Source organism: Emys orbicularis, chromosome 3, assembly GCF_028017835.1.
Source record: "Emys orbicularis isolate rEmyOrb1 chromosome 3, rEmyOrb1.hap1, whole genome shotgun sequence".
In the NCBI taxonomy this organism is placed as follows: domain Eukaryota; kingdom Metazoa; phylum Chordata; order Testudines; family Emydidae; genus Emys; species Emys orbicularis.
In genome coordinates, this window is record NC_088685.1 from 41,181,895 (window position 1) to 41,326,073 (window position 144,179).

The 144,179-nt window shown below is 41.2% G+C and overlaps 1 protein-coding gene across 1 annotated transcript; it reads left to right on the top strand.

Annotated features, from left to right (window-relative positions):
- The first annotated feature begins 9,887 nt into the window (after positions 1 to 9,887).
- Positions 9,888 to 93,788, top strand: SH3YL1 (SH3 and SYLF domain containing 1). Its single transcript, XM_065401390.1, has 10 exons — positions 9,888 to 10,080; positions 27,632 to 27,742; positions 28,797 to 28,910; positions 37,490 to 37,554; positions 47,905 to 48,017; positions 56,700 to 56,828; positions 60,503 to 60,665; positions 61,531 to 61,603; positions 62,446 to 62,502; positions 93,592 to 93,788. Exons 1-10 carry the CDS (start codon positions 9,888 to 9,890, stop codon positions 93,786 to 93,788), a joined length of 1,215 nt encoding a protein of 404 aa, XP_065257462.1.
- Positions 93,789 to 144,179: the final 50,391 nt, after the last annotated feature.

The following is a 144,179-nucleotide window of genomic DNA, read 5'->3' on the forward strand; positions in this document are numbered from 1 at the left end:
TGCATTACTAAATGGAAATGGTAAAATTTTCAATAATAATGAAGAAAAGGAAGAACTGTTCAATAAATGTCTGTTCTCTATTTGGGGAAAAATAGATGATACGTCATATGGTGGTGGTGATACTCTTTCCATTCCACTAGTATCTGTGGAGGATATTAAACAGAAGCTACTAAAGTCAGACATTTTTAATCAGTAGATCCAGGTAGCTTACATCCAGGAGTTTTAAAAGAGCTGGCTGAGGAGCTGGCTGGACTGTTAATGTTAATTTTCAGTAAGTCTTGGAGCACTGGAGAGATTCCAGAAGACTGTCAGAAAGCCAGTGTAGTTCATCAGTTCGATGATGACGTTTTCATGCTATCTCTTTTTGTGGATTCTAGATTCAGAGTGACTCTGAAGTCCAAAGCATGACGCGCATAGAATCATAGAATATCAGGGTTGGAAGGGACCTCAGGAGGTCATCTAGTCCAACCCCCTGCTCAAAGCAGGACCAATTCCCAACTAAATCATCCCAGCCAGGGCTTTGTCAAGCCGGGCCTTAAAAACCTCCAAGGAAGGAGACTCCACCACCTCCCTAGGTAACGCATTCCAGTGCTTCACCACCCTCCTAGTGAAATAGGAGGATGGTGGGGGACTCATGCTCATGAGCAGATTGGACAGACAAAGTCATTGGTGAGCATCTTGGTAGCTATAGCAGTGGTATGATGCTTTTCCCTTGTGGCGAACAGTCGATTATTTCTGTCTTCTTCAAAGGCTTGGAAAGCTCTGAGTAGTGTGTGTCACCATGCTGCTCTATTTGACACAGCCTTCTCGAGATCATTGGGTTCTATTGCACCGAAATGTACTCTGTTCTTGATGCTGTCCTAGTAGCTCTTTTTGGGGCGGCCTTGATTCTGGTGTCCTTATGCCAATTCTCCACAGAAAATTTTTCTGGGTAGTCAGTGTTCAGGCATCCTAATGATGTGTCGTCCAACCCAGCATAGTTGGGCCTTTATCAGCATGGCCTCGATGCTTGTGGCATTTGACTTTTGGAGAACCTCCAGGTTGGTAATTTTGTCTTGCCAGTAGATCCTCATAATGGCACGCAGAGACTGCATATGGAAGGCCTCTAGCTGTTTTATATGCCATTTGTGTGGTGTCCAGGTCTCATAGCCATAGAGAAGAGATGTGAGCACAAAAGCATTGCAAACTTTTATTTTTGTTGAGGGGGTTGTGTTATGGGATTTCAGGACTTTGTTACATAGCTTTCCTAGTGACTAAAAAGCTTTCTGTATCCTGTTTGTGATCTCTTTGTCAAGAGATCCATCATTGGAGATGTTACTGCCGAGATAGGTAAAATTGTCAACTTGCTTTAGTTGAGTTCCACTAATGGATATGCTACGTGATATGGCATGGAGTGGTGAAGATGATTGATGCAACACCACAGATTTCTCCAGCCTGATTATGAGGCCAAACAATTTGGATGCTTCGGCAAAGCCATCTACAATGTACTGGAGATCTCCCTCTGTGTGCTAGGAAGGCACAATCATGCACAAAGAATGCTTCTCTTATTAGTAGTTCTGTTACTTTTTGTTTTTGCTTTAAGCCTTATATTGAAGACTGAGCCAGCATGTCTGTATCTGATGTATATGCCTCTTTTGAGCCCGTTTACAGCATGGTTGAGAATTTGGGTGAAGAAGAAGTGGCTGAACAGTACAGGGGCAAGGACACAGCCTTGTGTGACTCCATTTGAAATGGGAAAGGAGTCCGTGAGATCTCCATTAAAAAGTACCTGACCTTGCATCCCCTCATGGAATAAACTGAATGATCTTTATCAGTTTTGGTGGGCAGCCAAGTTAGCTGAGGGTCTTCCATAAGCCTTCTCTATTGTATTAAATGCTTTTGTCAGATCAGTGAAAAAGCTGAACAGATCCATGTTTTGTTCAATAAATTTTTCTTGTATTTGCCTGATACTGAAAATCATGTCTATGGTGCTACGATAAGGTCTGAATCCGCCCTGAGCCTCAGGTAGAGTGGCTTCTGAGAAATCAGTCAGTTCAGGAGGATATGAGCAAAGATTTTTTTTCCCCAGCAACAGATAGGAGAGTGATCCCACGGTAATTATCACAGACTGTTTTGCTGCCTAATGTTGTGCTAATTTTTATAAAAGGTAAATGGGATGACCAGGGTAATTATAGGCCTTTTAGCCTGTCATCTATCCTGGGCAAGATAATGGAGTGGCTGATGCGGTACTCAATAAACAAAGAATTAAAAGAGAGTTATTAATGCAAATCATCAAGGGTTTATGGAATAGATCCTGTCAAACTAACTTGATATCTTTATTTATTTATTTGATGAGATTACAAGATTGGGTGATAAAGGCAATGGTGTTGGCATAGTATACTTAAACTTTTATAAGGCATTTGACTTGGTACTGCACCACATTTTGATTTAGAAAACTAGAACAATATAAAATTATCATGGCACACATTAAATAGATTAAAAATTGGCTAACTGATAGATCTCAAAATGTAACTGTAAACAGGGACTCATCATCAAGCAGGAGTGTTTCCAGTGGGATTCCTGAAAGGATTGGTTCTTGGCCCTACTCTTTTTAACATTTTTATCAATGACTGGAAGAAAATGTAAAAATATCCCTGGTAAAATTTGCAGATGACACAAAGAATAGGGGAGTGGTAAATAATGAAGAGGACAGGTCACTGATTGAGAGCGATCTGGATCACTTGGTAAACTGGGCACAAGGAAACTCTGTGTTTTAATACAGCTAAAAGAATATATCTAGAAACAAAGAATGTAGACCATACTTACAGAATGGGGGACTCTGCAGTGACTCTGAAAAAAGGATTTGGGGGTTGTAGTGGATAATCAGCTGAACTTGAGCTCCCAGCCTGATGCTGTGGCCAAGAGGCTAAATGTGATCTTGGGATGCATAAACAGGGAATCTCAAGTAGAAGTATTTGGCACTGGTGCAACTGTTGCTGGGGTGCTGTGTCCAGTTGTGTTGCCCGCAATTCAAGAAGGATGTTAATAAGTGAGTTCAGACAAGACCCACAAGAATTATTGAAGGATTAGAAAATATGCCTTATAGTGACAGACTGAAAGAGCTTAGTCTATTTAGGCTAGGTCCGGGGGGGGTCGACCTAAGATATGCAACTTCAGCTACGCGAATAGCATAGCTGAAGTCGGCGTATCTTAGGTCGATTTACCTGGCCGTGAGGACAGCGGCAAGTCGACCGCTGCCACTCCCCCGTTGACTCCGCTTCCATCTCTCACCGCGGTGGGAGTTCCGGAGTCGATGGCAGAGCGATCGGGGATCGATTTTGTTGCGTCTACACTAGATGCGATAAATCGATCCCTAATAGATCGATCACTACCCACCGATCCAGCGGGTAGTATAGACGTGCCCTTAGTTTAACAAAGAGAAGGCTAAGGAGTGACTTGATTACAGTCTATAACTATCTACACGGGGAACAAATATTTAATAATGGGTTCTTCCATCTAGCAGAGAAAGTGTTATAACTCCAGTGGCTAGAAGTTGAAGCTAGATACATTCATGCTGGAAATAGGGCATAAATTTTAATGATGAGTAATGAACCGTTGGAACAGTTTACCAAGGGTCATAGTGGATTCTTCATCACTGACAATTTTAAATCAAGATTGACTGTTTTTCTGAAAGATATGCTTTAGGAATTATTTTGAGAAAGTTCTGTGGCATGTATTGTAATGGAGGTCAGATTGATAATCAAAATGGTCCCTTCTGGCCTTGGAATCTATGAATTTCTGTAGTATAGACAGTCTTTGTTGTAAATTTTAGCAGCAAACGTGCACTGCTTGAATGGGTTTTTTTTTAATTTGGTTTTTAATCATTTCAATAGATTATAGTAAGCTTAGATCTTAATATAGGTTGTCATAAGTTTAAAATTTTAAATAGTTTTTTAACATCCTTAATTTATATAAAAAAATCCAATTTCAACAAACATATTTTGCCTTTTTTTTTTTTTTTTTTTAAAGAGGCTTTTCTAGCCTGATTTCAATTGTGGTTCTGTTCTGAAAATTTCACTTTAAAAATGTCATGGTCATGCTTGGTGTATGTGTTGTAATGATTTTCATATGAAACATGCTTCATTTGCAAGTAAATATACTTTTTGTAACTGCCAGAGCTGCAAAGTCAACATGGGATCTTAGAGGGAAGTTGGGTTTTTTCCTTCTTAACATCGTCACCAGTAACGTGGTTCTGCAGGCCAAATGAGGCCTTTAGTTACACCTGCTCAGCTCCATTGCCTTCAGTGGGGCTGCACAGATGCTTCTGCATTCTTTTTAGCACAAACTGTCTGACTCACTAGTTCCTCAGGAACTTGATGACTGTTTTCCTCATGTATTCCAGTTAATTAAAAGTGATGAAGCATCACATAGCTGATTAGCTTATACCTGAAACTTCTTCTCTATGTGCTGTAAACATATATTATTTTTCTTTTTCTAAAAACAAAACAAAAGTGCCCCGTACAGCTGCAGCTGTATCATTTTACTCTGTTCTGTTATCAGCCCTCATTTAGAGAAATTATCTTTCTAGGAGGATGAGAGGAAATTTAGTCTGTTTATTTAGGGGCTTGTTTCAAGCTGTTTTGAATGCAGAAGCCACTAGGAGCTAAGATCACCAAATTGTTTTCGTAATACTTTTTTCCTCTGGACTATAATTGTCAAAAATCAATCAGATTTGCCTGAAAGTTTTCTCAAGGCTAATAGTATGTGGGACAGAACATTGATATGAAAACAAGTTACTAAATGATGCATTATCCGGATGAGCTAATTTAAGTGAGCAAAGTAATATAATATAAAAATCTGTATGAAAAGGATGCTAGATTATAAAAGGGTTTAAACTTCTTAAAGAAATACAAGTTTTGTGTCTAAAGTAATGTATATTTTTTAAAGAAAAACTACATAATTAGTGGCAAAAACTATAGAATTATGTAGTTGCTTACGTGAAATATTGCATGCCAATACTCAACCCCATTTTAGGAAGACTATGGAAGGAAAAACTAGGGAAAATACAAGAGGCCAATAAAACAATGTAAAATTGGAAGATAGGAGACTGAGGAAACTGAATTTGTATACTGTAGTCTGGAAAACAGAAGTCCTCTGAGGGAAGGGATATTATAAGAAATTATAACTAGGAGGTAATAGTGTAAAAGAAAAGAATACTCACAGATAGAGAAGTTGGTAAGGGCAAGAAGCAATATACCCTGATTTAAAAAAAAAATGTAAACACTGTGAAAAAGTTCTTAATAATATGATCAAATAGGCAATGAAATAGACTACCAAGGAAAAGGTACTCTGCAATCACCATAAATATTTTAAAATGGATTAATAGGAAGGAAATTAGGAATAGTGCTGAAAAAGGTAGAATGTAACTTGAGGCATTCAGTGTAACCTTTTCTGACTCTACTGGCTATGGTTCTATGAAGTGTGCTGTTTGATTCATGGTAAGAGCACCAGAACTTCTCAGTTTTGCTTTGCTTTGCCTAGAGCTGTGTGGAGGATGGAAATTTCATATCTCAAAGGATTTTGAAATGTGGCTTCATCCCAAATCAGAATAAACTCAAATTTTGAAGTTCTCCACAAAAGAAAATTCCCTTCACCCCATAGCTTTAGATTGATTGAAATGTTTCATTTTTATTTCAACTTTAGTTTTTGTGCTATGTAACATAATATAAAAGAAAAAAATGAATTGTTTCAGTCTGAAAATGTTGAAACACGATGTTTTGACATTGTCCGCTTTTTTTTTTTCCTGTTTTTCTCTGAAACAAAATTTCTGCAAAATCATGTTTATTTTGCTAAGCATTTCAATTTTGACAGAACTTTTGTTTTTTACAGTGCAAATAATTTTAATAAAAAATATAAAGTGAGCACTGTACAATTTATATTCTGTGGTGTAATTGAAATCAACATATTTGAAAATGTGGAAAACATCCACAAATATTTATATAAATAGTATTGTATTGTTTAACAGTGTGATTAATCACGATTAATTTTTAAAATCACGTTTACTTTCTTTAATTGCTAGACAGCCCTAGTAGAAAGTCATTCAAGGACCCTACCAATAGAAAACTATTGCTTCCATAGGGATGAATCATTCATCACTGATGGCCCTTGATGACTCATTTTTCACCCTTTCGAGGTGTCCCACACCTCAACATGTGCAGGACAGTGTCTAGAATGGTCAGTATTAGTTAGACTGGCTTTCAACCCAGACTGGATGTCTTAGTCCCACATGGAATTTACACTGCAAAGTGAAGGTCACAATAAAGATTACAATAAAATAAAAATGTCATTCACAAAACACAGTGGATCTCCCAATTTGACTCAGACATACCACCAGTTTCTCACATGGACCTCCAGTTAATTTTTCTGCATTTTTTTTCTTTATGGTCGATAAGGAAGACCTGAAATTTTTCTTTCAAACATTCCTTCTGTTGCCCACAAAGTTGGCCAATGTAGAATTGGTCGAAAAAGAAATTTCACATTTTTTCTCTAATTTTTTTTTTAAAAAGTTGTTCCAATTTCTCAAAGTTAAAAAATGGGTCTCTTTCTGTCTTTAACTTTTGTATCAATATTTATTTAAAACATACAATTGTAAAGAAATTTATGTTCAGCAAAACCCAGATGTATGGTAAATGAAAAATTTCAGTAACAATTTTGGTAAAGAAAAGAAGTTTGTTTAATGGGGAGGAATTTTTTTTTTTAGAAAAATGCCATATTTTGAGGTCAAAATCTTTAGCGACAGAGCTGATCAAAGTTTGCAAAATAGACTAGAGAAGTTTTATGTTAGAGTCTTAAATGAAGCAAGATGAATTTTTAAATAGAGTATTGGATTAGGAATTTGTCATAAGCTTAAGGATGAGCAAAAATTTGACAAAGGCTAGGTAGCTGGTGCGATTTCACCACTATATCATGCTGACTCGTATCATCATGTTTTCTTGTGCTCCCCCATCTGTCTGTCACATTTACTTTTTTCTTAGCGTATAAGATCTTCAGGACAGGGACTGTCATTGTGTTTGTACAATGCCTAGCACAGTGGGGTCCTGATTTGTGGCTGGGCACCTCACACACTACCATAATACGATTAATAATAATGCTTCATTCAAAACTGGGACAGGTTGATGTGATTTGCAACTCTACTGATCAGGTGTATTTGCTTGGTAAAACAGTGGCAAACCACACTGTCGTAATTTTCAAATCAAGACAACTTTAGTGTGTGTTTGAAGTTCCTTTCGTGCCATTTATTCAACAAATTACTATTAAGTAGAATTAATTTTAAAAAATTACAGGTATGATGCTAGTATTATAGGTCTTATTGGTTGCCCTTCTTTTTTTTTAAATGAGAGAAATACCTCCTGTAGTTACATCTACTACCAAAGCAAAACAGGTACCTGCTATACAGGCAGTCCTCGGACTTACGACACAATTCATTCCTCAGAGTTGCATTGTAAATCGAAACGTAAGTCAAAACCGCTTTTCCCAAAGGAATCACTGCGGGCTTCTCTGGAGTCTTAAAAAAAAGTGTCCAAAGAAGTTTGGACAGATGTTCTCATCTTCTCCTTGTAAATTTCTCTGTAACAGCTGTACATGTTGGATATGCCCCTATTCACAGATGCACTGCGTTCAAAGTTGGGGTCATGTTCCTCAAACAGGGACATGACAGTTTCCAAATGTTGAAATGCCTCAGCCAACACTTTTGTTGTCAATACTTTAGAGGCAGGAGTCTCAGCAGTAGGCGCATCTTCTTCCTCTGCCACCTTCTGCTTTTCCAATTCAGTGAGGTCCTCATTAGTTAATTTGAGTTTAAAGTCACTTTCAGCATTTGCACCGAGCAAAAGAATGAGCCTATCCTTAGCAGCTTTGAACCCTGGCATGGATTTCTCCTCTTTGGTTATGTAAGTTCTTGACGGCATTCTTTTCAAAGAGAGCCCAGTTTTGTCAATATTAAAAACTTGAGGAGCACAATAGCCACCCTCCTGAATGATTTTAGCCAGTGTGTCAGGAAAAGCACGAGCTGCCTCCTCATCAGGACTGGGAGCTTTGCCTGAGACCCTGATGTTGTGCAAATTGGCCCTGGCTTTAAAACGCATAAACCAGCCCCTGCTTGCATTAAAGGGCTCATGAGTAGAACTCTCCACCTTTTTGTTTCTTTAGCTCTTCATAAAGACTCCTAGCCTTTTCCAGAATTATGCCTAAGCTCACAGGAGCTCGGCGTTGATTTTGATCCTCCAGCCAAATAATTAAGTTTCTCAACCTGAGCAATGAGTCCAACACGCTGCTTAGTTATCACAGTTGACTGCATAGGAGCCGAATCCTTGACATGTTCCTGAATTCTAACCTTATCTTTCGGGATGGTTACGATATTTGTTCGGGGAATATCCAAAGCTCTGCTGATTTCAGTTGCTGTCTCCCCTTTTCCGGATCTCTTAATGATGTCCATTTTTGTTTCCATAGTAATTGTTCTGTGTTTCTGAGGGTATGTCTACATTACCCGCCGGATCGGTGGGCAGCAATCGATTCAGCAGGGGTCGATTTATCACGTCTAGTCTAGATGTGATAAATCGACCCCTGAGATCTCTCTCATCAACTCCTGTACTCCACCGCCGCGAGAGGTGCAGGCGGAGTCGACGGGGGAGCGGCAGCAGTCGACTCACCACAGTGAAGACACCGTGGTGAGTAGGTCTAAGTACATCGACTTCAGCTACGTTATTCACGTAGCTGAAGCTGTGTAACTTAGATCGATTTCTCTCACCCACCCACCCCCAATATAGACCAGGCCTTAGAAGAAGAAACATCACCTTCACTGGATTCATGCTTTTCTGCCTTTTAAAAAAAAAAAAAAATTAGAACCACAAAAAACAGCAATTGGGCGTCAGGTTGGGCAGCAAAGCAGGCTGCTCAGAATGCCATCAACGCAGGCTAGGCAGACAGGCAGCAAAGCAGGTGGCTACTCAGAATGCTGGCAACATACTATGCAGAATTGGGCTGGCTTTTTTCAGAGTTGCTTGTAAATAACGTTGTGGTCGCATTATAATGAATGGAGCTGGAAGGAGGTCCCTTGCAGTCGCTTGTCTGATTGGCTTCCACGGCCAGGGTAGCTTTTTGCCAGGTAGCCTTGCCCCGGGCTCAGCCAATCAGAAAGCTTGAATAGTGAAATCAGTGATTGGCTGAGGCTCAGCATGTGATGTGTGCTGTTCTCCCTGCCTGCTTTTGTCATAAGGGCGAAACAAGCATCGTAGGGGCAAAACGGGCAGTCAACTGAAAAGCGTCGTAAGTGGCATCCAACGTAAATCAGGCATCGTAAGTCCGAGGACTCCCTGTATTGTGTGTACATTTGTGACATCTCCAGGACTCCATTGAGGAGAAAATGGAGAACAATACATTGTCAGTGATGGTACCTCTGATGATCCTGGAGTGCAATCAAGACCAGTGAGGGGTTGTCACCATTTACCCTGTAATACTGGGTGCCTCACAATGCTTTGCTGCTGGAGCTCCCAGCCTGGGCCACTCACAACTGGCTTACAAGCATGCAGGTCACACCCTGCGTGTCTGTGTGCTTAGACCAGAGGTTTTCAAAGTGGGGTGCGCCCACCTAGGGGGGGCATGGAGGAACATTCGGGAGAGGGGGTGAGCGGCAACACCAGGCGGCTCATGTCAAGCCCGCATGGCGGGGTTCAGGGCAGCCCCCATGGGGGGGCAGGGAGTGAGCACTCTGTTATACCCTGACACCCCAAGATTTACCACTGTCATGTAATTAGGATATGTCTTATACAAAGTATGCCTTGTGAGGTGTCAGTCTAAAAGTCTTGATCTGCTAGAAAATAATATCTCATTGGATTGTATGTGCTATCGTCATGTGCGAAGTTATGAAGTTTGGCTATGTATGTATTGCTGAAACATGTTCTGAGATTGAAAACACCCACAAGCAGCCTTTCAGGTACGACAGTAAAAAGGCCAAACAGTGTTACTGGCTTATTGAGGAAATGCGCTCAAGGATTACCCTAGGAACTGTGTACAATAAAAACTTCTCAGAGATAGCACTACACAGTGGGAACTGTTTGACCCAGGTCAAAGGAAAAAGAGCTTTCCAGCAAGTGGGGAGAAGATATAAAAGGGGGGAAATTACATTATGGGGGGACCTTGCTCTCCCTGCAACAACACACCTGAGGAACAAAGACTGAACTGTGGGAAGTGATGGTCCCAGACTGGAAGGATTTTTAGCCTGTGTATGAAAACCTGGGAAAGCCAAAGCAACTTAAGAATCTTCCAACCTGTTTATCACTAAGGGTGAGAATTTGCTAATTTATATCTTACCTATCTAGTATGTTAAACTCAGTTTGCAGTTTTTGTTTATTTACTAAGGTAATCTACTTTGATCTGTTTGCTATCGCCTATAATCACTTAAAATTTACCTTTTTGTAGTTTAATAAACTTATTTCTTGTTTATAACATAACCCAGTTTGTGCAGTTTATATCTGGGGGGTGGCAAGAAGCTGTGTATATCTCTCTCCACATTGAGGGGGAGGGTGAATTTCTATGAGCTTGTGCTGTACAGATTTTTCTATACAGTGCAAGAGAGTATTATTTTGGGTTTATTTCCCAAAAGAGGTGTGCACATGAATGCTGGGTGAGTCCTCTCACACAGAGCTGACTTCAGTCTGTGTCTGCAGCTGGGTGTGGCCCTACCTGCGTGTGTGTCTGTGTGCGCATGCTGCAAGGGGCTGGAGAGCCTAATTCAGCAAAACAGGGAGAGGGAATCCAGGCTGGTGGAGCAGGAGAGGCTCAGTGAAACCCCAGTACATCAGGTGGCATCCTGGATGGCGGGGTCCAACCCGTCACAGTGGCGTAGTAAAGCAGGGTAATGTGCACAGCTTATTGCTCTGAAACACTGGTGGTGATTTCAAGTGTGTTGGCTAGAGAACAGACAAAGTGGTTACTGGTTTGTTATTTTCTATTTGCTTATCCTATTGGGATCCAGGAAGTGGGTGGGCGGAAGGGGAGGATCCACGGGACCTGGAAGCCAAGTGATTCCGGGGGATAACTAATGAAATAACAGGACAGGAGTGCGGTCAAAGGGTCAAACGAAGGGAACCTGACGGGGACTGTTTGCTTATTTCGGGCAAGAGAAATAGGAACAGGAAAAGCAGGAAAATGAGTGAAAGTGTGTAATTCTACAGAGTACGTGAAATATAACTGCCCCAAATTGAAGGAAAATAAGCCCCCCTCCCCCCGGTCTCCTGTTGGCTCAGTTGTCCTCAGTCCCGGAGGGTACCCCCACAATTTATCACACCTGCATGATGGACACCAGACCTGGTGAACCAGACAAGGAGCACATTAATGTTGTCAAGATTGATGGCACAGAGTGCCTGGGTTGAAGGGATACTGGGGCCCAGTTCTCCCTGATTCGACCAAGTGTGGTCCCAGAGGCAAACGGCCAGTATTAAGGGGGTGAGGCCGGAAAGGTTCCCCATACCACTACAAAGGTTTGTGTGGAGTGGGAAGGTTTGGAAGGTGATTTACTTTTAGGGATCCTAGAGGGCATCCCGGTAGACATGTTGGTAGGGAACAATTTTTTCCACAAGGCCAGGACTGTTGGTGCGGTAACTCACAGCATGAAGGAGTATTGTGTAGGGTCCTCGAAGGGGGAGGAGAGTGTATTGCCTATCAGTGAGAAGGCTGTTCCAGCTGGTGGCTGCAAGCCTGTCGCAGCTAAACCAGGGATAGATTCTGCTCTAGGGAGCACGGAGGTGTGTGTCTCGGAGGGAAGCCCGGAGAAGGGTGTTGGAACCTTAGAATCCACAGAGCAGGTAGGTGTGGGTTCCACTGGCACTGCAGTGCAGGATGGCAGCATGGTTCCAGGTGTGGGAGATGCAGAGTCAGGCCTCTGCCCAACTGAAAGCAATAGGTCCCCAGGGCTGGGGGTAGGAGAGATGTTGTCAGTGTCTGAGGACATTATCCCAAGTATTAGCTGTCAGGAATTTGCAGCTAAGCTCTCCTGCGTCCCTTACCTGTCATACAGGAGGCATTCCTAAGGATGGCAATGGACATGGTGGGTCCTATGCCACGCCCCACTTGGAGAGAGAACAAGTATATCTCAGTGGTGGTGGATTTTGCCACTAGATACCCTGAGGCAGCCACTCTGTCTAATATAGAAGCTGAGACAGTTACAAGAGCCCTACTCAGTACATTTAGCAAAGTGGGCTTCCCTAAGGAGATTTTGTCTGATTGGGGAGAAAACTTTATGTTGCAGTTATTCAACGAGCTATTGAATGTGTGTGGTGTGAAACAACTTAAGACTGCCCCCAGTGGGTTGGTGGAAAGGTTCAATAGGACCCTAAAATCCCTGCTGGGAATGTATGCCAAGAAAAGGGGCCAAAGTTGGGACAAGTTATGGCCGTTCCTGCTGTATGCTTACAGGGAGGTACCACAAGAGTCCACAGGATTGTCTCCATTTGACCTTCTATATGGGAGAAAAGTGAGGGGACCCCCTCGATCTCATTTAAAAAAAAAAAGGGGAAAGGGTACGGCGAGGTGTTTTCCAACAAGCCATGGAGAACGCACTTGCTATCCCATAAAATCCTCACCAAAGGGATACAACCCCTCCTTTCCAGGCCTTACAGGGCCACCAGTAGAGTGAAAGAGCAAATTCATACAGAGATACAAATATTTGAGAGTAATTAAGGAATCTGATAGCTCGTGGGCATCCCCTGTGGTCTCGGTCCCCAAAAGGGATGGTTCTGTAAGATTTTGTGTGGACTATAGAAAACTTAATGCTGTTACTGTAACAGACGCGTACCCCATGCCAAGAATTGATATGCTGGATGTGCTGAGCCAAGCCAAATACCTCAGTACTTTTGATTTAACTAGAAGTTATTGGCAGATCCCTCTGGAGAAGGAGGCACAGCAAAAATCTGCTTTTATCACTGATATAGGGCTCTGTGAATTCAGTGTTACCTTTTGGTTTGGTCAATGCTGGTGCAACCTTCCAGAGACTGGTCAACAAAGCGTTAAACGGTTTACAGAGCTTTGCAAGGGCATATACAGATGACATCGTTGTATTCAGCAACACATGGGATAACCACAAGAAGCACCTGGGGGTTGTGCTGTCAAAGCTCAAAGAGGCTGGTCTAACCATAAAACCCTCTAAGTGAAAGATAGGTGCAGCCAAAGTCCCTTATCTAGGACATTGGGTTAGGGGTGGGGGGCAAATATCCCCTAACCCTCTTAAGTTGGAAGCCATTGTATATTGGCCTGTGCCCCAAACTAAAAGGCAGGTCCAATCCTTCACAGGCTTGGCAAACTATTACAGGAGGGGGAGGGTTCAGCGCCATTCTATCCCCAATCACGGACTTATGTAAAAAGAATCAACCTACTAAGGTGATTTGGTCAGGCGTGCCAGAAAGGTTTTGATAAGGTAAAGGCACTCTTGTCTGCAAAGTGCTAGCCAGCCCTGACTTTGATAAGAGTTTTGAATTATGTACCGATGCATCCAACACTGGCAAACGGGAGGACGACAAAAAGCACCCCATTGCCTTCCTAAGTAAAAAGCTGTCCCCTACTGAACAGAATTACTCTGTCATAGAAATGGAGTGCAAGACGGTATTATTTTGGGCTTATCTCCCAAAAGGGGTGTGCACGTGAGTGCTGGGTGAGTCCTCTCACACAGAGCTGACTTCAGTCTGTGTCTGCAGCTGGGTGTGGCCCTATCTGTGCGTGTGCGCTGCAAGAGGCCGGAGAGCCAAATTCAGCAAAACAGGGAGAGGGAATTCAGGCTGGTGGAGCAGGAGAGGCTCAGTGAAACCCTAGTACATCAGGTAGTGTCCCGGACGGGGGGGTCCAACCCATGTCACACTCCCCCAACTCCCTGACTCACCATAATGGGACACCCACCCTGTGAGTCAGTGTCAGCATCCTCCGTGGCTGTGTTGATTTCTTCTCCCGGCAGCCTCCATTCCCAGCTCTGGCTCTGCTCCTAGAGACTGTCGCACCTGCCTTCCCCCACCCTGAAAACCTGATGGGGGAGGTGTAGAGGGGCCGGTGGGGCAGCCTGGCTGCAAGGTAGAAGCATCCTGCTGAGGAAGCCTTGGCTGTGCCATTGGTAGGTATCTGTGTATTTGAAACTTACAAGTGTAGGTAATTTTAATTAAAGTTGGGTTAAGGTCACTGTTAGGTTTGAGTAGGCTACCAAGCATATTTTTGCATGTGTTTATTTTTGTCTGGGTTAGGAGGGGCTCAAGCAAAAATTGTAACTCAGAGGGGGGGGGGCTCAGCTCAAAAACTTTGCAAACTGCTAGTTTAGTCCTGGTCCAGCAGCTGTGAACCCAGCTGCCAGTATACAGCCCCACTCTGGCTTCCACCAGCCTTGGTTACAACCAGCACAGTGACTCTAACACACTTCCAGTCCTGAATTTCCCCAATACCATGTGCCCTAAAGTATCCACCCCTCTTTGGACAGCTTAGAGAAATAATAAGGTTCGTAGCTCCTGTAAAGAAACAAAACTACATCACAGCTTTTTAACTTACTGCGGTAAATACATACTTCCATTTAAAGACAGCACTGAGTTGGTTTATGATAAAAAAGAAATAAATTTATTTACAAAATATGCAAAGGATTTAGTGAGTTCAAGTATAAAGAATCAAGATAATTACAAGTAAAACAAAATAAAATGTGCTTCTAAAAGTCTAAAACTTAATCTAGCAAGATACAATATTTGCCCAAGCAGGCTTCTCACCTATATTCAGTTCCCAAAGATTTCAACTTCCCACTTGCTTGAAGGACCCAACTTTCTCAGCTTGCAAGAGCTCTGTTCCCTTGTCTGTCTAATGATGGATGCCAAGATGGACTCTGTCCTTCCGTATATCTTTCAAAGTTCAATGAACTTGTTTCAAGAGGCAGAATGACCTCATGCTGTTCTCCCCTTTCTGTGGGCTTCACATTCCCCTGCATGTAAATTGGGCTTCCATTGTTTTGATTCTACCATGTATAATTTACGTAGGAGATAGGTAAATAGCTGCCCCCATCCTGTCTGGGTGGGAGCTGTTCCTTCTTTGTTCGACCACACTCTTTAAATCATCATATCAATGGGCATTCATAATTCCTCCTATAGTATTAATACATACCCTGGTGATTAATATCATTGTAAAATGTGTCATTAGCTTTCAGAAAAGAGCTCACTCTATACATTGTATACTACAGTAATATTGAATTCAATCATTTGATTCATTTCTTTATCACTTGAGATTCAGCCCCCATGCCTTTGCAAAAGATTCTTCTGAAAAGTAAAACTCAGACCAAACTTCTCTCTCCTGCTGGATATAGATGTCATGCTGTCTTCTCCCGAACTTGCTAGTGTTAGGTTTGCCTCCACCCCTTGTTAGCTTGATGGGTCTATTTACTGCTTATATGTAAACTGAGGTAAACACTCATTTCTTTGTTTAGGATAGACCTGTTTAATAACTCCCATGACATACCTGGTCTATGCACACTTTAGTTATTCCAGCATATATCCGTAACTGTTAATACCCATCGTGTATATACATCACGCAAGAATATTAATGATCAGTGAGTTATCAATTTTCAACTGATACCTCACAGAGCATATTTTGTACAAAGATTATTACAATAGTGAGTAGGGTGTGTATATAGGGGTGCTTAGTGTCACAGGAACCAGTACAAAACCCTAATTCAATAAAGAGAGGTGAAGTTTATAGGAAGCAAGGTAACATGTAAGAGAAGGTCAGGTTCACTGAAGTGAAAGTGAGCTAATAAAGGAAAAGCAAAGGAAGAAACCATCCTATTGCCACTTTTTTCACCTGTCAGTGCCTGTAAAAGCTCCTGTTTTATTTCAAAATGTCTGTTTTCTGTACATGGACTTTTTTTTATTGCTGCTTTGAATTGTAACGTGGTCAGTTTTCTCCCCACTATCACTCTGTCTTGCTTTTGAGGTTTCTCCTTCCCATTAAATACCTCTGAGTACTTTTTCCTTGACTGTATTAGCTTCAGCTTGTCCAAAAGCTATCGTATTGCATTGTTTTCTGCTCATTTTTCTGAGTTTTTGTATTATTGCTGTACTCATTGGTATTTGTAGCTTCTCTGAATTAGTATCAACTACGCATTCCACTAAACGCTGTTAGCTCGTTTTTCTAGGTTCTTAATGAAATTTAAATAATTCTTGGTTTTTGATGGCTGATAGTCATTTCTCTGTTCTTTTGTGTCTTGAATCCAAACTCAGAGACTTTTCCAACTATACTCTTCAAAGTTGACTTATTGTGCATACAAGATCGTCACACAAGACCTTGTCTGTACCTGTTTTTACATCTCCCATCTCCTGTGTAAACTGTACTTATTTCTGTTGACAGTCAAGTTTTGAGAATTCTACCATATTTGTTTACTCTTTGGTTCATAGATTCATAAAATTGGGATTAGATCAGAATTAGTTTTTAAAGAATGTAATAACTTTTGTTATTACTATATAACATACTACGCCTCACTCAGACAATTATGCCAAATATGTTTTGCTCTCTATTCAAATATTCAGTCAACACAATATGTTACTACTAGAATCTAAATGAGAGGCTGATGCACTTGCTTTATAAGCTTGCAAATTAAGTAGTTAATCAATTTTCCCGGGATGTTCTCCTTTGCAGTATGTGGTGCTGACTCATATGGGCTCTATCTTCTTCCTTCATCATCAAGCACTGTGTAAATGAAACTTGGTCCCATTGGGCATTCACTGATCATGACATTGTAAATCCTCTAGATGGAAATTATTGTCTTACTGCTTTTTGCTATGTCTCTTTCCTGAACACTGGTGGAATACAAACCAAACAATTATGTATATTAACGCAAGGCATGCTTAAAAGCTAATAGTGAAGAATGTGCAATGGAAAGATAGGCTACTGTACAATTCATATTATACTACCAGCGTGGTACAACATGCTGACTAGAAAAATAAGTAAGTAAAAGTTCTGTAAAGTCTTCTTACTATAAGGTATTTAGGAACAAAAATTGCTGTGCTAGCGTAATACCAACAGACCCCAGTAGTCGTATGGCCAGTATCAAACCTGGGACCTATGAAGCTTAATGCATGAGCCTCTACTGCATGAGCTACAAGACACACCTCTCTTAGTTGAGGCAGTAGCCAACTCATCAATCTTTAGCTGCCACTAGAGGAGGACAGAGTGCCACACCAAGCAGGCATGGGTTACAGTAGCATGATATTATGCTGTAGTTTATTAAATAGCAAAATATATTGTAAACTTCTTTGAGCAAATTCAAGGAAAAATCATTGTTAGTTTTCAAATTACAATGCAGTCCTATGAAAATTGTGGGAATAGGAACTAAGATGGAGCAGAAATGTAATATTATTATTTCTATTGTAGTAGCATTTTGAAGTCTCAATTAGGATTGGTTCCCCATTGTTCCTAGTCCCTATATAAATGGGGTAGAAGGACATTTTTTGTCCCAAAGAGCTTCAATGTAATTCTCAGTTCTATGATTCCTATATAGTGCTTGGACAAACATTGATCTTTTTTATAAGACAAACAGATTTCTATATTTCCTGGGTTTCTTTCCTATTTCTTTTGTCTATCATTCGTATTGTGCAAAGGTAGTCAGATCTGTAAGAATTACTTTGTTCTGTCTCAGATTGTCTCTGAGCTTTTCCATTATGAAAATATGCTATGCTCTCCTGAACTACAGGATACCATCAAGGGATTCTTTCCTCTTTCAGAATTCTTCTAGGCACACCTTAATGTTATCAAGTGTGGTCCAAACTTGTATTATGGAATTCAAACAGAAACCAAAACTGTTTTAAGAGCCCTAATACTTTATTTTGATTGCAGAGGCACTCACTGTACTTTCCTTGTTCAAACTATTGATAGCATTGCCTTTGTTCAGTAGCATAGGAACACAGGAATTTCCATACTTAGTCAGACCAGCAGTCCAGTCCACTTTTTCTGAAGCCTCAGTGACTAAAAGTACCTAATCTTTATTGCCACAAAAGAGCAGGTCCGGCGTAGGTATTGTCTTCATATTTGCCGTGGTGAAGACTGATGCAAAGAAACCATTGCCTTATTCTTTTCTTCCTTAATTTTTCCCTCTTATCCCAGGTGAGCCAGAGCAGACACACTGATTCTTTTGCAGGTCCCCAGCTTCTGACATACTTAAAAAATCTTTTGTTTGTTTTTACATCTTGTTACACTTTGATGCATCCCAGAATCGCAGTCCAAAAAAGAAGCAAGACACACACGTTTTGATTGACAAACTACCTAATAACCTTGAATCAGTTAGGTCAGGAATAGTTTGAACAACACGTAAGTGAACAGCAGATATGTAGCAGCAGGCCCTGAGTAGCTACACCCACCCAGTGCTATGCACACAAACAAACTTGAACAGGAACACTGAATTCAGAGAGCAGGAATAGAAAGAACACACACCCCAATCATCACAATTTCTTTCCTTTCTCCTGAAAAGTTCACAGTAGTTGGCCAGAGGCACTAGGTGATCCTATGGCCATAAGTTATACCTCTAATGCAGCTCAAGGAGTGGATGCTATTGCTATGGTGCAACTTCCCCAACTGGCCACATTACATAATCATAGGCAGAAAGAGCATCCTCTTCCCTATCTGTTCCCCTTTCTGCAGACAGTATATTTTGCTAGTTAAATGCACTTGCCACACTCCATCACAGGCAGCCTGCAAGATCATGTCATGATTATTGAAAATACTTACAAACCCTTACCTAACACACACTGTTTGTTGAGGATAGAATACTGGGAGTGTTGCATGGATATTGAAACTTGCATATTTTCTAGTCACCTCAGTCGGCTTTAAGGATAGTGAAGATAGCTCAGTGGTTTGAGCATTGGCCTGCTAAACCCAAGGTTGTGAGTTCAGTCCTTGAGGGGGCCACTTAGGGATCTGGGGCAAAATCAGTACTTGGTCCTGCTAGTGAAGGCAAGGGGGCTGGACTCGATGACCTTTCAAGGTCCCTTCCAGTTCTAGGAGATAGGATATCTCCATTAATTATTTTTTTTTAAAGAGATTGGATGAACCTTTCCCATCAGCATAGACAACTTGATCCTCATAGGTTGATTGAAGAGCTGTTACAATGAGGTTTTGCCAATACTTTCATGAGGGGTACTCCTAATATTGTATAAAGCCTGACTTAATGCAATCTTGCATCTTGATGATCCTCCAGTATGCGAGCTACATACTTATTTAGAGTCCCATGCATTCTCTCCACTATCCCATTTCCTTGGGCATAGTACACAGCAGATTGGTAATGTACTGTTCCAATACTTGTCAGCCTTCAAACTGTCTTGATACAAAAGGTGTCCTATTATCTGAAACAATGCTCTCTGGTAGGCCAAAAGTAGCAAATAAAGTGGTTAAACAAGAAATGAGCTCTGATCCATAGGTCCTTCCACCTCCTGAATTATACTATTATCTTTCATGTTTTGCATTTCTGCTTGGATCTTGTGCACAAATACAGGAGATACACAACGTGCAGGTGGTGCAAAGGGCTTGGTACTCAAATGCAGCTGTAGAGAGTACGCATATTCTACTCCTGGGGGAATTCTGTGCCACTGTGCAATGCAGAATTTTGCAGAAATTAATGTTGTGTGCACAGAAATGGGCTGCAGTGCTGCTGGCCGCAACTAGGGGCTGCTGAATCCGGCAGAGCCCAGTTCGCACATAGAAGACACTGCTGGGGGAGGGGGAGGGAACTAGAGAGTTCCCGACAGCTGTAGTTCCCTGCACGCCCTGAGAGAAGGCAATGGCAGCATGCAGGCAACTCCACACACGCCTGGGACCAAGCATCAGGCTGTTTTCCCCTTTGGATACCTAAGCTCTGGGGGGAGGGGGAAGGGGGGGTCCTGGTATCTGGGCTAGGGGGGCCCTGCAGCTGGGCTCTGGGTCGGGAGGGGGTGTGGGTATCTGGGCAAGAGGGGGCCCCGCAGCTGGGCTCGTGGTGGTGGGGTGTATTGGCTGGGGAGGGGGGCGTGGCTGGGCTGGCCTTGGGGGGTGAGGGGGTAGAGAAACAGGAACTGGGTTATCATGGGGGTTTCTTTAACTCTCTACTCCTGGGGGAATTTTCTTGTGTGTCTGTATTGTTACAGATATACTTGCTGACAGGTATTTTGAAATAAATTACCAAAATAATTGAAAGTGGGGTGATTATGTAGTGTTATTTTGACAAATAAAATTTTAAAATACTGTGTGCAGAATTTTTAAATTTTTGATGCAAAATTCCCCCAGGAGTAATATTCCAGGGACAGAACACTATCACCATTAAATAACTCATGGTGTAGTTGAAAGATAGTTTTGGATATCGCTTTCTATTCTAGCTGACATAAACACGCATGAGGTGTCCTGTGTGAGTTGATGGGTAATACCAAGCCGTAAGCACAGATCATAGGACAATAATGGAACGACATTCACAGCTATGCACTGAACAATGTAAAAATTTTGCAGTCAAGACTATGCCTTTGTAGAGCACAGAACTTACAACATCAGCCACTGTCTGCAAATACAAAGCCCAAACATTTTTAACCACTGTCGGGAGGCAAATGTCCAGCATGTGAACTAACCCAGAAGGAAGAATGTTAACATCAGCACCCATATCCACTATGCACTTCAGTGGAGGGCCATTAATATCCATGATAGCAAATACTAGCTCCAGTGCCTTGCCACATGAGAAAATCATACTAAGGGAAACATCAGGGATCCCAGTAAAGGTGGTCTCATGCAGCTTCACATGCACTTCATGTAGGGTGACCAGACAGCAAGTGTGAAAAATCGGGACTGGGATGGGAGGTAATAGCAGACTATATAAGAAAAGGACCCAAAAATCGGGATTGTCCCTATAAAATTGGGACATCTGGTCACCCTAACTTCATGCCTCCTGTCTTTGTGAACCAGTGTACCTCTGCATAGTGTCCTTCCTTTCCACAAGCACAACACATAGGCCAGGTCTACACTAACCCCCTAATTCGAACTAAGGTACGCAACTTCAGCTACGTGAATAACGTAGCTGAAGTTCGAAGTACCTTAGTTCGAACTTACCTCGGTCCACCCGCGGCAGGCAGGCTCCCCCGTCGACTCCGCGGTACTCCTCTCGTCTAGCTGGAGTACCGCAGTCGACGGCGAGCACTTCCTGGTTCGACTTATCGCGTCCAGACAAGACGCGATAAGTCGAACCCAGAAGTTCGATCGCTCGCCGCCGAACTACCGGGTAAGTGTAGATCTACCCATAGCAGTGCTAGCTGGGCAGGGAGGGAAATTGGCCAAGTGATCCGGACTACCGCACCAGAAACTGCCAACTTGGCAACGTTTACTGCCATAGTCATGGAGCAGGAATAAGTAGTGTCATGTGACTGGGCTACAGAAGTAGGAGCAGCAGCTGATGGTTTAAGCATAGACACAAAGGTAACAGCAGTCTGACAGACACAATCTTCCAGCCCGAGCCCTTTCCAATGCCTTGCTCTTAGCAACCATAGCATCAAAAGTTATCATTCTAGCATCTTCAGTCATTAACGGGTCCCCCAGGTGGTCATTGGTTGTGCCAGTCACAAAAATATCATCATAACATCCCCAAAATCACAATCCTGGGCCAACTCCACAAATGACATGCAAGCTCACATATGGTTTCATTAAGTTGCTGGTGAGTTTCAAAAAATGTTTTCTTTTTTATTAGAACAGAATCTCCAGTGCTGAAATACTTGAGGCACTGCACAGACGCCTCAAAGGACGACTTGGGTTCTGGGAGTGCATCATAAATATTAATGTCAACATGGCCTAAGTAGTTCTGCAGCAAGGGTAACCTAGCAGCATCAGAGAGTTACATGATCTGCACATAGTTTTCAAAATTCTGAATAAAGTCTGGCTAGTCATCAGCCTAAGGATGTCCAGGCAGCATAGTTTGCACATTAGAAACACTTGTTGCCATAATGTTATGCTCTGATGCATCCCAGAATAGCAGTCCAAACCCCCTCCTCCCCCCCAAAAAAGCAAGACCTGCAGGTAGGTTGTTAATCAAAAGATGTAATAACCCTGAACCCGTTAGATTAGCAACAGTCTAAACAAAATGTAAGTCTGAACTGCAGATATGTAGCAGTGGGCCTTTAATACCTGTACACCCTATGCTATGCATACATACAGCCTTAATCAAGAACAGGAACCAGGAAAAAAAACACGAACAAGGAGCAAGATGTTGGAAGGCAACACCCACACCAGTGATCACCTACCTTTAACTGTTTGCTCTTTGAACTCCATTTTGGCCCTTTAATTTCTTGTTTAATGCCATCTATAATTTAGGCTTCTGTTTATTGGTTTCACTAGGGTCAGAGTTCCAAATCTTGAAGGATTTCTGTTTTGGCTCAAATAGGCTCTCAAACCTTGCCATTTAGCCATGATTGTTTCCTCCTTGTCTTCCTGGTTCCCTTTTTGGTGGTGTATTGATATTTCAGGGGCAGAATTTTAAGTTTTTAAGAGGTTTAATTTGTTAGCCTACCGGCTGTTTTGTTAACAGTTAAATTTAGAGCATACTTCCCTGTAGTGCCTAACTCCCACTCAGTCCATTCTTCCCTGTGCTCACTCCATCTTTTTCCTTCTCGCTCGGTAGCAGTAGAAACTTTCATAATTGAACAAATTTTCAAACTCTTGTCAGGCAACGTGGAGGAAGCACTGCTGAGCACCACAGTCATGATGGTTGTTTATATGGACAAGGTGCTCCAGCTGTATTGGCAATAGGATGACCAAAATGTCCATGCAATTTAAGATGTGGAAGGCCACTTTCCTCAGCATGTGTGTAGAGCTCGCCATGGTGCTACGGTGACAGAGCACCAATGTGTGAGTCTCCCTCAAAGCAGAGAAACATGTGCTCCGAGAGAAGCTTGCCTTCTTTGTTTGCTACGAGTCGGTGGCTAATTCATTTGGTTTTGAAAATCAACTGTCGGAACTGTTGTCATAGAGATGTGTGTTGCTGCCCTGGATAATAAAGCTTGGCAATCCAAATTTGTGAGTAATCTCCGGTGAATGCTTGGGGTTGCGGAATTGTATCGGGGCCACTGATGGGACACACATGTCTTCTATTTGTCTGTCCCCCTGCTCCCCTCCCATATGCTCCCCTCCCATACAGTCCCCAAACAGGCCTTGGAGTTCATCAGCAGAAAAAAAGGTATTTTTTCATGATCATGCAAGGCCTGTTTGATCACCATGGCAAGTTCACTAAATTAATGTGGGGGGTTGGTCTAGAGAGGTCCATGGTGCTAGGAACTTTAGCAACTAGGTGCAATGAAAAATGGAACTTTTGCTCCTAAAATCACTACGAACATTGATGGTGGTGTGTTTCCAGCTTTATTCTACCTGAAGTGATATAGTTAATTTGAAATTGGCGTACAACTCTTATAATGATATAACTCATTCCAAAATAGTTCTCTCTCTTCCAAAGCAGTTATAGTGGGATAAAATGCGAAATAAAGCACACACAAAAAAATCGCTTATGTGGATGCAAGACAGTTTATACTGGAATAAACTAAAGATACATTGAAAAAACTTTGCCATGTAGACAAGGCCTGAGACATACACTCTATGGAAGATAGATCATATTCCCTACTTTCCTTCCTCTCTTCTCAAGGAGGTTTTTCATCCACTAAGTTATAGAAATACAACCAGACCTTCTAATCAAGGGTGGGTTGGGCCCACCTTTGTAGAACTCTTCATAGAAATTTAAAAAAAAAAGTTTTAATAATTGGAAACCACTAAGAAAATTGTATTAAAAAATACAAGAGCTAGGGCTGTCAAGCGATTAAAAAAATTAATCGTGATTAGCAACACAATTAATGGTGCTGTTAAACAATAGAATACCATTTATTTAAATATTTTAGATGTTTTCTACATTTTCAAATATATTGATTTCAATTACAACCCAGAAAACAAAGTGTACAGTGCTCACTTTATATTTATTTTTATTACAAATATTTGCACTGTAAAAAAACAAAAGAAATAGTATTTTTCAATTCACCTAATACAAGTAATGTAGTTCATCTCTTTATCATGAAAGTCAAACTTACAAATGTAGTTATTTTTATTACATAACGGCACTCAAAAATAAAACAATGTAAAACTTTAGAGCCTACAAATCCCATCAGTCCTACTTCTTGTTCAACCAATTGATTAGACAAACAAGTTTATTTACATTTGCAGAAGATAATGCTTCCTGCTTCTTGTTTACAATGTCACCTGAAAGTCAGAACATGCATTTGCATAGCACTGTTGTAGCTGGCGTCGCAAGATATTTACATGCTAGATGCACTAAAGATTCATATGTCCCTTGATGCTTCAACCATAATTCCAGAGGACATGCGTCCATGCTGATGACGGGTTCTGCTCTGTAACGATGCAAAGCAGTGCAGACTGAAGCGTGTTCATTTTTATCTTCTGAGTCAGATGCCACCAGCAGAAGGTTGATTTTCTCTTTTGGTGATTTGGGCAGCGGCGGCTCCAGGCACCAGCGCTCCAAGCGCATGCCTGGGGCGGCAAGCTGCGGGGGGCGCCCTGCCGGTCCCTGCGAGGGCGGCATCAGGCTGCCTTTGGCCGCATGCCTGCGGGAGGTCCTCCGGTCCTGCGGATTCGGCGGCAATTCGGCAGCAGATACTCTGAAGCTGCGGGACCGGCGGACCTCCCGCAGGCATGCCGCCGAATCCGCGGGACCGGGGATCTCCTGCAGGCAGGCCGCCAAAGGCAGCCTGCCTGCCGTGCTTGGGGTGGCAAAAAAGCTAGAGCCGCCCCTGGATTTGGGTTATGTAGTTTTGGCATCAGAGTGTTGCTCTTTTAAGACTTCTGAAAGCAAGCTCCACACCTCATCCCTCTCAGATTTTGGAAGGCACTTCAGATTCTTAAATCTTGGGTCAAGTGCTGTAGCTACCTTTAGAAATCTCACATTGGTACCTTCTTTGCATTTTGTGAAATCTGCAGTGAAAGTGTTCTTAAAACGAACAACATGCTGGGTCATCATTCGAGACTGCTATAACATGAAATATAAGGTAGAATGTGGGTTAAAACACAGAGCAGGAGACATACAATTTTCCCCCAAGGAGTTAAGTCACAAATTTAATTAGCGCATTATTTTTTTTAATGAGCATCATCAGCATGGAAACATGTCCTCTGGAACGATGGCCAAAGCATGAAGAGGCATATGAATCTTTAGCGCATCTGGCACGTAAACATCTTGCGACGCCAGCTATAACTGTGCCATGCGAACGCCTGTTCTCACTTTCAGGTGACATTGTAATTAAGAAGTGGGCAGCATTATCTCCTGTAAATGTAAACAAACTTGTTTCTCTTAGTGAGTGGCTGAACAACAAGTAGGACTGAATGGACTTGTAGGTGCTAAAGTTTTACATTGTTTTGTTTTTGAGTGCTGTTATGTAATAAAAAAACTACATTTGTAAGTTGCACTTTCATGATAAAGAGATTGCACTACAGTACTTGTATAAGGTGAATTGAAAAATACTATTTCTTTTGTTTATCATTTTTACAGTGCAAATATTTGCAATAAAAACAATATAAAGTGAGCACTTTACACTTTGTATTCTGTGTTGTAATTGAAATCAATATATTTGAAAATGTAGAAAAACATCCAGAAATATTCAATAAATGTCAATTGGTATTCTATTAACAGTGTGATTAAGCGCGATTCCGTTTTTTTAATCGCAATTAATTTTTTTTAGTTAATCACGTGAGTTCACTGTGACTAATCGACAGCTCTAGTAAGAGCACATAACCTTTCCTGACTAATTTATCTACAGTTGAATGTTTGTTTCAAATCCATAGTGTATGCCGCCTATAGAGGGAGGTTAAAATACAGAACAAATATATTTTTAGCAGTTTTTACAGCAGGCTTATTTGTCATAAAACTTAAACTGAATCAATAGCCAAAGGTTTTTGTGGACTTTTCTGAAGTATCTCAGAGTTTAGGCTTTGGTATTAATACAAAATGTAGGTATTCTCCGCATCCAATGATGGGCCTGGGACATAAACATGATTCAACGAGAAGCATCATACAGTGATGGAAATAATCTCAAACTGTTGAGTGTATTCATAAGGAAGAATGATGATCTTTCAAAATTAGATGCTTACATGAAGACATCAGACAAGATAATCACAAGTTTTGTCATATAAGAAGAAAATTTTGATGTAGAAACATCTTGTGTTTAATTGAAAATCATAAAATGTGTGTAAAATCAGGACTTTAAGATTTTTTATTTTTTTTTCAGAAGCAGCCTAATGTCTCATCTCATTCTTAGACTTGTAGGGCTTAGTAATAATGGGACACTTCTTGTACTGTTCGGCCAATTTAGAAGTGCTACTCAAGAGACATTGATGTGTCTTCCTTGTTGATTGAAGGCTTGACTAGTTGCCCTATGGCTATGGGTTAAAAAGTTATGTAGAGCAAAGGAGTGAATGAAAATTTTAGGCACTCTAATTAGAGTGGCTAACTTTTCACTTAGTCACTGCCCTGCAAATGTGATTTTTTTTTCCTTTTTGTTTAAACTTTTTCTGGGTTTAATGCCCAAAGGATTGCTTGTTCTAAGATCATTTTCTGCCAGTAAAAGCAGAAATTGTGAGAGGCAGGAATATTTCACGTTGGAAAAAGTAGCATAACACTCCTGCTTCCTTCAATATTTTTGAGAACCAGTACTGGCTTTTCCGTTGTGGCAGATAAAAGAGTAAGAGTGCTGGCCCTCCTTGATGTGTGGACACAACAGTACTACTCACATGTGTAAAGTTATTCACATAAGTATGTGTTTACAGGATTGGAGCCTAAGATTTTACAATCTTTTAGGTAGGGTCAGTGATTTGATAACTTTTTTTTTTTTTTTTTTTTTTTGAAGCACCTAGCTTATTTTTGAGGTGCTATAAACAAGTAATAATTGCTAGTAAACAGGTGACAAACATGCTGTCTATTAATTGCTTAAATGAAACAAATCTAATTAACTTATGGAAAGGTCTGAATGTAATTGTCATTCTTATTAAAAATTGGCTGCTTTGTAGGTTTCCAGAGTGGAGCTGATGCTGTTTGACATTTAAAACCCTAAATGAATTAGTATCTTCCTTCCTGCGAGGCTGTCCCTCTCCCTATGTTGCACTTCCACAGCTGAAGTTTACAGAGGTTTTTCAGTTGGATCCCTCTTGGTATAAAAGAGAAGTTGCTGTTGACGGGGTGTTCTTTGTGAAAGCCTTTTTCCTTTGGAATTTTGCTCCTTCATGCCCTTTAGTCCACAATAGCCTGTATTTGTTCAATTTCAGGGCCTTTTAATAAAAGGGGCTTCTGAGGAAGAGAATAGTGCTTGTGGCATAAAGTATAGAGAAAGTGGAGACCATTTCTTCTTGTCTTTATTGTATTGTTATTAGGTGGTTGGTATATTTTTTAGGATTCCTACATACAAATGCTTGCATTAGTTTATTGTGTTAGGTTGCTCTTGTCACTTTAAAAATAAAAACCAGTAAAAAAGGATGAACTCTTTTAAACTGTGACTCCAAGAGTATAATTTCAATAGTCACATTATATATTTTCTATTGTGTTTTACAGTGAATAATCCTATACCTTCCAACTTGAAGTCAGAAGCAAAAAAGGCAGCTAAAATATTACGAGAATTTACAGAAATAACTTCCAGAAATGGACCTGATAAGATCATACCAGGTTAGTAAGATACAAATTTGTTGCAATTGAAGGGCTCACTTCTTCAGACCTCACTTGGGCAAAACTCTCATTGTCTTCATGATTACCTACTGCGTTCACTGTGCATTTTCTCCAAGTGTAATGAAGACCTGGACCCTATAGCTATAATTTTTGTGAAATGAATTTACTCTTAAGAGGTAAAATTCATTCTTGTCCAGGGGTTCTGTGCTGAATCTTTCTCACAACTTATTCCCCACCCCACCCCACCTCTGCCCATTAGCAAAAGTCACTGTAAGAGTGGCTATGTTGGTGGACATCTGCATGGTGTGGATTGGGGCTCCATATTTGCCCTGTATAGACTGGCACATAGGGAGGACCAGATATAGTAATTAAAACCTGTACATCTGTAGTAGTTTGTTAATATCACCAGAATCCTCAAGGTAGAATTGTAGCCTTAATATACACATTTTTAAGATATGTTATATGGCTAAAAATAATCTCTGTACATTATTTTCCTATGACCCTACTGTAAATCAAAATGGAGGTAAATGGAGTTAAACCAGTATAAAACGATATAAGAGGAGAATCAGGCCATCTGACTCTGTTTCCCACTGTTCTTTTTTTTCTGCCATCTCTATCTTTTTTCCCCTCTGTGTTCTAATTTCCCTTCCTTGTCCCATATTCCAAGGTGTTTTTTTTTAATTTATACTAGTTGTGTTCCAAAAGATATATAATAAAACTAGATTTTCTTTTCTGATGTCATTTTATTATGAGCCCAAGTATTGAATAACAATGGGGATGTTAATCATTTTTATAAAATGATTACAGATTAACCTGGACTCTGTTACTGTTAAAATTCTCCACTTGAAAAATCCATTGAGGCAGGGATGTTGAGTCTCCATTTCTTTTTGTATTTCACTAATTTAGCTCACTTTTTTGTTATAAATTTATTTGTCTCTTTCTTATTCAAAATTGTTAAATGTATGGCTGTTTTTTAAGTCATGATTGTGTTTTAGTATGTTCTTTATGCTCTTTTGAAAATGTTAATTTTTAAATAATTAATATCTGTTTTCAGCCAATGTAATAGCTAAAGCTAAAGGCCTTGCAGTTTTGTCTGTTATCAAAGCCGGATTTTTGGTAACTGCTCGAGGAGGCAGCGGGATTGTATTAGCACGTCTTCCTAATGGAGGTAAGGTGACATTTTCTCAGTCAAACCAAGAATTAGAATGTGTATCTTCCTTTTCTATGTCAGGGGAAACTTCAAAATAAGTGTAATTCATTTTTCTTTCTTCCTTTATTTTTTTCTTTTCTTTTAATAAACTAGAACATAGGAAATGCCATACTGGATCAAACCAGTGATCTGTCTAGTCCAGTAGCCTGTCTCTAAGGCTGATTTTTACATTAGAAAATTTTGTATCTGTTTTCCAGCAACATTGCAGCACTCAGGGGCGGCTCTATGTTTTTTGCCGCCCCAAGCACGGCAGTCAGGCGGCCTTGGGTGGCATGCCTGCGGGCGGTCCGTGGTCACGCGGATTCGGTGGTGTTTCTGCGGGTGATCTGCCGGTCCCGCAGCTTTGGCATACCCGCCGCCGAAACCGCGGGACCGTTGGACCTCCCGCAGGCACGCCGCCAAAGGCCACCTGACGGCCGCCCTCACAGCGACCGGCAGGCTGCCCCCCGCGGCTTGCCGCCCCAGACACACACTTGCTGCGCTGGTGCCTGGAGCCGCCCTGGCAGCAGTAGTGCTGCAAGCACTACTGTTGACTGGACTTAGGTTTTTCAGCATCTTTGTTGGAAAACAGTATGATATTTTCTAATGCACATGCAGTGTAACAATAGCTAGTGCTAGAGCCTTCAGAACAATGTGTAATATCCCCATAGTGAACAATTTTAGAATTGTTTTGAAGCATGAAGGTTAATAGCTCTTGTAATATGTTTAACGTAGTAGGGTATCTACATATTATTATCATTATTATTTGTGTGTGATCTTTTGAAAATGAGTTTCATAGGTAAGTTTTATATGTTGTGTCGGGAAAACAATCCAGTTTTAAACTTGTTACTTTTTAGTGGACTGATTTCGAAGGTCTCACCGCAGCCCTTGCACCACTCCTTAGGAAGAAAACCTTTTACAGGCCAATCTTCAGCACTACTTATGGAGTTCACACGCATGATTATTATTCTAGGAGATCTCAGGCCTGCCGACAGGGAGGGCAAAGAGGTGAATTGCTCAGGAGCCCGGTGATTTAAAAGGGCCCGTGTGGGTGGGATAGATAACGTATTTTTTAAATAAAAATTAAGATTACAAAAAAGAAATCCGGTTTCCTGCTGCTGCTGCTCTGTACAGAGCGCCATCCCTCATGGTTACAGTAACAGTTTGCTAGAGCGCTGCTGCACCCTGCTGGTCTGGCAGTCTGTCAGAGCATCAGCAATAGCAGCCTGGGAAGCATGGAGCTTGCTGCCTCCTCTGGCTGCTCAGGAGCCCCTGAGCCTGAGGAGACTTTAAAGAGGAACAAGTTCCCTCTATGCTACCAGATTTCCTCCCCCAGGGCTGCAGCTCCTCGCCAAACACAAGCCAGCAAGTTCAGCCACCCACTCGAGCCATCCTAAATTTGCCAAGAGGCAGCTGGGACTACCCCCTCCCCCCTTTCACTGATTCTATCATTGGCTGACCAGCTGCTATCACAAGCGCATTATGATGCGCCACCTCCACCGCTCAGCCAAGGAATGAGGCATGGGTTTTCCCTCTGCCTTCACCCCGGCCGCCTCCCAATAGATGTGGCCGCACCATGCTTGCCATCTCCTCATTGCTCTGGGTGTTGATGTCCCACAGCACCAGTAGTGCAGGTATTGTATAGTTGAACTTTGTTGGTCGTATTCAGTTACATCTTGTATATCAGTTTTTTCCTTGTCTTTAGATTACACATGAATCACAATTAGGTGTTTAATTCGCCTAGTTGATACTTTAGGTGTTTTCTTACTTTGTGTTTCTTTAAATGTTTATATATTAATTAATTTAATTCATAATGTATTTATTTAATTTAAATATATAATTCAAAATAACAAATTCTACATCTTACATTTAGTTTCACAGTTTATTTAATACTGGTGCTGTAACTGGAAAAAAAAAAAAGATAACTAGGTCAAGCAACACCACAACTTACGCATAGTGGGTTCTAATGTGTTATCAATAGGATAAAAAGTAGTATCGTAAACCTCAGCCATCCCTTTCTAGGGGGGCAATTGACTTTTCTGCCCTGGGGCCCGGAATTGCTGTCAGCAGGCATGGGAAAGCTACCCAGAATGCAACAATTTACATCCAAATAACCAAATGTACTGGCTTGGGGACTTTTTGAGGGGCAGGTAGGAATCCTGTCCAAAAGAGAAACTGTAAAATAGCTATAATGAGTGCTGAACTAAAGGTTCTGCTTACTGGGTGTCAAAACTATAAGCATTTTGATATCCTGAATATTTCTTCACCTGTGTTCAGATGAGAGGCTAGTTCAACTCTTAGGCCTTGTCTACACTACGAGAGTACTTCGATTTTAGTTAATTCGACTATGTGGAATCGATATTACTAAGTCGAACGTGTGTGTCCACACTAAGGACAGTAATTCGACTTTGTGAGACTTTGTGAGTCCACACTAACGGGGCAAGCGTCGACATTGGAAGCGGTGCACTGTGGGCAGCTATCCCACAGTTCCCGCAGTCCCCCCTGCCCATTGGAATTCTGGGTCGAGCCCCAAATGCCTTCTGGGTAAAAAAATGTGTCGAGGGTGCTTTTGGGCGCCTGTCGTCATCCGTCCGTCACTCAAGCCCTCCCTCCCTCCCTCCCTGAAAGCGCCGGCGGGAAATCAGTTCGCGCGCTTTTCTGATTACTGACAGCGCGGACGCCACAGCAGTGCGAGCATGGATCCCGCTGCGACCATCGCTGCAGTTGTGGCAGTTCTCAACGCCTCGCAGCTTCTCCTCCACCTGTACCAGAGGCAGCTGCAGATCAATCATGAGAGGAGGCTACGGCACTACCGTGACGGCATGAAGTCGGACACTAGCTCCGACCTCTCTGAGAACATGAGACCCAGCGCCCAGGACATCTCGCTGTCACTGGGTCTTGTTGATACTGTTGAACGGCGATTCTGGGCCCGTGAAACCAGCACGGAATGGTGGGACCGCATAGTGCTGCAGGTCTGGGATGAATCCCAGTGGCTGCGCAACTTTCGCATGCGGAAGGGGACTTTCCTCGAACTGTGTGAGTTGCTGTCCCCTGCCCTGAAGCGAAAGGACACCCGGATGCGGGCAGCCCTGACTGTCCAGAAGCGAGTGGCCATAGCCCTCTGGAAGCTCGCAACGCCAGACAGCTACCGGTCCGTCGCTAACCAGTTTGGCGTGGGCAAGTCTACCGTGGGGGTTGCTGTTATGCAAGTAGCCAGGGCAATCGTCAAGCTACTGCTATCTAAGGTAGTGACCCTGGGAAACGTGGAGCTCATCAGAGATGGCTTTGCCGAGATGGGATTCCCAAACTGCGGTGGGGCTATAGATGGGACTCACATCCCTATCCTGGCACCGGACCACCAGGCTAGCCAGTACATCAACCGGAAGGGCTACTTTTCCATGGTGCTGCAAGCACTGGTGGACCATCGGGGACGTTTTACCAATATCTACGTTGGATGGCCTGGCAAGGTTCATGACGCTAGGGTGTTCAGGAACTCTGGTCTGTGTAGACGGCTGCAGGAAGGTATTTACTTCCCGGACCACAAAGTAACTGTTGGGGATGTGGAGATGCCTACAGTCATCCTCGGGGACCCTGCATACCCGCTAATGCCCTGGCTCATGAAGCCCTACACTGGCGCACTGGAGTCAGGGAAAGAACTATTCAACTACCGGCTCAGCAAGTGCAGAATGGTGGTGGAGTGTGCTTTTGGCCGTCTCAAGGGCAGATGGAGAAGCCTACTCACTCGCTGTGATCTCAGCGAGACCAATATCCCCATTGTGATAGCTGCTTGCTGTGTGCTCCACAATTTGTGTGAGAGCAAGGGGGAGACCTATATGTCGGGGTGGGAGGTTGAGGCAAATAGCCTGGCTTCTGATTACGTCCAGCCAGACAGCAGGGCGATTAGAAGATCACAGCGGGACGCACTGTGCATCAGGGAGGCTTTGAAAGCCAGGTTCCTGACTGAACAGGGTCTCCAGTGACTTTTTACTTTGTGGACACAGATGCTGAACCTGCCCCCGTTTCTTTACCCAGTTACTGTTGACTATCCTTCCAAGTTACATACCCCCTTCCCCACCTTCCCAACAAATAAAATCTGTTCTGTTCTGTTAATGAACAAGGTTCTCTTTTTTACTGTTTTCGCGGGAATGTTTTAAACCGGGGACGCAGACTGTGGCGGGGGGCGGGCTTACTGTTTTGATGCAAATGATGCTTCTAAAGTCCGGGAATGACTGGCTCCGCAGTGCTGCATTGGTTGTTTCAACGCAGCCTGCCAGCAGTCCTGGGCGGGACTGGATGTATGTGTCGGCCAAGTGACTTTCTGGCAGGGGGCGGAGGGTAACAGATCCCCTGCTGCGTGGCTCTGTGATCCAGGATAAGGACCGCGGCATAGGATCTCTAACTGCCCTCCCCCGACACAAAGTCACAGATCAACCCCCTCGCACCCCAGAACAAGAAAACCGCCTCCCAGACTGACCAGGGTAACTGGTGACTGTGCTGTGTATGTGTCCTGATGCTGGACCTGCCCCTGCCTCTGTAGCCTGCTACAGGTGACTGTCCTGTCCAAGTAACAAACCCCTTCCCCCCCTTCAGACAGAATCCCCTCCAAAAGACACTCTCGGAAACAGTACTTAACAGAAACCGATGTTTTATTACGAACCGCACATGAAAAGGGGGGGGGGGAAGGAAACTTGGACATGGGCTAGTGTGAGATGGGTAGGAAAGGACTTTTCAAACTTTGGAACGAGAGCCTTCCATTGCTGCAGCACTGTGCAGTGGCCGACTGACAGTTTTAACGGCCCTTGCCGCCCCTCCTTCTTTGTACTTTTGGTGAGGGGGGTGTGGGACTTGGTGGCGGGGGAGGGCGGTTAGAGATAGACAGCAGCAGTGCTCTGTCCTCCTGCCTCCGGTCTTGCAGAACATCCACTAGGCGCCGGAGCGTCTCCGTTTGCTCCCTCATTAGTCCAAGCAGGGTTTGAGTAGCCTGCTGGTCCTCCTGGCGCCACCTCTCCTCCCGTTCCATGACTGCTCTGTGCATTTGTGACAAGTTCTCCCTCCACTGTGTCGTCTGGGCTGCCTGCTCTCGTGAGCACTCCATAAGTTCATAAAACATGTCTTCACGAGTTTTTCTCTTCCTTCTTCTAATCTGCGCTAGCCTCTGGGAGTGTGATGCCAGGCTGGGTTGGGAGACAGTCGCAGATGTGTCTGTTGGAATGGGAAAAAGGGAGTAAATTCCTGAGACAGATAAATGAAGTTGCTAACAAAGAGCATAGTCTTTCTCTGTGAACAACACCATGCACTGCACCTTTCACATGCGCACTCAGGACAAGGTCGAATTTTCGGCCCTCGCCTTATGTGTCTGGGGTCCTGCAGTTGCAATCAGAGAAGCGTTGCAGGACACCTCTACTTCTGCTGCGGGAAAACATGGTAAGCCGTAGACTTGTGGCAGCTTAAACATGTAATAGTAGCACTGGGCTCCTTTCGCACTGAATGCAAGGCCACTCTCTGCTGGCAGCAATCAGGGAAGCATGAGCTCTGCCCCTGTCCCACCACCTCGCGGCTGTCCCCGGGAAAGATCCCTGTATGCTGCCCCTCTGCCGCCTCCACCGCGTGGCTGTAAAGCAGTCCAAATACTAACATTCCCCTCCCTAATTTAAAGCAGGGCGTCATGTGTGACATAACCCTCATGAGGATCTCGGAGACCGAGAGGGGAAGGATGCTGCGTGAATGCATGCAGAGGCCTGGGCCATATGCCGCCATGCTGTGCCGCGCACTGATCCCCGACTACCTCATGGACTCATGGCGTGGGAACGTGTGCTACCACGGGGGACCAAACAAGATTGCCCTGCCGTTGAACCTCGTGCGCATGCTGGAGCGGTACCTCCAGGAGAGCTATGCGGAGCTATCACAGGAGGACTGTCTGTCCATTCCCGGGCACATTGACCGCCTTTTCCTTTAAGTTGAGCATAACGGACTACAGAGTGGAGGGGCCGTGTTGTGGACTAATCATGAATATCCGGACAGTACTTGATTTTCTATACATAGTTAGTAGAAAAAAGTTTACTAAGCCAACTAAATCATGAACAACAAATTACTGATATAGTTATTATTCCTGTTTTGTTATTAATAAAAGTTTCTATGTTTAACTGAGTGACTGAAAAGCCCATTCTTAACAATATAAATATTCCACTTATGTTAAAATGAAATGTTTAGATGTTTAAAGCACTCACTGCTTGATCCTTCCCCTGATTCGGTGTCCGGGGTAAGGGCTGTGGACGGTTGGTAGGGGATCTCGGTAAGGGTGATGAAGAGCTCCTGGCTGTCGTTGAAATCAGTGGTGCAAGCGCTGTCGACTGCCTCGTCCTCCTCATCTCCTTCCTCATCTTCCCCGTCACCTAACATTTCCGAGGAGGAACCGGCCGTGGACAATATCCCATCCTCGGAGTCCACGGTCACTGGTGGGGTAGTGGTGGCGGCCGCACCTAGGATGGAATGCAGTGCCTCGTAGAAACGTGATGTGTGGGGCTGGGATCCGGAGCGTCGGTTTGCCTCTTTGGTTTTTTGGTAGCCTTGTCTCAGCTCCTTGATTTTCACGCGGCACTGCGTTGCATCCCGGCTGTATCCTCTCTCTGCCATGGCTTTAGAGATCTTCTCATAGATCTTTGCATTCCTTCTTTTGGAGCGCAGCTCTGAAAGCACGGACTCATCGCCCCACACAGCGATGAGATCCAAGACCTCCCGATCAGTCCATGCTGGGGCCCTCTTTCTATTAGATTGCACGGCCAACTCTGCTGGAGAGCTCTGCATCGTTGCTAGTGCTGCTGAGCTCTCCACGCTGTCCAAACAGAAAATGAGATTCAAAGTGGCCAGACAGGAAAAGGAATTCAAATTTTCCCGGGGCTTTTCCTGTGTGGCTGGTCAGAGCATCCGAGCTCAGACTGCTGTCCAGAGCGTCAACAGAGTGGTGCACTGTGGGATAGCTCCCGGAGCTATTACCGTCGATTTCCATCCACACCTAGCCTAATTCGATATTGCCATTTCGAATTTAGCGCTACTCCTCTCGTTTTCGAGGATTACAGAAGTCGAATTTAAAAGAGCTCTATTTCGAACTAAGTAGCTTCCTGGTGTGGACGGGTGCAGGGTTAATTCGATGTAACGGCGCTAAATTCGATATAAGCTCCTAGTGTAGACCAGGCCTTAGTTACATAATGCCAATAATTCTGTCAAGGACAAAATCCTAAATCAGAGGCAGAGCTACACTGAAATGGTGGAAGCAGAGATGTAACTAGACATTTTAGGAATGGGGTAAGCAATCATATTTGCACCCCCTGCTTGTTTTGGGGGGCATTTTTCTGCCCCATTTTTCCTCCTCTATGACTTTGCGCCGTGCATGGCTGCCACTTGCCCCACCCTGTTTATGGCCCTGGGTGAAAAATATTTCAGAGTGTTCAATGGTGTTTCTGACACTCATCGTTCCTATACTGTTACTAAGTTACCAAGGCTTATTTGTCTGTCTCTGTTGATTTATAATTAGAAATAGTGTTGTTTGTGTTTAAAATCAATATTTACCAGTAGAAGTATTACAGTAAGTAACATTAAGTAATATGTATTAGGAATTCAATATGCAGTAGCTCACTACAGTGTTATGAAATAGTTCCTTAGCTAATGAAGATATTTAGTATGCAATAGATTTCTGCTCTGTTGGTCGGTTTAAATGTGAGAACTAATTCTTTGTTTGTTTATAAAAGTGCTGTGAAGCACACAAAGGCATAGCAATGGGAAGTAACTGTTAGCAGAAATACATGACCACTAGTAAAAGTAACCGAACAAAAATGTTTAGCTACATTGATGCACCACATAAACCTTCATATTTTCAAACCTCTGATGTTCTGTGTGAAGTATTGCGATACTTTTTGAAACAAGCCTTGGTATCCAAAAGATTAACTGAATCTAAATATATGATGTTTGAAAAATGCTTTTGAAAACATGCACCTTAATATATTTTAAACAATTGCAGACAGTTGGCCTAAAATAAGAGTTCTTCAGTGTAAATGGTGCTGTCTCTGAAGTGTCCCTTTGATATGGTAATCAGAATTACAGTGAAATTTCCAATGTGCACTGTTGTTTTTCAGTAATTATGTCCTTTTAACTATTGAAATGCAATTTTATAATTTGGATTTTTTTCTTTACTATTGCAATATTATTTATCGAACAAACTGTCCCCAGGCAGCACTGTTTTCATTTGCTATCTACTTGATGTTGCCAGTTCTTCAGGTGCCTTCCATGAAAAGCAGTTTTTACTTTGAAAACATGACTTTCAAAGTTAGTTTTGGATGGCACTGAAAATTTTGAGGCGCATTTTAAAAACAAGAGAAAAATATATTTAGCTTTGTAATTTTTTAGGTTTCAGTTTGAAAATTTGTATGTCAAATGCAATGACTTGTAATATTTTTCATATTGTATTAGTTAACCTTTAGTTTCTGTAAAAGGGAGAACTTACTACAGTTAAATGGTGATATGGTTGAAATTTTGTAATATGTATCTTATTTTGTGTGGGTCAGGTTGGTCTTCTCCTTCTGCAATAGGGATAGCTGGCCTTGGTGGTGGATTTGAAATTGGAATTGAGGTAAGGATTAAATACATTTGTAATATCTTACAAAAGTAGAGTTTTCTATGCTACATCCATTGATCTTGAAATATGCATTGTTTCAGTGTACATGAACTATAATTGAAACTTATTTTACAATATTGCATGTACAGTATGAATTTTTCTCATGTTTTCATAAAATGATATATTTTGAATGGGATGTAAAAAATCCAGCAATGAAGATTGGTACATTATTATCTGATCTCTTTGCTAATTAACTGAAGTATAATTAAGCATTAATTAATGCATTTCTAAAGAGTAGAAACAAGTGACCTGTTTGATTAAAAAAAAATATTGTACCTGGGATAAAGAAGTGAGATAAAGGGGATAGAAGATTTTGTAGTTGGACTTGATAGGATTATATACAGATTGTGTTGGCAGATAAAGTGAAATTAGATAGCGGTGTGTGCTAAATGGTAAGAGGAACTGTATAGTGCCCCCCCCCCCCCAAAAAAGGATTGATGGATACAAGTGAAGGTAAATTACATAAAAACAAATGGGTAAAACTGCCCCCTTTTAAAGTTAAACCTAGCTAAGTGAAAACAGTGTTAAAAGCACAGTAGATGCATGAATTACGTTAATTAACAAAAAGTTTTATGTGCAAATCACTTACTTACTCCAGCATATATCAACTGTAAGTGTGCTCTTACATAAAGCATGCTGTTTCTAAACATTAGAAAATGAAGTAATAAACTTTTCAGTGGCATTGGTGAAATATTGTCTGCTACAGTGAGAGGTACCCAATATAAAACCTGTCAGGTTTCTTACAGTGATCTCTAGAGAAAACCACATATTTTGATTCTTAGTCTTACTGGCTTTGCAAAACCTGCTGAAACAGTCAAGGATTTAAATTTACACTGGTTTCATGCCCAGGACTTGTTGTATTGAGTCTTGGAGTAGTGCCAAAAATAACATTTCTCGACAGAGGGACAACTTTTTAAGTGTGGTGCACATGAGCTATCGGGACTGGAAAAAAATGCCTTGTCATTGGAATTCTAGTTTGTACATATGTGTATATGTATTTTTGTAGCCAAACAGGACTTGCTCTTTCTTTCGTTCTCAATATAATGTTTATGTGTACTTCTTTAGATTAAAGTACATGACAGATCTCCTCCTCCCTCCCATAACAATAATGTAATGTTAAGTTTGACACATCAAAGCACTTGCAATCCAGGAAATGCAGAATTATGGTTGAAAGTTGTTAAACTACATAGCACCTAATTATTCCAGAAATTTCTTCTCCCTAGCACCTGCAGTATCTTGGTACACTTTCCACATATGCAACTGGCCTCTCATATGGCACACCTTATGTTCCAATAATCAGTTCATATCACTTAATTGTACTTAAGTTTGTACTTAAACTGATAAAAAAATTTCCATTGATGATCATGGAAATTTACAGATAGCCAAAGTAAGAAAAATGCTGCCTGAGAAATTTTATTAGAATAAAAAAACAAACAGTGATTTAGGCTTTTGAATTAGGCTTGTTACAAATGGACTAGCAAATGGATTAGTACAAACAGGTATGATTTGTTGATTTAAGAATATTTACTTTGTATATTTAGACGTGATGTTGACAATTTGTGTTTTAAAGGTTATAAAGCTTTAACTTTTGAATCTCAGCATTTGGCATTAAATAATTGTCTGGACCCCATAATTTCCCGCAACTGTGAAAATTAAAATCAATACAAATATTTAAATATGCTTAAAATAAACATCAATATTATCTGTCAGAATTATAAAAATCAAATTCTGCCAAGCCTGTCTATAAGAGTTTATTCTGTTCTTTGGTAATGTGCTTCTGTTATGTAGTTCTGCACCTGATAGAATCCTTACCACTAGTGAAGGAGTAAACAAGGGACTATTTCTGAAAGATGTTTTTTCCCTAAAGGTCAGTGATTCATGGAGCCATGTTTTTTATATTTTCAATAAAATGTGATGTTTTCATTTGCATTTTCCATTGCTATATACGTAGTCAGTCCAACATACTTAATATTTATTATTTTTCAAATTAGTCATATATTTCTTCTCATGTTTCAGTTAGTCTGATATGACCTTTACAAGGTTTATCTGTTACCATAGTTTTAAATGCTCTGTGTATTGTTCAAGAAATTTATTCTGTGATCCTAGAATCCTAAAACCAAAGACATTAGAGAGGCAACAAACTTATTAGATCACCTAACCTGTTCCTTTGGGTATATGTAGTGGTGTATAGTTCAGTCTTATATGTTTTATATGCCCCAATTGATAGGGCTTCAGATACTTTTCTTGGGAAACTGTTTCACTGTTAGGAAGGTTTTTTTTTTTTCTGAAATGTATCCTAAATTTTTTTTGTACCTCTTTGGTGTTTCTTAGGTTTCTCCCCCTCCTCCCCACAATTAAATATCTCTATATATTTTCTACCTAATATAGTAAAGTTGTAATTTTCCAAATTGTTCAGTTTTCTTGTTCATATTTCTACCTACTTGGTACCAGATTAAAGTGCACGGTATTAAGTGCCTTGCCTGATTGGGGTCAAGATCCCTTTGTATTAATTCTTTGTTATAATTTATTATAATTTATTATATTTATTTAATTAATTAGTTTTTGGTAACACATTTCAGTTAAGTACCCTATCTAAACTTTATTAGATTTTAGTTCTGTTTGAGATCATTAATAGAGATGTTACGTTAGGTAAGACTTAACACCTGTTCCTGTAGTTCCACTAGACCTGTGGTTCTCAAACTAGGGCCGGCGCTTGTTCAGGGAAAGCCCCTGGCGGGCCAGTTTGTTTACCTGCCGCGTCCGCAGGTTCGGCCGATCGCAGCTCCCACTGGCCACGGTTTGCTGCTCCAGGCCAGTGGGGACTGCAGGAAGCGGAGTGGGCCGAGAGACGTGCTGGCCGCCTTTCCTGCAGCCCCCATTGGCCTGGAGCGGGGAACCGCGGCCAGTGGGAGCCGCGATCGGCCGAACCTGCGGACGCGGCAGGTAAACAAACCGGTCCGGCCCGCCAGAGGCTTTCCCCGAACAAGCGCCGGCCCTAGTTTGAGAACCACTGCACTAGACAACTTCCTCAATGTCAATATATTGCTATTTCATTTTCCTTTACTTACAGACTTTCAGTTTCCATGGCAGTTTTCATCCACAAGTCAACTTGAATTATATTTGGGTACATTTTGTGAACCTCTGTCAAATACCTGATTAAAAATCAAATATGTAACATCTACAGTATTCTGTTCCTTCAATAATAATGTAATTGTATAACACAACATTCCCAAACAACCAGCTTTATCTGGTAAGAATCACTGTTTTATAACATGATATCTAAATACAGGTTTGTGTTTTAAAAAAAGCTCAGGCTGCTTTTTGGTCATGGTTCTCTAAGGGGTTGTCTACACTACAAAATTAAATTGACTTAAGTCGACATACCGCCACCGCAGTAATTAAAGCGGTTGTCCACATCAACACTATGCTCCTTCTGTCAATGCTGCGCATCCTCACCAGGAGCACTTCCACTGACAGTAGTGAGGCACTGTGGGACAATGACAGCTGGAGCCCGGCAGCCCTGGCACCGACAAACCCAGCTGTCAGCCAGTTGTTGGGCTCACTCCCCTGCCCTGGTGCTGACAGCCCCAGCTGTCAGCCTGGTGCCTGTCTGACATCTCGGGCTGACAGCACCAGATTGGGGAGGTGTAGGGGCTCCAGCTGTCAGCCCCGCTCAGGACTGACAGCCAATAGGCGGTGTAAGTAATGCAGTGTCTACATGGGCACTGGGTTGCCCTAACTACGTCGACATAAGCACTACGCCTCTCGTGGAAGTGAAGTTGTTATGTCTGCGTAGTGGGCGACTTACTTCAGCGGAAGCAGCATTGTAGTGTAGACACTGACATAATTAGGTTGACGCAAGCATTGTAGTGTAGACCAAGCCTCATCCTCTAAGAATTGTTATCCCTTTATATTTGTTCCATTATTTTAGTTAGGATAAAAGTTTTAGTATTGGTGCTACATTTGCTTTCCTTGGGTGAGAATCACAGCCCAAAGGATAGGGAGGCTAATGTGGCTTTAATCAGCCTTTCTACCTTCCTGATCTTGGGCCAGTTGAGTGACTGGGGATGACACAAATGCAATTTAGAGAGCTTTGGGGGCCTATCTGAATTACAGCAGCCTCCCTGGGCGGCCCTGTGGGATGCAGTGCTGTGTGCTGGAGCCCTGCCCCTGGCACGCTCCTAGCCATCTAACCAGCCTGTGCTTTTTGCAAGGCATTCCAGTGGTCACTTAATAAGCACCTATTCAGTATTTTGTGTTTTCCTCATTGTTCAGTGTGTGGCCTCAGAGCTTGTTACTGCACGCTGTTCAAACCCTGCCATGAACACAGAATTACTAATTTCCTCCTGGGCTTTTCTGTAGGCTCATCACTATAATACCCGAGTCTTCACAGACATTAATGACTTTACTTTCACAGCACCCTCTGAGAAATGTGTGTGGTGGTGTTAGGGTTACATTTTTACATTTCGTCTCTTTATGAGTGAAATGTCAACACTATTGGATGTGGTGACTGATCATAGAAATCTTTATAATTAATCATATTTGGCATCTTATAAGTAATCTAACCATTCACTATTGATTTTTCTACACAAAATATTTTAATGTACATAATCAGTTATGAAAAAAATGAGGAAAATATAGCAACCATTCTGAACAATTTTGTGCCCTGAGTTTGATGCTTTTGAAAATTTTACAGAATATACAACAGCCTCCTTCAAGTATTCAGCTTCATATTTATACAGCTGATTATATGCACATGTTTTGTGTACGTATTTGTCTGTGTGCACGTCTTTTCTCATAGTTTGACATCTTTAATTTCACAGATACACCTCTACCCCGTTATAACGCTGTCCTTGGGAGCCAAAAAATCTTACCACGTTATAGGTGAAACCACGTTATATCAAACTTGTTTTGATCTGCCGGAGTGCGCGGCCCCACCCCCCCTGGAGCACTGCTTTACCGCGTTATATCCGAATTCGTGTTATATCGGGTCGCATTATATCGGGGTAGAGGTGTAATAGTATTTACTTTCATGCTTTCTTAGCGTTTTTGCCAGTAAGTAAATGGGAACTACAGTTTATGGCATTTTACTTTTAAAAAAGTCCTATGTTCTCTAGGTTATTTTTTTTTTCTGAGTGTGCATGTATAAGTGTGTATCTATATTATTATACAAGCGACAAAAGAGGGCCTTTCTAGGATGGATTCAGAATAAGTTTATACTTGTAGCTTATGTTCTGAAAATGTTCATATTCATGAGATTTATAAGTGAACAAAGAAAAGAGATCCTTGATCTCGGCTCAGGATCACCAACATGGGGGTGGACATCAACATCTTGATTGTCTCCATCTCTGGAAATGATTCAGAAGCTGCAATTGCTGGCCACCTCTTTCCGGCCAGTGAACTGATCTCTCTCCTGTTCTGCATAGTGCTTCATTCCCAAATCATCCAGCAGTTCATTCTGCCTTCTCTGCCCTGACCACTTGAGAAACTTGGAAAAGTTTCTCCCAACCCCACCATCAGTCAAGTCCTTAACCTGATGGATGACCAGGGATATCAAATGAGTCAAATGAATGGCTGCTTAACACACCACCCCATTTAGAGGTAACAATGGATGCCAGCCTACTGGAGTACAGAACCCATATTTCCACAAAATCTTCCGGGGAGCTTCTTAACCAGGAACAGAGATGCATAGCAACATTTTTGGAGCTAAGGGCAGTCTTCCTGGCACTAAAGCTATGTACTTTGATTTGTTATAAAGCAGATTTGTAAAATTTTGAAATATAATGATATTACCATTTAGGACCCAGACCCAGTAAAGGACCCTTCCACCACTTTTCCTAAAAAATAATTAAATTTATTTAGCTCTGTTTATTAAACTGTTTGCCTTTTAGTTTTTCCAGTCTGAATCACCCTGTTAGAACCAGGCCTTGGTTTTAGACAAGTTTTCTTTTTCTATAATGCTTCTTATTGATATTACTTAGAAAAAAATTACAGGAGGATTCATAGATTCCCAGGCCAAAGAGACCATTGTGATCATCTAGTACGATGTCCTGTATAACACTGGCCATAGAACTTCCCCAAATAATTCCTAGAGCACATCTTTTAGAAAAAACGTCCTATCTTGATTTAAAATTTGTCAGTATGGGAGAATCTATCATGACCCTGGGTAAATTATTCCAGTGGTTAATTATTCTAATTCTTAAAAACGTACACCTTATTTACAGGCTGAATTTGTCTAGATTCAACTTCCTGCCACTGGATCATGTTATACCTTTTTCTGCCAGTTGGAAAAGCCTGTTGTTAAATATTTGTTCCCCATTGTAACAATTGTTCCCCATTGTAACAATTGTTCCCCATTGTAACAATTTGTCCTGAATTGATACGGAGAGTATCAATTCAGGACAAATTGCTTCAAGCAGGGCAGTCACAGCCCAAGGCTGGGGTTTTTCCACCTCTAAGGCAAACCAAACCAGCCAAACAGAGAAGACTTTGGTCTCACCCCACTGGCTAACCACAAGTCACACAAGCAATTCCCTTAGACACTCCAATTTCCCAGTATCGCCACCAGTGCCACTCGTTATGGCGACAAATGGTTATGAAAACCAACACCCCAGTAAAAGAAAAAAGGTTCTCTCAATCCCAAAGGACCAAGCCCCGGACCCAGGTCAATATACAAATCAAATCTTACCCACAAATCACGCTGTTGCCAATCCTTTAGAATCTAAAATCTAAAGGTTTATTCATAAAAGGAAAAAGATATAGATGAGAGCTAGAATTGGTTAAATGGAATCAATTACATACAGTAAGGGCAAAGTTCTTAGTTCAGGCTTGTAGTAGTGATAGAATAAACTGCAGGTTCAAATCAAGTCTCTGGAGTACATCCCCAGCTGGGGATGTGTAGAGCTTCCTTGTAGCAAAGTCCCTCCAGAGGTATGAAGCAGGATTGAAGACCAGATGGAGATGAGGCATCAGCCTTTTATAGTCTTTTCCAGGTGTAAGAACACCTCTTTGTCCTTACTGTGGAAAATTACAGCAAAATGGAGTCTGGAGTCACATGGGCAAGTTCCTGCATACTTTGCTGAGTTACAAGGTGTATCTGCCTTCTCTCAATGGGTCAATTGTATAGCTGATGGTCCTTAATGGGCCATCAAGCAGTCTAGGCAGAGCTAACACCAACTTGTTTGGGATGTCACCCAGAAGCACAGCATAAGTTTGAAATACAGACATTATAGAGCCAATATTTATAACTTCAAATACAAAAATGATATATGCATACAGATAGCATAACATAACCAGCAAATCATAATCTTGTCTTAGACACCCTATTTGACCCCCTTTATACAAGATTTGGTGCCACTACAGGACCTTGGTTGCAACCACGTTCTATACAGTCCCAGATTATGTCAATAACGTCACACCCATGTAGGAACTTATGAACTGTGATCAAGTCACTCCTTTGTAAACTAAAGAGATTGAGCTCCTTGAGGCAGTCACTATAAGCCAGGTTTTCTAATCCTTTAATGATTCTTGTGGCTCTTTTCTGACCCCTCTCAAGTTTTCCACCATCTTCTTCAATTGTGGGCACCAGAACAGCACACAATATAACAGCAGTGGTTGCCCCAGTGCTAAATATAGCAGTAAAATAACTTTCGTCTTCTACTTGAGCTTCCCCTGTTTATGCATCTAAGGATCACATTAGCTCTTTTGGCCACTGCATCATACTGGGAGCTCATATTCCACTGATTATCCATCACAACCCCCAATCTTTTTCAGAGTCCCTGCTTCCCAGGATAGAGTCCCCTGTCATGTAAATATGGCCTACATTCTTTGTTCCTTGATGCATACATTTTTATTTAGCCATATTAAACTGAATATTATTTGTTTGTGCCCAATTTACCAAGCAGTCCAGATCTCTTTGTATCAATGACTTGTCCGCTTCATTTTTTACTACTCCCCCAGTTTTTGTGTCTGTAACTGTGTCTTTGTGGGTCACAACTGAGAATACGAAATTCAGGACAAACTGCTGAGAAATAGGGCGGATACACCCCCAGAATGCTGTGGTCATTCTTCCTTAAGATGTACCAAACCAGCAACAAAAGTAAACTTCTGTTTCACCATACTGACTAACAAGAAGTCAGAAAAGCAGTTTCCTTAGGCATTCCAGTCCTTGTATCGCCACCAAAAACACTAGGCTTAGAGATGAGTGGTTCTTTAAAACCAGTTTAATCAAATAAAAGGTTCTTCTGATCCCAAAGGACCAGCCACACACCCAGGTCAATATATAACTCAGATCTTACCTAAAAATCACGCTGATGCCAATCCTTTAGTAACTAAAATCTAAAGGTTTATTTATAAAAAGAAAGAAAGAAAAGTGAGAATTAAAATTGGTGAAAGGAATCAAATACATACAACAATTGCAAAGTTCTTGGATCAGGCTTGTAGCAGTGATGGAATAAACTGCTGGCTTAAATCAAGTCTCTGGTTGCTTCCAAATCATTGGAAGGTCCTCGATCCCTTGGTTAGAATGCTCCCATTAATATAAATCCATAGTCCAGAGGCTGGAGCAGGAAAAAGGCAAAATGGAGGTGTTTTCAGGGCCTTTTATAGCTTCTGCCATGTGGAGGGAAACCCACTGTTTCAAACAAAGCCCTCAGCCCAGCCAGTGGAAAATCACAGGTGACAAGATGGTGTTTGGAGTCACATGGGCAAGTCACATATCCATGCATGATTCCTCTTAGTTACAGTAGAAGTCATTACCTATACCTCAAACAGCACATTCACAGGAAAATCCATTCAGGGTAGATGGGGATCTTCCATTGTGAGTTAAATGCTCCTTGATTAGCTACTTAATTTGAATAGTCCCTTCGAGATGTGCAGGCTAAATACCTTGTGGGCGTTACCCGAGGAACAAACATTTAAAATCCAGGTGTAGAGCCAATACTCTCAACTTCAAATACAAGAATGATACATGCATACAAATAGCATAATCATATTCAGCAAATCATAACATTTCCATAGACACCTTACTTGACAATCTTTGTACAAGATTTGTTGCAAATATATAACAGTGGTTGCAACAGTAATCTATATGGTCATATTTTAATCAAATAATGTCACAATGTCATCTGCAAACTTTATCAGTGATGATTTCAGGTTTTCTTCCAGGTTATTGATAAAATTGTTAAGTAGCATAAAGCCAAGAACTGATCTCTGTGGGACCCCACTAGAAACATACCACCTTGATACTGATTCCCTGTTTACCATTACATTATGGTAACCTATCAGTTAGGCAGCATTTAATCCATTTAATGTGTGCCATGTTAACCTTGTATTCTTCTATTTTTTAATCATGTTGTGCAGTGCCAAGTCTAATGTCTTTCAGAAGTCTAAATATATTTTATGAACGTTATTAGCTTTATCAACCAAACTTGTAATCTCAACCAAAAAATATATCAAGTTTGTTTGAATGGAACTATTTTCCATAGACCTATGTTGAGTGGCATTAATTATAGTTCCTTCTTTTAATTCTTTATTAATCGAGTCCTGTATCAGCTGCTCCATTATCTTTCCTGTGATCAGTGTCAGACTGGTATAACATTAAGGGTACATCTATACTTCCCTCCGGGTTCGGCGGTAAGCAATCGATCTTCTGGGATCGATCCTGGAAGTGCTCGCCGTCGATGCCGGTACTCCTGCTCCGCGAGAGGAGTAGGCGGAGTCGACGGGGGAGCCTGCCTGCTGCATGTGGACCTTTGGTAAGTACCTTTAAGTTCGAACTAAGGTACTTCAACTTCAGCTACGTTATTCACGTAGCTGAAGTTGCGTATCTTAGTTCGAACTGGAGGGTTAGTGTGGACCAGCCCTTAGTTGGCAAAGCATCATAATCCGGCTTGCTGTAGCCAGAAAATGGGTTTCCATTGATAATGGGAAACTGTAATCATAGGTATTTTCCTCAATGCCTTTTTTTCTTTTTCCTGTTGCTTCCATCTTTCAGGACAGGTGAATGGTAGACAAAGAGGAGAGAGAGAGAACAGCAACAACAACAAAAAACCCTCTAGCTGCATCCTTGGCCATGTTGCCACAATACTTAAATGATCAAGAGTAATAAAAATGCTCAGTTTCTTAGTCTAATTTTTCACTAGGAGGATATCTTGAAGTTGGCTCACTCCAGAAAATGGTTTATATACTCCCGTGTTTTTGCTGATCTACAGATTTGCATGTTTGTGTTCTTTCCTTCTTGAGATAGATGAACTTTCAAATATTTGTTTCAAGTAGCAAATATAGTTGTTTTTACTTGATTTCTAGGTGTCAGATTTAGTAATAATACTGAACCATGAAAGAGCAGTTGAAGCTTTTGCAAAAGGTGGCAATCTTACACTTGGAGGAAATTTTACAGTGGCAATTGGGCCTTTGGGAAGGTGAGTAGCATTAAAATATAAAATTCAAGTAATGTGTTTTAAATGTATGTATTAACAAAAAAGTACTTCCATAATCCTATTTAAAATATACTTGTAAATTTTATTTAGTGTATTCTAACAAACTGCTCAATAATTTTGTGGAAAACCTATCGTTCGCTTGGCCAGTGTTGTCTTCATAGTATTATGCCACTTTAATTGGATACAGATTGTGCGGTCTCAGTCAGGTCTTGTCTTTCTCTCAACCAAGCCTACAAAAAGCAATGGGAAAGAGGAAGGCTAATAGAAGTTCAGTCTAGCTTAGATGGAGACTGTTTGTAAGTGGAAAGAAGAATTGATTGCTTCTTTCTGTGTATGATTGAGAAAGATGAAATCAGCTAGGTTCAGAAAGGCCCTAGAATTTGAACATCTGGGAACTAATACAGGAAGTTCTTAGTGGAGGGCCCTGAGTTCTACGATTAGATTACCTTGTTGGTCTATCAGACCCCAAGTTTGTTAGCCTTGAGCCAATTTAAGACTCCTCTTTTTCACTCAGTCTTTTGCTTGAGAGAAATGACTGTGGGCAACATTCTAACTTTTATTCTGGTGTGGTCATTTGTTTGGGTTGACCAATTGTTTGACTGTTTTAAAGTCGCCAAAAAAATTCTGTCAAACCCATTTTTTGACAGAAAATTGGGTATTGATTAAATGATCTTTGTGAAAAGTGTCTGCTTACCACAGATTTTTGGTCAGAAAACCAAATAACCATAAAGTGAAGAAAAAAAATTGGGGCCAAACTAAAAAACTTTGATTCAGTTATGCTTTGCTGCCTCATGGAAGTTGCAGTTCTGTTGCGTCAGGTCCCCATTCTCCTCTTTGGGCCAGGTTCCACAGCTGGATGTCATTTCTCATAATGCACCACAGCCTTGAGACTCCCATGATGCACCACCCCCCAAAGAGGGGAGAGAGTGGTGCATCATGAGAGTTGGAGTCCAGCCAGGGAACCCAACCTATAGAAGAGAATGAGAGTATAAGGCACCTGAACTACAGCTCCCATGAGACACCACTGCAACATTTCCACATAAAAAATTTTTTGGTTTTCACTCAAATATTTCACGAAAGTCAATTTTTTCCAGGGAAAAAAACATTTTCTGACCTTTTTTTTTTTTTTTAAACATCTCTACGCAGAGGTTGTATGATACACATTTCAGTATGAAATTAATACATAATACAATGTTCCTGGAGCTGTACTGGCATGAAGTGATGATGCTGATACAAAAAGATTTATTATAGCAAGTCATTGTATACAGTAAGTTGTATTTTTAAAATCAGTTGTATTTTATTTTGCAGTATAAGAATGAAAAGAATTTACCAAAGGGAAAGGATAATAGAGTTTTTTGGGGGATCTTTAAAAGCCTGTTACAGAGCACTTTTTATAATGGAAACAACTATTTTAAGTGTCCTTTTAAACAACATCACATTTTTTATTCCAAATATTAAATGAGACTCTCTTCATACCAGAGGTTAATATGGGGAATATTTTGCCATTTCCTTGTTTGATTTTGCTATTTCCTTGTTTGTTTACTGGATTTAGCAATTAATATTAATCATAAATATGTTCTGTAGCATGTTAGATTTTCCCCATGGCTAGGTTGTTAAATCAGAATGCAATTCATATTTTGATAACAGATGAGGGTTATGTTTTTTTATGGTTATAAATGTCATACTGTAATGTAACTTAAAGACTAACTTTATATTTTGCCAGCTCCTACCTGTTCATTCTGAAGTCTTCTTACTTCCATCCTGAGCCTCCTAATAACTCCAAGGAATGAACAAACACAAGTCTTGGGGTTGCAGCAGTGGTTGCATACCAAGATCTCATGCAAAACTGAGTTTCTGCATGTAATGTATTCTTTCCTTTACTCGAGGAACTAGATAGGGTGCCATTCCATCCCTTTACCAGAAGTACTCTTAATATGTATAGGAACACATAGCATTCAATCTCCTACTTATTATTTTACATTGCTTAGAGATGTATTAGGTACCTCGCTGCCCTAGATAGCTTGGATTATTTATGCATATGCTGTGATAAAGGAACAATAGCAGAATGCTCAGGGTTTGGATAGAGGAGAAAAGACTAGGGTCCCAGGAAAAAGCATATGTGGTTATTTAGGAAAGGCATGTGTACACATGGCTGACTGAATAACTTCTTGTGTAGGTTTAATAAATATGAATATCAAAGAAATACTTTGCAATAAGAAAAATATCTTGGTACACTGACTTTTTGTGAGCATCTATATTGGAGACCAAAGTGAGACCTCCCTTTGAAGTCCGGCATTACAACTTTTCACTTCTGACATTTAAGAGTAGTGCACTTAGTTGCAGTAAAAACTTAGAACTCTTGCTTTGCCCTTGGTTCTGCCATATGCTTAGAATAATTCCATACGTGATATCTGACTACACCCTCTAGTTGGTCATACCCTGGTTTTGGCCAGTTATAGGTTATGGCACAGAATCTGGCAGGGCAGTTTTCTTTAAAAATAAATAAATCTGATACCCTTCTTCTGAACATAATAGCAGAAGTCAGTTTTAAAGATGGATTTCAATGAGGAGGCTTAGTAGACCAGCTCAGGAAGAGCTGTTCCATTTGAGATGACAGCATTAGAAAAATATGAAAATGATTGTGGGAGAAACAAACAGGGCATCAAGACAGAATGTGGAGAGGTAAATAATGGTGTCCTCCAGGGGTCTGTACTAGGAGTCTGTATTAGGACCAATGCTATTCAACATATTGATAAATGATCTGGAAAAGTGGCAAATTTTGCAAAGTTACTCAAACTAGTTAAGTCCAAAACAGACTGTCAAGAGTTACAAAGGGACCTTACAAAACTGGGTGACTGGGCAGCAAAATGGCAGATGAAATTTAATGTTGATAAATACAAAGTAATGCGCATTGAAAAACGTAATCCCAACTGTACATACAAAATGATGGGTTCTAAATTACCTGTTCCCACTCAAGAAAGAGATCTTGGAGTCACTGTGGATTGTTCTCTGAAAACATCCACTCAATGTGCAGTGGCAGTAAAAACTAACAAAATGTTAGGAACCACTAAGAAAGGGATAGATAATCAGACAAAAAGTATCATAATGCCTCTATATAAATTCATGGTACGCCCACATCTTGAATACTGCATGCAGATGTCGTCGCCTCATCTCAAAAAAGATATATTGGAATTGGAAAAGGTGCAGAGAAGGGCAACAAAAATGTTTAGGGGTATGGAACAGCTTCTGTATGAGCAGAGATTAAAAGGACTTGGACTTTTCAGCTTGGAAAAGAAATGACGAAGGGGGGGATATAATAAATGCATATAAAATCTTGACTGGTGTAGAGAAAGTGAATAAGGAAATGTTATTTACTCCTTCACATAACACAAGAACTAGGGGTCACCAAATGAAATTAGTAGGTAGGAGGTTTAAAACAAACAAAAGGAAGTACTTCATCACACAACATTGTCGAAAAAGAACTAGATAAGTTAATGGAGGATAGGTCCATCAATAGGTGTTAGCCTGGATGGGCAGGGATGCAACACCAAGCTCTGAGTGTCTCTAGCCTCTGTTTGCCAGAAGCTGGGAGTGGTTAGCAAGGGTTTTTGTTTTTTTCTGTGTGTTTCTAAAATGTATTACAGTGTTTCCAAGGGTTTTAACACAAGTCTCATAATATTTTCTGCGGGGTGGGGGTGGGGGGAATCATAAAGTTCCTGCTCCTGGAATCATGTATACATGAGAATTTTGTCCTTCATTTTAAAGACAAAATAGCCCTCATGGTTGCAAAGAAAAGCTCGAAATCATGAACTCTGAGGGCTTAAAAACCAGAAGGCAAATAAAAAGACCCCCAAATCATAACTTGTAAAGTCTCATGATATTTTAAGCTAAATTCATTTGTGGGAAAGCTAGACTTAAATTTTATGATTTTTTAATTCTTTGGATTGGCACTGCTGTTATCTGCCCATTTAGTGCCATGACATAGGCTATATTTGCTTTAGTGGAGAGATTCTTTGGAATTACTCTTTTTAGTCTGTAACACAAAGGCATCTACAATATACAAATTAAAGAAGTTTAAAATCAGAAATAGGTGAACTAGAATGCCTTGCAATGTAGTAGGACCTTTATGTAATAGACATTATTGATCCTTGGTGAAATGACAAAAACAAACAAAAAAACAATGGAATACAATAATACCTGGTTACAAACTATACTGGAAAGCTAGACTAGGCTGTAGAGGTAGGATAGTAGCACTGTTTCTAAAGGATTCCATTTAATTTAGCCAGATGAAAATTCTGAATGGAGAGAACCACCCAGTAGAATGGATACAAATCCCAAAATGAAAGATTGTGTATATTAATAGGGCTATACTACCAGTCTCGGGATCAAGAATGAAACAGAGTGTGCAGAATGTTGAGTAAGATCAATGAGGCAGCCAAAATCTAACAAAAGTATGGTAATGGAGGATTTTCAATGATCCCCATATAAAATGACACAACAGGACAAAGTTGAGAGAAAATGTCTGAACGCTTTAGGTAATTGTTTCTTGAAACAACTACTTCTCGAACATGCAAGAAGAGCAATTTTTGACTTAATCGTAAGTAATACACAGGAGCTAATGCAAGAAGTGACATTAGCTGAGCCACTGAGCTATAATGACCATGACAAAATTAGGTTCAGCATCCAAAGTGTGACGTTTCATTCCATATGATTTTTGAAAACATGCTAATGGGTGTGAATACTGTATAATGTAAATGGAATATGCTTCATGCAAAAGATCTGTTGTAAGGAATCATTACAAAGCTTATAATCTACTGAGTGTGGGCATCCAATTTGTATCAAAGTATCATTCTTTTATCTGAAACTAGAAATATGAAATGTAACTCTGAGGTCCTATTGTAATTATGCAAAGTGTGGGCCATTAATGGTGGTTTGGAATCTTGATGGCTCCCATCAACTAGGACAATTGGTTGTAAATAGCTCTGTTTACTTGCAAGCCTTCCTGTGAGTCAGGCCAGGAAGAATGAAGGCTTGGGGTCTCCCAGGACATGTGACCATGTCACCTGGTACTGCAATCCATCTTAAATCAGGTTCTTTTCCATTTAGAAGGAGGGGTGGGAACCCAGAGAGACAAAAGATTCCCGACTTGTGCCAAAGCTATATAGGGAGTGGAACAGAACAAAGGGGCTGCAATCATGAGAAATCCCCTAGCTATCACCTGAGCTGGAACAAGGACTGTACCAGGGGAAAGGATTGGTCCCAGACTAGAAAGGAGTCTAGTCTGTGAAAGAAGCTTATTGGAACATCTTTGAGAGTGAGATTTTATCTGAAATCAGTTTCTTAATGTATTCGGCTTAGACTTGCGTGTTTTTGTTTTATTTTGCTTGGTAACTTACTTTGTTCTGTCTGTTGTTACTTGGAACCACTGAAATCCTACTTTTTATAAAATCACTTTTTGCTTATTAATTGACCCAGAGTAAGTAATTAATTCCTGGGGGAGCAAACAACTGTGTACGTCTCTCTATCAGTGTTATAGAGGGCGGACAATTTATGAGTTTACCCTGTATAAGCTTTATACAGAGTAAAGCAGATTTATTTGGGGTTTGGACCCCATTGGGAGTTGGGTATCTGGGTGCTGGAGACAGGAGCACTTCTTAAGCTGTTTTCAGTTAAGCCTGCAGCTTGTAGGGGACATGGTTCAGGCTTGGATCTGTGTTTGCAGCAGGCAAGCATGCCTGGCTGAACAAGACAGGGTACTGAAGTCCCAAGTTGCCAGGGAAAACAGGCTCAGAGGTAGTCCCAGCACATCAGGTGTCGGTCCCAAGGGGGTTTCTCTGACCCAACCTATCACAGGAAGATTGAAATGAAATGAGAATGTTAGTCAAAAAGGCCCTAAACCTAAAAGTAAAGGAAGTAAAGTTCCTAGAGGTGGCATGGATGGTACTAAAAACACAATAAGAGTCTCAGCTTATCTTCACTACAACAGTTAGATCAAGTTTGTTCACCTGAGTTCCTCCTTTCCCTGCTGTTTCACCAATAAAAAGAGCAGTGTAGACATGAGAGGCACTGCATGGACATGTAGAGAACATGTAGGGTATATATCCTGGGTATTTACATGTGTAGGGCACTCTGCTCTACCTCCATAAGTCATGCCTCACCATCAACACTGATATTTATACCCACGCTAGCTGGGTGTTCAGTGTCTGTACTTTACATGCCATCACACTTGCAGAGTTGCCTTCTGAAACAACACACTTTAGCTACACAAAATGACTAGATTAGCAGAGGGAATGGACTAACACCTGATGAGTTGTTGTGACTTCAACTGCTGCATTGCCATTGTGTTACTAGCTTGAGCAGCATGCGAGCTTCAACCCTCACCTCCTGACAGAGCAGCTAGCTCAAGTTTAAACCACCACCTAACTTGAGCTAGAGATATTTTTGTGTGGATGAGAGTCATGTTAGGGGGGGAAACTTGAGCTATACCTTGAGCTAACTCTAAAGTGAGGACAAGCACTCAGAAGACATGCATGCTGTTGAACTAAAAGACAGTGTAAGGCAAGGAGTTTAAACTAATGTGACTTCATTGCAAGGTTTGAGAATCTCTTCAAACAGAAATCCTTCAAAATCTGGAAATCTGACCCTAGTAAGGTTAATATACAGGAGCATAAATTATAGCAGGCAGTAAATACATGGGGAAATTGGAAGGCCAAAATGGATTTCAAAGAGCAAATAGCTAAAGTTTGTACAAACAAATGAGACTGCAACCCTGTCCCATGCTGACCAATGTTATTTTGTCTCCTTGTACTCCTCTGTCCATCTGTTTGTATCCACCTGTTGTCTCTTGTCTTATGCATAGATTGTAAATCTCTTGGGGCAGGGATCTTTTTGTTCTGCTTATACAGGGCCTGGTACAGTGGGGTCCTGGTCCATGACTGGGGCTGCTAAGTGCTACAATAATACAAATAATAAATAATGTAATGTTGATAAATACAATGTAATAAATATTGAAGGAGAAAATCTAAACTACTCATACACATTAACAGAGTTCTGAATTAACTGTATCAATCCAGGAAAGGAACATGGGCATCATTGTTGACAGCTCAGTGAAGACCTCTGCTTAATGTGCAGCTGTGGTCTGAAAAGCAAACAAGATGCTTGGTCGTATGGGGAATGGGATGATGAATAATACAGAGAATATTCTAATGCCACGTCACCTGAAATACTGTTTACTGTACTGATCACCCCATCTCAAAAAGGATACTACAGAACTAGAGGGGTTCAGAAAAGAGCAACAAGAATGATCAAGGGCATAAAAAGAGCTCTCATAGGAAGAGAGACTTAAAACACTAGTTTGCTTACCTTAGAAAGGAGGTGAATAAGAGGGAACATAGTAGAAGTATATAAAATAATGAATGGTAGAGAGAAGATAGAGCAGGATTTTTTGCTTAACTTGTCTGATTACACAAAAACAAAGGGATATTCAATAAAATTAAAAGGTGAGAAATTCAAAACTGGTAAGTTTTTTTCATACATTGACATGTAATTAAACTGTGGAAATCATGGCTTTACAAAGTTGTTCAAGTCAAAAACTTAATCCAATTCAAAAAGAATTGGATATTTTTAATGGATATCAAGAATATCCAGAGTTGCCTTATTAATGTTAGCAAATTTTTGGGAAGAGATTTTAAACCTCATGCCTCAGGGCTTAAGTGATTTTTAAATATTAGAGACTCAGTTGAGACCTAATTTGGGGGGCAGATTATTCCAGATTTGCCTGTTGCAGGGTTTTTACACCTTCCGCTGAAGCATCTGGTACTGGCCACTGCTGGAGACAGGATACTGGATTAGATGGACCTTGGACCAGAGACAGTATGGCATTCCTATGTATCTATGTACTCCCTTGCAAAACAAAATTCCTGCTTACTGCTCTGCTTCCCAGCATAGCAAAAGAAAATTGATACCAATGTTGTATGCCAACAGTCTAAAGATCAGTGTTCTAGAAAACTGCAGTTCAAACAATGTATATATGGAAAATAGCTATTTTATCTTTAAAATAGAAGTAGTATAAGGCATTGAGTTGTCTGACAATATTTTAAAAACACATCAATTTAAATTTATATTGCATTGGCTTACTTTTTTTTAAAAATCTTCAATGGAAATAATAGGATTGATCAGAGGGAAAAGGAACAGATAGACATGAAGTAAAGGCTATTTACAACCTATAGGTAAAAAATACTTAAATTACAGGTGAACACGTGGCTGCAGCTTAAATCTGCAAATCTATATTTTTAAAAGGAAAATGGCCATCTTTCTGTACAATTTTATCACATTTCCAAAATGGCTCTTTATTTCATTGTCTAAGTGACTGGATAATTTAATTACTGTTTTATTTCCCTATGCATGGTACTTCTGACCCATAGTGCACTTTTACTTTTTACTCCGTCTCAAAATCCAGATGTGGAAAATAAGCAAGGAATGCATTTGTTCAGTTGTAGCAAAAAAAGAAGCAAAGTAATCGGACAATAAGTAATGCAGATTGTCAGAAATAATTTGATCATCGTGCCAGCGAATTGTAAAATTTAGAATGAGCAATTGTCAATTGCTGTTCATGTTACAATAGCATGTTGATAAGAGCCATGCAAACTTTTTTCTTTTTTGCAGAAATTTAGAAGGTGATGTTGCCGTACGAAGCTCGGCTGCTGTCTATACATACTGCAAATCGCGAGGGTTGTTTGCAGGGGTATCTTTAGAAGGAACATGTTTAATTGAAAGGAAAGAAACTAATCGCAAGTAAGTCTGTTTCAAAATCATAGAATCATAGAGTTAGAAGGGATCGCAAGGGTCATCTAGTCTAATTGCCTGCCAAGATGGGGGATTTGTTGTGTCTAAATTGTCCAAGACAGATGGCTATGCAGCCTCCTTGTGAAAACCTCCAGTGAAGAAGCTTCCACAACCTCCCGAGGCAGTCTGTTCCATTGTCCTACTGTTCTTACAGTTAGGAAGTTTTTCCTGAGATTTAATCTATATTGTTCATGTGTGTTTCTTCCATATTTTGTACTGTATCATCCAATGGGTTACACTGGAATTTTAGTGGGATGGATCTTTAGGAAAATTTTCAAAATAAATCTTATAGTGAACTTTGTAGAATTGATATGCTCTGATGTACTACTTTTGGTTGTGTTGTGTTCACAACCAGTGCCCTAATTTATAAACAAATCAGGGTAAGGTAATTAATTGTTCAGATACTTAAAATGTCTACTGTATTTACAGGGTTAATAGAAAGGTGAATATTTGATATATATTGGTATAGTGCAGTGGCAGGCAACCTGTTGCCTGTGGGCCACATGCGGCCCATCAGAGTAATCTGATTGCGCTGGCCCGCCACTTCCCGCAGCTCCCATTGACTAGGAACGGTGCACCACGGCCACTGGGAGCTGCGTGGGACCGTGCCTGCCAATGGTCAACATCAGCAAAATGTCTCGCTGCCTGCAATCAGATTACCCTGATGGGCCGCAGGTTGCCCACCCCTGGTATAGTGGAACAAATTCTTTCCTTGGAATGATTTCAGTAGAAATTGCAGGTGATTATCCAAAGCAAAATTTGGCCCATGGTATCTCCAAAAGCATTAATGGTGGAATTTGAGTATTGGAATTATATTGCCTCCATATGAACATTTATTCCACTGCACCATGCCAAAAGTTTATTTGCGATGTGAGTTATTTATGTCTTTTTTTTCCCATTAAAACAAGTTTTTGAACTTCTGAGGTATTAGATTTGGCAGGGAATGGCAGATATCTGGTTCAATGTCCTTTTAAAAAATAAATTAGGGATTGTGGTTTAGAGCCCAACTAAAGATGTTCAAGAGCTGCTTCTTACTTTTTTGTTTTGTTTTGTTTTGTTTTACCCGTAGCTATCAAAACTGTCAAAATTGATGGGAGATTTAGGTCCAGTTTTCTAAATCTTAAAATTCTTTTCCATTCTAGTGCCATTGTTGTAAACATACACATACCAGATTTCTTTAACTTTATTCATAGTAGCAGCCGTGTTAGTTTGTATCCGTAAAAAGAACAGGAGTACTTGTGGCACCTTAGAGACTTTTGTTAGTATCTAAGGTGCCACAAGTACTCCTGTTCTTTTTAACTGTATTGTCAGGTGCTTTATAAAATGATAGCAATATTGTAAAATCAAAATTATACATAGATAATATGATAAAACTAAAATCTTTCCAAAAGACTTTATTTTTCATCCCTCCTCCCAAGAAAATTATACATTTACTTTAACACATGGTTCCAAAGATACACTAAAATGCAAAGAAATGAGGTTTTCCATGCTGTATTCTGACAGGTTTGAAATCTTGTTTGAGTCAGAACACTTGGTTGAAAATTACATTAAAATAAAACCAGTCTGAGTTGGAGACAATTAAAATTTGTAATTGAATATGTCTCCTTTTTCTAAAAATCTCCCATCCTAGTATTGCTCTTTATAAGAGTAAAGGTTTTTAAAAATCCCAAATGTATTGTACCAATTTTAAGCTGAGCAGTAGCAAAGGCATTAATTAACCTGCAAGCAGGTTCTCCCCTTGTACAGCCGAGGCAAAGCCAGAAAGCAAGATGCACACACAGCAGACCATGCTAGTGGGTGGGTCCTAAAGGTTCGTGTACCCTGTGAACTAGGCCACTCAAGGAGTCTAAGTCTGTGAATTAGGCCACTCAGTGAGTAGCTAATTGTATGTGCTTAGAAACTAGGGCTACCATATGTCCGGATTTCCCCGGACATGTCCGGCTTTTCGGTCTATAAATAGCTGTCCGGGGGGGATTTTTAAAAATCTAAAAATGTCCGGGATTTCCCCCCGGTCGGCTATTTATAGACAGAAAAGCGGCGGCCAAGCGCCGCTGGGCACCCAAAGCCCCTTCCCGGCTCCCCCCATCCCCTGCAGCCTTACCACGCTGTCCGGCCCCGCAGCTGTCTTCCCCCTCCTCTCTTCCCCTGAACGCTCCGCCCACCTGCTCCTCCCCCTCCCCTGCTTCCCGCGGGTCTGGGGTTCTGGGGGGGCTGTCAGGGGGGCAGGGGTGTGGAGAGGGGTTGGGACAGTCAGGGACAGGGAGCAGGGGGAGTTAGATGGGTCTGGGGTTCTGGGGGGGCTGTCAGGGGGGCAGGGGTGTGGAGAGGGGTTGGGACAGTCAGGGACAGGGAGCGGGGGGGTTAGATAGGTCGGGGGTTCTGGGGGTCTGTCAGGGGGCAGGGGTGTGGAGAGGGGTTGGGACAGTCAGGGACAGGGAGCTGGGGGGGTTAGATGGGTCTGGGGTTCTGGGGGGGCTGTCAGGGGGGCAGGGGTGTGGAGAGGGGTCGAGGCAGGCAGGTAGCAGAGGGGGTTGGATGGGTCAGGAGTTCTGGGGGTCCTGTCAGGGGGCAGGGAGCAGTTGGATAGGGCATGGGAGTCCCTGGGGGTCTGTCTGGGGGCGGGGGTGTGAATATGGGGTGGGGGTGTGGATAAGGGTCGGGGCAGTCAGGGGACAGGTAGGGTCGTAGGGGGTTCTCAGGAGGGGACAGTCAAGAAGCAGGGCAGCTTAGATAGGGGGTGGGGTCCTAGGGGGCAGTTAGTGGCAGGGGTCCCAGGAGGGGGTAGTCAGGGGACAAGGAGCGGGGGGGGGGTTGTGGGTTCTGAGGGGGGCAATCAGGGGGTGGAAAGTGGGAGGGAGTGGATGGGCGGGGCAGGGGCGGGGCTAGAGCGGGGCTCCTCCCCCCCCCAGTGTCCTCTTTTTTGCTTGTGGAAATATGGTAACCCTATTAGAAACAAATAACACATCCACTGAAATGTTTATGGCATATTTGTGAAAACGGATACTGTTGAACATTACCAAGAGTCCAGTTTCCCTTCTTGCTCTAATACAAAAGGACTCTTTAAATAAATAAATAAAATCTGTAATCACAATATAGCAAGAGTTTTAGCAAGTTGGTACCACCTGTTTTCTATGGTCACCCAGAGTTATTGTGGTTGATATTAAAAAGGCCACATTAAAAGCCCTTTAAGCTATAACTGTTTTCTGTGAAACCACTGTTCTCTTTTCTTGTTTAATACTGACTTTCAATGCAGCAGGTGATCCTGCAGCTGACATCTGATAGTGTGCACACAAAAAATCCTGATTTTCCATTTTTTGCACACCACCATGCTTTTCTATAGAAAATGAGCTGCAGCAAAATATTGGTGAAAATTAAGCGGAAGTAATAATAAAGGGAAACAAGTTCCCCTGTTCCCTGTACTTTATTGTTCTCAGTTTATATTGAGCATAGAACAACTTCTGCCATTCCTTCGTGAGTAATCAGTTTAAGAAATCAAGTAAATGTTATTTATACAACATGTCGAAATGGCACAGTACATAGGGAGTCTTTTAAACTGTAGGTTAAACTAGAAGTATAGCTGAGATGATGATGATTAAAGCAACTGATATAATTTTTTGTGCTAGATTTTATGGTCAAGATATTCGAGCTAGTGCCATTTTATTTGGTGATGTACCTCGTCTTACTCAATCAGAAGATCTGCATGAAATTCTGGATTCCTTTACTGAACAATATGAAAATGAGGAGCAGAAAAACAATGCAAGAAAAGCAGCAAGGGAACAAAGGAAGGTTTGCACACATTTTTTTCCATATTGGCTCTCTCTGTTGCTAAATCCTTTCATCTACAATTGAATCCAATCCTAATATTGCTGTGTGGATGGCACTCACATTGAAGTCATTGGATATGTTGAGTGCTGACTGATGGAAGGATAGGGTGTCTTTTTTGGGTATACTGTATTCACTCAAGTGCACTGTTCAGTATTGCCATGGGAACCTCCTCCATAGAAGAACATTACTATTACCTTAAGTTTTGCATACTCCAATCTAATTATATAATTCTTCATTACATTGTTTCCAAGAAGGCAACCAGCTTAGAGAGGCATATCTGTATTTGACGCACTAGAATCAGAAAAGTTTATTCAAAATATTCTTTTTAGCTGCAGCTTGATCTTCAAGAAAAATGTTCATTCTTAAGAATATTTGGAACAAATCAGGGTTTTTAGCTGTTTATCTGCTCCTTCTGTTTCCCATCAAAAATTACAACTCTTGGATTGGGCCATCATATTTAATCACTGAAAAGATGCTGAGGATTATGGGACAAGACATTATCAATGTCTAGGCAACGTTATCTCTCTAGACGTAACAGCTGATGCTACTGAGAGAGACTACAATATATATAATTTATTTTCCACCTTTGTGTTAAAACATCAAGCAATAACATTTTTCATTTACACATATAACTTTGTGGTGAATTATTATGCGGCTATATCGAAATTCGTCTTTAGTTTTACAGTTTGAAATGTAATGACATCAAGAGGCAATATCTGATGGGTTCTTCTTAATTTCTTCTGGATTATCCTCAGGCCTTCAGTTATATTAACCTGTACTTGCTAGTGAGGTGAGATTTTGCTGTTTTTTAAATTATTTATTTTAGGCTAATGATCCACCTGTTAAACCATCGTCAAGGCCACAGTCACGTAAGCCACCTGTGTGTGCTGCACCAGCAGGTATGAAAATGTTTTGATAACATGAAATTGTCGCTATATGTGAAAGAAGAGTATTAGAAATACTATGAGTATGATGTTTTTATGCTATTCAATCCCCTTTTCTTGTGTGAGCTGGTAACTTCTCTATAACAGCTTGATTTGTCAAAAAGTGGAAGTATTTTGGGATAGATTCATGAAAGATAATGGGTGACATTTTTATGGTTTTTATCTAGTCTCTAAATGCAACTAAATGTTTACTAAACAAACACTACAAAATGGCTGGTTGTTTTATTACTACATATTGTAGATGACAGCTGAATATAGAAATTAGTGACAGTTTTACAGTCACGTATGTAATAGCTCAGAAGGGACATTAAAATTAATTGGGTACATAATGGTCCACTTTGTATGATGGATTTTTTTCCTATTTAAGGGGACTGTTTTCTTGTAAAAACTGCTGACTTTTAGGAGGAAGTTAATCTCTTCTGGTCTGGGCCCAATGGGCTGCCTCTTTTCATCATCCTCTTCAAATAGGTAGATGAATCTTTCACTAGGATAGTGTCTTAATTCCTTACTCTATTTTAGTCTTCCTTCTGCCACACAGCAAGTAGGGTATGTGACGCTCCTGCTGATACTATTTTTTTTTCCTGCAGCTCCTTTCCTATTCTGTTGGGAAAGAGATGAATCAAGATTTCCATCCCTCAGTCCTAATTCAGTAAATAGCTATTTCTGCTCTCCACCACTCCTTCTTGGCTAACTACAATAATTTGTGGATACTGAACATATATTACAAGAACAGAAAACAAAGTAAATTGACCTATATTGATATGTTATATAAATTAATTATTTACATTTTCCTGCAGATGTAAAAAATCCACACAAACTTTATCCTGAACTTCCCAATTACCATGCCACTGAGGGTAAGTACTACACTTCGAATTTATTTTATAAAGGCCACATGCAATGGGTGTGAGACGGCATGGGGATATTTTGGAAAACATACTTTTTAAAAAAATTCTGTGCTTGCATCACCTTGTCGTCTTTATTATCCAGACACATCCCATGAGTTAAACAAATCAAGATTCCCTTCTGTTTTTTTATGTTTTAGAAATGTTTTATAAACATCTACCTTTATCTTGTTCCCTGGCTTTTTACTCAGACAGCAGGTGAATCTCACCTTCCTTTCTGTCTCCTTGTGGCCTAACTTCTTACATTTCAAAAATCCTTTTTCCCCATTCAATATACATGTCCAGTCCTATAAATAGTCAGACTATATTTGATGATACCACCTTAATGAGGCAAAAGAGATCACTATGACATAACAACCTGTGTCCAAGTCTACCCTCTCTCCTCTGTGCACAAAGTAGTGTAAATCCTGTTTTATATAAACAAACACCCACAATGGTCAAATCTGATTACCATCATAAGGTTAGTTTGCCATTGCATTTACATCCTTTCATAGGATTATGCAGTGGTTTGAGATTATAAATCTGCTTTTTGGTGTAACACAGAGATCACTTGTGCTGTGGTCTGGACTGTCAAGTTTTTTGAGGTCAAAACAAGGGCCTGGCTCATTTTCATGCCTAACTCATTTATGATTCTGTTGCACCCAGCACCACTTGTAGTTTATGGAGTTTGTACTGTGAGAGCATGGCATCACAGATCATTAGAACTAATTTTGAAGCCCAAACAGTTTAACCTTTGTTCTGCACCTGGCAGAACCCTATCGACAAAGTGGTAAATTCACTTAGAGAATGTTTAAGCCCACGTGGCTTTTGTTTCCCCAAGTATGTCTCACCCTTCCGATGGAAAAAGCAAGTTTGTGTTGATCCCCTGAAACCACTTATAAGGTCCACAAACTATTTTGCAAGGCAGCGAAATATAATATTTTCCTCAAATAAATTGGATAGACTTTTTGATCTATAAAATACATTACCTGCTTGTCAACCACTAAGTTTTATACAGACAGTAAGTGTTGGTCAGTGCTAGGATCAGACCCAAAACCTTGGCACTGCATAAACATACACATTGTCTCACACACACAATGCTTAACAAAAATTAAAATCTTTCACCAAAATGTTTCAATGTGTTTTCAGTTTAAAAAATGACAAGTAAAAATATCCACAATGATCCAGTTACATTAGTTGTGGTGTTCGCAACATCCACTAAGTATGATTGAATTTAGCCTCAAGGTCCTGATCAATATCCCAATTATATGTATCTCACGTGCACAAATCATTAATAAATGAACACGATGCATTTTTAAACACACAAAAAGAGAAAAAAAGTTAAAACTTATAATACTTAAAAATATTTAATCTTCATTTTAACCACCTTCCTTATTCCTTCACCTGGACCCTCTCTGTTTGTAGTTTTCTTAAAAGGAAAAGCTATTCCTTGTAATTTCTGGTAGTAATACATATACTTGTTGGGGAAAAGTGTTCAATTTAGGAGATAGGTGTCAGGTTTCATTGGCAATCTCCAGTCCTACTTCTGAAGACCAAATGAGACAAATGCACACAGGGAAAGAGACAGAGATGGAAAAAAGATAGGAAAATTCAACTTTTTCTGTAATATCTGGTTTCTGGAAACCCACAGAAACATCACGCATTCTCTAACCTTTTTAGAAACATTGGGACTTGACAAACATTTTTCACAGTCAGGCTGCTAAAATAGAACTTTCAGTTCTGCCTCTTCTGAAGGGGAGAGGGAGTTGGGGATAGGTGATATTTTGTCTTAGGGTATGTCTACACTGGCAAGTTTCTGTGCCACAAATTATACCACTTTTATTAAAACGCTGGAATTAAACCACTGTTGCGTGTCCACACTGTGCTCCTTGTGACGCTGGAGCACATCCACATTAGCAGCCCTTGCAACGGCAAAGGCAGCAGTGCACTGTGGTAGCTATCCCACTGTGCAACTGGCCGCAGGGTGCTTTGGGAAGGGTTTGCAATGCCTCATGGGGCAGGCACAGCGTCACACGATGCAGGTTTCCCAATCCCATTGTTCCATGGGCATCCTACTACATTGCCAGCTGCTTTTCAACTGAAGTGTGGTAGGGGAGAGTGTGTGGCAGGGAGTGTGTGTGTGTCTCTCTCCTGCCCTCGATACAGTGTGTTTTGGGGGACAGAGAGTGTGTCAGCATGCTGTCTTGTAAGTTCAATCAGCGGCAGGAAGCAACCAGTGCTGGGGGAGGGGGAAACCTCGACATCAGCCCCCGCCTCCTCCCTGGGCTCTCTGCACAGCAGTCTCTCTCTCTCTCTCTCTCTCTCACTCACTCACTCACTCACTCACTCACACACACACACACACACACACACACACACACACACACACACACACCCCTGCCTCTATATTCAACAGCGTGAACATTCTACATTAACAGTTTGCTTTGTGTTCCATAGCAGATTAGCACAGCACACAATGGTGCTTTGAAAGGGGAGGGGCGCATGTCTCCAGGGCAGCCGAATTCAAAACAATGAGCAGAGCGGTCACTTCAGTCATTATGGGACAGCTTTGAAGCCCAATTACAGTGCAGAAAGCAATCAAGTGTCTACACTGGAAATAGAGCGCTGGAGCCTCTGTGCAAATAGCCTTACAACTCTCGTGGAGGTAGTTTTTTTTCCCCAGCGCTGCAACTGAGGAGTTTCTGCGCACAAATTGGCTTGGCAGCGTGTACACGTCTGCAGTTTGAGTGCAAAAAGCTGCTTTACTGCACAGAAACTGCCAGTGTAGACAAGCCCCTACTCTGCAGGCCAGTTTTCCTTGGATAGCAGTCCTGCCATCAAGGGGATATCTTCACCCTTATAGGTATTATGCAGCTCTGAAAACTGTAGATATTTTCTGTCATTTAGCTCTAAAATGCTGATATCTTATTCTCGTAGTAAAGAGATAAGTGGCACAAGAAAATTGGTTGCTGCTAAGACTAAGGCCCAGATCCTACAATGTGGTCTTTTAGCACAGACCCCTGTACTTATGTGTAGTACCAAGATTGATTTAAGCAGGACCCCACCTGGGAGCAGGGGCCTGTGCTACCCAGTCACCATTGCAGGGTTAAGGCCTGTTGTTGTATTATTCAGGTCCTTAAGTAATATTATATGGTTTCAACATTTAACATAAATCTCTTTTGTTGCCAGTGAAGAAAACTACAATAATTTGTAGACAACACATAGAAGCAGAAATAAAATGAATCCTCTAGAAGCCATGTTTTAGATTTTATGATGTGATAGTAAACGTTATTGCAGGAATACTGTACCTTAGCATATAGCAACAGTATGTTCATTGTCATCGGTAGGAAGGGATTAATTGCAAAAAAAAAAAAAGACAAAGGTAACAGAAGAGTTGAAACATTTTATACTTCTATTATGTTACATGAAAGAAGAATTTGATTTGTGTTTGAGACATTTTTAATTATCTACTATGGAGACCTTCTGAGTTATCTTGATGAGTAAAGTAATATAACCTGTTTCAAGTCCAAGACAGAATATTAAATTAAAAACCTGTGTCTCTAAACTGATATTGTGATACTTGATTCATATGCAAGCAGAGCAGACTGCGTTTTTATACAGCTCAGTTCTGTTAAGAGTAATTCTTAGATTAATACACTAAAGTGTAAATGGTGTTTCCAAAGGAAGATTTTAAAGGTTATCAGAAATGGGAAATATTACAGATTTTAATGCCTGTTTCTTTAAACTGTTGTAAATCACAAGGAATTATTACAACTCTGAACATAAAACATCACAGTAGTACCATTATTAACTAAATAGGCTGGTATTATCAAAGGAATCTCATGAATTTGGCCATACAACTCCCTTAGAGTCCTTTGAAATTCTCTGTCCTAGCAAATACTATTGTGGTTGGCAGAAACCAGTTCTCCCTCTACTGGAAAAAGTCACTGATTTTAATCTGACTTTTCAAAAAGAAGCTTTGAATTGCTATCTTTTAGTTTTTAACAAATATGTTCTTCTTGAAAAATGTTACATATTACCTTTTTTGTTTGTTTGTCTTCCTACTTGTTTGCCATCTTGCAAAAGAACCTATACCTCCTCTCATAAAGTAGCATGTCTTATTCTACCAGGTAGCTAGGAAACAAAAATGATGGTCAATTACAGCTCATATGATGAGACCATTAACTTCCTCCTTAGTCTGTTTGCGTTTTGGAAGCATTTGGCATAATATGGGAAGTTTGGTGTTTCTGATTCACATCCTCAAATGTTAACACCCTATTCCACCCCATGAGGGTAGAGTACTTTGGAGATAATTGAGATAAGACCAAAAAAGAGATCTTGTAGTTGCACGTAGGCCAACTGACCAAACATCCATATGTGCCTCCTTGCCCTACTAGAAGCAGAGATTTGTAGAGAGAAGATTTTTCAGTTTCTTTGTGTTCCAGCTTGACACCCCAGCTGTCTTCCTGAGCTTATGAGAGACCTACCAGTGCTTCCAATCTTCCTTCACACACTAGCTTTTTTATTACAACTGCACAAACAACATCTGAAGGGTTTCTTCAGCTCCCTTAGGGCTTCTCTTTACAGCTAAAAAAAGCTGTTTTTAATGCGTATGAGCGATCCTGAGCTAAACACACAGTGAAGACAAGGCCACTTTAATTTTACCACTGGCACTGAACCTCAGGAGGTGTGTATAGGGCTGATGTTGGCGAAAAGCCAAGAGATAGGACAGGAGAAAGATAGTGGGGCACAGAAAGAAACACACAAGGGAAAGGATAACAGAGCAGGATCTCACATGTATCACGCTGGGGTTCTCATGCTGGTGATGGTCAGGTGTCCCAACTAGTGCACTGAGGTCTGAAATTTGAGAGGACTGACTCACAAGGAGGGAACTGACCACGGGGGAATGGGATCTGAAGCCGGAGTTGTTTTCAGACTTCTGTGCTCCAACTCAGACTACTTGGAGAGGACTGGCTCTTGCCTTGACAGACTGAAGTGATTATTTTCCAAATTACGAAACCATCAGGCAACAGCTGGGATAGGAAAGAAAAGGGAATAATTTCAGAGCCTTCCTCCACCAAGCTGTGTTAGTCTAGGGAGCTCAAAGATCAACTGGAACAAGGCCGAGGCATAGTGGCCTCATTTTGGCTCTGTCTGTTGTGATCCTCAAAGTTAAGGATTATGACTGTAGGACTGGGTAATGTAAATGACACATCTCATGTTTAGTGACTTGAAAATGTAAAACAAAAATGAAAGGTGGTTTCCTGATTGATTACTGCTGTGACTGCCCAGGGAGAATCTTGCTTCTGGCAAAGTCTGAAAATGTAGTTTTCAAATGACATGATAGAAAGTGTTGTGACCAAGAATAGTATCACTTTCAGCTGTCCTTTGTGCATAAATGATTTATGTACTTGACCTTTGGTTTTCTGTTTCTAATTTCTGAAAATGAATACAGCTAATGATTCATTTTGCCTTCTCTCAGTCTTAATTTGTCATTTCTCACATAGGATACTTATGAACATGAAGGTCCTATATAACGATACCATAGGGCAAAGCTACTACACCTCTACCCCTATATAACGCGACCCGATATAACACGAATTTGGATATAACGCAGTAAAGCAGCGCTCGGGGGGGGGGGGGGGCTGCGCACTCTGGTGGATCAAAGCAAGTTCGATATAACGCGGTTTCACCTATAACGCGGTAAGATTTTTTGGCTCCCGAGGACAGCGTTATATCGAGGTAGAGGTGTATTTTAAAATTCTATGCTTTCGCATTTGTCAAAAGTCTCTTAACTTTTTTTATGAATTAGAAGAAATTGAAAAAAGAGACATTGTGCACCTCCCCCAAAAGCCAAAACAAAGGCAAACTTGTGTTAGTGAAAGATAATCTACGAAATCCAAACACCTGTTTTGGCTATAAGCCTTTCACAAAGAAATAGTAGTGAATCATTGGCTTTCTCACTGACAATAGGTACTCAACATTTTAAGTTTCTTTTCGTATTTTTTAGTTTATTTGATCCTTTAGGAGAAATGCTTGCTCACCTTCTTGATTTAAATTAATAAAGTATCTGTTCATCTGCACTGGATTGGATTTTTAAGCTATTCTGTCGTACAAAGAATATTTCAGGTAGACTTGTACAGTTTGCGCAAAATAGAAGGAGGGAATCAAGATCTTACTTGAAACAGAAAGCTAGTTACAACTTTAAATACACATTGAATACCATCTCACCAATTGCTTTACATTTTCAAAGCACTATGGAGATATTAATGGCTCTTAAAGACATCCTCTGAGGTAGATAAGAATCCTTATTTCCTATTCCACATTTGAAGAAGCTGAGACAGAAATTTAAGTGACCTATCTCAGAGGCACTGTGATATACTGATTTAGTCATGGAGTTGGGAATAGGTAGGCCTTGGTTGTAATCCTAGTTCTGCCACAGATTTGCTTGTGATCGTGTGAAAGTTTCTTAATAGATTCATACATATTAAGGCTAGAAGGGACCATTAGATTAGTCCCAGATCAGATTGTATAATCTGACTTCTTGTTTAGCACAGAGCATAGAATTTCACCCAGTTATTCATGTATTGAGCTGAATAACTGGTGTTTCAACTAAAGCTTATCTTCTAGAAAGGCTGTCAAATTATCTGGAGTGGCTAATGAGAATGAATGCCAACCTCAGGGCAGACTGTCAAAAAGCAGGGCAGAAACTGCAAACTGGTTGTATGTTCTATAATTATGTTTCATCAACCCAGTAAAAAGTGTGAGCTCCTAAAGCACTATAACAGTCTTACCACAGAGTTTCAGACAGTCCCCTTGGGCATTCCAATCTATCTTGCCACCTTGGGAAGCTGAATTTATGTGATAGATGGTCACTTTACACAAAAATCTCATAAATATTCAGACCCAATGAACCAGTCATTTACCCCAGGTCATTTGTACTTAGATCTCAATGCCGTTCTGTAATAAACTTAGTAGGGATTTATTAACTAAGAAAAGAAATAAGAGAGTTATTTACAAGGTTAAAACAGGAAACACAAATGAATTAAAGTCTTAGATTTAGAAAGGTATTTTCAACTTCTATAATAAGCAGCTCTATGTGTCCTTTAGGGCTGACCCATGCCATGCAGCATGGAGATCTCTTGCTTTATATTTAGGAATCTTTGCCCCTCAGAGTCCAGACAGCATAAAAGATCCAGTTTCTCCTTGTCAGGGATCTTTATACCTCGTTACGCCAGAATCCAAGATCATGGATGAGCTGTCCGCACATAACCTCTTCATGAGGGATGTGGGGAGCAATTGACAAAGTCTTTGTTTCACAATGGCCCATTTGGATTTAATAGCCTTTCCTGGTGGGCAGGAAATAACACCTCTTGAGGTAAACTTATATTTCACACTTAGTAAAGCTTCTCCCCTGTCTGTAGGGAATTTACAGTCTTAACAAACATTTTTATAGTTACATAGAATCATAGAAGATTAGGGTTGGAAGAGACCTCAGGAGGTCATCTAGTCCAACCCCCAGCAGATGTCAGGGTGATTGAAGTCCCCCATGAGAACCAGGGCCTGTGATCTGGAAACTTCTGTTAGTTTTCCGAAGAAAGCCTCGTCTACTTCATCCGCCTGGTCTGGTGGTCTACAGCAGACACCCACCACGACATCACCCTTGTTGCTTCGCCTCTAAACTTAACCCAAAGACACTCAACAGGCTTTTCTCCAGTTTTATACTTGAGCTCTGAGCAATCATAGTGCTCTCTTACATACAGAGCAAACATTTAAACATTACTTTATAATATGGGATACAGATATTGTAAGTAGGATTAATACATGTACCATCCTACAAGCATTCCATAAAGTCTAAACATTATTATAACTCTGATATTTATTTTGATAGTGCTAACAAACAGGTAAACACAACTCGTTTCCTGCTATGCATTTGTAAGTGTTCAATAAGGGAGAATCCAGGTTTTCATGATAGTTTGTTCCAATGGTTATTAATCACTCTCACTATTCAAAATAAAGCACACCATCATATAATTCCATTCATAAATTTATCAAGCTCCATCTTAAAACTAATTAGGCCGTTGGCCCCACTACTCATATTAGCAAGCCTTTCCATACCCTCACTCCTCTGATGATTAGAAACCCAATTTCCAGCCTAAATTTATTCATGGCCAGTTTGTACCCATTTGTTCTTGTGCCAACATTGTCCTTTATTTTAAAAAGCTCTTCTCCCTCCCTGGTGTGTTCTCCCCTCCTCCCCCCTTCAATATATTTCTAGAGAGCAATCAGATTCCACCTTAGCCTTCATTTTTTTAGGCTAAACAAGCCACGCTCTTTTAGTCTCCTCTCAAAGGATAGGCTCTCCATTCCCCTGATCATTCTAATAGCCCTTCTCTGCATCTGTTCCAGTTTGAATTCATCTTTCTTAAACATGGATGACCAGAATTATACACCGTATTCCAAATGATATCTCACAAGAGTCTTGCACAATGGCATTAATATACTTCCTGTCTCTATTGCAAATACCTCACCTGATACATCCTAGGATCACATTTGCTTTTATTTTTATGGCCACATTATATTGGTGGCTCATTATCATCCTGTGATTGATTAATAACCCCAGGTCTTTCTCCTCCATTGTCATTTCCAGCTGATGAGCCACCAGTTTATAGCATATTTTTGTTAGCCCCTAAATGCATGAACATGCACTTAACACTATTCAATTTCATTCTGTTTCTGTTACTCAAGTCCTCTAGGTCATCCAAGTCTGTTTTTATAATATTCCAGTCCTCCTCTGTATTGATGATGTCTCCCAGCTTCGTGTCATCAGCAAATTTTATTAGCACTCTCCTACTTGGTGTCATCAGTGAAAAAAAATAAGATCAACCCTAAGACTGATCCTTGAGAAACTCCACCAGTCTAGCCCAATAGTTCCCCTTTCTACACAACCTGTTTTCATCTCCCCTTTGGCCATTTCCTTAGTCACCTTACTAATCCCCATCTTTATTTATTTATTTATTTTGTAGGCATCATGGAAAAGAGTTTTAAGGAGGGTTTTGAAGGAAGATGATGAGTTAGTGTTGCAGATGTTTACCAGGAGCTCCTCCCAAAGGTGAGGGGTAGTATGGGAGAAAGCATGAAGGTGCTTGTTTGAAAATTTAACAAGTAGGCTGACGTCATGGGCCAAGTAGAGGCTGGAGTTGATGTTTCAGTAGTGAATGAGAGATGATAGGTAGGGTGGGGATAAGCTGTGAAGGGCCTTGAAAGGGGAGACACGCAGCTTACGTTTGATGCAATAGAGAAAGGGGAGCCAATGGAGAGATAGAAAAAGAGGGGTGAGATGGTGAAAATGATGGGTTATGTAGAGCTTTAGCTGATTGCTAGATTTGAGTTTAGACAGAAGACGAGAAGTCTGGAGTAGAGAGGTAGATCTGTGATTTGTCACCATAGAGATGGTAGTTGAATTTGTGTTGGCAGATGGGATTACCCAAAGAGGAAGAAGAGAAGGGGGACAAGGACTAAGATCTGTGGAACTCCCCTCCCCACAGAAAGTTGAAGTGGAAGGCTGTCTGCCTCCCAGGGATCCCCTGGTGGCCTTCAGTGGCTCTGTGGTGCCCTTCCTCAACTTTCCCTCTTGGTTCCTCAGTAACTCACAAAAAGGCTTTCACAAGTCCAATAACAGCCCTTGCGGGGGTCTAGTTTTCTTAACAAAACTGTTCAAAATGATATTCAGAGTAAAATTCCAAAATAAGCCCCTCCCAGCCCTTTCTGACTGGAGTCCTTCCACAGGCCTCTGCCAGCCTTGTCCAACTCTCTGCTTACAAGAGGTCAGCAGGCCAACCCCTTCTCCTGGTCCTCCCTTAGGGCAGGTCTTCACTACCCGCTGGATTGGCGGGTAGTGATCAATCTATCGGGGGTCGATTTATTGTGTCTAGTGTAGACGCGATAAAATCGATCCCCAATCGCGCTCCCCGTCGACTCCAGAACTCCAGCTCGCGAGAGGCAGAAGCGGAGTCGACGGGGGAGTGGCAGCTGTCGACTCGCCGCCGTCCTCACGGACAGGTAAGTCGACCTAAGATACGCTGACTTCAGCTACACTATTTGCGTAGCTGAAGTTGCGTATCTTAGGTCGACAGCCCCCTCCCCCCCTCGCTAGTGTAGACCTGGGCTTAGTTTCTCAGAGTCCCTGCAGGAGCCTTTTTTCAGAGTAGCAGCCGTGTTAGTCTGTATCCACAAAAAGAACAGGAGTACTTGTGGCACCTTAGAGACTAACAAATTTATTAGAGCATAAGCTTTCGTGGGCTACAGCCCACTTCTTCGGATGCATATAGAATGGAACATATATTGAGGAGATAGATATACACACATACAGAGAGCATGAACAGGTGGGAGTTGTCTTACCAACTCTGAGAGGCCAATTAAGTAAGAGAAAAAAAACTTTTGAAGTGATAATCAAGATAGCCCAGTACAGACAGTTTGATAAGAAGTGTGAGAATACTTACAAGGGGAGATAGATTCAATGTTTGTAATGGCTCAGCCATTCCCAGTCCTTATTCAATCCTAAGTTGATCGTATCTAGTTTGCATATCAATTCCAGCTCAGCAGTCTCTCGTTGGAGTCTGTTTTTGAAGTTTTTCTGTTGTAAAATAGCTACCCACAGGTCTGTCATTGAATGACCAGACAGGTTAAAGTGTTCTCCCACTGGTTTTTGAGTATTATGATTCCTGATGTCAGATTTGTGTCCATTAATTCTTTTGCTTAGAGACTGTCCGGTTTGGCCAATGTACATGGCAGAGGGGCATTGCTGGCACATGATGGCATATATCACATTGGTAGATGTGCAGGTGAACGAGCCACTGATGGTATGGCTGATGTGATTAGGTCCTATGATGATGTCACTTGAATAGATATGTGGACAGAGTTGGCATCGGGCTTTGTTACAAGGATAGGTTCCTGGGTCAGTGTTTTTGTTCAGTGATGTGTGGTTGCTGGTGAGTATTTGCTTTAGGTTGGGGGGTTGTCTGTAAGCGAGGACAGGTCTGTCTCCCAAGATCTGTGAGAGTGAGGGATCATCTTTCAGGATAGGTTGTAGAACTTTGATGATGCGCTGGAGAGGTTTTAGTTGGGGGCTGAAGGTGACAGCTAGTGGTGTTCTGTTATTTTCTTTGTTGGGCCTGTCTTGTAGGAGGTGACTTCTGGGTACTCGTCTGGCTCTGTCAATCTGTTTTTTCACTTCAGCAGGTGGGTATTGCAGTTTTAAGAATGCTTGATAGAGATCTTGTAGGTGCTTGTCTCTGTCTGAGGGATTGGAGCAAATGCGGTTATATCTTAGAGCTTGGCTGTAGACAATGGAACGTGTGGTGTGTCCTGGATGGAAGCTGGAGGCATGTAGGTAAGTGTAGCGGTCAGTAGGTTTCCGGTATAGGGTGGTATTTATGTGACCATTGCTTATTAGCACAGTAGTGTCCAGGAAATGGACCGCTTGTGTGGATTGATCTAGGCTGAGGTTGATGGTGGGATGGAAATTATTGAAATCATGGTGGAATTCCTCAAGGGCTTCTTTTCCATGGGTCCAGATGATGAAGATGTCATCAGTGTAGCGCAAGTAGAGTAGGGGCGTTAGGGGACGAGAGCTAAGGAAGTGTGGTTCTAAGTCAGCCATAAAAATGTTGGCATACTGTGGGGCTGCAGGAACCTTGCCACTCCCTGCAGCCTTCTCCAAGTTTCTCTTACTCATGAGTCAGCAGGCTAACCCCCTCTGCTGTTCTCCTGACCCTCCTCCTGTTACTCAGGGTTCTTGGAGGAGCCTTGCCCCTCCCTGCAGCCTTCTGTCTCAGACCAGCTGCAGTTTCCAGACTTCTGTCCTGCCTGGCACTCCCACTCGAGCTCCCTTCCCCAGGGACTACCCAGGAGTCTTTCCCTTCCTTCATCTTCTCTTTTCACAGGTCTCTCCCTTATCAGAGACCTGATTGAGTCACATGACCCAATTTCCACACCTGGGGAGGTGCATTGTTTGTCATAGCTGCACTGGGGCCCATCTACCTTTAGGAGGCCAGACACCCTGTGATGGGGGATGAGGAGGATTCCCCAAAGAACATGCTGAAGAAGAAGTTAGGGAGAAGAGAACAAGAAGAGAGCAGCGTCACAGAAGACAAGGGAGGACAAGATTTTAAGAAGAGCACGGCTGAGTGTGTTGAAGGAGGTCTTGGAGTATGAGGATGGAGTACTGATTCTGCACTTTGGCTAGGAAGAAGTCATTAGAGACTGTGGCAAGAGCAGTTTCAGTGCAATACAAGGGGAAGAAGCTGGATTGGAGATGGTCTAGGATGGAATTGGAGGAGAGGAACTGCAGGAAGCAATGGTAGAAGATGCATCCAATGAGTTTACAGATTAATGGGAGAAGGGAAATAGGGTTGTAATTGAAGAGACAAATAGGATCAATGGTGGGGTTTTTAAGATAGGAGAGATGTAAACATGCTTCTATTGTGAGGAGAAAGAGTCAGAGGACAGTGAGAGGTGAAGGAGAAGATTGGAAAGGAAGAAGAAAGCCCAGTCAAGCTGGGGGGAGGGAGAAAGTTATTTTGTGAATTTTCCCTTGCAATAAATCAGCTAGGTCCTGTGCAGAGAGAGAAGTGCAGGTAGGAGGAGAAACGGTTTGAGGAGTGAGTAAAAGCTGGCAAAAAGGGGATTGGGATTGTGGCCATGGGATTCAATTAAGTTGGAGTAGTGGTGTTATTTAGCAAGGAAGATGGCAGAACTCAGGGAAGAGAGAGCTAATTTGTAATAGAGGAAATCAGCCTGGCTACAGGACTTCTGCCAAAGACTCTCCACAGTGAGAGAACAGGAATGGAGGAAGGAGATATGGGGGGGGGGGGGAAGAAATGAGCCAGGACTTGTGAGTAGGAGGGCAAGGATGCAGGAGAGTGAAGCAAGGAGACCAACAACCATATAAATGGAAGAAAGGGAAGAGAGGGTAGGGAGGATAAGGCTCAGAGCATATTGGAAGTCATCAGTATTGATGGACTGGAAGTCATGGAAAGACTGAGTGACGGGGTTTAAGGAAAGGGCTAATGAGCAATTCTGACTGAGACCAGGTTATGGTTAGAGAGGGGGAACTCAGCAACAAAGAAATCAGAGAGAGCTGATGAAGATGAAGTCAAGTCAGTGGCCCTTTTGGTGAGTGGGCAAGTTGAACCAAGGCTGCAGGTTGAATTAAGAGGTGATGGCAAGGAAATCTAAGAGTTGGATGGGTTATCAACATGGAAGTTGATGTCACAGAGAGTGAGAGTGGAAGATTTTGAGGAGAAAAAGAGAGACCAGAAGTTGAAATCAGAGGAAGACTGATTGGGAGGAGTTGGGGGAATGCTAGATGACTGCAAGACCAGGTAATGCAACAAGAAGAGCGATGCATGCTGCAACAGGAGTATGTAGAGAAAAACAAAGAAATAAAGGAGTTATGCTGGAAAAGTAAGAAAGAGTGGTTTGACAAAAAAGCAAAAGAAACCAAAGAAGCATCAGTGAGAAGTGACTCTAAGGCAGGAGTTCCCAAACTTGGTTCGCGGGTTGTTCAGGGTAAGCCCCTGGCAGGCTGTGAGACACTTTGTTTACGTGAGCATCCACAGGTACGGCCGTTTGCAGCTCCCAGTGGCCATGGTTCGCCATTCCTGGCCAATGGGAGCTGCGGGAAGTGGTAGCCCGGCCCGCGCTGCTTCTCGCAGCTCTCATTGGCCAGGAACGGCGAACCGCAGCCACTGGGAGCTGCGAGTGGCCATACCTGTGGACGCTCAGGTATACAAAGCGTCTCGTGGGCTGCCAGGGGCTTATCCTGAACAAGCCACGAACCAAGTTTGGGAACCCCTGCTCTAAGGGCATGTCTTCACTATGGAGTTATATTGGTGATTCTACAATCGATGCAGCAGCATCGATTTAGCAGGTCTGGTGAAGACATGATAAATTGATGGGAGAGCGCTCTCCCATCAATTTCTGTACTCCACCTCTCGGAGAAGACTAAGATAAGTTGGTGAGAGAGTGTCTCCCGTCGACACAGTGTGTTATAGATACCGTGGTAAGTGGATCTAACTATGTTGACTTCAGTTACGTTATTCACATAACTGAAGTAGCGTAGCTTAGATCAATTTTCCACGGTAGTGTAGAGAAGGCCAAATAAACTCTTTAAGGTGTAAAAGCAATTGTCAGCATTGTCCCAGAGTTACAGTGATATTGGAAAAGAGAAAGATGGAAAATTGTTAACAACGAAAGCAGAACAAAAGAAAGAAGGGTGAGGACATTTTAATGACGTACTCAACCAACTAGAGCCAACAATTCCAATTAATGGATGAAAAAGTAGGTGAAGAATTGAACATTTCACTGTTAGAAATTTCAGAAACAGAAATAGGATTCTGTTTGATTCTTTTCAAGATCATTGCTGAAATGTATAAAGCTGGTGAGGAAATGGTAGAACATGAATACATAAACTGTAATATTGCTTGGGAGAAAGAACTCTTCCCAGAGGATTGGAAGAAAGGTGTGATCTGTAAATTACCAAAGAAAGTCACCCAACTGGTGTGCGATAATTGGCAAAAAAAAAAAAAATATTACTTTCATGTCCCAGAAGGGTGTTCTACAGCCTACTGTGGAACAGAATCAAACTGGACATAGATGTAACGAGCAAGCAGACTTTAGACCAAAAAGATCATGTGTAGATCACATCATTACCTGAGACAATTGATTGAGAAATGGCTCATATACCAGAGAAGGCCAGGGTTGGGACAAATGTCTCCAGAGGTGAGGAGGGTGTGGATGTGAGATCTGGATTTGTGCTGGTGGAAGGACTGGGGAAATTGGGTTGGAGAGGAAAGAGGAGAAGGTAGAGCTTGTGGGGGCTGTAGAGTGTTGATGGTAACAAGAATGAGGGAAGGAAGAGGATGACAAACAGTATAAGGCAGAAGGAGGGGTATGGTGAGAGCCATGGGAGCGTGCCAGATAGACAAGTTTACTGTCAGCCAGTATTTAATCCATCTAATATGTGCTTTATTGATATTGTATAATGTTATATTTTAATCAGAATGTTATGCAGTACTAAATCAAAGTTACTTACTATCTTAAAGGGATGTTTGTGAAGTTTAAATTAGTATTATAAAGTGCAGTCAGTGTAAAAAATTATTAGGTTCACAATATGATTCAGTGACAGAGGAGAGATTAGAATTCAAGAACCCCCATCCCTAAATTCTATTCACTAGACCATCATGTTTGAAGCGTTTTTTCTCTGTTTCTTTGCTTAGCAGCCTTTCACTAGTCTCTGAAATCCCAGATTTGATGCAGGCTCAATATGTGTTTTGAAGTCCATATGTTGTGAGTATGCAAAGACACATATGGCTTTAATGTCTCCTTAAACATTGTGTGTCTCAGGAAGTTCATTGGCAGCATACAAGGTTCCCAAACTGCAAGTTAGTTTTATTAATCTGCTGCCCCACACTGTCTGATACTAATCAATGCTCATTAAGGCCAACAGAAACCAACAAATTTGGAGTTTGTAGGCCTAGCTGTTTCTAAGGGCTTGTCTTCACTACCTGCTGCTGCAATCGATGCAGCGGGTGTCGATTTAGCAGGTCTGGTGAAGACCAGCTAAATCGAAGGCAGAGTAAGGTAAGTCGACTGGAGAATGTCTCCTGTCAACGCAGCCCAGTGAAGACAGCGAGGTAAGTCAACCTAAGCGACATTGACTCCAGCTATGTTATTCACATACCTGGAGTAACGTAACTTAGGTCAACTTACCCCGGTAGTGAAGACAAGCCCTGAGACACAAAGTAAAAAAAAAGGGGAGGGGGGTTTCAGAAGTTTCCCCAAAAGCAAATTACACCTCAGATTTTGAACTCTGGCATCTCACAATCGACTTGTCTGGTTATCCTTAAACCTTCCAGAAAAACCTCCATTGTCATAAGATCCTGATCATGACTTTACATGGATTGGAAAGTTCTGGTATTTAGTGTGCTTGGGGTGGTGAAAATCATAATTGCATTTATATTGGGAGAAATAGCTCCTAATCACTGGCACTCTCCATAACAAAGTAGACGGCATTTAAATTTTGAAAAGCCTGATGAAGAATTACAGTTAGTAGCCACTTGTTCTTTAAATTTACTCTGAACCAATTTTATTTCAAAACCAGCAGCCTTTCTGCATTTTTTGTCAAGATCAAGTCTATTCACAGACATCACAGTGTCTGGGATAAAGCTGAAATGGTTCTCCTAGGTGATGCTACTGGACAAATTCAGAGGGAAGACCAAATGTGCTGTGGATCTTTGAGGGCATTGTATTTTTTCCATTTACAAATACCTCTAATTACATGTACTGGTGGTGTTGATGAAGTACATTGCAAGTTTGGTATAGGCAACATTTATATTTTGAACCTTAGAGACAGTAATACTCTTTTCCCAGAAGTTCCACATTCCTGAAATTTGAAAGTAGGCTTTCTCCACAAGGGGCTAGATGACATGCTTTTCTTTATTTATTTTCTGCTCACCTAATCTATGTATGACAACTCTGGCATTGTCTTGGCAAGTCTCAGAGCCAACTGGAAAGAGATTTAACTAGGGATCCAGCGTGCATCTATTTATTCTCATTCATCTGGTTCCACACTGTAGAAATACTTTCACTGTGACAAAGACCACTATGGGAGAGATGCAAGTGTCTCCAAATTCTGTGTTGCTGGTAGCCTCCTCACAGGACTTTAGAATTTTGATCATGAACATGGCTAAGCTCCTCTGCCTGAGTCGGTGTATCAACCAGGGATTGGCAACCTTTGGCATGTGGCCTGTCAGGGAAATCCACTGGCGGAACGGTTTGTTTACCTGCAGCATCCGGAGGTTCGTCCAATCGCAGCTCCCACTGGCCACGGTTCGCTGTTCCAGGCCAATGGAGGCTGTGGGAAGCAACAGCCAGCACATCCCTCGGCCCGCAGCCCCCATTGGCCTGTAACAGTGAACAAACTGTCCCTGCCCGTCAGCAGATTTCCCTGACGGGCCGCGTGCCAAAGGTTGCTGATCCCTGGTATAGACTTTTGCCTCCTCAAAGCAAAAAATGCCCAGGGACTGCCTGTTTTGCACCAGATTTTGTAGCATGTGATATCTGGAGTTTCACCTTGTATCCTGAGGGGGGCATGCCCTTGAGAATTTTCATCTTTACAGAACATAGTCAATTTAGCAGTGTTACTCTGAGAGGAATGGCTTTTTCTCTCTCCATTCTGGCCCAAGAAATTTAAAATGGTGGCTTCAACTGTACTAAGTAAGATTGGTCAAAGTTGAAATGCAGATGCATTTGCATGGCAACAGGTGCAGCTTAGATGACTATTTGAGATTTAAGCATTTTTATCTGGATCAGACATGTGGTAATCACTATGGTAGAAGACCAGTTTTCTAAAGATCTTAGGGGAAAGTCCAAAATGCTTGAAAAATCCAGCATATCTCTTTCTTAAGCTGGTGGAGACACAAGCATTTTCATTAAACAGAATTGTAAATGAGAATTCATAAAATTAGGTCTGTGCAGTATTCAAAAAGAGGCTGTTAACATGATCAGGATGTACCTATTTATAGAATCAAGGATGGTAGGTATTTCAGAAATGATGGGTCTGAATTTTCTCTCATGTACAATAGAATTACAGTGGTTGTAAAAAAACCTAGTGATCTCAGTGTATTTACTCCTGATTAACATAAGTATGAGAATAGATGTAGGCCTACAGGTGCTATCTAAAAATTGAAACCATTCTGCCATGTACAGTAGGCATATGAACTTTATCATAGACCTTTTTCTGTCATTCCCCTCTGTTGTTGCTACTCACTGGCTACAGTTTACTGTGGAATAGGAGATGTATTGGTTACATTTTATTTTGTAAATAAATTTGTCATCTCTGCTGTATAATTTCAAAGTGCAGCAGAGCAGATGTTTTTGAAATAGGATGATGATTAGCAATAGCAATAATTCAGTGAAAGTTGAATCAAATATTTAGTATCACTACTTAATATGTTCATAAAATTATTGATATTCATAACATTAATTTGTACCTAAGTATATAGGCACTTAAATAGGACATATGCCTGTATTTGGGTAAACTGTATATTAAATTGGGACTAAAAAGGAGAATTATGGAAAATGTAATGTTTTTAGAATAATAAATCTACTCTCAAGGAAAGGACAAATATATGTCAGAATCAAACAGAAGCACTTCAGAATGGAAGCAAAAGTGTTCACACACAAATCTATACAGTAGTATCTTCTTCCTTTTTATAGTAATATGTGGGGCAATTTATAGCAGATTATAACCTGTAAAAGCAACAAGCCAGTTCAAAGTGACTAATAGATATTTGTTTTGGAAGATCCTTTCACAGAGGGATAATGTGGCCTATCTATCATAAGCCTTAGTGACATATGTACAAATTTAGTAAACATTCAGGAGTAAACCCCTGGAAAGTACTTAGTTTTTAAAGGTTTTTTCCAAGCCTGATCTATTTTTGTGGTTTCCTGGCCAGGATTGTGACATGTTTATATTTAGTTACAGGAATAATAAACATCCATCTGGTGGTCCCTCAGTATTAATTTTGTTGCTGTTAAGAACTGTATCTTAATACTAATAGTAAAGTAGGAAATCCCAGGAAACTATTTCAGAGACTCTCTTAATTTGGGATTCACTTTTACTAGGATCACAGTGTACACTTAGGTTGTATGCAGAAAGTCAAATCAAATAGTTTTTGGCTTATGTTGTGGTAAACTGAGCAAAAATATGCAACATGTGGGACTCGGTCATATTGGAGCAAATATCTCATAAACCACATATAGTATTCTGAGCTAGCTGATTATAAGGTACAAAGAGATTGAGGTCAGGACATGCTAGAATTAGACAATTTGATTCATGAATGTAATGGAAAGCTTGTATTTTGTTAAATAGCTGAAGTAAGGGCAGGAAGAAGGTAAAATTAAAACAGTCTTCTCTTCACCTAGGAAAGCAGTATTTAAGACTAGCTAGACTTCCCTCAGTAATCCAGCTGATAGAAATTTACCCTATTCCCAAAAGCATCTCTAATCCTTTGTCACTACCCCTTGTGTATATACCCAAATGGCATTTTAAAATCCATTAAATTGCCAACTACATCAAGAAAACAGTGTTAAAGGTTTTACGTAGGCTGAGATTTTTGACATTTTTTTCTGAAATCCTAAGGAGAACTGTGGATTGTTTCATTTATCTTTGCCACAGGTGTTATAGTAATATCATCAACTTTTTCAATAAACTTTTGAGCTTTTAAAAGCTACTTTTGGTATATTTCTTCACTTTGCTTTCAACTAAATGAGACTACATTATAAAACAAATCTTATTTGTAATACTTGAAATAATTGGATTCCTGGGATGCTGTCAATGAGATTGAATTACACTCTATTATTATGATGAAAAGATCCACAATATTTAGTAGTTATGTTACAGTAATGGAAAAAATAGATTTTAATGCTATTTTGGTGTCAGTATTGCTCTCTGAGTAATTGCTGAAGGTGACCTGAAATGCCATCTTAAAAAATACAAAAAGTTGTTGAATATCCTGGCTAATTAACTGAATGCAAATGTAGACTTAAAACCTACTTATTTGTAATTTTTAAATGAAGATTTGTATATTATAATTGAAAATTAGTGCTTCACAGAGTTCTGAACTGTGACAGTGGGCGAAATAACTGATATAGATACTGTGGTGATGAGCACAGTATAAGAGCCTATATGGAATAGAAAAAGCAAGACAAGGAATACTCTGATTAACTGTTAAAAAAAAGTCATCGGCACTGGTAGGGGAAGGAGGTTTTTAACTCCTTGAACTTAGGTCTTAGTAAGTAAATAGCTTTATACTTAATTAATTTTATAGAATTCTATATTACAATAGAATTATTCAAACAGTTAAAGACCAGAAGAGATCACTATAATGATCTGGTCTGGCCTCCTGTATGTCACAGGCTATACATAAAAGATTATTTCAGGGGCAGTTGACCAGAAGGATTGATGCCTCTCTATACCATGATGTGATGCTTTTACTTATTCAGCCCAAAGTCGCAGCTATACGGCACTGTGAACTCACATAAAATGTGCTCTACATTGTAGCCCCTAGGTTTCTCAGTTATTATGCTTTCCGAATTTCCTTCCCCCTACAGAATAACAATATTATGCATTAATTTTCTCTGGATGTATTAGCTTGCATTTTTCCATGTTGAATTACTGTTCATGTTTTGCCCATGTTTCTGATGTCTCTAGATACCTTTGTATTATTTCTCAGTCTGGTGTTTGCAACTTCTCCCAGTTTAGTATCATGTACAAATTTAGCTAATATGCCATATATTGCCTCTTCCAAATAATTAAAGGGGATATTTAAGACAAGGTCTAACACAGATCTCTGAAGTAGCCAACTGTACACTTCAATCAACTTGATGCCACAGGATTACAGCTAGATGCCATTTATAATTAACTTTTATGTACTGTTCTTTAACCAATTTTGAGTCCAGATAAGTGTTCCTATCCAGGTGTACTTGAATTAATCTTTCAATTAAGATTTCATAATTTACAGTATCAAATGCTTAACTACAGTACATTAAACAGAAATTAAATTGAATAAAATAGCTAGCCCTACTATTTTTACCCTCAAAAATTGGAAGTTCAGTTCAGGTTTTGGGCAAAGGTAAAGTGTTTTATTTTATCTGAACTATTTCATCCTACTGTGTATTATAATAGGATTCTTCTACAGAGACATAGCATGGAGTTTTCAGAAAGGGAGAGTGAAGGAAGCAGTCAGCAAAGTTGGGACATCAATTGAGACTCATTATAAAACTGTCAGCAATTGCTACAGGATGACTATAAATTAGATATGTACTGAGAGAAAATACAGAGAGACTTATCAATGTTATCAGAAAAAAAGAGAAAATGTTGCAGATCATTTCTAAATATTTGAATTGAATTTTAAAACAGAATAATTCCCCCAGCCTGCTTTACAGCATGTCTCAAAATGAGAAAGGTACACACCAAAACTGCAGACCATCTCTTGTATTTTGTTCTAGCAGTAGCATCGTTTGCATTCATAGTCCTGAATGCAGCAAAGGCTTCCGCACCAAATTTTCAATAAAGTTGAAGCAGTTGAATGAACTATATTAGTATATTAGGGGCACACAGAAAGCCAGGGGAAGAGAGATATTGCCAGCAGCACTGTGGTGGGATGAGGCCAGAGTCATAGATCCACAAGCAAGAGGGATAAAAGAAGCCTGTATGTTACCTTATCTTCACAATTAGTATAAAGTACAGTGTAAAAGATAACAGTGTATGTTATGTATACTTTGAGTCTTTATCTGCACAAATTGGCCAGTGATACCGATGTGTCACAGATCTATTACTAGCAAGTCTTTTGATAATCCTCATTCTGCTCCATCTTTCAAATAATACATTATGAACAGTTATATGATGCCAGTCTAAGAACCAGAGGCAATTACTGTGAGCTCTGAATCTTCTATCCAAAAATTTGGTTAGATTAACACCTAAAACATCAAAAATCATTTAAACAAAGGCTTGTGACAAAACCTAAACAATATTGGAATTTTTTAACACAAAAGATCACCTAGGCTCAAATGCATCTATTTATTTATTTGTTTGTGTTTTCATAGATTGCCATGCTCAAGGGCACTGTTGGGTTGTCTAGTCTGACCTCCTGTTTAACACAGGCCATAGAACTTCCTCAGAATAATTCCTGTTTCAGACTGGAAATAAGGCATAACTTTTTAATGGGGGAGATTAATTAACCATTGGAACAATTTACCAAGGGTTGTGGTGAATTTTCCATCTCTGACCATTTTTAAATCAAGATTGTATGTTTTTTCTAAAAGATAAGCTCTAGGAATTATTTTGGGGAAGTTCTGTGGCCTGTGCTATACAGGTCAGACTACATGATCACAATGGTTCTTCTTTGAGTGCTTGCTCATGTCCATTCCATATTAGGTGTATGTGCTCGCCACATGCACCGGTGCCAGAAGTTTTTCCCTCAGCAGTATCCTTAGGGGACTGGCTCTGGCGCCCTCTGGAGCAGCACACACATGTCGTGGTATAAGGGGCGCCTCCGGCTTCCCCAACTCTCAGTTCCTTCTTGCCACCAGTGACGGTGCTGGAACGTCTGCTGCTTCGGCTAATGTTGTTTTGTTCGCCGTTCTTGTGAACTTTATAAAACCTGTAATATAGTTGTATATAGTTAGTAGTTGAATTCGTTAACCTTAGTAGTAGTTCTTAAAGGCTTTGTTAGTCCCGAACGGGACTCAGCCGGGGGATGGGGCATGCCCCAGTCCCCAGGCTTTAAACCCTGCAATCGTTGCAAACGGCCTATGCCCATGAGTGATCCACATAGTAGCTACCTAAGGTGCTTCGGTGAAGGGCACATAAGCAACAGGTGTCATATTTGTAAGTCCTTCAAACCCAGGATGAAAAAGGAGAGGGACAACCGCCTTAAAGCGCTCCTGATGGAGTCGGCACTCACTCCGGCACTGGAGCAACAGTCTGACTAGGCACTGAGCACCACAGTGTTGGTGTGCAGTGCTCAGCCGGGGCCGTCCACAAGCCGGCACCAATCCCCCTCCATGGCTCTAGCCAAGAAGCTGAAGAATACAGTGAGGGGAAGATCTCCTACTTCCCGCAAGAGAAAGGAGAGGGCTGGTGGCGAGCCAAGACCAGCGCCGGGCAGCTCAACGCCTCCTTCTTTTATTTTTTTAAAGATTTGAAACAGAAATCATGACTTTAGGTGGAGAATAAGTAGTATTTGAGTTAGTCTCTAGCACTAAAAGAAATGAGGAAAATATATGACAAGGAAAGCTGTGTGAAACTCAGTTTTTGGTACACAGGTCTCTGTGCAAATATTTTCTTTGTGCTGATTAAAATGAGTTTTGACTTTCAGGCTTATGTGAACCAAATACATGGTTCTTGGTTGCATGGGGTTCTATGTATCTGCATAGGCCTTAAGTCTTTACTGAAGGTAGTCTCCTGCTCATTCACAGTGCCTTCCAGTCTTTCCTTTCTTTTACAGTTAAAAATAAGCTGAATCTTGTGGATTTTTTTCTTCCATTGGTATAGGACCTTATATTAACCTAAAGAACTCCTAATTTAAAAAGTGAACTGTTGGGATAGTATATGCATTAAAATAGTCTAATTAAAATAGAGAGTTTTGTAATATAATTAGCCATTATTTCATCTGCAAGCTTCAGTGTATTAGATCCAAAAGTCTCAATGATCTAGACATCCTATGCTGAATGTAGCACTGTAGCACCATCTTGTGTAAGCTGGAAATTTGATGTTTCAAGAAATGCATCCCTGTTTCAAAGGTTTTCAAGTATTAAGAAATCTTCATTTTTCCACTATAAAATGAACAGTGTTAACTTTGACAGTAAACTTTAGAATATTTTATTACAATTGAGTCTGTGAAATATAAAACATATGTTCTCCACTGTAGTATATCAGTGTTTTATGTCTATATCATATTGAGCAAATTAATATACAGTGCAGTAGATATTCCAACCATATTCTGTCCAATGGAAATGAAGAGGAAAAACAAGTTTAAGATTTTTCCTATTTTACCTCACAGTTTACATCATCATATATAGCACTTCTTAAAATGCACAGAACTTAAAAATGGTTCAACACAATGTTTAGGCAAGAGTTGTAGGTAATCTTGATGATATACATTTGAATTATTTCAGTTTTGTGCTGTTAAAACAAGTGAGGACAGAGAAGTAAGGCAAAGAGCGAGATTAGAGACTTATCAAAAAATAAAATGAAATTAAGAACTAGGAAAATGCAAGCTCAGGGGAAATAAATTATTTAAGAATAATTCTGCATTAAATGTATGAGAGAGAGTTAGAAAGTAATAAAGCTGCAAAAGGCTTAGGAGAGATAGCAGATAACAAATAGTCTATGAGTTTGCAATGCAGTATGGGTAATAATCCAAATGCAGTAGTACTTTGGGGATCTGAGTGTGGGGAAGAATGCCCATATAGAGAAGTTTAAAAAAAAGTGCGGGGGGTGAAAGGCATATCTTGCCTTCACTCTCTGGAGGAAAGGATAAATGGAGTTATAACTAATGGAAGGTACAGATTCCCCACAAACATGCATTCATTACTCTCTCCCTCTGCCCCCTGGATTGCTCAGGTGTCTTGAACTAGAGCTGAGGCAGCAGTGGCGAAACACCATGCTTCCAGGTATCCATGAGATACTTCTGCCTCAGGTCCCAGGCACACTAGGAACACTAAAGGAGATTGAAGTACTGGTATGGATGAGTCTAGGCCTGCCCAGGGCCGGCTCCAGCTTTTTTGCCGCCCCAAGCGGCAAAGAAAAAAAAAAAAGATAAAGCCGCGATCGACGGCACTTAGGCGGCAGCTCTACCGCACCGCTTCATTCTTTGGCGGCAATTTGGCAGCCCGTCCTTCCCTCTGAGAGGGACTGAGAGACCCGCCGCCGAAGACCTGGATGTGCCGCCCCTTTCCATTGGCCGCCCCAAGCACCTGCTTCCTGTGCTGGTGCCTGGAGCCGGCCCTGGGCCTGCCAAAAATTAAATGCCCTGCCCCTCAGCTAAGGGAGAGGAACCACTAAGTCCAAGCTCCAATTGATTAGGAGGGACAACAAAGGAGAAAACAGGAAGGGCGTAAGGTCAAAGGTTAAAAAACAGAAGGGGACACAGAGCAGAAACCCCCCGACAGTGCCCACTGCTCCTCAAAGGCATTTAGAGAGTCAGTGGCTACTGCCCAGATGAACTCTGCCTACAGGCATGATTGGGTAAGGGACCAGAGCACCCCCCAACTCCTGTCCAACTTCCTCCTCCTGATATGATGGATGGCCATCTTGGCCAGCGCCGGAAGTAGGTTGATGAGGAGATCCCAATACTTTGTGGGGCCACAGATGTGGTATGCATAAGTGGAGCCAGATGAGGTACTGCAACTGGATGCATTCTACATAGATGTGCTCCAGGGTCTCCCTCTCATCACAAAAGGGACAGCTGTTGGTGGAGTTCATAAACCACACCAGGTACACACTTGTGCTCATGGCTCCGAGGAGGAGCTGCCATCTAATTTCCCTGGTGGGCCATGGAACCACAGTGGAGTACAAGCTGGCCCATTGGGGTTCCTTGCCCTCAGTAAGTGGCAACAGGTCCCATCACGTGGTATCAGGGCAGGACATAAGGGTGAGGAAGTGGATGGTATGAGGCATGAGTACATACGGCCATTCTCTGGGTGCAGTTTGGAGTTAGACCAACTGGATATCATGCAGCCAGCTCAAGTGGTATGTCAGGGACAGCAAACGCCCAATGAAAAGTTCTGAAGGGCCAGAGGTAAGGGATGGTTTTATCTGTGAGAGTTGAGGTAGTGGTGCATATATACTGGGTCCCCTCTACCTTCCAGAGTACCTCTTCCCCCACATAAACTCCAGCCCATCTTGCACAGCATAGCTCTCACATTTTAGCTTCCTTGCACTCCTCCTATTCTCTCCCCTCACAGCCCTGCTCAGCCCTTGTGCTCCCTTACATCCCCTGCTGCTCAGCCTGTCTGCCTTTGCTCTGTGAGAGTGGGTCTGGTGAGGCAGGCTGGGAGCAAAACCAGAAGTAGCTGACAGAATTTGACAGTTCTGGCTGATGGCAGTGGTGATCAGCTAGGTTGTGATGGGTATGGAGAATAAGGCTGTATTTAATTAGTCAGTTTCAAAAGTGGCCTATGTGTACATGAAGTTTGAGTTTGGGCACTGTGGTGGTGTAGGGATGAGAACCTAAAAGTGGGGACTGCCAAGGAGCATTTTAAAATGTTTTCTTTACAAAAGTAAATATTTTTCTTTAAAAATACATGGAAAATCTCATCGTCTTCTAAAGTGAGATTGATTTTGGCCCTGAATTTGGTACAGTCAGTAAAGTCTGAAACAGGGATGTTAGTCCTTTTAAATGCAGACTTCAGTAGAGCCTTGTGCAGATACAAATTTATATCCGCGGGTGTGGATATCCACAGATATAAATCGGTATCCGCGGAACTGTTTCTCCTGGGAACCGCAGTGGTGAAAGGAGCAGAATGAGGAGCTTCCACTCCCAGGAGCCAGTGCCCCACGCTGGCAGCTCCTCCGGCACAGCTGTATTGCCTCTAGCCCTGCCCCGTCCCTTCCATTCAGCTGTCGACTCCCGCTGCCTGTTGATCCAGCGAGTAATATAGACAAGCCCTAAGAAATCAGTATTGCTCCCACTGAAGTCAGTGGCAAGACTTCCCATCAACTTCAGTGAAAGTAGGATGTGGCCATGAACTTCCTCCCTAAGTGCTTATGTTCTTTAACATAATGCATCATGCATCCGACAAAGTGGGCATTCACCCACGAAAGCTTATGCTCCAATACATCTGTTAGTCTTAAAGGTGCCACAGGACTCTCTGTTGCTATGTTCTTTAAGATTTTGTTGCCAATTATCATGTCTTCCCAACCCTGTTGTGATTGGTTGGTCAATGTTTATTTAATCTTTCCTCTTCAGTCAGTCCACCCATCCAACCTTCTAATAATTTCTCTTGCTCTTCTCTGAACTCCCTGAGATAAACTTAATTGATATAAGCCAGTTGTGTATTGATTTAGGTGTGTTCACACAGAGGGTTTGCACTTGTTTCGTTAATTCAATTTAAAAACTGATTTTAGTTAAACCAGTGCAACTATTTTGTGTAAAGATGCCGAGAGTCAGAGCTCAGGGAGTTAAAAGAAGAGCAACAAAAATCATTAGGAGGTTAGAAGGATTAATTTATGAGGAAAGATTAAAAGTACTAAAATATTTATACATTGGTTAAACAATGACAACAGGGCTGGGGAGACATGATAATTATCCACAAGTATTTAGATGATCTAGACGGCAAGTAGGGAGAAAACCTATGGCCTAATCCTGTTGCTACTGACGTCAATAGGAGTCTTGCCATTGACTACACTGGGAGCAGGATTATACAAATGATATTAAGGGGCCCAGTGGAGGCCACATAGGGGTTAACCATTCCCTTTGAGGTGTCTCCTTTTACCCAATAGCATCACCTGTCTCCATTAGCAGACTCTGAATGGGCTATTCAGTGGCCAAAGACACGTTTAACTAAACTGTAAAGACCGAGCAGGGAAATGGGAGGAAATTATTAAATATATAGCAAATGAGACATGACACCGTGTTTGCAGAAAGAGCTCAGAGCATGATTTCTACATTTATAAGAGTAGATCATATAAGCAATGCTTAACGTTTGTGTTATTATTACATTTAATAGACAAAATTAGACATTTACATTTGAACTGCCTTTCAAAAGAAGTTATGACTTCAAAATGTAATTTGTTAGGTGACACTTGCATTTATATTTTTCCCCCTCTGAGATATTTTACTTACTTTTTTTCTTCAATGTTTTAAACCACCATAATGTTCAGGAATGTGAAGCCTCTAAAGTAAAAAAATACATAATATCATTTTATTGGGGTTTGAGTCATTTCAGTAGCAGAATGTTGACTGAAAAAGTTGGTGAGTTTCTCTCAGAACAGAATTGTAAATGTGCTTTTGTTGATTACCAGTGCAAACACATACTACATGAGAAAGCAATCGGGCATTTTAAAGCTGAAAACATTCTTTAAGAGATGTGTGCTAAAATGTATTGTGGTAGCTGCTTAATTAAAGCTGTCTTACTTTCCATCAAAAACCCAATTTTGACTTACTTGGCATCCTCTCAAGCCGCCAGTAAAAATCAGACCATAAAAGGCCAGAATGTGATACCCTACTCACATTGAATAGTACAATACTTGGTGTGAAAACCATTGACGTCATTTGGACTATTTGCAGAGTAAGGTACTACCAAATGTGTGTAAGGGTAACACAGTTAGGGTCAAGCAAATTGAGTAACGTCTCATAGCCTTTATCCTTCCTTACAAAGTTAGAAATAGTATTTAGCAGATATTTTAAAATATCCTGGGGACTTCTAAAGGGACAGTTAGAAATAGTAAACTATGTATAGGGAGAAATTCCATGTTGATTGTAGCCACCATTTCTAACCATGAAATTTTCAGTGTATTCGATTTTGCCAAGATTTTATTAATTTATTAATTTGTGATATCACTTTTTATAATTTATCAATGTTCATTAGAATATTTATTCCTCAGAGTTGCACAAAATGAGGCACCCATTTCAATTTATGAGATCTTATGTGATTTTACTTTTTCTGTGTAATATTAGTGGTCACTAGGGCTGTCAAGCGATTAAAAAAATTAATCGTGATTAATCGCGATTAATCACATGATTAATTGCACTGTTAAACAATAATAGAATACAATATAATTTAAATATTTGGGATGTTTTCTACATTTTCAAATATATTGATTTCAATTACAACACAGAATACAAACTGTACAGTGTTCATTTAATATTTATTTTTGATTACAAATATTTTCACTGTAAAAAACACAAGAAATAGTATTTTTCAATTCACCTAATACAAGTACTGTAGTGCAATCTCTTTATCATAAAAGTTGAACTTACACATGTAAATTATGTACAAAAACACCTGCATTCAAAAATAAAACAATGTAAAACTTTAGAGCCTACAAGTCCACTCGGTCTTACTTCTTATTCAGCCAATCCCTTAAACAAACAAGTTTGTTTACATTTGCAGCTGCCTGCTTCTTGTTTACAGTGTCATCTGAAAGTGAGAACAGGCGTTCGCTTGGCACTGTTGTAGTCGGCGTCACAAGATATTTACATGCCAGATGCGCTAAAGATTCATATGTCCCTTCATGCTTCAACCACCATTCCAGAGGACATGCGTCCATGCTGATGAGGGATTCTGCTTGATAACAACCCAAAGCAGTGCGGACCTATGCATGTTCATTTTCATCATCTGAATAAGATGCCACCAGCAGAAGGTTGATTTTCTTTTTTGGTGGTTTGGGTAGCTATCTTTAGAAATCTCACATTGGTACCTTCTTTGCATTTAATCAAATCTGTTCTTAAAATGAAGAACATGTGCTGAGTCGTCATCCGCGACTACTCTAACATGAAATATATGGCAGAATGCTGGTAAAACAGAGCTGGAGACATACATTTCTCCCCCAAAGAGTTCAGTCACAAATTTAATTAACGCATTATTTATTTAATGAGCATCATCAGCATGGAAGCACATCCTCTGGAATGGTGGCCGAAGCATGAAGGGGCATATGAATGTTTAGCATATCTGGAAAATACCTTTCAATGCCGGCTACAAAAGTCCCATGCGAACTCCTTTTCTCATTTTCTGGTGACATTGTAAATAAGAAGTGGGCAGCATTATCTCCTGTAAATGTAAACAAACTTGTTTGTCTTAACGATTGGCTGAACAAGAAGTAGGACTGAGTGGACTTGTAGGCTCTAAAGTTTTGCATTGTTTTGTTTTTGAGTGCAGTTATGTAACAAAAAAAAATCTACATTTGTAAGTTGCCCTTTCACAATAAAGAGATTGCACTACAGTACTTGGATGAGGTGAATTGAAAAATACTATTTCGTTTGTTTATCATTTTTGCAGTGCAAATGTTTGTAATAAAAATTATGCTATAACGTGAGCACTATACACTCTGTATTCTGTGTTGTAATTGAAATCAATATATTTGAAAATATAGAAAAACATCCGAAAATATGTAATAAATTTCAATTGATATTCTATTGTTTAACAGTGTGATTAAAACTGCAATTAATCACGATTAATTTTTTTGAGTTAATTGCGTGAGTTAACGGCGATTAATCGACAGCCCTACTGGCCACAATTTCTGATTTTGTGTAATTTACTTTAAAACTGGACCCTTTCAAACCTTCAGTTTCTTTTTATTTTGTCAAAGACTTTCAGGTAAGATAATATTCATGTAATATGGTCTGCATACAAAATAATTTTTTGGTGTTATTATTTTGTTTTAATTCTTTTAATTGCTGGATTGTTCCTTATTTTAGATACATATTATTCCATTGCCAGGTTCACCTACGTAGAGGGAATAGCTCTTATGTACATCTTCTTACACATACTCCTGTCTTATTTTATAGATGGATTTGATTGTATAATAATGACCCAGTATCATGGGAATGAGAGCCATTTATTATTTGGGAGATGGGGTGCTACTTGGCTATGATTGGAGTCAGGGCTTGAAAATATGTACCTGACACTTATTGTTATTCCATAATAGCTCTTAAGATTTTGCACACTGTGTTCAGCACGGTCGGCTCCAGGGTTTTTGCCACCCCAAGCGTCAAAAAAAAAAAAAAAAAAAAAGCCGCGATCGCGATCGGCGGCAGCTCCACCGCACCGCTTTCTTCTTTGGCAGCAATTCGGCGGCAGGTCCTTCCCTCCAAGAGGGACTGAGGGACCCGCCGCCGAAGAGCCCAACGTGCTGCCTCTTCCCCTTGGCCGCCCCAAGCACCTGCTTGCTGAGCTGGTGCCTGGAGCCTGCCCTGGTGTTCAGCTATGTCTTAGAGAATGCTGATTCTTCAACGCCCTGGGGCATTGTCCTGCTCCCATTCACTTTATGGTGCAGGATTGATCCCCTGAAGAGGAAGACCAGCAATCTGCGTATTGAGGTTCTGTTTTCACTGTGCTCATGGTGTCATGACATATTTATTATAAAAACGGCCATACTGGGTCAGACCAAAGGTCCATCTAGCCTAGTGTCCTGTCTTCTGACAATGCCCAATGCCAGATGCTTCAGAGGGAATGAACAGAACAGATAATCATCAAGTGATCCATCCCCTGTTGCCTATTCTCAGCTTCTGGCAAACAGAGGCTAGGGACACCATCCCTATGATAGACCAGTCTGAGAATGTATTGAAAATGAGCTTCATTACATCTGCAGTTAGAGAGAAAGAGAGTATGTGTGTATAAAACTATAATACACTGAATTTGTTACCCTTATTAGTGGTTCTTTCCATCTTTTAGGGATACTGAATTTGAGAATATACTGTACATGAAATTCAACATGTTAATAAAATCTTTTTAAAATAAAATAAGACTTTAATTGATCTTTCTTTTTAGGGAATTGGAGTAAACCTATGGAAGTGACAGCACTTTATTCATTTGAAGGACAGCAACCAGGTGACTTGAATTTCAAAGCTGGAGATAAAATCATTGTCAAAACCAAAACAAATTCACAGTTCGACTGGTGGGAAGGAAGCATCCGAGGACAAACTGGCATCTTCCCAGCCAATTACGTTACCACGAACTGTAACTAAAATGCATTCAATGGCCTTAATGGTTTTTTTTTCTAAACTTCTTTTCTGAAATATCCACTGGATGATGTACAATCAATTTACAATTTGTATTTTTAATAAATTGTCCTATCAAAATGTTTTTATTCTGCTTCCAATTACAACACATTTTTTAGAGTTGATTTTTGTATGGAAAAAAATTATAAATATAAAAAGATATATTAGAAGAGTATTTTGATTTTTAATAAGTTATGTTGTCTCTAATGTTCTCTTTCCTTAATCCATAATAAATATTCTCTAATAAACTCTATTCAAGCTACCTATCCATTGTAGTTTTGCTTGACTCTCAGAAAATGTGTGAGCATTTATTTCAGGGGAGATTGTGGAAAAAGGAATATATGATAGAAGAAATTTCCTTTTTTCTTAAGTATCATTTTGGACGTTATTTTTTAAGAATGATTTTAGTTACATATCTCTAATACATTCATCACAAGGTGTACTGGTTAGATAAATAATTTTTTTACAAATCTAATATCAATATATTTAGTTATAGGACAAATAATTCTATACAGATTCTTATATAGCCCTAATCATTGTAGTATCCAAGTACTTTCCAGTAGTGTATAAAAATAAGTGACTATCATCTGTTGTATGTGATTTGTTCTTTCTCTGATCCTCTTCCTAGAGGGAGAACTGTGTGTGCACTGTAGTGTTTTGTTTGGTAAGTGTTTTTTAAATTGTGTGTTTTTATATTAGAGAAGAGGCAAGGTTGAAGAAGTGCAGCTTGTATTTGAAGCAGAATGTGGTGGGGGTTCTGATAATAATAATTAATGGAGATATCCTATCTCCTAGAGCTGGAAGGGACCTTGAAAGGTCATTGAGTCCAGCCCCCTGCCTTCACTAGCAGGACCAAGTACTGATTTTGCCCCAGATCCCTAAGTGGCCCCCTCAAGGATTGAACTCACAACCCTGGGTTTAGCAGGCCAATGTTCAAACCACTGAGCTATCCCTCCCCCCCGTCAGTGGTTTGGTTATCCCCCAAACCACTGAGCTATCCCTGATGGTCCTCAGTTCCCTGAAAAATCTCTGTCTTCTGCACAGATAAGCTTTACACTTGCGTTAGAATGTAAGTTAGCAATAAAGTTCAAATTGTACAGTTATCCTCCTTTTTCTTTAGAAAAATTTGTATACACTTAGTCTTAAAGGAAAGGACAACTTGGGGAAAATAAAAGAGAAGACAGGAGTAATATGAATGAATAGAAGAAACATTATTTGATGGTGTATGAGTAATGTTGTTAAATATCAATGCTTAGCATCTCCATACCACTTTTCATCCATAGATCTCCACTTAATTTACAAAAGTAGGTAAGTAAAATAATTCCCATTTTATAGATGCAGGAAATTTTGTTCACAGAGAGATTGTGATTTGCCCAAGGCAATATGGCAAGTCAGTGGCAGAGATGAAAATAGAATTCAGGTCTTCTGACTAACAATTCAGCATTCTATCCATTGGGCCATGCTGAATTAACATTATTTAATTTCTGGCATAGTATCATAGAAGTGTAGGACTGAAACGGACCTCAATAGGTCATCTAGTTCAGTCCCATGCACTCAGGGCAGGACTCTGGAATAACTAGACTATTCCTGACAGGTGTTTGTCTAACCTGGTCTTTAAAACTCCAATGACAGAGATTCTGCAAGCTCCGTAGGCAATTTTTTCCAGTGCTTTAACCACCCTGACAGTTAGTAAGTTTTTCCTAATGCATCAAAGGATATAATTACACTTCCTTATAGGTGGTTCTTTATCAGCCAAAAAAATGTGTTAAGGAGAGATCATTCCCCCATCCTTAGGACTTTTGTTTTATTTCAATCATGCCTGCAAAGGTTGCTATAATCCTTTCTCTCTACCGGGTTCACTGATTCTGACAATGGGTTTTGCTATTTTGGAAGCAGAGGTAAATATGTGGGTTCTGGTTCTCAATTTAGCTTCTTCCACTGAAAAGCTCTCCAGTTCTCTATCTCCAGAGCTGCAAAAAAGATATAGACATGCCCTCTGCAGTGCTCAAGACTTGTCCCCAATATTTGAAAAACTGGGACTCAAACATCCTCGCAATATTTCACGCAGCATTTACAGAAATAACTGCCTTCATAAGGATTGCTTTACCATCCAGCAATAGGTAGAAAGAGAGCCTTCAAATACTCTATTGTTAGATGGTACATATCAGAAGCTTATTGAGAAAAAAAAAATCACAATCATCCCTGTATGCAGTATGTGCCACATGATGAGTTAACCTGTCCCTACAGTTTATTTTAGCATTCATTATTTCAATCTTTCCTTCCACCGAAGTCAAACAAAGATTGATTTTCTAGTCTGGAGAAGATTTCTTCAAATGTCACCCTTGTGATTTGTTCAGACAGCACCACACTCAATTTCAGTGTTGAACCTGTGCATGTGTTTTGCTTTTCCTTATTTTTTTGGAGGGCACAAAGTACTTCCTCCAAAGAGTAACGGTTTGAGTAAATAGACAGGCTAGTGTGATCTGGTAAACAGAATTGACAATCTGTGGCCCCTCAGTCCCACACTGAGGTCTTGCCATATTTAACTGGGAGCTTTAGAAATACTTGAAATGAAATGATGGAGATATCCTATCTCCTAGAGCTGGAAGGGACTTTGAAAGGTCATCGAGTCCAGCCCCCTATCTTCACTAGCAGGACCAAGTACTGATTTTGCCCCAGATCCCTAAGTGGTCCCCTCAAGGATTGAGCTCACAACCCTGGGTTTAGCAGGCCAATGCTCAAACCACTGAGCTATCCCTCCCCCCTTACATTATCCAACTGTAGTATTGTTAGTTAAATGTTCGGGGAAAGGCTGTTAGTCATAGTCACAAGGAGTAAAGTCCTTTGCCTTTGATAATAGTTAAGGCTGTGAGTTTGTCAGAGGTCACGGAAGTCACGGATTCCATGACTTTCCGTGGCCTCCAGGACTTCTGCAGCGGCCAATGTGCCTGGCCTGGGGACAGCTCAGGCAGCCCCTGCACCAGTCGCACTGCCCACTGCTGGGGCAGTCTCAGGCCACCGCGCCCCCCAGCAACAGCAGGAGTTTGGGTGTGGGAGGGGGCAGGGCATTGGGGCATGGTGGGCTCTGGGTGGCGCTTATCTCAGGAGGCTCCCCAGAAGTGGCGACATCCCCCTCACTCAGTTCCTAGACAGAGGCATGGCCAGGCCGCTCTCCGCGCTGCCTCCACCTGCAGGTACCACCCCCGCAGCTCCCATTGGCCATAGTTCTCAGCCAATGGGAGCTGTGAAGCCGGCATTTGGGGCGGGGGCAGCGCGCAGAGCTGCCTGGTCATGCCTCCGCCTAGGAGCTGAGTAAGGGGGATGTCCCTGCTTTCGGGGAGGCGCGGAGCCAAGTAGGGAGCCTGCCACCCCCTCCCCCATCACCAGCAGGTGTCCTGGGCCGCACACCACCACCCGCCCCCCCCAGCACCCATGGCACCCCCAGACTGCCACCCGCAGCACCTCCGGGCCACCCCTCCTCCAAGATTTAGTCAGGGGTATATAGTAGAAGCCATGGACAGGTCACAGGCCCTGAATTTTTGTTTACTGCCTGTGACTTGTCCATGACTTTTACTAAAAATACCCATAGACTAAAATGTAGCCTTAATAATAATATATAAATAATTAGTAACACATTTGAAAGTGCGCACACATTTTAAAGCGTACAGGATGGTTAAAGTCTTTGCAATGTATGTTAATTACATAGAGTTGTCCTCAGTGAGTTGTAGCATTGTCATTTTTTGGATATTAGTTTTAAATCCTAAACCAACATAAAAATTGCATAACTTCTGATCAGATTTTGCCTTTTCATAACCTTGATGATAACAAATCCTTCCTTATATACAGGCTTAAATTTCCACGAGGTTAACATCTGCTGCATTTCAGCAACAAATTAGTAAATAATCCCATCCATGACTTTCATGCCAAGGCAAGCATTCCATCTATTGGAATTTACACAAAAATATTGCTCTCGGATCTACTTTTCCTAATTATTCTTCATATAAATAATTATTTAAGAATTGTGTTTTAATAGAGGTTTGCTCAAACCTACTTAACCTTCCTTTAAATAACATCCTGACTGTCTATTTCCCCAGGAATAGGATGTTGGAGAGGGGAAAATACTTGGCAAGATCTTCAGTGCTGAGTGTTGGCTCGTTGGGGAATGGGCAATCTATTGCATTTTTTCAAGCAGATTGGTAGGTGTTGCTGTACCGTATCCATAATTAAATTTGTACAAATCTCAAACCCAAGGTTTTAAAAAAAATGTGCCCTATGTTAAACTCCTCAATCCATATTCTAGGCACATAAATAAGTTGTCTGATCTCCAAAAGAGCTGCATATCCAGCGGCTTCCATTTACTTTAATTGAAGTCATGGGTGCTCAGCACTTTAGAAAATCACAACACCTATTTATGATGCCTAAAGTTAGATGTAGGAGCGTAACCGTAGGCATCTATTTTTGAAACTCTTGGCCAAAATGACCTTATAAACCAGTGGTTCTCAAACTTTTGTACTGGTGACCCCTTTCACATAGCAAGCCTCTGAGTGCAACCCCCCTTATAAATAAAAAACACTTTTTTATTTATTGAACACCATTATAAATGCTGGATGCAAAGCAGGGTTTGGGGTGGAGGCTGATGGCTTGTAACCCCCCATGTAATAACCTTGTGATCCCCTGAGGGGTCCCAACCCCCAGTTTGAGAACCCGTTATAAACAGTTTGGTTGAGCATCCAGACATATCCAACACTTACTAGAAACATGTCAGTCTGAAAATTTCATGGGAATAGGTATGGCTGTGAGATTTCCATTGGTTCTTGGTCTTGGTTGAGTTCAAAATATTACAAAGAAAGATTCTTAGTGTTTTTAACTCATTGGTTTTTTCCCCCCATGCCTTAAGTGTAAGCAAAAAAATTAACCTGCTTCATCCTTCACCAATTTTGGTTGGAATTCTGTGGAAATATTGGGTCTAAATGTTATTGAGAACACACCAATTCATCTACCTCTAATCCTAATACTGAATAGATTTTATTCATTTTTTATAGCTACAGTATATAGCACAAATGAAGGAGTGGTGCAGCTGTAAATACAGTGTAACTTCATGGACTGCACTGGAGTTACTTCATAATTACATTTGCATCAGTGAGAGCAGTCTTTAGATCTGACTTTTCAGCAATTAAAAGGCATTGTAGGTTGTATAACTGCTTAGTTCAGTGATTCTCAACCTTTTACCTACCAGGATCTTCCTTTATCTAGCTGGGCCCCTTCTTTCATTTAGCCATATGGAAATGTCAGGATTGTCCCTGCCCACTGACACATTTGCAACACCAAAGTTGAGAATTTCTATCTTGTTCAAAATACAAATACTTATAATAAGTGCAAAAGGAATGCAGAAAATTACAGGCAGAGTTTGATTTTAGTATGCAGTTATATATTTTACACCAATAAAAGTTTTGGCTGAGTAAAGATCCAGGCTTCATGGTAGAGAATCGCTTGATTGCAGAGTTTGAGGATGATGTGAGTCTGATGTCACCTCCGTGATGTGGGTCTGAAAGACAATTTAGGCTTATGAAATTTTGCTATAAGCTATATAAATAACACAAGCTGAATACTGTAACTTCATCCATCTATTAGTTTATCCATTATTACAGCTACTGATTGGCTAAGAAATTTACACACAGCTAGTCTGTACTTAAACATCCTATTGTTTTTGTTATCCTGTGTTCTCTTTTACCCACTTGCTATCTCATCCATCTGTTATGTTTGATCTTGTAGACTGTGTAAGCATTTTGGGGCAGAGGCTCTTAGATACTGCATGTTGGCATAGTGCCTAGCACAATGGGGTCCCAATCTTATTGAGGCCTCCAGTATAAATGTTAAACACTACTCCTCTTTCCCCTCTCAGCAGTGAGTAGGTAATTTGTACTCATTGGAGTGGCTAAGTTCTCCTGAAAAGTTTGGTTAAATAAATAAATTCTTACTAATGGTAAGAAGTACATAGGTTATCTGTAGATGCTAACTGTGGCCTTTTAAAACCAAATAATCCATTGGGCGCATAAACAATAAGATTATAGGGCTCTGTAAATTTATTTTCTCCATGATATTTGCAGTGTCTGCTTATACGTTGAAATATTCTCCTCTTCATTATCCAGTGATATGGTGTTTTTCATCCTCAAACTTCAAATCACTCTATATTCTAATTGTTGGTTAAGTAATTAATAACATGAGTTAAATCTCAGAAAATATCTGGGCAATACTGTTGAGCATCATAAGAGGAAATATATATAGATACAAATGTATTTTTACTATTGACAGCCTCAGTTCATACACCTTTCTGGGGGATATTTTGGGTTTACAAAGTATCACATATACATGAGTACCATTGTACATTGTTTTCATTAACTGTAAGTTTTAGCCAAAACAAACTTCCCTTTAAACAGAGATGCAGTCTTTTTGAGGATTGATCTTGATTTAAGTTATAGTGAGACTTTCTTCAGTCTTCATTTTCTGAAAAACATAGACCTGCCAATTACACTTTAAAATTTGACTCGCATTATTAGTTGCACTCAGTCTGGCATTTCCTTCAATGTGTCCTTTGTATTTTAATGTTCCTAATTTCCTTCCTTCATATTTAATTCCAAAATTAAGGCCACATTTCAGCCATAAACCCAAAGCAGCATTCTCACTAGTTGTCAGCAATCAGATTCTGACAAACATGTATAAAACCAAAACCCTTTATAAATCATAGCAGCCGTAAAATGTGTCTGATATGTTTTGGGTCACTTCTTTTGCATATCTGATTTAATTCTTTTCAAATGTGGATCTTAAGTTTCCTTGTAGCAAAACTAAAATAACTAACAGCATGGATGTAATCCAGCTCTGCTGGAATCAATGGGATTCTTTCCATTGACTTCATGGGCTTTGGAACAAACCCTCTATCATTTGAAATCTATGATTATTTCTGTTGTTTTCAATGGGAGCAGGATCCTGTTCAAGTAAATACAATGTAGAGAAGATCATTATTGATATCTGTTTACATAATTTTGAGGGCCCATCCAATCAGAATACTTTTTAGAGCCAGCAAATTCACTAGCCTCATGTACTAATTTAGTTTTCCAATATCTCATATGGAGCAGCAGACAAGGTATTTATTTTTCCTCACTACATGTTTACATACTAGCCTTTATCTGAATGGTTCTAACCACCATATTGACAAATTGTTACTTATTCTCTAGGCTGGAACTTGCATCACCAAAGAATAAATTCTGTCTATCTCATTGAAATGTTTGAATGTACCCAGCTTGATATTTATCCTCTGCAGTTAAATATTTATCAGCTGCATGAAGAACTTGAAGATCTGTCAAAAATACTGACTAGTTTCATTCCACTCTGCAGCTGCCCTCTGAGCAAGAAAGTGTTTTCTTTGTCTTCACCATAAAGGGGTGGGGGAAAACAATCAAGGTACCATTTTCCTCCACACTTTGTCAGATAAAGGGTTTGCTTTATGATAGTGAGTATCCAAAAGGCTGCTTTTAGTTTGGTGTACTGCTGAGTGCTCTCATACCTGAGAAAGCCTTTCAAGAATTGCAATAAATGTAATTCAGTTTTGTTCATGCTATGAAGTGAAGTATAAGCATCATAAGAGCACTTCTGCTACATGAAACATGCAGTGTCAAAGCCTATAATACTGAAGATGACTTGCCCTTCTAGACTGTCATTTCTTCATCCAGTTAAGAGATCAGTCTCCATGATAAGTGCCATACACAAATGTTGTTCTTTCAGTTCAGATATAGATGTTGCATGTCCATCCTTTCCTCTTCACATGGCCCACTAAGTTGCTCAAGGCGACCTCATTTCAAACTCCTAGTAAGTTCCAAAGCTGGATCATACATCAAACTGATATACCAGTGCAAACCTGAGTGAAGAATAAAAAAATTAAAAAAAAAAAAAAAAAAAAAAATCAGTGGAGGGGAAAGATATTGGGAAAAATAATTTCATATCTATTTTAGTAACAGAAAATGATACAGGATACTGGCAATTATTAATTCCTGTTGCTTGTTTTGACACATTAAAGTTTTTGTTGTTGTTGTTCTGTTTTGTTTGTTACTAAGGTGGAAGCTGAATGGAAAAAATATAACCCCTAGCTCTTTACGTTCAGAAGAACTGTGTCCAAGCCTTTCATTCAGATTGCTAAAATACCCAGCAGGCTATTGTTCACTTAACATTTCTGAACTGATTGGCAAAAGAGATAAACAATATAAAATGAAGGGAGAAGTTCTTGGTACAGATCACATCAAAGCATCTTTCTTATTTAAGTAGTTGTAAAAGTACTGTGCTGCTGAATGGATGGTCTTAACCCAGGGTTACTTAATTTAAAACTGCTAATTTTCTACAATATATTCAGAAATGTGCTCTCCAAATCCTAGGGATTCATGTACCTTGGAATCCCTTTCTGTTACAAATTATTACATTAATAAATACATTTCTTTGGCTCTCTAGAGGAGGAATATGAAATAAATCAGAATGTAGGTATTTCATGCTCTTACATAAAAACCTCCACAATTATTTTCTATAATGTGAAGAGGTTTCCATTAACATCTAGATTCCAAGATCTAAGTGAACAAAATGTTTAACAGGAGACTCAACAACTTCACATTAATAGCTCTCAGCTGACAGTGTGAAATTTTGAAATTACTGATTACAATTCAAATGTGATATACTAACTTTAATACAGCATGCAAGCAACATGTGCAGGCAAGCCAGATGCAAAATGTAAACATTATCTAAACAGAGCTGATTTCAAATGTAAATAAAACACTGGGTGGTCCTTCAGACTGTCAGCAATCATTATTTCCTCCAACATAAACAAGGCTGTCAAACAGGATTTTTGTCACAACTATAAAAAGTCATTCTTCACTAGTAAATCCTAGGCTGTTTCTTCTTTTAAAAAAATAAAGTTCTTTACCTTTAGAATAGATGAGTTCCTTTTCAGATTTGTATGAAATAATTTTGCAAGTTAGTTCCTAAAAACAACAGTAGATGTTGGAACAAAATTAGAGTAGGAAAAAATAAATGTAGTAGGCTTAGTAAAGAGGTGGCCCTTAAGATTTTACCATTTGTCTTCAATAACTACATAACTGTTTTCACCTACATAACCTCAGTGTTTGAGGTGTTTTCTATATGCTATACTTCACTAAGAAAATGTTTCTAAAGGCCACCATTTGGATTGAAAGAATACTAAATTATTAGTTGGAAGTGAACCAAAATATTAGTATGGATGAAGTCCTTATACAGTAAGCCACTAGGTCCCTACATATTTGATGAAGTATACACTGTATTATCATCCATGTTACCAGTTAGATAGATCCTCACCCTATACCAACTGAAGTCAAAAGGAGCTTTGCCATGGGCTTCAATGTGGATGGGATAGGTTGTTAGAGAACAGAACACAAAAATGTTCAATTCATTTCACTAATTTATTAATATATATGAAAGACTAACTCTTACATAGTGTTAATGGAAAATAATCAATTTTTCAGGCTCTCTTTGCTGCTTGGTTCAGGTTTCCATATGGGAAATGGCCCTCTAGGCATATGTCCTGAGATTCACAAGGGAATCTGGTTTCCCTCACACAAGATGTTGGATCGCTACTGAGACGCGCCTGCTCCCTGTTTCTCCTGGCAGGGAGCCATGGAGAAACATGGCCATGGTACCATTGGTTCACCTTCTTTGCAGGAAGTAGAGCCTGCAGTTCAGAAGGGGGAGATAATGTTACAAGCAGCAGCAATAACTTCCTGGAGCAGTTCCACTGTGAAATATACCAGTTTTTGAAGAGAACATGCTATGATGAAGTGAGTATCTTTGTGCTTGCAGGGATTCTAGTGCATCTCACACATGTTCCTCTTCCTCCCCTCCTTTTCTTTTCAGCCTGTATTTCACTCTTTCGCTCTTCTTAGCCCTGCATAGTGGAAAGGAGCTTAGGGCTCCCCAGACTATCAAGAATTCGATTAAATATCACAGACTTTCCTGGCAGAGAGAGTCCTGAATGTTCCCTATGGCAACCAGCAGCAGCAGAAGGGAATTAATACTTCCTGTCCTCTATGTCAGGTGGAAAGGTCCTGAAAGTCCATGGAACCAGCATGCATTTAATTTTTTACATGAAAAATATGGAGAGCTTTTCAAAGCCACCTGTCATGGTGACAGGGCCAGCTGAACTTGGGCCTTTTGCAGACCCTCTTGAGTGCACCTTTCACGGAACCGGTTTTGCTACCTTTAACTGTCTGTGCATAGAACCCTGTGACTCTATCACTTAGTTTGGATCCCTGGGTTGCAGCCCCCTTGTTCCCCGCCTCTGATAGCATGACAGGCGCAACTGTATTTGGTATCTGCAAGAAACTTCCCCCTAGGAGCTTATGATCAGTTGCTGATTAAAGTGACTAAGAACAGTTCCTTCAAAACAAACTTATCGTTTATTCATCCAAATGTATGTAGCAAGCAGAGAAAGAGTTAAAACAACAAAAGTCTGTTTACATCTTATCTTACTTGAACCTTATCCTTTCCTTGCAAGTTTTGGTAAGTTCCACTTAGCCCAGATACCACCTTCTCTGGGTTGGGAGAGACTTCCTTGCTGCAGCTTCTCTCTCTCTCCCCCCTACATCCTCAGTAGCTGCTGACCACTCAATTCCCACCCCCCACTTTAAACCCCCCCCCCCCCCGTCCTACTCTCTTCAGGGGGGTGCTTTTAACTGCTTATGATCTTTATGATCTCTAGGCTCTGGCCTTGGCAAAACAGCAGTGTAACTGTCCTGGCACCTGAAAACACCATCTTCCCAATTAATGGTTCTGCCATTGTCATCTTAATTCCTGTGAAATTGTTTACCCCACATGCCTTATCTCTACCGTTGTTTCCTTTCCTGCTTGCTATTCCTAACAGACCATTTTTATTCAACTCGGTGTAGTCAGACAGAATAATATCAAGCAGGTAAACTGAGTTACATACTATTCCTTAAAAAAATAGTACTAATAGCTCCCTTATTCTCCACACCATCAAGGTGATTTAGATGCCCAATTCACTTTAATTTTAATGTGCACATCCACATCCCGTAGGTAATTTTGAAAATTTCAGCTTTAAAGGCACAATTTTTTTGGAAGTAACTGGTAGTTAAAAACTCTCAGCACCTTGTAGAAAGGGGCCCTTTGTTCCTTCCTTGTAAACCCACTCTGAGACTATAAAATGTTAATAGTGACATGGACTATTACCACATGTTTTTGAGTTGATTTTAAATTTAACTTTCATCAAAGTGACAATGTGTTTTAAACAAATCTTTCACACATATGTTAAAAGGTTTGGGCAAGTGTTTGATTGGAAGGAAGCTATAAATGGAGCAGCTTAATCCCAGACTGGACTGGCCATGGTGATGAAATATAAAAAAAAGAGGGCCTGAACTGAAGAGGGAAATAAAGCTGTTGGATGCTGAGATATAACAGCAATGGGGCTATAGAAGCACCTAGACAGATAGATCAAAAGAAGCCTGTTGCAGGATGTGAGATTGTTGATTCGAATGACAAGCAGGCCTTTAATAAAATATTGAGTACTCCAGAATTGTAGTGACATCCCTGTCTCTGGACTAACTTGAATGTAATTAATGAAATGGTTGTGAATTGCTTCCTTGGTGTGGGTGGTTTGTTTTTGTTTTGGCTTGGTTTTTAATTTTTTATTTTTTTGGTCTGTGCATCTATTACTCACTAATTTTTATTAATACACGTATCTTATTCAGTATATGCATATTGACATAGTCCAGGAAGTGTGACAAAGTTAGAAAAGCAACATCCTAGTAGGCATTCATATAGACCAAATATTGATTTTCTCCAATTATCTTTCTACCCCAAGCTATACTCCCTCAACAAAATTATTTTATTTCCTTTATTCACTTAAATGGTTTGGTTTATTAATGGACTGTTTTCTCTAAGGGTTGACAAACTGCATTCTTCAGCATTATGGAAGGGTTTGATCCCAAGGCTACTGAAATCAATAGAAGTCTTTCCATGGAGCTCATCTGGCTTTGGATCAGGCCCTAACTGCCCACAGTCAATATTCTGGAGTTTTATTTCATTGATCACTACAAAGGAAGGCAAATATTACAGAGAGGCAAAACTGTTTAATACAGTAATAGACCAACCTTGTGAGATATCAAATACATTGATATTCTAATGATTGTAGAGAGTTGAAGCCACTAAACTCTGTCCAATCTTGCTTTTAATAGTGTAGTTTTATTTTACCTCTACGTACGGTATATACATTATTTATCACTAATTTTTAGAATTGTTTGGTTCATGTCACAGATTGTTTAATTTAGGTCAAATAGGACAGATGTTTGGTTAACGAATCTTTCTGTGTGAATCCAGATTTAGGTGCAGGATACTAGTTATTGTCCTCTGTAAAGTTTTGGCCCTGAATTATGCAGCGGGGGGCAGTATGACAAAGTCTTAATGATATTGTTAAATAAAAGATGCTTAGTTAGATTTCTGTCACCATGTTTGCTTTGCACTAAACTTTCTGCTTAGTAAGAAGAGAGACAGGAACCTATCTTGTCTAAATGTGATGTGGGTGGTATGGAAAGCAGAGTTTTGACTACATTCTTTCAACACTCTCTGCTGGAGGAATTGTGGATCACTTTCCGTAGAACCATCAGTAAGGATTTCCTATTTTTTAAAAACACAATCTACAGAAATGGTCCAACACCTTATACCTTGCAATAGTGTTAGTATTTTGTTTGGGACCATTACTGAAGACCCGGGGGGCTTGGATCAGCATTCACATTGCACTCCCCGTCAGTACCTGGCCCAAGCCAGGGAAATTAATAATACAACCAGCAGACCAAATTCAGTGATGAATCCTGGTCACGTGACACATGAGGCAGTTTGTGCATATGCTAAGAAGACGGAAGACCCAATTGATAAAGGGAATGCATCTTCTGCTCTCCCACCCAAAAGTAATAATTAGCACTAGGCAGAGGGAATCCAGGGGAAAAGGCAAAAGAATCATTGTCCCTAAGATGAAGTAAGGAGAATGTTGTATTTGGGTAATACCTGCTAGCAAGAAGGGTTTTATTTCTTAATTCTGTCAGGGGTCTGAGGTGAGGAAGCATGACAGAGGAAAGGACCAGAAAAAAAAAAAAAGGGGGGGGGGGGAACCTCATCATGTACTTTACACAAACATGAAAAATATTTTATTTTTAGTTTGAAGAGCATTATAAAGGCAAATAGAACATTGTGGGGCAGGGCAAAATATGACGACCTCACAAATATATTTTGCCACTGATTACTCATTTCTCTTAATTACTTAGAATTTCTATCATAGAGGAGATTACAACTGTATCAGACGTGGAGGGTAATGCATACTATGGGTTGGGCTATAAACTGAAAAAAAGTATAGTCTAGAATGAAGAAAGCAGAAATGCAAGGCCCCGTACCCACATATATATTAAGAGGTCTGAGGAGGATGGAATCCCAACATTTTGGGGCCTCTTGAGAAAATGTGGGATCCTTTTGGAAACAAAGCACTTGAAGTGTTCTTTCTAACCTTATCCTTCCACTGAGTGCTATGGACTTTGCAAATGGAAGAACTCGTGCATGAATTTCACAAAGCACTCTGCCAGTGTCTAAATATTTACTAAGCTACCATCCAGGATGTTACGGAGTGTTTCTTGGGGAGCAGATCTGAGAGTGGTGAGTTAAACTCTAAAGGGAACTGACAACTCATCCAAAGAATTGGCTAGGACCACTAGTGTATGGAAGTCTTCAGTTGTTTTAATTGGGTTATAAGCATCTATAAATCCTAAAACAGAGAGAGCACGGTAGGTGGGATGCAGATCATTAAATCACTGAGAAGTTAAACCAAACTGGGTGAAACTCTGCAGGCTAGGTTCAGAGAAATCTTTTCTTTGGTTTTGATTCAAGCAGATGCATACCATGTTCACTTAGAATGCAAGCCTGTGTTCTGCATTTTGTCTACTATCCTTTCACTTTATGCTCCTCATGGGGGACGCCACAAGAAGGCAAGTGAACACATCCCTCATTTGATTTAGCCCAATTTTCACTGTGTGACAGCAATGCAGATGGTCAAATGTGGTTGAAAAGTGCACCATTAGAAGATTTGAGGGTGGATTCTGCCCTTGATGATGCAGCAGTTAGATAGCTGAACAATGTAGATATTGACTTGTGATGCATACAAAAGAAGGCCTTGTTCATTTTTGCTTTAAATGTGTATTTCAAAGAAACCTCAAAACAAAATTCCAACAAAACTGTAGATTACGACATGGTTTTGCATCCAAATAATGGAAAACTAAAAAAAAATCTCAGATGGGCTTGAATGTAAAAACATAAATCTACCCCGATTAACTTTGAATTGGATCTGGGATCACTTGAAAAGTTCACAAACCTTAATGAATATCATGACAAGCCTGGACAAAGCTTTGAATTTTTAATGTCACCAGAAAGCAGGTGGGTTTCATAGTTTCATTTTGTTTTGAAAGCTTACCTCACAGTTTGGTACAGTATGAAAAGTTCAGCAATTTCAGAACCGTGAGATCTGCTATTTGCATAAAATAAGGTTTTTAACCAAAAACTGAAAATATTTTGGTTTTCAGCAACTTAAAAATGTTTGATATTTTGTTTTTTGACAAACCCAAAAATTTTGGTTTCTCTCTCTTTTTTAAATTCATTTTTTCCCCATTTTTGTTGAAAATTTTTCCCAGATGCCCCCTCTCCTTTCCTCCCCTCCCAGCTCTACTTCACAGGCTTTAGTGCACTGAGAACCTTTTCTTATAGTTTTTAAAAAAAAAACAAAAACAAAAAAAACTTTAATTTGTTCATTTTAGGTTTCATTTTTCACCTGAAAACCTGAGTTGTTTAAATAGTTTTGGGTGGGTTTTTTTTTTTTTTTGCATGATGTAAGTACTTTCAGTGAGCACTGTACAATGATTCTCAGGCATAAAAGCTGTGGGGTTTATTTTTGCTACAAGTTGTATCTTTATGCATTTCTGGATTTGTGTAGAGTACAAGTCAAAAAACCATAGTCAAAGGAAAAGTGAATGAAGTTTCTAGATTAGGTATTTGCTTCAGAGACTTGGTTATAAATAAACTGCTGCTGATCATGTTCCCCTTCTCCCTTTCCTGTCTAACTCAAAATAGTCTTTTCTCCTTTCCCTGCCCACACAGAATTGCATCCCCCCCCACCCCCTCACCACAGCCATCAGAGAATGAATTTTCCCCTGGCCTGAAGTTGTCTGCATTTCCCACCCTCTTCATAGTTGCCTTTTTGGTTCTAAGAGCTGCTGACTCAGTTTCTCATGCCCCGGGTGACCTCCTCACCGCTGGTATACTCAGTGGGCTTTACACCTGTCAATCACACTAGGAGACAGAAGTTGGCAGCCTCACTTTCAGCCAGCAAGAAATCAGCTAATACTATTCCCTCTCTCCTCCCTTTTTGGCTGATATGTGCAGAGACTGCAGGTAGGAGACCCTCAAAGGTGAAATGGAGGAGTATATGGCACTGCAGCAGAGCTCCCAATGAATGACGTTAGGAGAGCATACGCAGATAGAAGGAAATATATTCCATGTAGTCCAAAACAAAATATAAAAAGTACAATCAAGCTCACAAGGTATTAAAGCGGGATTTAGTTTTACACATTTCTTGCAATATAATGCCATTAGCCTCTTTAGTTATTAAGGTTTATTTATTGAGCATCAATGGTATGCTGAAGACTGAACAAACAGAGGAAGTTGCCTACTGTCTTGATTGTGAGCTAGCTCAGACACACCACAATTCAAGTCTATACGATCAATATAGCATATGAAAGTCAATTGGAGTTGTGTGGGCTGAACATTAAAGTCCTTCAAACTACACTCTTTAATTGCTTTTTATAAATACTTATTGTATTTGTTAATTTAATGTCAAAACACTCTGCTGCAGGGGTACGTAGTAAGGAGGGATTTCAAGGGGGAAAAAGGTGGATTTTGTGTGGCACTTTAATTGTGTGTGATATTTTGTAAAGAGGCAATGCCAGAATGAATATCCTTGGCTGTTTGTATTGTATTTGGTTCATATTAGGAACTAATGTTTACTTTGTTTCATAATTGTATTTCTACTACAATGACAGCGTAAACAAAAGCCTGTTTTAAAGTACAATGTTGTAATATGCGGGGGATGTTCTTTAGTAATGGGATAAGAGAAGAATGGATGAGTTGAGTTAAGGTTGGGGATTGTATGGCTAAAAGTCATCAAAATTCTATAGGCCTCATCACAGAAACTTTAATCACATGTCCTTACTCACACAAGTAGTTCCACTGATTTACTTGCATGATTAAGGGTTCAGCTTTAACTTACAGTGTCAGATGCTTGGAAAGTCAGCAAGAGACTTTGACTCATGTGAAAAAGTAGACCACAAAAGACAATCTGTTGGTGGGATTCTTGCGCCCCTTCATTTGGAATGTTAATGACCCAGTTTAAACATTTGAGCGTGGCTCTAAACACCAATGATGGTTGCCTTGAAAAAGTGTATAGTAATAATATCAATACATTTTGAATCCTTATCATAGACTCATAGGACTGGAAGGGACCTCAAGAGGTCATCTAGGTGAGCTCCCTGCACTCATAGCAGGACTAAGTATTATCTAGACCATCCCTGACAGGTGTTTGTCTAACCTGCTCTTAAACATCTCCAGTGATGGAGATTCCACTTTTCCCTAGGCAATTTATTCTAGTGCATAACCACCCTGACAGTTAGGAAGTTTTTCCTAATGTCCAACCTAAACCACCCTTGCTGCAATTTAAATCCATTGCTTCTTATCCTATCCTCAGAGGTTAAGAACAATAATTTTTCTCCTTCCTCCTTGTAACACCCTTTTATGTACTTGAAAACTGTTAACATATCTCCTCTCCGTCTTCCCTTTTCCAGACTAAACAAACCCAATTATTTCAATCTTACCTCATAGATCATGTTTTCTAGACCTTTAATCATTTTTGTTGCCCTTCTCTGGACTTTCTCCAGTTTGTCCACATTTTTCCTGAAATGTGGCACCCAGAACTAGACACAATACTCAAGTTGAGGCCTAATCAGCACGGAGTAGAACAGGAGAATTACTTTTCGTGTCTTACTTACAAGACTCCTGCTAATACATCCCAGAATGAGGTTTGCTTTTTTTTTGGCAACAGTGTTACGCTATTGATTCATATTTAGCCTGTGGTCCACGATGGCCCCCAGATCCCTTTCTACAGTACTCCTTCCTAGGCAGTCCTTTCCCATTTTGTGTGTGTGCGCGCAACTGATTTGTTCCTTCCTAAGTGGAGTACTTTGCATTTGTCCTTACTGAATTTCATCCTACTTAGTTCAGACCATTTCTCCAGTTTGTCAAGATCATTTTGAATTTTAATCCCATCCTCCAAAGCATTTGCTACACCTCCCAGCTTGGTATCGTCTGCAAACTTTATAAGTGTACTCTCTATGCCATTACCTAAATAATTGATGAAGATATTGAACAGAACCGGACCCAGAACTGATCCCTGTGGGACCCCATTTGATATACCCTTCCAGCTTGACAGTGAACCATTGATAACTACTCTCTGGGAATGGTTTTCCAACCAGTTATGCACCCACCTTATAGTAGTTCCATCTAGGTTGTATGTCCCTAGTTTGTTTATGACAAGGTCATGTGAGACAGTATCAAAAGCCTTTATTTTTATTTTCAATGTCTACAGGCACTTTTCATGACTCTCAGAATACTTTTCCATCTGTCAAGTACATCTCAGAACACAGCCCTCTTGCGTCAGTTCACGTCGTGATGGTATTTATGCTAAAGCCTGCAATAATCTGGTCAATTGGCCATGTAGTCCAAACAGTCAAGAGTTTCTCTCCCACTAAGATGAAAGTGACCAAAGAAACCTTGCAAAGGGACCATTCCAGTTAGAGATCAATCTGGGTGACACTTGATCTGCAAGACAGTTCTATCCCTTTGGGATTTGCCATGATAATGATCTCAGGATGCTGATATGTTGTGGGCTTATTCTGCCTTCAGATTTATGGGCACAACTCCTTTCTGAGAGTCACTTGTGTATGCGAGGACAGAACTGGACCAATGATTTTTGTTTGCCATTCTCAAGAATCCATTTCATTACCTATATACTTTAACCAAACATGAAACATCCTTCTAAATTAGCACTGTGGTAGCCATCTCAGCAGTGACATCAAGGATTGAATGGATATGGAGAATGAACTTCTCATTTATCCATACAGGTAGTCCTCTAGGTAAGAGTAATGACTCATATTGCCCCTAATAAAGTTATATCAGATCTATACATAAATAGAAGACTTATTTTTCCAGGCCTGACAGCCCGGCTCCTTTCACAATACAAAATCTAAACAAATGTTTTTCCACCTATTGGGGGGTTAAATGGTGGTGTGAGTTAATGCACTATTTTGCATATCTGAATACTTTGGGGTCTTATCCTGCCTTGGCCACAAGTGGAAAGAAATTGGGAGCTGCTATCTTAGTCTCCAGGGGAAATGAATCTACATCACCAAAACACAGTGCAGTTGGCTATGATATAATCTCTGCTCAAGAGATCTAGGAGTGAAATACCAGAGTGCTTGTGGATCAGTGACATGGTTAGAGAAAGGGGCTGGACATTGTGTTCAGCTTCTGACTGCTACCTATGAGACGTGTGATGTCGACCAAGTCATTTAACCTTTGTGTGCCTCAGTTTCCTCATGTGTAAAATGAGGAAAATAATACTGATTCATGTTTGTAAAGCACTTTGAGAACTAAGATGAAAATTGCTATGTGCAATGCATTACTGCTATTTCATCATTTCATTCTGTCTATTTGTAATGAACCATTATTGTATTTTACTGTGTAGATGACCGAGCAAAGTTGCACGATTTGCCAAGTTTGCACAGTACCTCTCTACACTATCCCTGATTAGTCTGTTATTAGGGTCCAATCCTATAAAGTGCTGAGTTCCCTAAGCACTGATGTCGTCAATAAGAGTTAAGGACATTCATCATCTTATAGGATCAGGCTTCATGGGCAGTCAGTCTATTGTGCTGTACATCTAAACTTGATGCCCAATTTATGAAATGCAAAGAGACATACTAGGTACTGTACAAAACTCCACTCCTTCCCTGCAATGACTAATCACATGTTTGCAGACCTAAATTTCACAGGACATTATTTTCTACATTACAGAATTTGCAGCATTACTACATTCCCACACTATCAACAAAACCATATCCTCAAGTAGAATTGCAATCTCATGCAAACTCCAGCTGTCCTAAACACCAATCACTCCAAAAGCAACCCTTTGGCCCCTTTTTATTTTCATAATTATATGTATATTATCAAAAAGAAACAAGAACATGGGAAAGGAAAATAAATTTAAAATAAGCATCAAAAACTGTGGGAACCTGCAGGGGAAAAAAGGAAAGAAAAGAAAGTGAATGTAATAATTCTCCTTTGCAACAATATAAAAAAAAAAAAATCTACAAAAAGTCCAGTCATGTATGTACTGAATTTATTTATAGGTGAACTCATTGCCTGAAAACTTGTCTGCTTTACACTAAATAAAACAAACCTCTACATAAATAGCTCTTTTTAAAAGACTATAAAAATCTCCATTCCCTGATACTGAAATGGTCCAACAGCCAATGGGAGGCCTGACTAAAGAGCTGCATCTTACATTGCACCTTACAGCTTGCCAACGTTGGGGTCTGGCAGCCTGCAAGAGAAAGCGATTTCCAGAGAGATGGACCCTCTGCTATGAGCACCCTGTTTTAGTATGGAAAGATCTACCCTAAAACTACTGACATCAGGAAATCGCCGTATTCCATAACTGCTGTAACATCATGAACCCAGAAAAAACGAGTTTCCACTGCTATTGAGTATTCAGGCAGGGATGAGCTCTCAAATGGATGGGACCCTCCGCCTGCCACTGAGGGCTTTACAGATCCTAAACAAAGCCTTGAACGGCACAGTCAGAATCAGGGAAAACGGATGTCATAAGTTTACAGGACTTGATCCAACACCCATTGAAGTCAGTGGCGGTGTTTTCATGGATTTCAGTGGGCTTGGGATCAAATGCTAATGATATGCTCCACTTAAGAAATGAGCCACTACATTAAGCACTAGGTGGAAATTTTGGGGAACATTTAAAAATAAAGCACTTTAATCTGGCATTTTAGTTTACAAAGCTGTAGGTTCATAGATTCCAAGACCAAAAGGGACCATTATGATCATCTAGTCTGACCTGTATAACACAGGCCAAAGAACTTCCCCAAAATAATGCCTTCAGCATAGCTTTTAGTCAAACATCCAATCCAATAGCCAGTAATGGAGAATCAACACAACCCTTTGGTAAATTGTTCCAATGGTTAATTACCCTCACTGTAACAAATTTATGCCTCATTTCCAGTCTGAATTTGTCTAATTTCGATTTCCAGCCATTGGATTGTGTTATACATTTGTCTACTAGATGGAAGACCCCCATTATTAAATATTTGTTACCCATGTAGGTATTTTACAGACTTTGATCTTTACCTCCATAACCTTCTTTTTGTTAATATAAATAGATTATTAAACTAAACAGAATAGGTCATTGTGATGAGATCCTAATACAAGGAATGGTCACAGCCCCAGGCAAACCACAGATGGTAAAAGTCCATCAATGTTGTGAAGAACAGCGATGGATTCAATAGTATCTGAAATTGTGGTGGTGTATGCACACTCCATCTCCTGCCAGGATGGATAGTGAGTGTGTGGAGACTGCGATTACTGTCTACCCAATTGTCTCAGACCCCACCACACTGAGGTCCAAGGGTCAGAGCGAAAGCAGCAGCCCTGGTGTTTGGGGCAATACCCAAGGGGCTGAAACTGAGCATGAGGGGGTTGGCAGCCCCAGTAGGGGGGCACAGGCCCACATGACTCCACCAAGCCCTGACCCAGGGGCCTGCCTCTGGGTCAGCAGGGAATCCCACCAAAACATGCTGATCTCACACAGGTGGGAGATACCACTCGCTCACTCTCCCTGGGTCACTTCCTACCGTGCTTCCTGAAGCTGCAGTCCATGGGGTATCAGGATCACTGAGCTCCTCAATGCAGGTAATTCCCTGGGGCTCCGTTGGCCACAGATCTCCAGTCTAGTTCTCAAGCTCCCACAAGCAAGGGCTGTTGACAGCTCCTCAATTGGAGACTCCACCAAAGAAGCCAGGCCACTCTCTTTTATACTAGCATAGCACTTGGAGCATGCCCAGTATGGTCTGAGGGGTGGGACTTCCTCCGCCCATAGTGTAGTGTTAACCCTTTCTGGCCCAGTGTGGGGTATGCACACCCTGTCACACAGGTGTATGGACTGTATTGGCACAGATCAGGCACATGCCTCCGCAGGAAGAACAGTCCTAGTCCATACTGCTAGGGGTTTTCCTTTGCTTACCAGCATCTCTACCATTTTACCTAAGTTTAAATTAGTTTAATCATCTCCATCTCTCCACTTCCATAAGACATGGGGAAAACATCTGGGCTGCATGAGAAGCAGATCAGATGTAGATCTCAGTGTAATGCATATATGATACTACAAAACATCTGACTGTTTCCTCTCATACATTGCACAGGAGGAGTCAGAAGACAAAGCTCTGTAGGACTCTGCACATAAAACCCCTTATGGACAGGGCCCTATTAACCAAAAGGGACACGATGACTGGGCATAGGGTATAGCAAATGTGAAGGGTGGAGCACTAGTGTTTGAAGTATTGTGAAGATTTTTATTTCTCTTCACTTTGTTTAATTTGGGGGCAAAGAGAAGGAGTAAAATCAATGCTAGCAGGGAACTTCCTGAAGTAGATGTCCAGATAAATAGGGTGAGGTGTTTTGGAGGAGATTGTTGCAGGCAAAGAGAGAGGTGTGACAGGTCAGAATGGGGTGGAGTGGGGATATGGAAGGGGATGGAGAAGAAGAGTAAGGTGTGGCAGTAGCAGCAGTTTGTGCAGCCAGATGGGCAGGTAGACTAATAAGCATCTGGCCAGCGGACAGGGATTTATCAGCTGGCCTTAATAAGAAGCAGCAGCTGTGTCCCAGCTGTGGCCATCAGAAGAGTGGTGTGCCAGCTGGTGAGGGGTGGGAAAATGAAGAGCTGGAGCTGGAGGCGAGGAGGAGATACAAGTTCGTGGGAGCGGCTGCAGACCTGTCAAAGGATAGCAGGGATGAATTTGGCCCAGTGTTTTTTAACTTGCATGGAAATCTCATTTGCTTCATTTTGGGATTCATTCTCCATTACTGGGGTGGGGTTGGATTGATTAAAAATAGGGTCACATTCCTTCCATATATTAATAATTAAGCAGGGAAAGACCCCTGTTGGTCTATACAGGACTTGGATCCTATAAAACTCCCTTCTTTTCCTGCCCATCCTCATTTCATAAACCCAGAAAGTCAGAGGCCCTCTGAAGAGAAATAATGTCTCAGCTAGAACTGTTAGTAATTTTCAATAGCAAAGCATTGCCTTCTGTTGATTATTAATAGCTGCCATGAGCTTTAGCTAAAGTAAGCATGCCAGCTATAATGGAATGAATAGTAAACAGAAAGCATTCAGCTGTGATCGAACATGCTAGTAAGAAAACGTACAGATTACAGTGAAGAAATTATCCTCTTGGTCTTCATATACGTATCCCCAAATCTGTGATTTCCCAAGGCATGAGATCTAAATATAAAATTCCTGTTGTCAAACTTGGCATTCCCTGAATAATTCCTTATTGCGCACAACACACCTGCTTGCTTCCTCAAAGAAAAACACCCTTTTAAGCTAATCACACAATTTATCTTCCAGACTAGAGAGAAGGCTTGTTATTTCTATTCTGAAATACTTGTGAGACACTAAGGCACAGATCCTCAAAGGCACTTAGGCGCTCATCTGCCTTTTTAGGTGCCATTGACATTTCCAAAGCCAGCAATCAGCTGCTGCCTAGCCCTGTAGGGGCCTAAGTCCCCTGGGCACCTATGTTTCCACCAGGCCCTCTCAGAGGTCCAGAGAGGCCCAGGCCATAATAAACATAATAGACGACGACACACGGTCTAATTTTGTGCCATCAGAACCGATATATTTTTATTAATATTTAGGAACATTTTTAACTCTTTAATATGACAAAATCTATATCAGTTAACAAAAATAATTATGTCTTTTACCAAATCATATCCCTTGTTGGCTTAAAGGTGCAGCTCTAAGCTGAGTGAGTGTGTCACATTTTGGTCCGATAGGGATGCGCATAAAAACAAGTTGAGAAACTTATCAAAGGCAGAAAAGTTAACAAGGGTCTAAATTTGAGGCCCCCTTTGAGCTTGAGGCCCAGGCCAAATGGCTCTCCTGCCCCCCCCCCTTCCTCTGATTGGCCCTGGTTTCCACCAGTCAGCAGTACAAAGCTGCCTAAGCACTGATGCCATGCCACAGCTAATGAATAGCTTGGAGCCCTAGCTCAGCCTAAAGCCTTGAAGGCCCCAAAGTGGGATTCTCAAACTGGGGGGGGGGAGGGAATGCCTATCCTGAAAACAAGGCCCAATTGTGTAGGTGTGTGCAGAGCAGACTGATCACCTGCTACCTGTCAGCCCCTGCATGAGGGGTTGGGACGGCACAGCACCCACACAAGAGATACATGGGGGTACAGGGAAAAATGTACGGTGAGTGTGAAAGAGCTATCAAGCATGAGCAAGAGACAGATGGTTTCGGCTGCTAGGGCATAAGCTACCTAAGGCTATGACTTGGCTTAGGTGCCTCACTCCAGGAGATGGTTCATGGTCGAGACAGGCACCTACTTCTGACCTATCAGTCAGTCACACCAGGTCAGACACTTAGGTGCCTAAGTCCCTCCCTTCTCTCCCCTCCCTTCCTGCCCCTCTGCTCAGCATTTCACTCATAGCTAGCTTAGGTATATCCCTGCTCAGCTCTGGCTCCAGAAAATCCCTTTCTTAGGCATTTAACTCTCCCCATGCATTGTAGGGGGAGCCTGGGTGCCTAACTTGAGGCTGAAAATTCCACTGGGCAATAGGCTACTTAGGGCAGGGGTTCTCACAACAATTTTTTTGGTGGCCTCAGAGTACGGCCACCAACTCTTGCTGGTGGCTACTCTGACAATTTTTCCTAAAATGCTCAATTAACTTTAGGAAAAACAAATAAATATGCAGCGGTAATCTATCTATATAGGGTGGGTTTTTTTTTTTAGACTCAATAATAAAAACAGTGTATAGTTGTCTCTATTCTTTATTGGACCTAAACAGAATAGAAACACAAATAAGGTGTTGAACGTTCTTGTCATTTTTCTTATTGTTTCTGTTGCTTTTTTTTTAGACTTGTTAGCTACTAAGTATGCTGTGAAAAGTGATATTAACAAACATACAAATATTACTTCTCACAGCAGACTTACTCTGCCCCGGCAAGCCTGGGAACAAAAGGTACAGAGGCAGCAGGGACCAGGGGTGATGGGGCACTGGGGGAGGCAGTGGGGGGCAGAGGTGATGGGGGGGATAAGTGTGGGGCTAGAGCCCGTCACCACACAGCCAGGAAATGGAGTCCGAAGCCCCACGCCCAGGGGTCAGAGCCCGAAGCCCCATGGCTGGAGCCTGCCACCCAAGGGCTGAAGCCCGATCCCACTGCCCCCAGGAAGGTGGGGAACTCACTGACTGCCTGTTCCTCCAGGTTGTGTCTCTCCGTAGGGGGGCAGGGCCCAACCACTCCTGGTGGCCCGTGGGAAGGGGCCACTTCTTTACCCCCGCCCCCTCTCCCCCAATCACCGCCCAGGGGGCTGTGGCCACAAGAAAGTGCGGTGGCCACATTTGAGAAATGCTGACTTAGGATATGTCTACACTGCAATATAAACCCAGGCTCAGACTCTGGCTCAAGCCTAATCCCCGTTCCATCCACATACAAATCATGCTAACCTAGGAGTCAGACGAGGGTCCCAGGACTCTGTGGGGCTGCAGGGTCAAGCCCAAGTCAAGTGATTTCCCAAGATTCAATCCCTATTGCTTTGCAGTTTAGACACAGCCCACCTTGACTTGGGTCCTGGATGTCCACCAAAAGTGTCCCACAATCCCCTGGGCCAACTTCCTTTATCCTCTCGATCCCAAGAATCTCCAATCCACTCCACTGAAAACAGAAGCAACCCCCCATTGGCATACAGCAGCAGCTCAGTGAGTCAGCATTAACCCTCCCATTGTCTTCTGACCCGAGTTGCAAACACACCGACTCCGTGGGTGCTCTGGGACTGGAGCACCCATGAAGAAAAAATGGTGGGTGCTGAACACCCACTGGAAGCCCCCCATTAGCTCTCCCCAACCTCCCCTCCATCTGCCGGCAGGCCCCAAAGATCAGCACCTCCTCCTCCCTCCCTGCGCCTCCCGCCCACAGCAATCAGCTGTTTCACAACATGCAGGAGGCTTTAGGAGGGATGGTGAGGAGCGAGGACGCAGCACGCTTGGGGGACGGGGCAGAACTGGTCGGGAAGAGGCGGGGATGGAGCAAGGTGGGAAGAGGTAGGGCATGGGTGGGGCCTTGGAGGAAGGGGTGGAGTTGGGGCAGGACCTGGGGCAGAGCCAGGCATCGAGCACCCCCCCGGCACTTTGGAAAGTCAACACCTGTGCTGGGTGCTGATAGCTGCAAACTTTTCCTGAAGCAGGAACTCCATCTTAGCTCCTTCCTCTGTGGATGCTTCCACTGCCCTCTTGGCCCCAAGTGCAAGGCAAACAGGGAAAGAAGTGAAAGGAGAATGGGGGGCCAGGGGACATGTAATGGTAGGGGGTTTCCCTCTTGTACATGGTTTCACTGTTTGCACTTGCTTATGCCCTTTTTTGTTTTGTTTTAAAAAGGTTCTGTTGTTACTGGTGTTTTGGTGATGCAGTGGTAGCTGGCCTGCCTGGCAATGGGTGAATGCTGTACTTTTCTAATACATGTTTATGAATAAAGCTTTTTATGTCACCAAGCAAGTATATTGGTATCAGGGCATCTCATCAGACAATGTCTATTTGCAGTAATAAAGGTAAACACATGATCAGGGACAATTGGGAGTGAGCAAGCAAATATTACTCCTCTACACAGTTATGTACTTCAATCACTTCCTTATATGAATCCAAACTGTGAATCAGCCCCATCCCCCATTTCATAAGTGGTCATATCATTCATAAATATATTTCATGGCAATCAAGCCTCAAGCACTGAACCCCCCCAAAATCAATTAACCTCATCCCCACTCCTGACAAACAAATTTATAGATGAACTATTCCCCTTCTTCCATTGGGCCATGCAAGTCCATAATGTGGGAGCACAAAGCAGCCCTCACTTCTGTTGCCCAGGTGCATCCCGCTGCAGCAATGGCAGGTGCACTTTATGGCAGAGTGTGCCGATTCAGTAGCCTCTCACTGTCATAGTTCTATTCAGGGAGAAATGGCTCCCCTCTGGCTTCACAAAGATTGTGAAAAGCACAGCAAGCCACAGTAATGCAGAAGCATTGATGACACTGGCATGCAAACGGGTCTGTAGACATATCTAACGGGATTTCAATCTGTCAAAAGCACATTCAACAACCATGCTACACCTGCAGAGAGTGTAATTAAACTGTCTTTTGCCAGGATATCTAAAATCAGGCAAAAGGGGGTATGCAGGTCCCCTGGAATAATGGTGGGGACAGTAACTCCATTTATGACAATGTCATTTAGTGGGAATAGTGTCCCAGTCTATCCATCAATGTAGCCTCCCGATTAGCAAAAAACTCTGGCATCATGAACTTTCCCAGTGCAGCCAGCATTGAGATTCCTGTGGTCCATGAGGGCCTGCATAACAATTAAGTAGTACTCTTTTGCAGTTTTTGTACTCATGTCCTCCTTGAGGAGGGCAAACTATGGAGTCCCATCAATGGCACTGGCACAATTTGGAAACGCCATTCTCTCAAAGCCAGCAGTTACTTCAGGAATATCTATTATACCTGCCACATTGGGGTAAACCACATGCCTGATTACCTCAGAAACCTCCACCACAACTTTACCCGCAGCCGACTTTCCAACACCAAACTGGTTGACAATGGACCTATAGCAGTCTGGGGTAGCCGACTCCCAGATGGCCATAGCAATCCGCTTCTGGGCTGGCAAGGGTGGTGTCATGCGTGTATTTTTACTCTGGAGGGTTGGGGCAGGCTGCTGACAAAGCTCCAGAAAGGTAGCTCTCTTCATGTGAAAGTTCTGGTCCCAATGCTGGTTATCCCAGGTCTGCATGATGATGTGATCCCACCAGTCTGTGCTTGTGGCCCTGTCCCAGAAGCACCAGTCTACATAGGGAGCATCAGTGGCTATATGGAGTATCATGAGCAGCATCAACCTGTTCGAGTCTGCCATGCCTGGGTTCTTCTCTCCTGCTCCATCATAAATTCTGTCAGGTGTCTTTGGTTGGTCAGAAAACACCACCAAAATGTCCACCAGTGCCTCTCAGAAGCTCTACCCTGTATGAAGTGAAAGTGCAAGCAAGAGAAGTTCTTAAAAGGTGCCTCCACCATGTTGTTTGGTGGGCTGTTCAGACTTCCTCTAGCAGGCAGGGTGGATAGTAAAGTTTTTCCACTGTATACCACAGTCAAAGGGCTAGGGTGGCCACATTTTGGGAGGGGAATCTGGGATGTGGCTGGTTTGACTCAGGTCTAAATGCTACAGTAGGAATACCAGAGCCCCATGTTCGAGCCCAGATTAGAAAATTTTTAATGTAGGGTTAACAATCAGTGTAGATCCTCAAGGCTTGGGGGTCTCTAACCCAGTGTCAGCTGACTCAAGTCCCATTAACCCTGGGTTTACATTGCAGTGTAGACATACTCTTAGGGGTTAGGCTGAGTGGAGGTAATGCCTAAGTACCTTTACAGATCTGGGCCTGAGTACTACGGCGATTGGAGCCATATGATTACTCTCTATAAATACATCAGAGAGATAAATACCAAGGAGGGAGCAGAGTTATTTAAATGAAGTGCCAAATTGGGCACAAGAACAAATGTCTATAAACTGGCCATCAACAAATTTAGGCTTGAAATTAGGTAAATTCATCAGAGGAGTGAAGTTCTGGAGCAACCTTCCAAGGGGAGCAGTGGGCACAACAAAATTAACTGGCTTCAAGACTGAACTTGATAAGTTTATGCAGGGGATGATATGATGGGACTGCCTACGATGGCATGTGGCCCATCAGCGACTGCCAGTAGCAAAAATCCCCAATGACCGGAGACGGGACACTAGATGGGAAGGGCTATGAGTTACTACACAGAATTCTTTCCGAGGTGTCTGGCTGCTGGGTCTTGCCCACATGCTCAGGGTCTAACTGATTGCCATATTTGGGGTCAGGAAGGAATTTTCCTCTGGGTCAGATTGGCAGAGACCTTGGGGGTTTTTTTTGCCTTCTTCTGCAGCATGGGGCACAGGTCACTTGCAGGGTTAAACTAGCGTTAATGGTGAATTCTTTGTAACGTGAAGACTTTAACCATTATTTGAGGACTTCAGTAACTCAGACAGAGGTTAGAGGTCTATTTCAGGAGTGGGTAGGTGTGGTTCTGTGGCCTACAATGTGCAGGAGGTCAGCCTAGATAATCATGATGGTCCCATCTGACCTTAGAGTCTATGGGCTGGTCTACACCCAGCCGCTAGTTCGGCGGCTGGGGATCGAAGTTCTGGGTTCGACTTATCGCGTCTGGTCTGGACGCGATAATTCGAACCAGGAAGTGCTCGCCGTCGACTGCGGTACTCCAGCTCAGCGAGAGGAGTACCGCGGAGTCGACGGGGAGTCTGCCTGCCGCGTGTGGACCGCGTCTGAACCGCGGTAAGTTCGAACTAAGGTATGTCGAATTCAGCTATGTTATTCACGTAGCTGAATTTGCGTACCTTAGTTCGACTTGGGGGGTTAGTGTAGACCAAGCCTTAGAGTCTATATATGTATCTGGAGCTGTGTTCCCTGTAAGCTGTGTGCTTGGGCGGCAGCACAGGAGAGATTTAAGTGCCACCCAGCTGATTAGCTGAGCCCACAGCCAGCAACATGCGTTCAGGTGCCACTCCCCCCCACGTTGCTCTGTCCTGCAGCTGCTCCCAGGACCCTCCTGCTGGCTGTGCAGAGCGGGGGGTGGGGGGCGGGAGAAGGTGTCCCCCATCTCTGCAGAGCAGGGCAGAGGGGACAGCCTGGCTCAGGAGAACTTGGAGCTGCTGCCGTCTGAGGTCTGAATGGTGAGTGGCTGAATGCCTTTCTTAAAGAGACAATGCACTCGTTTTGAGATTTCCCCAGCAGTCAGCTCACACAGTCTCTCTCCCTCTTCCCCCCCTCTCCCTCCCGCTCCCTCTCTCTCCTTGCCCATGTACCCCATCTCTGCAGAGCGGGGGAGGGGAGACAACAGGGCTCAGGACAGAGCAGGAGTTTTCCGAGTCTTAAAGAGACAGCACACGGCTTTCCCCAGCAGCCAGCACACACACTGTCTCAGTGTCACACATGCACACACACATACACAGAGTCTGTCACACACACAGTCTCTGTGTCACACACACAAACACACACACACACACACACACTCTGTGTCACACTCACCTCCCAACACATACTTGTATTATTGTTGTTGGTACTTGTTGGTACTTTCTGCAATGCACATATATTCTCTGTAATTTTATTCTTTAAAAGTGTGTTATTTTAATTTTTATTTCTCTTACACTTATATTTAATTCTTTGAGTAGTGAGATCTAAAATGCCTAACCTGTCCTGGCTGGAGTAATTATCCCTATGGTAACTTTTTAAAAATATATATTATATCTAGGTTTTTTGTTTCTACTGGTGGCACACAGAGGCACATACCTCGGTGCACATCATAAAATTTATTCTGCACATGGATGGAAAAAAATTAGCGTGAACATTGATTTGGAGACATAGATTTTCACAAACAGAAACCTGAAGAGCATATTAGCATTTTACATTATCCTAAAATTACTCAAAATTGAAGATAACTGTTTTACACTGACCATTTTTGGCATCACAGCCTTTCTGGTAACTCGATATGTTGTCAATAAGCTGAGCTTAATATGAATTTCATAGATTCATGAAGAAGAGCTCTGGGTAGCTTGAAAGCTTGTCACCAAAAGAAGTTGGTCCAATAAAAGATATTATCTCACCCGCCTTGTCTCCCTATAGATTCATTAATTTCATAATACTCTACATTGTTTACATGCCCTAGTGAACTTTTGAATGAAAAATGCCTGTACTTCAAATTCTGAAATAACAGGATCTACTAAGGAAAAAGTATATGGAATGGGCAAAGCTTTCAGAATAAAAGTAAATTTTGATTATAATTTGGCTGACATTCAAAAATGTAAAAATTCTAATGGTTCAATTCATTTTAGTGGGATTCTTGTTATGAAGCAGTCTAAACTTTCTGATCTGTCAGTGGCAGCTAACATGGGGTGGCCAAGTTATCCCACAGTAAATGGATTCTCTCCTTATCCATTCTGATAGATAAACAGTTTTGAAAGCTTTTTTATCCACTGTAACTCTGACGAAAACTTTGCACTAATGAATCAGACTGAAAGTCTGAATCTGAGAGGAAGGTTTTACAGCTTCAGTGTGTTTGAAGATGCTATATCCATACACTGCACTTACAATGGGATATTATTTAATTGGGGGGAAAAACTGTCATTTTTTAACTTAAATTTGTACCTAAAATTTATAAATGTACTATGTTTTTAAAGGCTAATAAAATGCAGAGTCTCTGAATTGCTCTTTTATCACAAAGGCAAATACGTGCTAAGATTCAGACAGAAGATAAGTGGTGGGACCCACTTCTGTTAAGTTTTTTTTTAATTTTAACATTCCTCATGTGGTATTATATTCTGTAAGTTTTTTTTCTTCCTCAAGAGATGAGTTCCAGACACCAACATGTACCATATTGAACAATTATTAAATGGATAGATGCTGTTCCCCACTAAAGTACAAGATGGTAGTCCTTTTGACTTCAATAGGAGAAGGATCAATGCAAAGTGAGGGATATTGGCACATGGAAGTACTAGTGTTAATAACTATGGCCCTGATTCAGAAAATCTCATAAGCACATTAAAGTCCATCACTAAACAGAAATCCATATATGCATGTGCTTATGTGGGACGTAAGCATGTGCTTAAAGTTCAGCATGTGCTTAAGTGCTTTGTTGAATTGGAGCTTATAGGAACTAGCACTAAATAGAAAAGTGTTTGTCTCTCTAAAAGCACATACATCAAAAAGGGAAAGAGTTTCAAACAGGTAAAAAAAAATTGAAAAAGACAAAGAAAAATTTTAAAATGGCGACTAGGAAACCGTTAACCTATTTTCAGTTTTGTTTAAATGGTTACAAAGAAAACCACTTGAAAATAGGAAGCATAAAATCAATTAAACCAACGGAAAAGGACTACAAACAAACTGACTGTCAAAAAGCAAATGAGCATAAAAGGCAAAGGCTAATAAAAATAAATGGACCAAATGAGCAAGAAAAGAAAAATGGAAAACAGGACTGGAAAAGGGCTAAAAATCAATTCATGTGTTGCATCCCATTTCCATTATGGGACCAGCTCAGATGAGGTGCTAACTGCTCTCCCCTCTTATTAATTCCCATTGAGCACGTACTCTGAATGGGACCCTGACCAAAGTCAGTCTGAGCACTCAGCATGGTAAGTTTTAAGTGTTTGCATGATCCGGTCCTAGAAGCATTACAAGCAGAATGAGTAAATCAGGGGTTCTCAAACTGGGGGTCGGGACCCCTCAGGGGGTCGCAAGGCTATTATATGGGGGGTCATGAACTGTCAACCTCCACCCCAAACCCTGCTTTGCCTTCAGCATTTATAATGGTGTTAAATATATAAAAAGGTGTTTTTAATGTTTAAGGGGGGTTGCACTCAGAGGCTTGCTGTGTGAAAGGGGTCACCAGTACAAAAGTCTGAGAACCCCTGGAGTAAATAGACATTTATAGTATATTAGCTTGATTTTCCTAGGTGCTGTGTTTCCGCAATTCCAGTAGAAGTCCAGGGGAGTTCTCAGATCATAGAATCATAGAATATCTCACCCACAGAATAACCCAACTGTGGCAACCATTCTTTGTGTTCCCCTGATCAAAGGGGGTAACAGAGGCACCATTTAGGGAGGGCGGGGGAGCATCTGTCCTCCCCGGGTTTCATGTCACCCCCCCAGGGCTCCCACTGTCAGCCCCGTGCATCTGCTGGAGCCCCGCTGACAGCTGGAGCCCCAGTCACCTGGGGCTAACACGAAACTTGGGGGAGCAGGTCCCCCCCCGCCCTTCCTAAGTGGCACCCTTGAATGGGAGCTCCGCGAGGTGTGGGGCTGACAGCTGGACTTTGACAATACCTTGAGCAAGAAGTTTGGACTGTGACAAAAAATAATGGACTACCCCTGCACCCACCCTGCAAATCTATTTATGCAGCACTGCTGTGTGGACTTCTGCTGCAAAATGGGAATTATGGAGGAGCGTTCACTGATTACATAGTCCTGCAATTGCTTTCACTGTTATTGAAATAATTTAAAAACATGCTTCCATAGTGAAAACGTATGATCTCTGCATATTATTTAATTGCACTGTAGAGAAACTGTTCAGCAAAGGGAGAAAGGTAGCATGCAGAGTTCTCGGGATTGGCGCCACCTCCTCTAGCAAACTTCTACCAGTTCTACCCCCACCTCCCAAAGACTACTGTAGACAGCCTGTTGTGTCCCCCCGGCGCTGAGAGAGAGGCAGGTCATTCATTCTTGCTGTTGTCTTGAATTACAAAGGATCTCCATCTTTCTGCCTCATGCTCTGTCCTTTCAAGGGTATCAGCCTAGGAATAGGTTTAGGAAAGCCACTGATCTCCACTTATGGAGGAAACAGAGAAATATACAGAAACGGAAGAGATGGGCAAAATGGAATGTGGACATACCGAGGAGCAGGATGGTGGCTGAAAAGTGACCAAGTCTATAATAATACTGAGGTCTCATATAGCACTTTTCCATCAGTAGATCTCAAAGCACTTCACAGCAGGTCAGTATTGCTATCCCAATTTTACAGATGGGGAAACTGAGGCACAGAGAGGCAAAGTGACTTGCCCAAGGCAATCCAGTCTGCTAGTGGCATAAACAGGAACAGGACACAGCGTTCCGGAGTCCCAGCCCAGTGCTCTATCCACAAATCCACATTGCTTCCCTCAGTGCATGCACACACGCAGAAAAAGATATATGGGGTCATCTTGACAAGTAGGTAAATGATGTGGCCCTTTGATTTCTATACAGGGCCCTGCGCATAGGTTTTCCAGGCACTGAGAAGTCTCCACAGTTTCATCTTTCAAAGGCGGGATTTCTGGAATGCATTCATAGCTTCCTACTCTCCAATGAGATACCGTTAGTCCACAGGAGGGATAAAATGGGAGGAAATTGTGGGCATTTTCAGGGCTTTTTCTTATGAGTAGAAAGGCACCATCAAGGAAAAATATGACTTTGTGCTTATGTTGACTCCCTTTGTCTCATTTAGTTCGATAAAATTCCTTTTTTAGGAGAAAGGATGGCGGATGTGTTGCCTAATACAGATTTCATCAAAACCTTCCTTACATGGGTGGGGCTAATGGATAGTGGAAAAGTAGAGACTCTGTATCTTTTAAATTTAAATGAAAAAGCAGTGTAACAATCCCCACTTGTGTGGCTAGAATTAAGTCACTCTGTGTTCGCATTATAAACCTGTATTTCCAGGAGTTTGTTCATCAGACCCCAGGATCTGATCCAGTCAGAAACTTGGCTTTCAAGTTCTTTGCTCAGGAAAGACCTTTTTTTACTAACTTTGACAAAAATAGGTTTGATCGTTTGTAAGTCACACTGCAGGAATGCAGTCGATGAATAACATATAAAAGAGACAGTAGTCTCAGCTGTTTTCACTGTTCTAACTCAAATGACATTTAAAAAAATATATAGTTTTTACAGGCATTGAGCTTGATCCTGTATTCCTTTTGACCTCAATGCATGTGAGGAATGCGGGATTGGGCATAAGATAAACAAAGATCCATGTATAATGAAATTACAGAAGTTTAGAAAAACACTAGTGAATCTGTGTCTGAGAGATTTTGCACCAAATATTCCCGAAGGTCTGAATACTGTGCCCTTCCTCCATGAGTGCAGAGGGCTCGCATGGCAGTGGAACCAATGGGATCATTGTATTCATTAACGACTTAGATATTGGCATAGAAAGTACGCTTATTAAGTTTGCAGATGATACCAAACTGGGAGGGATTGCAACTGCTTTGGAGGACTGGGTCATAATTCAAAAAGATCTGGACAAATTGGAGAAATGTCTGAGGTAAACAGGATGAAGTTTAACAAAGACAAATGCAAAGTGCTCCATTTAGGAAGGAAAAATCAGTTTCACACATACAGAATGGGAAGAGACTGTCTAGGAAGGAGTACGGCAGAAAGGGATCTAGGGGTTATAGTGGACCACAAACTAAATATGAGTCAACAGTGTGATGCTGTTGCAAAAAAAGCAAACATGATTCTGGAATGTATTAACAGGTGTGTTGTGAGCAAGACACGAGAAGTCACTCTTCCGCTCTACTCTGCGCTGGTTAGGCCTCAACTGGAGTATTGTGTCCAGTTCTGGGCACCGCATTTCAAGAAAGATGTGGAGAAATTGGAGAGGGTCCAGAGAAGAACAACAAGAATGATTAAAGGTCTTGAGAATATGACCTATGAAGGAAGGCTGAAAGAATTGGGTTTGTTTAGTTTGGAAAAGAGAAGACTGAGAGGGGACATGATAGCAGTTTTCAGGTATCTAAAAGGGTGTCATAAGGAGGAGGGAGAAAACTTGTTCACCTTAGCCTCCAAGGATAGAACGAGAAGCAATGGGCTTAAACTGCAGCAAGGGAGGTTTAGGTTGGACATTAGGAAAAAGTTCCTAACTGTCAGGGTGGTTAAACACTGGAATAAATTGACTAAGAAGGTTGTGGAATCTCCATCCCTGGAGATATTTAAGAGTAAGTTAGATAAATGTCTATCAGGGATGGTCTAGACAGTAATTGGTCCTGCCATGAGGGCAGGGGACTGGACTCGATGACCTCTCGTGGTCCCTTCCAGTCCTAGAATCTATGAATCTATGAATAGGGAGGCAGAATTCTGGGCATCTGAGCAGGGAGTGCAGAGCACCAGCATCTTGGCATGTAGAGTTCCTTGAGGCTCTATAGCTACCTTGTTCTCAGTGTGCTTTAGAGGTTGGGGCAAGATGCAGAGGGGTGGGAAAGGAGACAGTCGACCTGCCATTATAACTATCCTCCAGTCATTCCCCCTTTCAATCACATGGCTGCAATCACAGCCATGGAATGGATTTACGGCTGCTCCACTGCTTGTGGGAGGATCCCTCTCCTCCCAGCCCCTCCAGGAGTCCCCAGGTTCTCCCTTGCACCACAGCCCAGCTACTTAGGCAGTGAATTGGGAGCAGCTTTTGGCTCTGAGAAGTGTTACTACGAGGACGTGAAATTTCATAGGGATTCTGCCTGAGTAAGGGCTGCAGTTTTTGAATGTTGATGTGCAAGTGCATTCGCGGCTCTAACACAAAAGTCTCTAAGATCCAGATCTCACTTTAAATCTCTCCTGAATGCCCATTGACACAAAAGATCACTCCAGTGAACTGACAAGTGGGACTTTTTAAACTTCTCCATTTACAGTGTAAGGAGCATGACACCAAATTATTTAATAATTACATTATATGGTGTTCAAAACTCTTTGGATAGAGAAATGCCTCAGGGCAGATCCTTGCTCCCACTAATTCCCCTTTGTGATGCTCTGATGATGGAAGGGGGCGTTCCCAGCTTGGGAGCATAGAAAGGACATGGTCTGAAGCTACTATAATTTGCATTCAGGACCAAAACAGCGACCAGAACCAGGAGGAAAGGGGGAGAGGCACACTGGATGACCTAGCCTGTAATATCCTAAACATCTACATATTACTGTGAGATCTTTGGCAAGTAATTTAATTTCCATGGACCTCAATATAATTGATCTATAAAATGAGTATTATAATAACATCTATTCTGTGCAAAGTTTAATTACGGCCTGCAAAATGCTTTGAGTTCTGCATAAAAAGGTACTACAAAAGTGCAAATGAATTATGATGTTAAACAGCAGCTATTAAAAGTAGACATTTTTAAATCAGCAGGCCTGGATAACTTACATGTGAGAGTTTTAAAAGAGCTGGCCAGGGAGCTTGCTGGTCTAGTAATATTGATTTTCAATAATTCTTGTAACACTCTGGACGTTCCAGAAGACTGAAAGGAAGCTTATGTTGTGCCAATGTTAAAAAAGGGTGAAAAGGATGACATGAATAGTTATAGGCCTGTCAGACTTTTCTCATGCTAATGACCAGCCTATTCATCTGCTTATGAATAAGATTGCCTGTCAGACTCATCGATTCTGGCCAAAGTAATGGAATGGCTGAGATGGGACTGGATTAATAAAGAATTAAAGGAGGGTAATATAATGAATGTCAATCAACATGGGTTTATGGAAAATAGATCCCCTCTAACTTGATATCTTTTTTGATTACTAGTTTGGTTGATAAAGGTAATAGGGTTGACATAATATACGTAGACTTTTGTAAGGCGTTTGGTACCACATGACATTTTGATTAAAAATCTAAAAGGATACAAAATTAGCATGGTACACATTAAATGAATTAAAAACTGGCTACCTGACAGCTCTCAAAATGTAATTGTAAATGGGGAATCATCATTGTGCTGATGTGGGGTCTTGCATGTGGGATCAAATTGGTTCTTGACCCTATGCTATTTAACATTTTTGTCAATGACCTGGAAGAAAACATAAAATCTGATAAATTCTGCAGATCACATAGAGTTCGGGGGGTGATCAATAATAAAGAGGACAGGATCTGGATATCGTGGTAAGCTGGGTGCAAGCAAACAATAAGTATTTTAATGTGACCCTCTGTATTTGGCACTGGTGCAACCAATAGTAGAATACTGCGCCCAGTTCTGGTGTCCACAACTTAAGAAGGATATTGATAAATTGGAAAGGGTTTAGAGAAGAGCCATAAGAATGAGAAAAGGATTAGAGACCATGTCATATAGAGAAAGACTCCAGAAGCTCAATCTGTTTAGTTTAATAAAGACTAGGTTAAGGGGTGACTTAATCACAGTTTTTAAGTACCTACACAGGGAACAAAAATTTGTTAATGGGCTCATCTATCTAGCAAAGGTTTAATACAATCCAATGGCTTGAAGTTGAAGCTAGACAAATTCAGAGTGGAAATAAGAAGTAAATTGTTAACAGTGAGGATAATTTACCAAGTGTTGTGATGGATTCTCCATCATTAGCACTTTTTAAGTCACAATTGCATGTTTTTCTAAAAGAAAAGCCCTAGTTCAACCACAGCTATAGGGCTTCAAGCAGGAATTAATTCAGAAATGCTCTATTGCTTGTGTTCTGTAGGAGGTTGGATTAGATCAGTGATTCTCAACCCGCAGCCTGCAGGCCCAATCAGCTTGACAGCCTGAGGGCCATACATGTAGTATATATATTGTGTGGATGTGGCCCACATAACACTTAGAGAGCTGCATATGCAGCCCACAATGGTAAATAGATTGAGAACCACTGGACTAAATGATCATAATAGTTCCTTTTAGCCTTGTCATCTATTAATTATTTATGCATTTAACAAAGAGCTGAAATAGCCCTTAAATCCTCAGTCTGTGCAGTAAATAATGTTTTTTTTAAACTTCCCAAATATGGACTGCAAAATCTTTTAAATGTTTTTACTATAGACAGGTTCACAAGAAGTTGCCTCCACTTTCATACACTGATGAACATTATTCTCTTAATAATTTTTAAAACAAATTTTCTGGCTATTTTATTTAAACAAATATGAAATAAAATCCATAGAAAATAGTTTGTTAAAATAATGTAAACACAATTTCCCTTTCAATGAATTTATTATATTATACATTATATCAGATTAATGTCCTGGTAGCACCAGTAACCCCAGTCAGGAGCTAGGGCCCCACTGAGCTAGTCCCTTTATACACAAAGGTTGAAATCCTGGCTGTATTGAAGTCATGGCTTAAGGCCATTGAAGTCATTAGGAGTTTTGTCATTGACTTCAATAGGGCCAGGTGTTCACCCATAGAAAACAGCCTATTATCTAAATAGACAAAGACAGGCAAACAGATATATAAATAACTTGTCAACAGCACAGAACATGTAAATAACTAATTCTCTCAACTTTTCCCCTCCCCAAGCCACCTCCCCAATCTCCCCACTATTGGACCTCCACAGCCACCTCCAAAAGGTGCCAACCTCCTACAGGAAAACACTCAGTTATGTACTATCTGCTAATAATGGGATATGCAGTGTTGTAGCTGTGCTGGTCCCAGGATATTAGGTAGACAAGGTGGATTAGGTAATATCTTCTATTGGACCATCTTCTGTTGGTGAGAGAGACGGGTTTACAGAGCTCTTCTTCAGGTCTGGGAAACTGTCCCTTGAAATATGTGTTAACTACTTATGCTTAACAATCTGTTCAAATTTTGCACTGAGCAGAAGAAGAGCTCTGTGTAAGCCTCAAAGCATGTCTCTCTCACCAACAGAAATTAGTCCAATAAAAGATATTACCTTATCCACCTGGTCTCTCTAATAACAATGGGAGTTAAGGAGAAAATATAGCCTACCAATTCTGTATTAAATTGCAAAATAAGCCAGAAAATTCCTGATTTAGGCAGCCACTTTGGTTTAAGTTTGCATATTGCAATAGCTAATGTGTACCTTTAGCAAAGAAGTCAGACTAGGAGGTGATCTCATACACCTGTCTAGCTGCAATACCATGTCACAGGTGTGAAATAAGAAGATAAGTTTGGCGTCTGTACAGAAAGTGCTTGTTTTTGCCATCTTTAAGACAAACCATTAACATTATTAAATCATATTTTTACTGTGTGTGTGTTTACAAAATACCACTCAACTGGTCTCCTCACATTTGTCTTATTTTACAGAGAACTCACATTTTTAAAAATGGAATTTTGAAAGCATAACATAAAACAGACTTTTTAAAAATATAGAGCAAACTGAACAATGTTGATGAAAGTTTCTATAAATATTTAATTTCTTGAATACAACCTTTTTGTGTTCAAAAGAAAAAAAAAGAATCTGAAATTAACTGGAAGGGAACTCATTTTTGCCAATTTCTTTTTAAATTTCATTGAGATAACAGCATTCACCTGAGATTAACCTGTTTATATTGTACCAAAATCTCCTGTATGCCCAGAGCTCTGTGCTATTTTTGACACAACTGTTAGACTAGGGACTGAAATAAAGTTAGTTTTTATTCATGATAATGTAAGAGCATCAATTTGTCTCTTAGGGATTAAGAAGTTCTCTATTATGAGTTGTCAGGTCAAAAGGGAAAAATATGGGAATCCAATTGTAAACAGAACTGCAATTGAGTAAACAAAGTCAGTGATGTTTTATGTTTAAGACAGCCCAATAGTACTTTGCCTTTGAAGCTGCTAAAGAAAATATCTTGCACATCTTATCATTGATGTTCGGAGATCTGGGTGCACTGCACTGTAAGTGAAACAATTCATCACGTTCTCTTTTCTGGTATTTTTTCCAGCGGATACAATCTTTGATCAGCTGACTGGTATTTATAAATTGTCAGTGCTGGCAAAAATACCCTAACTATTATTATCCAGGAGCCTGCTCCATCGTGGTTGGTGGTGGGTGTCTTTGGAGGGGATCAGTTAGCTAAGAAATATATGTAACTGCTATAGCGTCGCTTGCGTTTAGCAATCATTTGTGTTCTCTGTGAGAAGGAATTCTCAAAAAGTTATTCCAGAGAGTAGGTGCACAGTGACTGTAAAGCAGACCATCAAAAAGATAAGATAGGTAGACTAAACTGCAATAGTCTAGAGTTTGTTCATTGCTTTGTTATTACAGTGGTGGTGGGACAATTCTTTGCACTGAGACTGGGCAAAGGTTTCTTTCTGAGGGAACCTTGGACTGCGAGCATTCAGTGAAGGGGTAAAAGCCATCTTATTCATAAGCAGATGAATAGGCTGGTCATTAGCATGAGAAAAGACTGTTTGAAGCTGCCAGTAGGAGGGAGAAGAGCCAGAAACTCAGGTCTTAGTGACCTCCAAAGAATGGGAAGTAGCAATCTAGATGCTTTTATAGTCCCATTATGAGAGAATCTAAGTGTTTCCCACTCCCAAATGTATTTAGATTCACAATATCCCTGTGAGGTAGGGAAGTGCTATTATCCCCCTTTTACAGATGGAAACTGAGGTTCAGACAGATTAAGTGACATGCCCAAGGTCACACAGTAAGTCTGTGGTAGAGCAGGGAATTGACCTGAGGTCTGCTGAGTTCCAGACTAGTGTTCTAACCACTGGACAATCCTTCCCCTCCATATAGAGGAAATAAATGAACTATGCCAAATTTTTCAAGAAATAGACATAAATGGTTGACGTAGGTCACTGAAATGAAGTTTTAGAAGCTTCTATGAGGTACTCAGGACTGAACCAGATTTCTTGGAATATAAGCAAAAGTGAGCCACTTAATTTTCAGTGATGAGACACTCTATATGGAGCATCTTAGACAAGGACAGAACTCCAATTGCTGAGCTTCAGAGCAGGACAGACATGTGGCATTGTTACTGGGGTGGTGGGGGGGGAATCCACAATGGGAAACAAAAATGCAAAATCAGATTCATATTTTCTTTAAAAAAAATTGTAAAGCAGCAACCTAACAGTAACATTTAAACTTTTTTATCCCTAGCCAATACTTTAAAAAAAAAATAACAAAGAACATTAAATCCAGTCATCAATAGGGAGGTTTTTAATATTTTTCTCTGTTGGTAGATGCTCCAGTTGCTAGCGAGTGTCATTTAATGCCTGAAATTCTTAGATTAAGACTGAAGCAATTGGCAGTCATCTGAAGATAGGTTTGGAACTATCCAATCACAGCCTGGTCACTTAAACTGGATATATCATTTTTTTCTGGAAGCAGTAAGTCTGTGCGTCATCAGCAAAGCTAGAATGGTATAAATCAAAGGCAGTAATCAATTCCAAAATGTACCTTCTTGGTACAAAAAAGAATAGTTTCAATCTGAGCCTTGAGTAACTTACTTTAATATGGGATTACTGGAGTACAAATGGCAGTGCAGTGATCAGTTTGCATCTGACTAATAAAAATGCATCTCTAAAAATCTGGAATACTAAATTCAAAATGAACAGGATTAATTCATCAGCCCTACATAGATAACAGGAAAACATGGGTGCACTGTAATGCAAGTGTGCAACAAGTGGTTTCCAAAGAGCATCCTCAAGTTTGCAGTTGTTCCCTATGCATTGGAGATGTAAGGGATTACAGACCTCAGACCTCATCCCACGGGACCACAGGCCACAGCCACCACCCAGCAGCTCACCTGAATAATTAGGGAAGGGTTAGCTCATGGAGGGCCCCACCCCCAAGCTTCCGATTGGGGGGAAAAAATCCAGCCCCCCAATTGGCTGAGGAGTGCTATATAAACCAATACCAACAGGAAGTTTTCTAAGCAACTAGTGGAAAGCTCGTGTGGTCTCCTGCTTACCCGAGCCCTCCGTTCCTGCCTGATCCTGGTTCCTGTCTTCCTATCCCAGACTCCCATCTCCCTGCTCCTCTGCCTTACCCCTGACATTGTTTCCAGCTCTGATCCCTGGTTTGGCACCTGATTTTGTTTCTGGCTCTGATGCCTGGGTTGGCACCTGACACCGTCTACAGCAATGCTTCTCAACCAGGGATACACATACCCCAGAGGGTATGCAGAAGTCTTCCAGGGGTACATCGACTCATCTAGATATTTGCCTAGTTTTACAACAGGCTAGATTAAAAGCACTAGCAAAGTCAGTACAAACTAAAATTTCATACAGACAATGACTTGTTTATACTGCTCTATATACTATACACTGAAATGTAAGTACAATATGTATATTCCAATTGATTTTTTTTATAATTATATGGTAAAAGTGAGAGAGTAATCAATTTTTCAATCATAGTATTCTGTGTCATGTTTGTATTTTTATATCTGATTTTTGTAAGCAAGTAGTTTTTAAGTGAGGTGTACAAGACAAATCAGACTACTGAAAGGGGTACAGTAGTTTGGAAAGATTGGGAGCCAATGGTCTATGGCTCTGAACTTTGGCGTGATACCTGATGCTGTCTTTGGTTTTAACCCTCTGCTCTGACCACTAGGCCTCACTGCCCATGCCCCCGACATTGCAGTATACTGTTACAGAAGGCATTCAGAAAATGAGCGGAACACAAGAACACCTCTACTGGGTCTGACCAATGGTCCATCTAGCCCAGTATTCTGTCTCCAGTGGTGGCCAATACCAGAGCTAAAGGGGGAGTGTACAAAACAGGGCAAATTTGAAGCTATCCACCCCTGTCTTCCACTCCTGGCTTCTGGCAGTCAGAAATTTAGGGTCATCCCAAGCATGGAATTACATTCCCTGATCACCTTGGCTAATAAGCCATTGATGGACCTATCCTACATGTTCATTTTTGAACCCAGTTAATACTTTTGGCCATCACATCCCATGGCAATGAGTTTCACAGATTAATTGTGCACTGTGTGAAAAAATATTTCCTTTTGTTGGTATTAAACCTGCTGCCTATTAATTTCAGTGGGTGACTCCTGGTTTTTATATTTGGGGAAAGAGTAAATAACCCTTCTCTATTCACTTTTTCCACACCATTAATGATTTTATAGACTTCTATCATATCCCCCCTTAGTTTTCTCTTTTCTAAGCTGAACAGTCCTAATCTTTTTAGTCTCTCCACATACTTAAGCTGTTCCATACCCTTGATCCTCTTTGTTGCCCCTCTCTGAACCTTTTCCAGATCCACTATATCCTTTTTGAGATGAGGCAACCAGAACTAGACACATTATTCAAGGTATGGGTAGACCATGGATTTATATGGTGGCATTATGATTTTTTCCTTTTCTTTCCTAATAGTTCCTAACACTGTTAGCCTTGTTGACTGCTGCTGCGCATTGAGCTGAAGTTTTCATAGACCTATCTACAGTGACTCCACAATCTCTTTCTTGAGTGGTAAGAGCTGTTTCATTGCTGTGTAGATGTCTGGGCTCGGGATGGAGCCTGGGCTCTGGGACTCTGGTGGGAGGGTCTCAAAGTGCGGGCTCCAGACTGAGCCCGGAAGTCTACACAGCAATGAAACAACACCATATCCTGAGCCCTGAGAGCCTGAGTCAACTGGGATTTTCTCTTTGCTGTGTAGACATACCCTTAGTTTCCTTAAGAGTCTTTTGTGAAGGACTTTGCAAAGGCTTTCTAAAAATCCAGGTATACTATATCGACTGGATTAACCTTATCCACACGCTTGTTGACACCCTCAAAGAATTCTGTTTAATTTTAAACACAAAATATATCACCCCCTGACCAGAAAACAAAAAACACTTCACTGAAAACTCAAGAGGCAGCCTGGTCTAGTGGTTAGTGCACTGGACTAAGTCTCAGAACTGGCTTCTATTGCTGGCTCTGTCACTGACCTGCTGTGTGACCTTGGACAAGTCACTTCACCTTTCCATGCCTCCATTTTTCCTTTGTCTGTGGCTTTATTTAGAATCGTCACTGGCCTGAAGAGTTTACTATCTCTTATTATGTGTCTGTCTAGTGCATAGTAAAATGGGGCCCAGATCTCAGTTGGGGCCTATATATGTGATACAAATAATTATTGTTCTGATCATGCATTGTCCCTTGGAAACATCTGTGGTTCACCCCTCTGTTTAATAAATTCTTGGTAATCCTACAAGCACAAACAAACTACAGATCCCAGCTTTGAACACACCAACATTTTCACTTATAGGCCAAGTGGCTTCCTAGAAAGATATTCCTGATTTTAAAGAAAACTTGTCACATGGTAAAGATTTCCCATGTGAGTGCTGCTTCAAAAAGATTTCCCTAGATCCTTGCATCGTTTTTTAATTTATTTAACTGAAAAACATTTCTGGCGGGGGTCTTGTAGAAGCTAAACATTTAGAACTCCATTATAGCTCTTGGAAGCCTGTGCCATACTGGCCGGGAAGGTAAGAACACTGCTCAAGTATCTGTTTCTGCAGAAATTATGTCTGTGCAAGGCCTAATGTTCCCAGGAGTCTGGGAGGCACAACACCTGCTACACTTGTATGACAGGTGTAGCCTGTGGGACCTGCAGTGTAATTATTCTGATGCTTGGGTGCAGGGCCGGCTCCAGGCACCAGCCGACCAAGCACGTGCTTGGGGCAGCACCTCGGAAGGGGTGGCCAATCTTGGGGTGGCGGGGGGCGCGCAGGGTTTTGGGTTTTTTTTTTCAGCGGCACGGCACGGGGGTAGCGGGGGCTGGCGTGGCGCTTGGGGGGGCTGGGGCTTCAGCGGCATGGCACGGCGCTGGGGGGCGCGGGGGTTGGCGCGGCGCTCGGGGGTTTGGGCGGCCTGGTGCGGCGCTCGGGGGAGCGGGGGTTTTGGTGGCCCGGCCCGGCGCGGCGCTGGGGGGGGCGGGGGTTTCGGCGGCCCGGCGCAGTGCGCTGCTCGGGACAGGGGGCGGGGGTTTCGGTGACCCGGCGCAGGGCTGGGGGGGGTGGGGGTTTCGGCGGCGTGGTGCTGGGGGGGGGGAGGTGTTACAGCGAGCGGCGCTCTTTTTTTTTTTGCCTGGGGCGGCAAAAAAGTTAGAGCCGGCCCTGCTTAGGTGTGAGCAGATATTCCCTCAGTCTTGCCTTGCCTAGAAATGCCTGTTCTCAGCCGATTAGCATTAATGGCAGCTCTAGCCTCAGGCTACAATCTTAGGCACCAAATTATGCAGCAGTTGGGGATAAATTGGTACTTGATGCCCATTGAGCTTCCCCATTCTCAGAGTCAGATACCAGCTGACTTCTGCAGCTGGGCTGTAGGGAGAGAATAGCACCCCCTACCCAAGCAGTACACCCACACAGGAAAGGTAGCTACTATTTTCATTGTCCCAGCTGAGTGGTGTGATGGGGAAAATGAGACAAATAACAGTGAAAAGAAAATTAGACATATTTTTTATGTTTAGTAATTCAAGGTAGTTGTAGGACCACAACTAAGAGAATGTGTATGCACACACACTCATATATGCTTCTTACTTAAACACTAACACTTAGCACATATAGTATTTATTCAAAACACTATATGGTATAACCATAAGTAACCCTGATCTCAACCCTGTGAGGTAGGAAATGAATTATTACTAGTTCCATTTTACGGATGAGGAAACTGTTTAAACAAACACTGATACAGTGGGCTATATTCTTCTCTCAATCACACTGTTCAACCTCCCGGGCTTCAATTTATTTTCATCAGGGTAATTAAGAACAGAATTTGACCAAAGAGATTAAATGACTTCCTTACGGCCACACTGCAAATCATTGAGATTAGCTCTCAGCATTAACTGGCTCTTAGCTCGGTGTTCAGCACAAAAGGGAGTTCTCGCCTTCTCTAAAATATGTTTTTAACATAAGTGTCTCTCTAAACTATGGAGGATTAAAATAGGTTGAATAATCTTCACAATCTATGAGTCAGTATGTATGAATGTGGTGGCTGCCTAAGTAGTAACAATATTTTTAGGTTGTTTGATATCTAATTCATATAATAAAATAAAGTTGGTCCATACTCATAAGCATAAAGGTTGTTCATATTTTAAGATCCTGAAGCATAGAAATCTTGTTTCTTTGAACTAAAAGTGAAATGCTTTTCATAGTCAACTACAATGGACATGTATGGTGTCTTTCATAGTGCATCCCAGTGAGTCTGTACTCTGATGCATTTTTTTTACCTAACATATATATGCAATTCAGAATTCCCTGGACAGCTGTTTTAGCTTCGGAAGAAAATGCTGATTGGTCACAGAAGTTTAGAATTGTATGGGGAAGTATTTATTTCTTCTGTTCAATAGACTTATGGGGGGAAACAACACATTCTCCACTGCAAATATTTAATAAATGTAAATAGCTTGGTCAGACTATAGGATTACTAGTTGCAATGTTGTTGTAGCTGGGTTGGGCCCCAATATGAGAGAGACAAGGTCGGTGCAGTAATATTTTTTAATAAACCAACTTCTGTTGGTGGAAAAGACAAGCGTTCAAGCTCCACACAGCTCTTCTTCAGGTTGAAAGCTTGTGTCTTCGACCAACAGAAGTGGATCAATTAAAAGGCATTATCTCACCCACCTTGTCTCTAGGATTACTATGACATTTCTTTAAAAGTAACCCGCAAGTGGAATATGGCATGTAATTTCATAGAAGAAAAAATGTTTAGTCAAAGTCGCAGGGAAATTTCCTGTTGCAGTCATAAATTTCAGGATGTAAATAACTCTGAAGTCTTAATTTCAGATATAATGTAATGTTTGAGCATTTATTTATTCCCAAGGGCGATCAACTATTTTATTTCTCAATCATCATAAAGATGGAAATGTCTATCTGCAGACTACATGTGTCCACAGCCACAGTTGGATGTGGTGATCTAGGTAGGGTGACCAGATGTCCCGTTTTTAAAGGGACAGTCCTGTTTTTTGGGACTTTTTCTTATGTAGGTGCCTATTACCCCCCACCCCCGTCCCGTTTTTTCACAGTTGCTGTCTGGTAACCCTAGATCTAGGTTTCAAATCTTTGACTGCTGTCTGTAGGTACATACTAATGTTTGATACCAAAGATTCAGAAAGTGTAGTATTAAAGTTAGTCCCTAGATGTCACTAAATACCATGGATGGTTTAAAAATGAAACAACAAAGTTCTGCACCAATGTCACCCTTCACATTTTTCAAATATAGATCATTCCTAGTTGTCAGATTCAGTTTTTTAAAAATCATTAATGAAATAAATACAAATGGAAAATATGCAAATATAAATATAATAAGTAGTACAAGCAGCAATCTTGTAAGGAAGGATTATAAAACACAAAAAATCATTGCATACATATATTTGGGTTCTATCATAGTCTGTGTGACTTTCGGCAGTCACTCTGGGCCTGAGCCAACAGTCTTTCAAGACAATGTTCAAATCCCATTGACTCCATGGGACAGAATTAGTTGGGTACTTCTGTCAATCTATCCTTCAATTTTCTGTTTTGGTTTACGGTAGCAATGATCTCTTTTGGCTTGCCTATGCCAAGCTGACAGCTCAGGCATCTGCTTCCCAAAAGGAGGAGAAATATATATATTTAGAGCCAAATTCTCCAGCCCAAGACGGGCTGTGAAAAGCCCTGGAAAACACAGAACTGGTGTTTCTGTTCTCTGTCACAGACTGATGAGACTTCTTCCATGCATTGGGTATGCCCCCTTCCACTTCTCCAAATCTGTGCTCTGGGGGGGGGGCTCCCTGTGGCGTAGCATATGGAGGCTGGGTTGGGTTTGAGAAGGACTGTGGTGTTACAAGTGGAGCTGCCAGTCAACCTTCTCCACCTACAAAAAGGGATGTAGCAACTGCAAAGTTTATTATAGCCCTGAGGAGTCTGGCTCCTCACAGATCCCAGGGAATCCCCACTCACACATCCCATTTACTTGAGCTACATGCAGGGATCAGGACCTTGAGGCACAGAAAATCAGTAGGCTCTGCTGGGTTTTGCCTGACTTTCTGTTACATGTTTCATTTCACCTCCTTTTTCCTTGTCTGCCATCTTCAGTTGTAAATTTATCAAACTCAACCTCCAGGAGGGAAACAGACAAATGTTATAGCCACTTATGGAAACCTGGAAAATATTATATGAAGCCAAGGGAATCAATCTTCACAGTGACAGTCAAGTGCCAAAAAAACAATTGGGGTAGGGGACAGCAGATCTGAGAAAAGAGAGCCCATTAACTTATTGTCCTTGGCCATCATGTTGCCTGCCAAGTCCAAGATGACATCTTGAATAGCCATGCTCAAGTTATATGGCCCAGAGTCAAAGGGCTCCTGCCTGCAGTGGCAATGTTTTTGTAAAGCTATCTGGATACTCCTTCAGAAAGTGCCAATTTAAAGTGGAAAAAAGTCTGCTGTGCTTTGTGCTTACAGAGAGGTGAATGCAAAGCAACAGGATGCTCTAAAGGAACATCAAGATGGATTTGGCTGTTACTGCTGCAGACTCTCAGTTTCTCAAACAGCTGCTTCTCACTGACAGGGGGGGAAAATGGCTCTTTAGATTTATTTGGAGGATAAGGTCATCTTGTAATTTTTTTTGTGGCATATCATATCTTTCCTGAAGCTATACTGTCTTCTCTTGGGAAGTACTTTGTTCAGTATGTTCTGATGGTGGGAGTTTAGATCTATACACAAACTTTTCTTCTCCATCCCTCACTGCTAATTCAATTGTCTCTTATTGTGTTTATTTGGCACCCCTGGAGCAGTACTGTTAGTCTGTCTTTGTCAGGACTATGTCTACAGAGACAAGGTTAGAGCAATTTAATGTAGCTCCTATATTGCTTCTATCGCCTTGGAAAGAAAAGAATAAAACAAATCATTGTCAGGGAAAGCAGGTAGCAGGGGGTGTGTCCCAGGTGATTGGAAGCTCCTTTGACTCAGAGCACTGGCAGTCAGTGAGTAATAAGGTACCCAGCTGTGAGCTTTGAGTGTATCTAGACTGCTTGGACTAAAACCCAAAGTCCTGCCCCGCCATTCCCTAGACTCAATGTGTTTATTTTATTGCTGTGCTGCCCAGGAGCCCCACTCCTGGACCAGCACCCCATTGTGCTAGGCACTGTACAAACACAGAACAAAATATATAGACTGAATATATAATGTAGCCACCTAATAGCTTACAATTGAAGTATAAGACAAGAGACCATAGGTGGACACAGACAGAGAGGGGAGCACAAGGTGACAATATTGGTGAGCATGATAAGCAGGGATCTCAGCACACCAGTGGCCTAATCGTTGTCAAGTTTTTTATAGGCATCATGGAAAGGAGGGTTTTAAAGGAGGGATTTGAAGGAGGACAATGACTTAGCTTTGTAGAGGTTTGTGCAAGGGGCAGCATGGGACAAAATGCAAGAGTGCTTGTTTGAAAATTTAACAAGTGGACAATAAAGGTTGGCATCTTTGGCAGAGTGTGTGTGGGCAAGAATTGCCATCTCAATAGTGTATGAAAAACGAATGGTAGGATGCAGATAGGCCATGAAGGGCCTTGAAATTGAACACAGCTAGCTTATGTTTGATGTGATGGAGAAAGAAGAGCCAGTGGATGGCTGCAAAGAGAGGGGTGCCATTCTGAAAACAAGAGGGTGCAGAAATGATCTTTGCAATGGTATTTGAATGGACATGAGCAGGGCAAGATTGCATTTGTCGAGGTCAGAGAAGAGGACTGTAGTCTATACTATTATTTTTCTATTTCAAGTTCTTATACTGTGCTCATCATGTAGTATCAGAGCTGCCCGAGGGGGGGGGGAAGTGGGGCAATTTGCCCCAGGCCCTGCAGGGGCCCCGCGAGCCCTGGCTGAGAATCCCTTTCCTCACCCGGTGGCGGTCCGGGTCTTCGGTGGCATTTCGGCGGCAGGGGGCCCTTCGGTCGCTTCTGGTCTTCGGCGGCATTTCGGCGGCGGGTCCTTCAGTGCTGCCGAAGATGCGGAGCGACTGAAGGGCCCCTTGCAGCCGAAATGCTGCCGCCACAGACTTGGAGCGCCGCCCGGTGAGTACAAGCTCCCCCACTTTGCCCCAGGCCCCCTGAATCCTCTGGGCGGCCCTGTGTAGTATCTGTCATGTGTTTGTTCTTTCATCCTCTCCCCAAGATGAATGCAATAGAGTGTCTTGTTTTGACAGAATTTCAGCTTTTTTAAAAAAAATAAATCAATCTTGGTTTGTATTTCTGTTAGAGAAGGCCAGGTCAAAGGACTGCACCTTGCTCTTGAAGTAGACAGTGGTGATGTCTGTGATGGTCCTCAATTCCTGGGGGAGTTCAGTCCACAGTCTCAGCCCAACTCCCAACAAAGTTCTGTCTCCTGCACAGATGAGAATTACCCTTATTGTAAAGAATTCCCTTGGGCCAGAGGAGCAAAGCGGTCAACCAGTCTTCAGCCTGGAGCGTTAGGAAATCTATTAGATATCCTGGGCCCATGTTATGGGGCATTTTGGCAAGAAACACAATTTCCACTCAAAGAAAATGCATCACAGTAGAGAGAATTTCATGACTATAGTTTGCCTGTTACCAGGTTAGCAGTATTTTCCTTTCATCTTCTGGATCTTTACATATTGCTGAGGTCTTATTAAATCCTCACTGTGAAAAACTGTTCATTTTAAATCTAGGATTTATTGTAGTC

Coding starts and splice junctions, on each gene's coding strand:
- SH3YL1 (XM_065401390.1), top strand. CDS start 9,888: ATGTGCGAAGTTATGAAGTTTGGCTATGTATGTATTGCTGAAACATGT. Junction 28,911..37,489: donor AGCACGTCTTCCTAATGGAG/GTAAGGTGACAT, acceptor TGTGTGGGTCAG/GTTGGTCTTCTCCTTCTGCA. Junction 37,555..47,904: donor GATTTGAAATTGGAATTGAG/GTAAGGATTAAA, acceptor CTTGATTTCTAG/GTGTCAGATTTAGTAATAAT.